The 144,179-nt window shown below is 39.3% G+C and overlaps 2 protein-coding genes across 2 annotated transcripts; one reads left to right on the forward strand and one right to left on the reverse strand.

The window, feature by feature from the left end:
- Positions 1–51,248: 51,248 nt before the first annotated feature.
- SMARCAD1 (SNF2 related chromatin remodeling ATPase with DExD box 1) lies at positions 51,249–95,380 on the forward strand (the record flags this gene model as incomplete). Its single annotated transcript, XM_079534405.1, has 23 exons — positions 51,249–51,462; positions 60,500–60,674; positions 62,831–63,008; positions 64,998–65,061; positions 68,507–68,595; positions 70,166–70,255; positions 70,737–70,821; positions 72,584–72,975; positions 77,617–77,819; positions 78,648–78,738; positions 79,867–79,966; positions 81,568–81,627; positions 81,837–81,912; positions 82,827–82,962; positions 83,953–84,090; positions 84,375–84,470; positions 90,587–90,704; positions 90,961–91,082; positions 92,202–92,390; positions 93,188–93,306; positions 94,085–94,267; positions 94,915–95,024; positions 95,319–95,380. 23 exons carry the CDS (start codon positions 51,249–51,251, stop codon positions 95,378–95,380), a joined length of 3,090 nt encoding a protein of 1,029 aa, XP_079390531.1.
- A 2,491-nt stretch (positions 95,381–97,871) lies between these two features.
- Positions 97,872–114,093, reverse strand: HPGDS (hematopoietic prostaglandin D synthase; the record flags this gene model as incomplete). Its single annotated transcript, XM_079535071.1, has 5 exons — positions 97,872–98,036; positions 98,614–98,712; positions 101,623–101,732; positions 103,811–103,903; positions 113,961–114,093. The coding sequence occupies 5 exons, from the start codon at positions 114,091–114,093 to the stop codon at positions 97,872–97,874; spliced, it is 600 nt and encodes a 199-aa protein (XP_079391197.1).
- Positions 114,094–144,179: the final 30,086 nt, after the last annotated feature.

Consider the following 144,179-nt stretch of genomic DNA (forward strand, 5'->3'; position numbering starts at 1 on the left):
GTGCAGCCAAAATAAGCATTTATGTGTAACAGAAGTTTTGTTAGCTTATTACACCTGGAAAACACTGGATGCTTCAAGAACTTTAGATTGTGGATCAGGGTTTTAGCTCTGGTGAGTCACCTCTTGAAGGCAGAGAAGCCTTACGTCTTCATAGGTTTATTTCCCTTAGGGGGGTTGAGGGCTTTGAATTCTTATTTAAATAAAACTGATATTTTAATGACTTGTTTCTTCTCAGCCAGAGTCTGTCATGTTCTTGTATCCTTCTACCAAGGATATCACAAAGTTAGAGTCAGAGAGGACAGTGGTTTGGTGGGAGCAGACTAAATATCACCACCTGGAGAAAATGAATTTCTTAAAAATGAATAAATCAATCCTATTATCCATGATTTAAAAAAAAAAAAAGACACAAAATAGGTGAAAATTAAGTATTTTCTTAAAAATTCTCTCTCCATTTCTTTAGACTCAAGTACAGTGACACTATAATGAAGAAATGATGAGTAGGGATAGGCTGAATAAAAGGTAGCATACATCAAATATATATTTTTTATTTATATTAAGCTTTCTGTATTTGATAAACCTGGCTGTAACAGAGCTGGAAAAGTACCAGGAAAGTAAAAGTGCTTGGTTAAGTATCCTTCTTAGTGTTGTTGCTTAGTCTAGACTAAGGAATGGAACTGGGGAATGAAAATGAGGTCCTTTCTTGTGATATTTTTTAAAAAAAGCATATCCCATTCAGAGCTGTACTTAGACTGCACATGAGGAGTGAACTTGCTGTTTGCCCAGATAAACCAAGCAGAATATAGTCAGAGAGCAACCTAGCATTTCCAGATGAGATGCATTTCACTATTTAAGCAACTCTTTCATGCTACTTTTGTTGATATGCATTTCTGTTACCACCCTTTGTCTGAAAAGAGCTTTTTTGGGAAGCAAAGAAAGCGCTTATTTAAGTTTGTGTGTCGAAATTTGCTAAAGGATGCAGTCTTTAAATAATGGTGTGGTGCTTTTAGATTAAGCTCATTTTTGATGTGGGGAATCCTGAGAAACATAACCCATACGTTTTTTGTTGGATCCATAAAAATTGGATCAAATGTATAAATATGTCCTCAGTGTGATCCATGGAGATTTCTGGCTTTCTGACCTTTCGACAGGAATATCCACTGTGTCTTGGACTTCGTGTTGTTTAACATTAAATTCCCGGAAAGAGGAATATCGGCACGTTAATAAAGCCAGGAGAGGAAAATAATACTGAATATCTTTTCACATAGGGGAGCGTTTAAGGCTTTAGTTGATGTTTGCTGAACTACAGAAACATCTTGGTCTTCACCCACATAAAACTCTCTAAATATGGTCAATTTGTGGTGGGCGACATATCTCAAAACCTCCTTAATTCAAGGTTTGATTGAATGTCTGCCTGCAAAACAGGTAGAAAGGCACCAGATTTTCCCCACCTGTCTGATGGTTTATGTACGCCCACTGGTGGTTCTGAGGCCATCAGCTGGGCTTTGATGTTTCTTGGTCAAAGGCAGCCACGGGCAAACTCAGGTCTCAGCCAATGCACCAAGAAAGCCTTTCCATTAGCAGGTCCTTCTCCTTCTCCTCCTGGATCCTTCTCCAGGTGAAGATAATGGCAAACACTGAAGCTGGTGTTCCAACTAGCAGAGGCTTTCTGCTCATCTTTTTGCCACATTGCGTTTCCTTTTCCCAGAGCCGATTCCTGCCCCTTCCGAAATGCCAACTTCCTACGATGACAGCCTCTCTCCTTCTTTTTTTTAATCTCTGAGGGGACCAGAACAGGGGATTGTTTGCTTTCACAAAGCATTTCTTTTAGAGAAGAGAAATGCTCTTGCTTGTAGGCTGTGATGCAGTTCAGCTTTCTGCAGTATTAGTTTCCACTCCTTTTGTTTTTCACTGTCAGCGAGTGTTACTGTGTATACTACACCACATTTCCCCGTCTCTGAGTAAGGATTCCTGCGCTGGCTGAGGGCGGAGATAATAGCAAAGAGGTCCTGGTGACCATGGGCCTTGTTCTTTACAAAACTGCCACTCCCATGGCAACAAGACCTATTAGGAAGTAGCAGCCTTGTCACCACAACGTTAAGTCCTAATCATTCAGCCAAAAAGATAAAACGAAATGTGGCAACCTTATCTTGCTCAATCTTTTGCATAAAGTAATTTCTCAGAAACATGATCGGCAGTAGTGACAACAAGTGTTTAAAGGGGAGAGGCTTTGAGAGGAGCAAACTCCATTCACATCTGAGTTTTGAAAGATGACTGAGAGATGGAAGAACACATGATATTACAGCAATCTTTTTACTTTTTCAGCACAATGAACAATTGGCCCAAAGTTTCAGATTTTGAGATTTTTCTGATTAACAGGCCAGCTGGAGATTGGAAAGTTGCTTCACATCTGAAAATGTTTGCTTTATGTAATAATTACTGATTGCAAACGCTTCTGCAAAAAAAAAAAAAAAAAAAAAAAAAAAAAAAAAAAAAAAAGAAAGAAAAGGGGAGAGGGGGGAGGAACAAACAACCAAAACCTTAGAACATTTCCTGAGCAAAGCAGGTATATTTTGTTCAAAAACTCTTTTTAAAAGTGGTCTACATTAATCTGTGTCTTAGAAGCAGGCAGTTTGGCCTCATGTTTCTTTCCCCTGTCCTGGCTTCAGTGCAATTGCATGAATATAAATGGCAGTGCTGAAGAATCGTTAGTACCTGTAGTTACCATATGTATGTGTTGCCCATATATTTTCATGTAATAAAGAATTAATGCTTTCTGCCCTTATTGCACTGACAAATGAAGTGTTATCATGGTCTAGTAAGATGAGGTGGTTTGAGCCCAGAAGAAATGGTAACAGAGGTGCTGCTGTACTGCCACAGAATCTGGAATTTCAGCTTTGATGCAGAAGCCATCGCAGCCCACTGATCAAGCTGTTGGGAGTAATGTGTGTCCAGATGAACCCAGGGTGTTTTGAGGATTGTAAGTGGAACTGGCTAGTTCCAGTAAAGGAGAAAAAACCCACGTTGCAAGTAGAGATTTATCTACAAGAGATTTAATGGCCCATTATTTTAGCAGACTTTTTTGTCCAAGTTGAACTGCTGTAACTTTCTAAAATACACAACAAGACAACAACAACAAAACAACATAGAAAGTTGATAAAATAGCGAGCAAAACATTGGAATGGTAGCTAGTGGAGCAAGGATGTCTCACAGGGCATTGCACTTTCTTTCTGAAAGCAGGTTATGGTTGGACTGCTCCTTGTTATCTCTTGCCCACGTGCCCTCTCTTCTGGTGTTAGAATTATCACAAAGGATATCAAACTGTGACAGTCCTGTGTGGAGGTTGTGCATTTCAAAATGGTTGAGGGATGCAAGCAAGGTGCATCTGTCACTTTGTTGAGCTGGGAGAGCCATGGTGACCATGCAGGTACACAAATCCTGATGTCTGAATGCTTGATATGGACAGGCATGCGAGAGGTAATAAAAAACATCACAAAGCCGAATGGTGTCTTTTTCACTGTGGAGCTCTACTCTTTGGTGCAGGACACATCCTCAGTGAGGCCTAGTTACCCTGAGGCTGGATCTCCTTTCAGAGATAAGGGCAGAGTAATTTGTTTCCCTTTGACTGAAACATGGGTTAAAACATGCTTCGCCAGTACTTAGATCTTTCTTTGTTCTTTTGTTGCTATAATCAGAAAAAAGGACTAAGAGATCTTTTAGCCAATAATATAAAAGCTAGCTCCTGAAGTTCAGTTTCTCTTGCTGTGTGAGAGTAATACTGTTGTGATATTTGGTAAACTAATATATACAGGTTTCAGGGCCTGAGTGAATGTGAGCCAAAGGCTAGGCTAAGTCATTTTGTAAATGGATGGGTAGTTTCAAGCTTGGTTGTTTGAATGACAGTGATTTTCCTGTGGATAAAACTCTGTTTCCACCAGAATAACTGATCAGAAAAAAACTATATATTATACTTCTGCAAACACGTTAAAACTTGATTACCAGTGAATTTGGGTCTGGTTCCTGATCTGATGGCTGCATCAGTTTGTTCTAGTGATTCAACTGAAAATCTCATAATGGCTTTTGTAAGAAAAATCAGATTAAGTTTTGTGCTTGGGGAATGGATTTCTTTGTCCCTAAACAATGTTGATGCCACCATGACTTTAGGTGTTGTGTTCCTGAGTCAAACGGATGTGTGTACATGCAGAGCAACTTAAAAACTGAGACTTTTCAGTAAGTGGCATCAATGTGTTTTCTTCTGCTTTGCACAGATGCAGTAGCAAAACAATGAACAAATCTTTGGGGCTAATCTAAAATACTTAGAAATGTCTTTTTGCTATGAAAAAGCAGGAAGAAATACGATGTATAAGTTCTGTTTAGAGTGGATACTCTTCTGAGCTGAACTGGTGAAAGGTGAACAAACTCAGTCAAGCTTAATCTCAAAAAAGCACCTTGTGTGAGTGAGGGGTGCACTGCACTAAATAGAATGGTAAACTGGTGAGTTTTAAAAAAAAGTTTAGAAAAACATTTGATATAATGATATTGAATTCATTAAAGGTGTATTTGTAAGAGATAATGCTGAGGGAGTGGTAGAAAGAAGTAGAATCTTTGTTGCTCCATTATATAGTGCTAGTCCTGAATGTGCTTCGTGTCTGGACTATTGCTTTCCAGTCTTTCTCTAGACATGTTATAATCTTTGTGTTTTTAGTATGTGTTATTTATTGGAGCAGGGCAGTGATAGAGTTTAATATCATGAGTGAAAGGGGAACTGATTCTAGCAAATCAGAAATCTAGCAAATCAACAGCAAAGGCTTTTGCTGTTCTTTTTTTCCTTTTTTTTTTTTTTTTTGCCTTGGGTCCATTAAAGCACTATGGCAGAGCCTGCTCTTACTACTTGCAGTATGCACCAGTGATGGCTAAGCCACACTTCTGATAGTGCAGAATAAAAATGTAAGATGGTGGTCTGGAGGGCAAGGCATGTGTGGAGCAGCTGAGGTCCCATGGCTTGTTCAGCCTGGAGCAGAGGAGACTGACAGGAGGCCTCATGGCAGTTCCTCACAAGGGGAATGGAGTATCAATGTTGAGCTCTGTTCTCTGGTGGCAGTGGTGACCCCAGGGGACAGCATGGAGCCGTGTCAGGGGAGGTTGTAAAACAGCAGAGAAATCTCCATGTGGATTTTTGGGTCATGGTTAATATCACAGAATCATAGAATCATTAAGACTGAAAAAGACTGCTAAGATCATCAAGTCCTCCCATCAACCCATCACCACCATGCCCCCTAAACCGTGTTCTTCAGTGTTACATCTATACGTTTTATGAACACCTCCCTGTTCCAGTGCCTCACCACACTTCCTGAGAAGTAATTTTTCCTAATATCCAATCTGAATCTCCCCTGACACAGCTAGTCCTATCACTAGCAGTGATGGGAAACACGCTGACTTGCTATAGGCTGTGCTATTTATAAATGAATAAGGAATCGTGTAAAGGCTGTGATGTTTTCTGCCATGCATAGACACATGAATTGAGGTATATTAGCACAGATCATTAATTCTCCTGGACCATTGGCATGCATGAAATGCCTCAGTTGCTGCATTGTTTTTCACTTTCTGAGATTTCTGGTGTTATCTTATGCAATATCCTTTTGTGGGGGTTGTTGTTGTCTTTCAGAACTCAGTAGGAGATGACATAAATACAAACACCTACGCACTAGGTAGGACTTGAGTTACCATCACACCCTGGAGAGTAATACTGCTTGTGGGTTTTACATGTCGCCTGTGTACGAGAGTTTTCACGTGATGCTGCCCAAACAGATCAACCAGGAGGAAGGAACAATGTCCCTCTATCCAAGGCTGGACCTGCATTGTTCTGCACACAGCCCGCTGATGAACGTGAGATGGCAAAGTCATCGTCATTAGACGGAATTTAATAGTGAATCAAAGTTGGAGGGGAGAATAGGCTGAGCTCAGCTTCAGCCTCCCTTGGGCCCTGCTGAAAGATTAGAGGGAAAGAGCAGGGCCTTGTAAAGTTGAATGTATCAGATTGTTTTTCAGTAATAGTTGTGCCTGTTCTAAGGCCCTGAGAACCACCCAGTTTAACTCTTTTTGAAAAAACAGGTACCACAGAGGCTGGGCAGGAGAGGAAAAAGAAAGAAAAGTGATGCTTGATTTCTATTTTTTTTTTTCCTGTAGAAAAAAATCATTTCACAGCTCAGAATTTTCCTTTTTATAAACAGAACTATGATTCTCCTCAAAGAACAAAACCACTATGCCTTACTGCAAATAGGCAAGCTCCAGGAAGACCAAAAGTAAAATCTTTCTTGTTTTCAGAGTATTTCCACCATCCCAAATCCTGACTTATGTAAAAGTTTTGATCTATTTTTTTCCCGTAGTTACTCAGAATGCTGCTGATCAATGCAGGGCAGCTGTTGCCACTGGCAGTGAGGGAGTTAACGCAGAGTGTGAACAGGGGGAGCAATCCTCTGAACACTCACCTACCAGCACCTGCAGGTCGAGATCAGGCACAGCTAACAATAAGACATCAAAATGCCGTTAGGTGATCTTCCTTGCCGTCCCCACAGTGTCACTGGGCACCTTGCCTCTGGTTTCCAGCCTCCTTTCAGTGGGAAGTCAGATGATGGCAGCTCCTGCATATCAATGCCTGGTGATCAGCTGGGTTGTCCCAGCAGGTTTACTCCTTTGTTCCTGCCTTGGGAAGTGTTATGTAGCAGTGATAACATCACTGCAAAGAAAGGTAAACACTGACCAGAGAGATCTCCACATAGATTTGGAAGTAAAAATAATAATAAATAAAAAAAACCCGGCAAAATAGGCAAAAATAGTTTGGGGGGCCTTCTTTTTTCTCTGCCTCTCCAGGAGCCTCATGGTGCTGTGCTGGGGCTGTCTCTAAGAGTGTATTGCACTTCTACTGCTTTCATTTCATTAGTATGAGTAGCTTCTTATAATGCAATAAACCTCCAAGTGGAGCTGCTCCAGGGTTGTTTCTGCAGTTTTTCCACTCCCAGGACTGCTGGAATACATCTTTTCTTCCTTTGCTTTAAGGTGATCAAAAACTCTTGAGGCTGCAAATATGGTTTTTCTTTTTTTAAGAGTCTATTATGCTTTGTGCAAGAAATAAACAGCGGGACTGGGCCAAACTTAGTTTTTTGTGGATGCTTATCTTAGTTGGGCCTGTTTAGGTTTTAGCTGCCAACATTTTGTAGTGCTGTTCCACACCACAAGAGTTCTACCGTGTCAACATTTTTTGGTTCAATACCAGGCCTTTCTGTCAATTCATTTTATTACAGAACTTCTCACTTAAGAGAAGCATTGAAACATTTATATTTTTCTTGTTACGTCAAACTCTTGCTCCATAACTAATGTCAACGCTTAGCAGTCTCTGGTCTAGACGTTCCTGGCTTCCCTCTCCACCCTTCAGCTTTGTGATCAGAGAAAAGATTACAGATTGCACCCTCAAAATACTGTTTTTCAATTTATTTTTTATTCTCTTGATCTTGTTGGCATGGAATCACGGTTTTTGAAATGGACTGAATTATCAAGTTACTGGGCTGTGTGAGGATGTTTTCCCCTTCTGTAACATCTGTGACCAGCCACCAAACACTGATGCCCTCACTGCATCCAAGTGGGGGCTTCTCTGCATGTTGGCTATTTCATTTCCTGACAAGCATCAAGCTCTGAGTATTCCCAACAAGCCTAGAGATTTTTGTTACTTTTTATGTCTTTTGACGCTGTTGGTAAAAATTTGGACAAGTTCCTCTCAGGGTCTTTGATAGGCTGCAGAGGCAGCTGTTGGCCTAGCCAGTGCTGCCTGTACTATGTGGCTGTTTGCCTGACTGCCAGAGTGAATTTCAGCCTGAAGTGCCTTATAAAAAGTTCACAGTTCGTGTTCTCAAAGCCACATCTCATAAAGGACTTCTGACTTACACAAAGCCCCCACACACCTGGGAAAAGGGTCTGAGCCAAGCATTTTAGAATAAGAGACCCAGGATACAAAGGACACCAGGAATAATTGGAACATTAACGGGCAGAAAGCTGTAACTAACTGTCCTGTCCAAAGAGGCATGACTTTGAATGTGGATCAAGGCTGTTTTGTCTAACTGACCGCTTGTAGTTTTGAGAGGTAGACTCTTGGGAGTCTTACTAAACCACTAACTCACCATGACTGACCCCAGTGTATCAGTCTTTCTCACTACATGACTCTGCACCAGCAAGCTTGAGTTTACTGATGTGTTTCAGACTAATTAAGGTTGGTTTTCTTTAGCATTTCTAATGAAATCCTACCTCCTCAGAAGTATGTGCAAGCACAAAAAAAAAAAAAAAAAAAAAAGACTCCAACTGAAAAACGAAATGAAACAAGAAGAGCTGCACAATAGTGACAAACTATTTTCTTTCTTTGCTTTATTAACCTCCGTAAATGTCAAGCCATTTTCCTAGATAGCCTTAGGCAGTACTGATATTTTTGGTTAATACAAAGATTGGGAAAAAAGAATGCTCCTCTTTTTACCTTTGAAGAAACATTGTGCTGCACCCGGTGTTGCTTTCAGAATTAAACCTGATCATTAAAAGGAGTCGAAGCATTTAGAGAAGCACAAAAGCTTTGGGGACAGTTGATGTTTAAAGAGATCTCTGTGAAGCTGACAGTTCTCCTTATTTGCTGCCTCTTAAGCTTTTTGGCAGGCCATAAAATGAAAATACCCTCATAAAAAATATACTAATTCCCTGACAGAATATTAAAACCCCATCCTATATTTATTGTCATTAACAAATGTCCTAAGGAGGGGGAAGAAGAAATTCAGTGTGTAGATTACTCCATTGAGGAATGGTATTTGCTTCAAACTTTTGCTTGTTTTCATTATTTAAGCCTCTCTTAGGAAATCAGGCATCAAGGGAGCTTCTCAGACAGAAAGTGCACAGTAAGCAAGAGCAAGCACAAGGATGGTGCTCTTGAGGTGGGACTGTTATTCACACTTGTCAGAATGAAACTGCAAGTCCTACTTTAAAAAGGGGATTAGGGCTACTTGCCTGAGCTGAGCTGAGGAACCCAAGGAGTGCTTTTGCTGGGCTCTGTGCAGATAAGCTAGTAAGGAGTTCAGGACCTAGCATGAGTGAGCACTAGAGTGCTGTGAGCTCAGAGGCTACCAGTGCTTTCTGAAGGTTTTGGGCCCATTGCATCAAAAGAGAAAGGCTTGTTGACCTGTAGATGTCAGCATTGTGTGCTTGTAACTGACATCACACTTGAAAAATTTTGCTCGTCCATCTAGAAAGGGTTCTCAAAAAATACATTTGGGCAGCTATAAAAATAGGCAAATTTCCCACTTGGGTGTTTAGGTATGCACTTGCATATATAAATATGATATAGAAATAGCTGTATCTTAGATACACAGGTTGAGAGAGCCGGAACTGCTCAGCCTGGAGAAGAGAAGGCTCCGGGGAGACCCGAGAGTGGCCTTTCTATATCTAAATGGGGGAATATAAGAAAGAAGGGGACAGACTTTGATAGGACAAGGCGAATGATTTCAAAGAAAAAGAGGGGATATTTAGACTGCATATAAGTAAGAAGTTTTTCACAATAAGAGTGGTGAGGCACTGGAACAGTTTGCCCAGAGATGGGGCAGATGCCTCATCCCTGGAGACGTTCAAGGCCAGGCAAGATGGAGCTCTGAGCAACATGATCTAGCTGTAGCTGTTCCTGTTCATTGCAGGGGAGTTGTACTAGATGGCCTTTATAGGTCCCTTCCAGCTCAAATAATTCTGTGATAATGACTGCTGCTTGCTAATTAGCCATGTCATCGTGTCTTCTTTTGCAGTACATAGGTAGTTACCATGCCTATAGTACCACAGTAAGAAAGTAGGTCGGTAATATTATATGTAAACAGTTTTTTTCATAATTCTGAAGCAAGAATTGCTGTGATGTACTTTATATCACAGCTGGAAGCTTGTTGGCTTTCTATAGCAGCTTTGCTATAGAAATAAAATAAAGTAAAAGTACTTCAGGATGCCTATAGAAGGTACAAGCACGCTTGCTCCTCTCACAGTCTCTCCTGCTGCATATATGTTGCAGACCAGTGGCTGGGGAAAGGGAATAATAGTGATCTCATCATGGCATTTGTGTTCTCAGATCATGAAAAGTGCACTAGACATTGCCTTACAAATACAATCCCTTAGAGTTTCAGAACACAGAATAAAAATCTAAAAGAGTAAAAATGAAAATTCGTCCCGCTTGTTGCAGTGAAACCAGAGAGTTATAAAGGATCTCTGAACAATATTGAGTTTAGGGTTGCACAATCGCATCACAAAAGATTTACCTTCACTCTGCAAACTCAATACAGGGCAATAACAACCTATTACAAGCAGAGCAATACAACGTCAAAGGAATATTTAAAAGAACTAGACAGAACCTTTAAATCACCAAAATTGTGTTAGGTTCTCCCGAAGGAAATACCCTAGGGACAATTCCTAGCAGGATTTTGAAGAGGTGGTGTTCGGTTACCGAAAGTTGTATTTATTGCATATCTTATGCATAGCCTGCAATCTTGCTTCTTCTAGAAACACAGAGGTCTGCAAACAAAAAGCACCTGTTGTCCAGGGATGGTTAGGGTGGCAAAATGATAACAATTGCCGTGTACAAGCATGCCTCTGTGTCCCTGAGGTCAGCATAAATGATTCTGTAGTAAAGCCTCTGCTTTTGCATCAGTAAGGCATGGAGTATTTATCATACACATCATCCCCTAAGTAGGCAAGTCAGTAGAAAGAGACAGAATACATGGTATGTAGCTCTGACTGACAGTCTAACTGTAGAAGTGATCAAACCCACAGATATAATGGAAGAGGTAGACTCTAATAATGTACCAGCTATCTAGGCACAATTCTGATAGATGTTGCTTCACCATAAGCAAGGATTTCTGAAACAGTAACAATTTGGTAAACAACTGAAAGTGACTGGCCCTGATGTTGCATCGAATATCCTTCTTTTCTAAAACACAACTTCTTAAAACCTTCCCTTGCTGCATATTCTGCAGTATGCAATGTTTTGTAGTTAGAGCCAGAGAGGCATTGCTGCAGAGCTGCGGCACTTCTAGCCTCTGCTGGAAGACAGACCTCATGCTTATTACCTGTTTTTCTAGATGATGGGGGGGGGGTACACAATTCAGTGTGAATAGAGGATTAGTGGAAAAAAAGCAAGTGATGAGCAATCTATAATCTGAAGCACTTTTACTATGGATGCTCTAGCTTCTGCATAGTTAAGGTACTGATACTTTAAAAATGCTCAGTGAAGGAAACCAGATTTGAGAAGGTAACACAACAACCATCTCCACCTGTGTCTCAGTGGTACATTTGCTCTAAAGTGTAACAGAGTATGTACAGAGCCATTAGGAGGCAAAATAGGATTTTTTCTGTATGCCCCCATTTCAGTAGAATTGGATTCCAATTAATGGAGGGGGCAGCTTTCGTAGTTAACTAAACTGCCTTTAAATCAAAGGTAATTCAGAGCAGGTCACGGGATTGGGTTAACTGCAGAAAGCCTCCTGCTTAAATCCCCAGGTGATACCCGACACACTCGAGCATTAACTTTTGAGATGGGAGCACAGACAATAAGTTCCAAGTCACACAGTGGTTTCTTTGCATTTGGCCTAAGAACCATGCTTAAAAATACAAACAGGCTGTACTGCACAGAGGGCGAAATGCTTAAATGTCAGAATAGTATTGTTAGAACCCTATCTGTATGCATAGCAACTATCGTGTGTACTGCAGAGAAAAGGGCTTGTTTCGTGAAGGCAAGCAGGAATAAAAGGCCCGTATCCTGTTTTACCATTCCCAGGTGGCTTTGAAAAAAATTCGTTTGCAATTAAAATATTATTGACCTCAGTGACATACGTATCGCGTCTCTCAAAACCAACAGTAAATATACAAAATGTTTGTGTAAATACATATATTTGTTTAGTACAAGCACTTATTAGCAGAAGAAGCTTTTCTTTAACAGTTGATGAAAGGCATTCTGTCTTTTCAAGAGAGCGTGGAAAGAGATTTATAAACTTCTACCTTTTTCCTGTTCTTCAAAGGGACTATTGTAGGATATTGGGCCACACAATCCCATGTCTATACACTGTTGCATAGGCGAGGGGTGAGGAGCCAGATTGTTCCCAGCTGTCTGTGAAAGAGCTGGGTACCACTGTAATACATATGTTTGGGTCACATAACAAGTGTTTTCTTTTTGTATCCTGAGAAAGGCCTGGGCACACCAGCAGAAAGAGGCTAGGTCATCTCTTCCGACCTAGGCACTTTGGGAAAACTGAGCCATACAGCTTTTCCACAGGGTAAGGGGGTCTCTGCCCTTTCCTCTTCCATGGCACTGCTGACAGCAGTGGTAAACACTGCAAGTTTTTGTGTATGTTATAGGAAGTACTAGGCGTGCTGTTTCTAAGTCAGGTCCTAATTACATCACCTGAATAGCCTGAAAGTGGCAGAGTTAGAGTAGTCATACATCCTCTTAAGGCAGAGTAGAATGATCTGGGTACCCTGTAGTCAAATTTGCCAGTTGGCTGTAGGAGCATCTTTCTCCCTAGGGAGCTGTTTGTGTTTTTCAGATCATGGGAGGGTAATTCCAGGAATTGGCACTGAGAAAGCTTGGCTTATTTAAAGGAAGGTATATTATTTGAAGGAACATTAGGTGGAAAGGAATACTATGTTCATCATGACATTACTTTTCCACTATGTACAGAAGCTTCTAAGAAGGAGCTAGGAAAAATGGGAGTTTTTGTAAGGGCAGTACCCTTAGATTTTTTTAATGGAATTAATTCAGTTTTTATCTCTTTATGGGTATGAAATTAGGAGTGCATCCCTGGTGATACAGAGGAGAGAACCTAGGAGAACTGCTGGAGTAGTGAGAACATGGGATTATTCATGAAGAGTGTGGTCATTCTGGATTCTGGAGCAGGTCTGGCAGTTTGTCTTCTGCCAAGGGTCTGGAGCCCCCTGGAAAGTTTACTCAGGAAGGAAATGTGGCAAAAGGGGATTGGAAAAAAAAAAAAAAGGGCATCTCCTTATTGCTCAGAAAGATCTTGGAAAATGCTGTGGCTAGGGCTAAGAACAAAACTTCTGGGAGAGATGGCTTCAGGGAAATGAGTTCTGCTCCTGTATCTCTCTTCCTTTTTACCACCAGTCTTGATTTGTTCATTGTTTATCAGAGGTAAGGATGTTTTGGTATCTCCCAAGAACAGAACTGAAAATGAAATCTTTAGCAGCTGACTTTCTATATGGATGAACGGTCCATGTGAAATGCCCATTGGATCTTTTTTTGCTTGCATGCTTTTGTCTTGCCTATTTTTTTTTAAAGTAGTCATTAGGAACTGCTGAGTCACAGCCTGAACCACTGATTGATCACCTGAGGAAAGGACTGATTCAGCCATGGGAGTACAGGTGAAGGCAAGACCTAGACCCCATTTAAGGGCTGACTGCCACTGGAGAAGGATATCTTTCTGGAGATTCCTCCTCTGTGGAGTCTTTCCTGCAAACCTGGATCTTTGGATACAGGTGAGCATTCCTCCCCTGTTTGTTTCTTTTCCCATTTTCAAGACAATAATCTTTCCAGCTGTAACATATGGTCATTACTTAAAATAGCTTTTTTTTTTTTTTTTTTTTTTTTTTTCAGTAGGAGATAGAAATATCTCTGCTTAAATTCTTCTCCACTTTGCATTACCAAAAAAATCCGTAGACTGTAAAGTGATTGCACTTGTTCTGTAGGATTTCAGCCTTCAGATGTGTTGCTTCCAGGATAGAGAGATATTTTGCCATCACTCTGTAAGTTATAAAATTGAACTGCTGCAAGATGAATGTTAATCCAGTGTAATGTTTTCTGTAGCCTTTACGTAGAATGAATGCCACAGTTATAAGAGCTATATAGGAGTTATATCTCTGGAAACTGTCCTGAAACCGAGAGTCCTCAAAGTCTGAAACTTCATATAAGCAATACTGGTGATAAATTTTAACTGTTCTCTGTGGAACTTCAGCATTATTCAGACTGCTATTCGGACTTGAGAAATGATGCTCAAATTGTACGTGGCTTTCTCTATGAGAAGTTTAGGTAGATCTGTGGAAAACGGTTGCTAAGGAAGGTGTTCCTATCTGTGAGGGAATCTGGTGGAATCTGGATCAGTGATAACACACGTGCAGTGGATCTTGTCAAACTTGCATATTTTCATTAACATACGGTCAGGTGTGAGTGCTGGAGAAAGAGTGCAAACCTAGATCCATGTAAAACTGAAAATAGATTCAATCTCCCTTTATTTTCTGAGAAAAAAGTTTGTAAGCTGTGCTGCACGAGTGTTATGCAGCCTGTCTGTCCTTTATTCTTGGTACATTTGCTCAGCTCTGACAGGTTGATCGAGGGAGAGTCAAAATGACAACTTGTTTGCTTTCTCCTGAATTGAGAGTAATGATGCATATGCAGTAGCAATGAGGATTTGGTGGTCCTACAGAAGGAGCTGATAACAAGTAACCTGTCTATAAAATGACATTGGACACTCCCAGGCTGCGAAGAGAAGGGAGAAGGATACAGCTTCAGTGGCCAAATGTCAAGTATTAATCTGAAGAGAAGCATCTATTTTTCTTTTTGCTTATCCAGATCTTTGCCAGTAGCTTTTGTCAGTAATTCTGTAATCAGTAATTCTAAAATGCAGGCTTTTTGTCCCATATGAATGAGCTCCTTTTGAAATCCCATAAGTCAGAGATTCAAGTAGGCTATTGAAGGGCACAGCGTTTCTTGTGTGGCCTAAACACACAATCATTAAGCAAGTCCCTGCAGATTGGAGTTGTTGGCAAGAATTGCCTTCCCCTGGAAAATAAAAGGTGTGTTAACAAAAAAAACTTGGGACTTCAGAGAGCATTAGGTGGGTAGGAGTTGCCCACCCGTAAATTCTCATAGAGCTTTCGTTTTCACTTCTCTGATGCTAATAGTTTCCCTTTCTAATTTCTCAGCTAATTAGCTTATCTCTCCTGTGCAGGTTTGGGAATGAAAACATAGCTCCTGCTGGAGCTCTCTGATGTTGAGGCAGACATCTTGAGAACACAGATTGAACTGATAGCAGGCTATTTTATAGGGCCTTAAAAGCCACTAAGAAACTAGCAAGGCCCATTAAACTTTCTGTCATGCATATGATGAGAAAAATATACCAGCATAAAATCCACTTTATTGTCCTACTGTGACAGCAGCAGCTATTGTGCCGGGGAGCTTTTGGACGGTAGCTTCACCTCAGTGTTTCTGCTCTACTGGCTGGTGGAGTTTCACAGAAGGGTATCCATACAGAGGGGGCTTTGTGGTAGGCTCCCGGTCACCCATAAGGATTGCAACACACAGCCTGGTGGTTTGACAAGGAGGAAAAGCTCAACAAAAGTGGAGTGGCCTCTTTCAGTTTCCTGTTTCAAGCCTCACCGTTTGCTTTCTTGCACACAAATTGGTTTGAAGAGGTGGTTGCATGTTGAATTCAAGGCTCATTTCATTGTGAGTTATGTTTAGCTGGCTTTTCTTAGGGATGTTTCTGTTCTCCATTTTCCTTAAGCTGACAGGAAAAAATACTGTGTCTTTACAGGGATCTGTGCTCACTTCCAACAAAAAATACTTGGCATCTACTGGGCTAGAAACTTAAGGTGAATTGCGAAAGGCTTCCTTTTTTTTTTTAACCTAGATTTCTGTTTTACAGTCTAAGTGATCTATAAGGAAAGCAAGCAATTATTTACTCTTCTGTCTTCAACTTATTCCCAAGTAATTACTTGCAGTTTTAATAATAACCACTCTGCAGTTACACTGTATGTGCCAGAGGCTCTTCATTTCACAAACAGTGCCCATGAGACTAGTTCACACAGATCTTGTGGGCTGTGGTCTCCTGTTGTCATTAGATAAATACATGCTGGGTCCAGCTGATGCTACATGAAGAAACTGAGCTGTCGGCGTGGGATTACCTGTGCCTAGGTGTATTTCCTTTCTCTTCAAATAGAGGGCATTTTCATGGAGAATAAGCACTTAGAATTAGCACCCTTGTGTTAGGTTGGTGAACATGGCTTTATTACTATTATTTATTTTTGACTAAGTAAATCTTTTTCTTTCTAGAATAACTTTGCTATTCATCCCTTCCCAAGACAACCTCTGCCATCAAGTATCTTAGCTTTTATCCGTTGAAGCATCATGTTCGTGCAAATACATGTGTTATTACTTCTGGACATGACTGATGTCAGCACAATGTGAAAACTGTATTTCTATTTCTCTAGGATTGACCCTGACTTTTTCTCGGAGTCCTGAGTGAGACCTTCTGCCCAAAAAAGCCAGGTGAAATTCTCAGAGGTGTTAGACATGATATTTATAGTCCTAAAGGCATGCATGGAAGGGGCCTGGTGGCATGCCAGTGACTGAGAGCTGCTTCTTATTTTTAATTACCTATTTTCTAGATGGGTTTCCACTCTCTTGCACAGTTTCTCCTGGCACCTGTTCTTGTGTTTGCACTGTTGTGGCAGAGAAGAGTTGCCTGAAGCCTCCACGCACACATAGTTTGCTTCGTACCAAGTGCTGGCCAAGGATAATAGCTGATAGGTAGATGGTTTAGGGTTTTGTTCTTTTATTTTGTTAAGGAACTTCAGACATAATCTTGGTGCTATTCACAGATCTTACTAGCATGGTAATTCTGGGACTCAGTTTGGCTTTCAGAATGTAGCCATGCAATCTACTGCTGAAAAACACTTCCGTAAGTGTGTGTGTTCCGTAGTGTGGTTTTTATTCGTGGATGCTGGATGTCTCCCTGTTAAGACTGTGTGAAGGAGGCTTGCTGACATATATGGGTAAAGTGAGATATGTCTTGTGGAAGCTGTTTTTCAATTAGCTCTTCAAGAATCTGTGTTAAAATCAAACTGCTGATAGTTTAAATGGTGTGCTACTACATTAAATACTTCGTGTTTTTTCAGACCAAGGTTTGTAATAGAGGGTGTGCATGTTTTTGACTTCCCCTGGCCTTAAGACTTACTGAAATTTGCGCAATTTTGTTTCAAGAACACTTAAAAGAAGACCAGATCCTGTATCTCATGTGCTTCACCAGTTGTCAGAAGTCAATCTGTAATCAAACCCTTCAGGGGCATCTCTGGAAGATACTGCTCTTTGAGGTGGCTGCCAGCTACCCTTATTCTCAGACTGAAGCAAAGAAAGCCACGAGTCCTTATTGTTTTGTACTATAGCTTTTGTTTGGCGGTGTTTTTACCCTCTTCCCCCAACCTTCAAACTAGACATCAAAACAACAGTGGAATAACACTCAGATTCTGAGATTCAGATCTCAATTCATCAAGCTGCTGCTCTTCAGTCAGCAAGTGTGTCTGTGGTACAAATGAGGGAGAGCGCATCTTTTGTAGTCTCTGCTCCACCATCTCACTGCACTTGTGACATCCGGGCAGTCGAGTACCTCAGCTTTCTGGCCAAAAGCAGAATTTAAACTGCCTTTAAATTCACTGACTGTTTCCTTTTGAGAGTGTACATGGGGCAACTAAAGCAGTATTTTTCTCACCAAGGCAAAGATTAATTCTGCAAGGGATCAAGTCTGCTTATACTGGGAGCAAAACCACCCTCCCTCAGGTAATCCATCAAAGTCACTGAAATTAATCCATGCATAAATGCCAAACTTCTTCAGCTTCTAACTATTCACTGGCGAAGACCTCTCACTTTGATGTTCATCTCTTAATTCTAGACCTAAAATTTCTATTTGGAAATGTTCTTGTTACTTCCTAGGCTATTCCTAGTATTTTAACAGGCTCATTCAGTTATTCTCACACAGTGTCTGTAGCAACACATTGTTTTACTCCAAAGTTTCATCAGTCCCCAGCAAGAGCTTCAAACTCATCCATAAAATACATAAACATTCATGGTTGAAGGTGAGCTTGCTATCCAAAAATACTGATTTGTATGTGAGCAGTTTGAAGTAAACAGCCTTCATTTTGATCAGGAGTTAATGTAACTCTTAACTTTGATGTTTTATGTGTGTGATGGTGGTGGGTTTCTTATTTGTTGTTGTTTTGTTTTTCTTCTTAAAGCTTTCCTTGTGATTTAAAAGCAAACTTTCTTGTTGCTTCGGGCTGCCAGTAGAAAGCTCTGTCTGAGGGTGAGAATTAATGCGACCGTCCTGTCCCCTGCCAGGCTGCACTTGCTCCATCCGCCATCCCCGCAACCTCTCCCATGCTGCTAAGGTCCATGTCAGACAGAGCCCCCTGTCATGTTCCCCTTTCACTCGCTGCGTTCTTCTGAGAGCTGTCACCACCCCCTGGAAGCACATCTTCAGTGTAGACACAAGGCTCCTACCAGCCCCGGCGGCAGGCTGGGGATGTGAAAGTAAAATTTATGTCTAGTGGAACTTGGTCTGCAAGTAGTGTCCTCAAATTTCAGGTTACTGCAAGAGCGATTCTGCTTGCGCTGTGGAAAATGAGTCTGGCTGAGGGCAAGCATGAAAGCTGCAAGCAGTGATCCATCCTCATCTCACCGAGATCTCAGTGCACTCTGAGGTGTTTAAGTAAAAGTCTTTGCAAGATGCTTCCTTAAATGCAGAGTGACAGGGCTGTCACTTCCAGTATTTCAGTAATTTCAGTTGCTTTGCTTTGGCCAGTTAGCAATTATAAACATGTTAATATATTTGTTTTATCATATTAAAAGGAATTTGAAATGTAGGATTTCAAGCATGCAAGAGATGATTTGTATCTGTGTTTCTGATCTCTGGTACGTTTTCTCCCTCTATCCTTCATTTCATTGCCATGTGCTATTTATTTTTATTTTTTCCATGAGCAGCTGATAGGGTGGATGGTGAATAAATGAACACACAGGCTTTGTTCACTTGTTAAGCAAGGCATTTGCAGGAAAAGAAAAATTGGTCTGGTCCTTAAGGTGATGCCAGTGGTTTGCTCTGGCAAGAGTAAATAGCTACAAGTTTCCCACATATTCTTTTTTCTACCTTTTCTCTCTGTTTTCCTATTTTTCTATGATTTTTGCTGTTTCTTATTTCCCCATCTCCTGATGAAATTGGTCGTAGATCTGTTGTTTATCAGGCTCTGCTGAGCTGTTAGAGTGAGTTCATTTAATAAGGTAACAAACATAATAAACAGGTACACAGAGACTGTAAAGCTGCAACTTTCCCTCAGTGGTACAAAGCAAGCCTTTGCTGTCATTACCTATTGGCCACAGTTTAAAAAATAAATAAATAAAATAATAATAAGAGAAAGGTTAAATTATGCCTTTATCACTCCAATTTCATGAGTAATACTACTAGCTGGTGGTAGCAAAGAGTTGGCAGTGAGTTCTGCAGGGGCAAACATAGGTAAAAAGCATGGACGTAAGGTGGTGTTTTAATTTCTTGGATTTTCACCACGCAGGCTATTTTAATTGGTAATAAGTAAAATTAATCCTGCCCTAATCAGGTCTGCTTTGCCCACAGTAATACTTGCAAAGTGATCCCTTGTCCCTTTCCCAACCTACAAGCTTTTTTGTCTTACTTTCTCTCCCAGATATGATGAGGACAGTCACATGGAAGAGCCCTGAGTGGGAATCTGGTGGCTGCTCAAGGTCAACCCACCACAGTAGTACAGTGATTTGGAAGTCAGGATGAAATTTTATTCACCTCATCTATTCACTATGTATTAGTCATGACGAAAGCTCTTGCACCTTACAGTAGTACTTGGAAAAAGAATTCCAACTATTCGCAGATGGAAAGTGAGCAGAAAATTCCCTGTTAAGAAGTGTAATAATACAGTTCTGCTAGATCTTCCCAATCTTGACTAATTGCACAGCTCTCTCTTTCCTGCTTTTTTTTTTTTTCCCCCCTGGACCTTCCCCCAGACAAAGCATGCAATGGCTTTATTTTTGTTTTGTTTCAAGACTGAACAACTTCTTCAAGTGCCTGTCTTGGAAACTACTTAAATTCAAGCCTTGGTGTGTGTTGTCAGCTCAGGACACTGCTGTCAGCAGAACTGGAAGAACCTTTCACAAACCGAATGTTTCTCATTTTTTTATTGTGGTTTTATTGAAGTAATTCACATTTGGACCCTCTCCCTGGTGGTGCTTCTTTCTACCCTGAATATTTTTTTTGCAAGTTGTCTAATCCTCTGATCTTTTTCCCAACTAAATTTCCAGATTCCAAACAGACAGTGGTGTAGCAGTTGGTTGTAGCACTAGCTGGTATCGCTGCTTCTTACCCCTTTGTGTCATAGCTGAGGTCTGCAAAATTGTAGACTAAGAGCAGAAGCTTTTGGATTTCCAGAGCAAGGGGGCTTGTGGCATGCTTTCCTCTCTGAAGAGTCCTCTTGGTTAGCACTCACTTTTCTTACAGTGCCTTCAGGTGTCAAGGCAATTTCAAACATTTATAGATGAGGTGAGTTTTTTAGATGTGGAGGATCTACTGCTGTCTGGACTAGGGGTGATTTCATTAGTGTCTTCGTGCATTTCTTTTCCCGAACAAAACGTGCAGCTGTTGTAATTTCTCAATGTGTTGACAAGGAAGGATATGCAATGTTTTTTCTAAGCATTTATTTTCCCCAGTGAATTAATTAATAAAAAGAGCTGTTCTAGTCGGCAAAAGTGTTTACAAGTTTCAGCCTATTTGGTGAGTTAAATACTGGTGAAAAATGTGGGGTTTTCCTTGTCTTGCTGACTTGTATGAAAATTGCTACCTGTGCACAGTAAATCCTCCTGAATTTTCCTTCTTTCTTTCCTCCTGAGAAAACAAAGCTTTGGTATCCACCTGGTTTTAGTCTCTCTGTGCTCTTAACAACTAAGTTAGATCTCCAGAAAACAGTCCTGCAAAGTTCTTCTTGCCACTTCTGCTTATTCATTGAATTCATAAATGCGGAAGTATTTATGCCCACATCCATATACTACCTCAGTGCCTCATTTCTATTACAACTAAAGGCAGTTGTCCTGTGAAGACTACTTCGTCTATTTTTAGATAGCACCTTCTTTTGCTAATGGTCATACCGAACACTTGACCAACGAAAATCACATCCAGGTCAGCCAGATTCTCACCAATAATGGTGAGTGTTACCTGATCTTAGCATTAAAATGATGAACTTCAGAATATGTCATGCTCTACCTGGAGACTGATCATTTAAACATGTCATTGAAAAAACTTGCTTGCATTTGAGGATACGAATTGTACAGAAATTCAAAGACTTCAACTGTTTTTATCATCTGGCTACTAAATATGACTAAGTGAAATACTGGAAATAGGACTGTGAATTTAAGACTGCAAATAATATATGTTTAAGGGCATAGACATCCTATGACAATCTTCAGTTTTCTCCCACTATTTCTTTAACTTGTAATGTCTATTTCAGCTGTGGTAGCTAAGTCTCACTGTGGTTTGAAAAGTAGTCACAGAAACATTGAGCTAATACACAAGAAATTCATACTTGGTTTAAAATGGAAAATTTCTTTCTTCTGTTTCTAAGTTAGAAGTTTTCAGACACAGAAGAGTCTAAAATTGACCACAACAGGATGCTATGTGAGTGGGAGATCATTCCTTATCATATGCAAGGTTAAGGCAGCTAAGACTGCAGTGTCCCACCTTGGTCCATCTAAGAGGCTGCTGTGGAGAGAGGCATCTTATTTCCATTACACTCGAGCTAATAATCTAGTTGCTGTTAGCTTTAGTAGCATTGCAGTATGCACTGCAGCACAGATGTTCACAGAACTGAGTGAATGTGCTGCTCATTCTGCTCAACTCTCACATTCCAAGCTGAGGGTTTCCATAAATTTTGTAGAAAGCACCTCTCATCGTGTTATTCTGAACAGCTTGAGAAAGAAAGGTTTTCGTGTGATTGTTTTTATTTTTTTCTCAAAGTCATAAAACGTATCAGGTGCATTAAATAACAGGAGCTTTTCTTACTAGTACTCTGTATACACACCTTGTTTAAGCACCAGCATCAATACAACTCAATGTTGTTTCTGGTTTTACTGATTACCTGAGATCGTGGTCATACACTCACAATACTATTTTAAGTCAGTTTCTTCAAATAGAATCTCAGCAAAGGCATGCTTTTGCTTTTTAAGAGAACAGTACTGTTTTTCGTCGCAGGTTCCTGATGGAATAATTTGCTTTATGTTAATTTCTTGAATCACAGTTTATTGCACCAAATCAGATGCTTCTAGCATCTTCAGTTTTCTTGGGATGACATGACAGCCTTCTTAAAAGTGACTTTTTCTAACTTGGAGCAGGAAACTATCTTGAAATTCAGAAAACTAGGCTGTTATTGTGAGAAAGGATTCAGTATTATCTCATTAGGGAGTGTCTGAAGCATTTCTTAGCCTTCTTTTACACTTGCTCTTCTTTTAAGACTGTATCACAACAATTATTTTTTTTCCGAAGGGTTTTTTCACAGTAGCTTTTTCAACTTACAGATCCATGCAACATACTAGTTTTGACACTTGTTCTTATGTGGTCTATGGCAGATCTACATCCAGCCAATTTATTTAGACTCTTCAGTCTCGAAGTTTCCTATTCAGTAGGATTTGAATGGCATTTCCTCCTACCTCAAACTTGTTCATCAGCATTTGGAATCAGGTATGTCTCCTACCTTTGTTGACAGTGAACTTTCGTGATAGGTATTTCCAGTGTTAAGCACAATTACAGACACCATCCTTCAGGTGAGGTGAGGTTTATTTATTTCTGTTATGGCCAAAAGCTTGTGAATGGACTGGAGTTGTCCAAGAAAGTATAACTCGCAGATCTTGCAAGCCTCACAGAGATATTCCATGTGCCCATGTGCTGCCTCAGGGTGCACAGGTATCTATGAGCAACCACAGGGAGCTCATACAACATCAGAATATCAAGTAACAGCATACAGGTTGTGTCCCATGCTACAATCATCCAGCTTAATCAACTATTGCTATAAGTGCTTCCTATGCGATACTGATGTTCTAATTTCTGCAGTTTTTAGCTTGTAGCAGGCACTATGTGTGTCTATTACTCATTTCACCTTTGTATTTTGCCATAAAACTAATGTATGACGAAAGCAAATTGAGGGATTCTTTCATTAAGCTACTGACAAACCACAGTGATGCATATCTTGGTACGCATATGATGCTGTGCAGAGCATCAAATATGCAGACAACGCCACTGCTGCAATAACAGGAACACAAATATCGACCAACCTGATAGCCTTACTTGTTGGAAAGAATAAGAAGAGGGATTGTCCTGTGATAAAGCTGACTTATTTTTGCTAACCTCAATAAGTACTTTTCTTGCACTACACTCATAAAGAGAGCTGGATTAATAGATGATCACAAAATAACAAAGCTTGTAACTTTTTTTTTATTTATATATTATATTTATATATATCGTATATATATTTATTTATATTTTATATATATATATATTTAATATTTATATTGTCAGTGGAGGGTGGAATCCAGAAAAGAAGAAAGGTAAAGGAGGGTTAGGAAATTCTCTTCTTAAAATGTAGGTCTGGAGAGTAGCTTTTGTGTAAGGAATGACTGAGCAGACTTGGACTCTGGCTTTCAACAGAAAGAACTATTAGAGATTATCAAAATAAGGAGAAGCATGGAAACAATGGTTCAGTATGGGCTATTCGTTATTTCATCTATATACATCATGTGGATGATGTGATGAGAAACCGTGGTCAAAACAAATGCAAGGAGATGGCTTCTGCACTCAAACATAGCTGCGTTCTTGTCAAAAGATGGTGCAGATCTTCAAAGCTTACATAGGTTCAGTGGAAGAACGGACAAATATTTGAAAAACAGGTCTGTGGAGGATTAGTAAATAAGCCACATCACTGTAAGGAAATTTTATCAGCTGTAAGTTGTCTGGGCTGAGACTGTGGCAGGGATACATCATGCATTTTGCTCTTTTCTCATTCAGGCACCTAGTTATGGCCACCATCAGAGTCCTACAAGGACTCTGATGCTAAAATAGTATGGCCTTTTCTGTGTTCCCTAATCTCTAGTGAAATTTTACTAAGTTAGGATAATCCTTCTATCTTTCCTTTGCTGAAGCAAGCTTTCTATACCACCCCTTAAGTTAAAGAGAAAGATTGAGACCACTTTGCATCCCTTTCAGGGGCATGAACTCCAAGGAATGAAGCTTATTTTCATCATATAGACTTACTTAGTGTAACATGTATATTAGCATTTATAAAATGTTATAGCACAGATTAATGCAAAGTAACCTACAGGCAAATATTTTGCTTGTGTTAAATGCCCTAAAAGAGGGGACAATTTTATTTGTCACCTCGATCAGTTTCTAAGAGATGCATAATTTTGAGTCTCAAAAACTGCCTCCTTCATAAATTGTAAAGCTGACAGATGCAGGTTTTGTGGCTTTAAATTAAAAAACCTTATAAAGGTATCTATATAAATGAAAGAGAATTCAATGCCCTAAAACCAAAGCAAATAAAAATTCAATGGACCTTCATACACTGGTGTTTGTACTCAGAAAGCAAGGTTTAATAAAATTCTTTAATTTTATGGCAGCAGACATGTCAAGTGCAGTTTAGATTTCTCAGACAATAATCATATTTTCTTGCAAGTGGCTGATACACTTATTTTTTAGAGACAGACACAACAAATAATAAGGGTTTATAGTTGAGAAGAGAAACAAGCATTTTTATCAACATGAAAGGGGCATCATAAATTTATGAGACCTCACATACAGCTATAATACAATAAATTAGGAGGATTAATGTAATTGTAGGCTACAGTAACCTTCACTAGTAGAATGCCTATTTTATGGAGCTTGATAATATAGTTTATCACCGCCTCCATGGGAATTCCCACAATATATTAGCTGTGGTGTAACAATAAAGCACACACAGTAAGAGGCATGTCTCTTTTGACACACATTCTCTTCCCACACTTATTTTACCAGGGAAACAACTCCGGTGCAGTTTAATTAAACTGCACTGCAATGAATTAGTCCAGGTCTTAGCCCCCTAACAGTGAGGAGCCTGGCATTACCGCAGGGGGCTGTCCCCCTGTGACATCAGAGACTGCGGAGAACCTGGGAAAAAAAGTGCAGGGTCTCTCAAGTGACACTGTCACTGTGCAAGGCCTTAGCTGTCAATCACAGGATCTGAAAAAAGCTCAGACCGCTTTGCCTTAAACTTTATCTGCCTACACTTGTTCACTTTGATCTGACCTTCAGGACGAGATCAGCTAGTGATGGGGAGAAGTATTTAGAAGACTTCCCCACTTAGGAAGAAGGCAGACTTTGGTGGCAGATTTAAAAAAACAAAAAAAAAGTTAGTAAACATTCAGATGACAAGACTAATTTCTTTATGTGGTTCTTAGCCCATGTGTGTATTGAAATCTGAGTCTTAGAAGAAATACACAGAGAGGAATTGCACAGGGAATTCCATGGGACTTTGGTGCTGCTCAGGTCATGGGACTAAAGCTGTTCTTAAGTCTTTGAAATAGAATGTGCTTTTCTACAAAGCAATAATTCCCTCTGTATTTTGCCATAGCCAACGTGACAAAGGCTACCACAATCTTTGGAACTTCTTGAGTGGTTAGCTACTATTCGTTTTTTTAAAAGAGACCTCCAATTTTGTGGATGAGATTTATCAAAGATACGCTTGTGATATTACACCATGTGATGGTGTAACAACTTGTGTTAAATTGACTGAGAAGTAATCTGTTAGCAAATTTCTGTTCCCTGATATAGTCAAAGACCATGATTGAGTCACTGTAACTGGTGTATACTGAGATCTTCAGTTTCCTAACAAGGTAGATTTCCCACTCCTTTAATCAATGCTTTGTATCTCTAATTTGCAGCTAGTACATAGAAACTATCCTAAGGTAATATACTCTTTGAAGAAAAGAAATTGATAATGATTTTTTTTTTTTTCAAATTGAATTGTCTAATTCTCATGATCTTGGAGTGGAGTTTAATACAGACAATAGTATTTCCCTAGAGACAAATGTTGGAACATATAGAAAGGTAATTCCCAATAAAACGTAAAAAATAGTCATCCATTATTTATAGATATGCCTGTGTAGAACTTCTTATTAATCCATAAGACTGCTAAAGGGTAGGAAATGATAATTCAATCTTTTCTAAATGCATTTTTAGTAAGAGTTCCTTGCCAGACCAACTTTTTTTTTTTTTTTTTTTTTTTTAACATATGCACCATACTACAGAGAAATACATTAGACAATGGCAATTAGATCTGTAATCATTGGGTACTGCTGGAATTACTGCACTCTGTTTAAATGCCAGACGTAGTACCTTAGTGACCGGCTTATCTTGTCTCCACGTTTCCATCGGCTACCAAGTCTGAGAAATGACAGTTGCATTAGATGTCATGTAAAGCATCTGACCTTGCTCTCCCAGCACTTGATCTTCGCACTTCAGGGGGACATTTATCACTGTCCTGCAGAGACAGAATTCAGGTGTTTCAGATTCACTACTGGTTTTCATGTTATAAAGGGATTACAGTGATCCATTCACTTTATCTTTCTGTTGCAGGAGATATGGAAATACAATTTTGCTACTAGCTGGCCAGGTGAATTTACTTGGCAGAGAGAGAGGAGAAGGTTCCTATGGGTGAAAAGACTGGGAAGAAGTGTTTAGCCTCAGGGGACATAGTCTTCAATTCACTCAAATTCCCTGTGTTTTTAACTGCTAGTAGAGTTGAAGACTTTGATTAATCAGTTTTCATTGCTTTGGTTTTTATGACACAGGGAACGGCAGAGGTCAGAGATATTCAAATGGGATAAACACACTGAACAGTGGCAATCCTAGATGCAAAACAGTAGTCCTTCCACAAAATAGACAAGTCCTTCTGTAATTAGCAGAGGTACCTCCATTAAAACTTCCCATCACATCTCTTTGAAAATTGGGCATTACAGTGACTGTGGTACACTGCAATGGACATAAGATTTCAATGGGATTTTGTTAGGTCCCTGTGAAGGATGTGGCCCAGTGTGCTGCTTCCCCATGGGATCCAATAGACAGCTTTTGTGCTAAAGCCTTGCAAAGAGGCTGGTTAAGGTTTTCACAGACCAGTGTTCCGATTTGTACGTTTCTCTGTATAGTGGAGATGGGTTAATGCAAATCACAGGTCTGAAAGTCGTGGTTAATCCCAGTATCTGTGGATACAGATAAAAGAGCATTGACAAGCATCATCTTTCATGAGTAAAATTTTTATCCTATCCAATAAGCTAATTTTGCCTGAGTAGCTGAGCAGTATTTGCTATTATTGCACATAAATACAGAGAAGAAAGTGACTGGGAATTTGCTGTAACACACCAACTGTTCTTGGTTTTGGTTTTATACTTTACTTTGGCAGGAGAGATATGGGACTTTCCCACTGAGTTAGTGGGTTAGCTCAGAATTTCTGTGAGATCTTAAACACAATGAGATCCATATCTTATTTGATATTTTTCAAATTCTGATAAAACAGTTAAAGACAGGTTGAACTATTAAAACGTGGTGAGTTTCATTTAATGGACTACATATAAGTAAATTAAATAACTATTAAATTTTTCATTCAGATTATAGTCTTTAAGTGTTGTATATAAGCCAGTGTGATTAGAACTATAAAACAAAAATAAGTGAATAATCTCAGGTTGCAGTGTGTTGCCTTATTGTGGAAATACACATACATTTTTGCTTCTATGAGAGGCAGGGCAGACTCTATCCAACTATGCAAGAACAAAGGGAATGCTATTTTATCTCATGACTCACCACCAGAGTTGTCAGCAAAAACCTAGATGCAGGTTCTTTATTATTGCTGTGAAGTCAGAAGTGAGAAACTTTTTGTTATGCTGAGTTGCAAAAATCAAGGATAAAAAAAATCTTGTAAGCTACAAAACATACAAATTTGACTTGGAAGTTGTTAAGAGAGATTATATGATGCTAGACTTTTCTTACCACATTTCTTGCCACTGTGGGCATGCCTATTGAATAATTGGTTCTGGTGTGAGTTATGTACTCAGTGCCAAAGGTGAGAGTGAGAGTCAAGGTCAATTATTTGACTGTTGTGCCCACAGCAAAAGGGCTTTTTGCAGTTCAGAATTCTCGTTCAGGGTGGGAGTACGATATGCTGTTGGAAATCCTTTTCTTTCTAATTTCACTGCTGCTCTACTTTTCTTACAGATCTAGTTTCTGTCTTAAAAATTTTACTAATCATTTCTACGTTCCAATACACATCAACCTGTCTTAACTACAACTGCATTTGACTATGTAGCTTTCATTTAACAATACTATTTTAGTGACTCACATGGTATAGGAAGCCTGGAATTCCACATGAAAGGGCCAAACCCTCTATCTTTTAAGATATAGCCTTCAAAATAATGCTATTTCAATTAGAAATGCAACCCACAAATTACTGTGCAAAGAAGCAGAATTTGGGACTCTTTCATTGAATTTTGCATGGGTAAAATCTTGCTGTGTCTAAGCAATGACTGAAATTTCTGGTAGAATTTTATTATTTTTTTCTTAATCAGTGCTTTCCTGGGTAGCATGTTTTTATTAGGGTACAGAAAGAAATCTTTTCCAAGAAAATTCGTTCAGCTGCACTAACACTGTTCTCAGCATCTGAGGATTTTGCATAGCTACAATTGAATTGGAGGGCCATATTGATTCTTGGTACCTGAGCTTGAGACCAAGCATAGTCTCTATTCGCTTGCTGGGCCTCCTGCAGGGGAGTTTGACATCAAAGAGACAAACTAGCTAAGTCATAATTAGCCCCAAGCTTGTTTGGTGTAAATTGTAAACAATATATCAAGTTGACTAATTGTAATGAGTCTAACTACCAGACACTGAACCTTGGGGATTGGCGCGTCCTGTCGCCACATTAGCGGTTGATGCTTCATCCAAGAGAAGAGCAGTGCACAGCCTGTGTGTCAGGAATCTCAGCACTTGAACTCAGCACTGCTCGGGGACATCCATCAATGTCACCAATGGATGGGAGTCAGGTGCCCCTGATTCTCCAGGGCTCGTGCAAGTGCGGCCAAGCCATGCACAATTTCTCACGTTAATCTGTGCAATTTGAGGGCTTTTTCAGATGTAGAAAGGTTGAAAGGAAGCAAAAAACTCTTCAAGAAAGTCACAGGCGCTGTTCTCATGGAAAGAAGCTATCTTCTGAACTGCAATTTTATTGAGGAAACAACCGAGCCCCTTCTTTTCTATTCAATTTCATACTGTTCAGTCATTTGGAAGCTGACAAACCTAATCTACAGAAGGCTTACTAAATATATATTATTTACCTTGTTGTTTACCTTGGAAGAATTTCTCTGACATCACAAGAAGGCAAACAGGGTTAATGTGGGCTGTAGGAAGTTGGTGCATTTCAACTAACAAGAACTGACTGACAAGAACTTGACTGACACAGGTTCACCATGCAACTACATCAGTACATGCTGCTCTTGTTCAAAGCTATGGGATCAGATGGACACAACAGGGGAATTTACATGCTATTTGTCTGTGGAACCTGCTTTATCACAGTATCAACAAGACATGGGAGCAGAGTAGAGATTATTATCAGAGCAAGTTTTGGTTAGCTCATATTAACTCTGAATATAAGAAATATGCCCATATATATATTTCAGATAATGTGTGGTGATACAAAGGAATAAAGATGAATATCTGAAACATCTGATTGCAAACCAGCAAGCAGTTACAAGATAGGAAAAAAATATCTTCATGTTATCTGCTGAGCCCCTAAGCTCTTAGCAGAATATTTTTCCCTGTTTATTCTCATTTTTTTCCTCATTTCTGAATTACCTTTAGTCTTGTAAGTGTATCAGGTGTGAAAAAGAAAAAAAAAAAAAAAAAAAAAAAAAAGCCAAGTGTGCACATAACATTTGGTATTGAATGATGCTGCAAGGAAGCAAATCATAATAGCTGTAAAAATCTTTCAGAATTCAAGAAATGTGACTACTGGGATATAAAGTATCTGTGAGCAAGGATTAACAAGTTCCTTCATTACTCAGACACAGCTCTGGCCTTAACTGGGAAGTGAAAATGTTTTTCAGCTTATTTCTGGCTCCCGGGGGCAGTAGGCATAGCTTTTTCTGTCACCCGTGCAGAAATATCTCCTGATGAGATCATCTTAAATTCAATTCTTTATAGTTTATTTCCCAATGCTTGAGAGAAGTGCCCACTAAATACTGTCTCAAAGTCAATGAAAGAAATGCTTTCTTCAGTATCACAAGGATATCCACCATGCAAAGGGAAGAGCTGTTTCTCCTTCCCTCTAGCACGTGTTTAATGCAAGACTGAGGGAGCTGGGAGGTGCAGACAGCTGCCCCCTGGCACAGCACAGAATTCAGTCCTGAAGGGTGTGTGGGAGCTGTAAGCAGTGCAAATGATTCCAGTCATTAGTCATTTAGTCAGTTATTATGCTAAGGAGGGAAGTTGGGAGTTGTACTTCGTAACTTTTAGGACAGAATTGGACTGAGAACAGTCATTTGCCAGTGCAGTCTTTCAGAGAACTTTGGCTTGGGATTCCTTTTCTAAATGATGGTGGTATTCGCATGTTATAAGATGTTTTTTATAAGTTATTTATTGTTTTTGTGGCATCAGTGAAATCTGTGTAAACCAGCATTTTAACTGTATCAAACTTTATTTAGCCTGTTATTCCTTTTCTAATTACTACATATGATAAAGACTGAGGATGTTAACTGTTCATAATTCAGGTGCTCCTGAATCTCACAGATTCTTTTAATTTAAACATTGGGCTTTAAAGTCTCCATATCGTAGCAGCAAGTGTGAGGCCCTGATACTTTATGATACTGAGGAAGATATGTGTCCCCCAGACTGTGAAGTGATTGGCTTCTGGAGCAGGTAGACTTTACGGGCCAATTCACAAACACTAGAGAAACAATGCGAATGCTGAATCAACTTGTCTCCAACTGGTTTTGAGTCTGTGTCGATCAGTCTGTGAAAAAGAAAACAGTTTCTCCTAAGTGTGCTGTGCTCTCACTGAAATCTGACGCCCAACTGCGCTCACTTAGCTGGCTTACTTTAGGGCAGTGGGAAGAACAGTGAGTCTTTATCATAGTGACAAAGGTATAATATTTGCTTGTCACCAAATCCTACCCGAAAGAGGGCACAAAACAGTACGTTTTGCTTCATGCCAACAGCAGTATGTCTGTGGTCCCCAGCATCCCAGGAAATCCATTCATCACCTTGCAAGGCTTCAAGGTGTTAAATAACTACAGGCAAGGTGCCAGGATGGACAGAAGGTTGGTTAACTCATAAGGACATCTGGATCTGCAGACATGTAACTCATGCCACAGGTTTAGCATTGTCCCAGCATATATTCTTATGCCAATTTGCATGAGCACACTGTGGAATGAGCTGCACATAACCCTGTAGGTTCCTTGGATGTCTCTGCACTGGGCTGATAAAAGTTCAACGAGGCTTTGCTGGGCACACACAGATTGGTGCACTTTGGAATGGCTGTTTCGTGCCTGTGTTAGAACCTTCTGTTTGCCAACAGGGTGTGATCTGCCAGATGAACCCATGGAAGGACTGTGTAAAGCAAATAAGAACTCTGTTATTCTAAAGGCCTGTATCAGCTTACCCTTTTATTACATTGGTCCCCCCCATGAGAGTTATGACAGGGATCCAGAGAATCTAGCAATAAAAACCCAGAACTCCACTAAGCCTGCACAGCCTGAGTTTGTAGCACCACCATTTTTTATTAACTTGTTTTCCTGTAATTCTGAGATTTTTATACCTCAGAAAGTGAATCGCTATGGTGGTTTCACAATAATTAACTAAAAAATTGAAGAGCTTTTAGTTGTGGCCAACCACTATTTTAATCATCCCCAGACAAAACTGCATGACTGAGTTTGCATGAAAACAAGAATGAGCCTATAGAAACATACAGACAGAGCAGGTGTGTTTTCTACAGTGAGACTGGGGGATCTAGAAATTCGAGGCAAAAGTTTTTACTTGTGGCTTCCTAACTGTACCATCAGAAATCTGGATTATACATAAGATTTCCCTCTGCATTATCCCACACCTCTGCTGTTGTGGTATGATGACAATCCAGCACCTCATTTCTGAGTGAGTCTACATCTCTGGCCAAAATGAAAGCCTTTGACTCATGTTAGCTGTCTTGTTTCAAAGCCTCTTCCTATTTTATTTCTTTTATCCACCAATGTAGTTTTAGTAACACAGATCTTCCACTAAATCTTGAGATTAACCACCTTTCCTGATTTAAATGGCTTTATTGATAATGGAATATTGTAAATTGTATTATACTGTAGAAGAATTCATTGTAAATACATCTCATTTGTTTCTATGTCTTCAGAGATCACATACAGTACAATTTCAGGCTTTGGGTGTTCTACCTATCTGAAGAATTTTCTGCCTCTTCTTAAATGCAGGGAATGAAGCTGATAAATATTTCAGTATTGGGCCCAAGCTATGATTTTGAAGTTAAATACAATGGCAATGAAACAGCAAAGTAGTTCTAAGGGTCAAATTCTGGCCCTACTGGTAAGTAGACTATATGCAGCTCTCTTTGTAGTCACTGGAAACTGAACATGTATCAGACGTAAGTTTAGGTGTTACGCTATAGCAGTATGAATCTCAGTATCCATATTTTGAGAAAGATCACTCAAATGTTTTTCTAGCTGTGTTCTTGTAATAGTTTAACTATGCCTTAGATTATCCAGTTACTTGGAAAAAAAAAAAAATATATATATATATATTTAAACAGTCCTGCACTAATACCTGGTCACATAACCAGAAAGAAAATAAATGAAGATAAAGCTATTATTCCTCTAAATGCCCACCGGAAGTTTAACTCCCAAGTCATTTTTGTATTAATGCTAAGATCTTCAATTGATTTAAAGAGAGTTGAAACAGTCCCTGACTCTCTTGGCATACCAGCATTTTGTAGAAAAACCTGACATGTGTTCACCTACGCTTTCTTATAGCCATTTAGGAATATCTGATAAAATTAAAACTGATAGCCTAACATTTAAATTTATATCTTTCTGTACTGAGCATAACTTTGTCACAGTTCGCTGCTTCTGCTCTCTTCTACTATAGATTTCTTCTTTTTATAGTTGTGTTTTTTATCTTGAGTACGCCCTTTAATTTCAAATGAGAAATAAGCCCAGCTTCTATTCTATCACAAATATATATTACTGCAGATAATCAATACGGCTAATAATTCTTTACAGTTTGCTGTAAAGCGCACAGCAGCATCAACTGGATATAAATTAGCAATCATCAGGAACTTATGAGTGGCATTTTGGCACTCAGTGATGCTACACGTCCAGGAAAGAAAAAATATTTTCCTCATTATGCCAATTACCCTTAGGATGTCTGTGGTTCAGTTGTGGTGCCCACACTTGGCTGGCTGTTAGTAATAATGTCTGTTGTCAACAGTTTCTTGGAAGAGCAATTGCTTCTCTTCCCCTCTGTTATATCTTCTTCTGAAGTAGTTTATGCAGTTTCTGTTTTTTTTGTTGCTTGGTTCATCTAAAAATACTCTGGCTAGTTATCTGGTATCTCACTTTATATATCTGCTACATGGCTACTTAAGGAATGCCTGTTAATATTAATTTACCGTGAATTTATCCTTTACTTATTCCAGAGAAAAATGGTAATAGTATATTCATGTAGAGCATCTAGATGAAGACTTAGAAGTACAGGCTGACTCACTTTATGACCTCAGAGCAGAAGGAGGCACATAGTATCAGAAACATGGCAGTTTTGAAACTACTGGCCCAGCTCTTTGTCTGCTGCTAATCTGTTGGATTTGCTATCACTACTCAGGTGTTTGGTACTGATCAACAGGAAATCTCTGAATCTCTTCTTCTATACATTAAACTTGGGGTTCATTTTTCTAGAGGACCACAAGTTGTTTTGTCAAAGCAGATGTTGTCTTTTGCTCTTGATTGACCACTTAATGGCTCCGACTCAGCAAGAGGTAAAGCTCCTTCAGTTTTTGTGACTAGCTTCATATTGTTCTGTATTTTAATATGTAGCTCATTACTAGATCGTAATTAGACCAGACATTATTTTGGTGATTCCCCAGCCTTTTTTCTGGCATTATCATAGCAGTGATACAATCTGCAAAGTGTTTGAAGGAACAGTAATAGGTGCAGGTTAGTTTTAGGTGGAGTTTGAAGGAAAATTGTTAAAATAACATTAGTTTATTAATCCTAGGAATGTTTGAAGACATAAATTCATCTAGTCCTGTTCAAAATCTCAAGTTCTGTCCATACAAGATTAAAAGTAAGATTAAAATGCAGATGAATCTCAAAAACAAAAGACTGTATAACATGCAGCAGGGTTGGACAATCATCATCAAGGACATAATGAGCCAGGAGGAAACAAGAGCGGGCTCTCTTCATCCTTAAAGGTAATTGAAAGCCTTAAGCAGATCTGCCATTTTATCTGGCATCTCTTGGATAGAAGCAAGTGCCATGCAGCACACATCCATGGGGAGCCTGAGACATCCGACCTTCATGTGTGTGTTACATTGAGGAAGAACTGTAACTACTGTGTGCATGCTGTGTCATCAGTCTGTGCATGTGTAAAAACCACTGGTGTGAAATTTGCATTCACAACAAGAGGCTAGAGCTAAGTAGGGCAGCCTGTAAAATCCTAGACAAAAGGCCAAAGTCTTTGTATCCTACCTGGAGAAATTCTCCATGTGGAAAAGCAAATGTGGCTGGGAAAACCTGGATTGTACGTAGTCCTACTGCTACTGTTTGGGTGAACATTTCTATACTGCTTAGGGATAGCTTATGTCTAAAACAGTGCTATTTTCAAGTCAATTTAAAAGCACTTCTACTTTTAGATTATCCCTGGATTGCTGCATCTTCAGGAACTGATGCCAATGGGGCCCACATCTCTGACTGTGCCATGGAGCTTGCTTTTTCAGGTAGGACCCAAGCTGCGCTGGCTCAAACAAATATTTTGGAAATTCTTTTTCCTAGTGCCTGGCTTTTATGATGTAAAAATGAAAAGAAAAGCACCTGGTCTTTTTTTTTTTACAATTGATACATATCTAACTTTCTAATGTTAAATGACCTGGAAGAAATAATATAAGGCTGAGTCTTTAACCTGTTCAGAATGAAAGAAGGAAAGGGCAAGAGGAAGAAAAATTTATTTTCACACAAACACATGATAATTATGAAGAAAAAAAAAATCAGCAAAATAAATAGTGAGTAGCATATACGAACATAAAATTACCTAGAAAAATATGGGTGGATAACATCCTGCTTCATTTATTATGTACTATATTGTAGAACAGTGTTTTTTTTCTTTAGCTTGAGTTCAAACAGAACAAACAGGTCTCCTATTTGCACATCATTTAATGAGATACAGATTGTAAGAATGTCGCATGCTGTTAGTCACCTATTCCAAAGTATTTTGGTTTTCATGTGGAAATGCTGGCAGGTGCTATGTGTTCACTTACTTATTAGCATTTATTTGTAAGTATGTGCATGAGAGAAGGTTCACCGTAGTTGGAAGACTATCAAGAATTAGGAAAATAAGGCAGTATTAAGTTTACAATGCCAGATAAACAGAAAGGAACATCATTAAGCTACCAAAAAGTCAGACATGGAATATAAAATCACCATTTTCTAAGCATAGGGACTCTTGAAAAGAACATAATCTGAGGGAACAAATTTCCACCGAATATCTGTGCTTAACTGTAAGAGTTACGGACATTTTTTCCCCTGTGCCACATTTACCTGCTTTGAAACTTTTAATTCAAATTCCATAGCAAAAAAAAGAAAAAAAAAAAAGAAAAAAAAAGTAAAAATGCTTTTGAAGATTGTTTTTTTAATACCTACTTCAAATCAATATTCACAAATATTTATAGTTGGTCACTCTCTTTTCAATACTGACTGTTATTGCAGATTAAGGAAAGACCAAATGAAAGTTCCTACACTAAGTAACAATTACAAAAGTCACGTTTTCACAGCTCTGTAAACAAACTACAGAAAACTGTCTCAGAATTAATGCACAGAACAATTCCAGCTTGATTCTATGCTCTCCTTCCTAAATATATGTTAGGTCCCGTTTCCCAAATGTATTCAGCCATGTGATATGTAGTACCAGCTCATTCATATCAGATGAAGTGTGACTGGAAATAAAGCTGGATCTTTTTAAGAAGACACAGTCCTTTGCTCTATATTTCCAAACCAAAATAGCCAAGTTCATTGTATTTTTGCCTACATTTCATTACTGATCCTTTTCCTTCTAAGTGAAGACTAATGTAAAGACAATCGCTAAAGAAGCAGCAATCATAATACCCTATACTAACTAAATTCAGACTTACGGCTACTCACAGGAGAAATACATGACAGATCCATTGTTCTGTATTAGCAGGATATTGTCCCAGTATATGAACACATGCAAACTTTGAAGGCTTTGAATATTTAAGGCAAGACACTAGTGGCTCATCCCAGTGGGAACCACAGAAAAGGGGAACCTGATTAAATTTAATGTCATTGTCACTTTTTTTTCCATTGCTAAGAATTATATAGGTAGCCATAGCTACCACACTGTTCAGACACCATGACCACAATATTCTCCCTCAGAGGTTGGCGTCAAGGGCTGAATTATTCACTCCAAGAATGTGATTCATTACTAGATGTGATTCTTGCAGATTAAAAGTTTTGTCAGTATATAAAATACATACACATATTCTAGAAGCTTATTTTAAAATTACTGCAACACCCTCACCAACCTGAGCAGCTACCAGTTTTCAGAAGCATCACATAAGTTTGGAGCACATCTGTCCCTGCCCCACTCAGAAAACTTTCAGAAAACTGAGCAGTTTTTACTGTTCACTGTACTGCAAAAGATGACAATGAAAACTAAAGTAGGGTTACATAGGAAACTGCTTACAGACCCTGAAATAAAAGTGTTTTAAAACTAGCTGCTTAGAAATGTTTGCCTGCATGAGCTGTCCCCTTATCTATTGTTTATTCTGCGAAATGAAATCTCAAATATGTATACTGTTTAAATGTAGAAAGTGCACAGCTCTGTTTTTCCACTGCTTTTTCGGTTGCTAACTCTCATTTCTGCAGACTTGCCTCACAGTGTTATTCCTAAATTGGATAGACTAATTAGACTCATTTCCATCCCAAATAACTTCTGTGAGCATGCCTCATTTACCACTCACTGAGATACATGAATAAAGAAATGTCTCTATCTACAAGGATCTGCCTAGTGTAAAATGGCTGGTACCTCCATCATGCTTAAAGAATAGCATTATTATTTTTGCCTGAGTGCAGTATTAGTAGCTGATTTTACATTTTTGCTCTTTTTTGAGTTGTAAAATAAATCTCTAGCTTACATTGCTTACAAAGCTTAATATGACAGCAATCCTTTCACATAGAATGACTACACTGACACAATACCTCTGAGTTTTGCTGGGCTTAGGGGGTTCAACAATGAAGAGCACGAGATGGGCAGAACCATTAACATTTATGCAACTTGATCTCAACAGGGAAGCCGATGATAGGCAAAGTGGCCAAGAGCCCTATTGTATCCCCTGTAATTGTTTTTTCAGTGTGAGGCACGATTATTGGGCATTGCTGCTAGGTGAGCAGAGAACTGCAGTACTCTGAGTGATTTTCTCAAAAATTTTGTGAGCCTGGGTCTCTGCCTGGAGTCCATGGGAGATGCATGGCAAATCTGAGCAGAGCTCCCAACTTAAAGGCAAAATGTGACTGCCTAGGAGAGAAATACATATATACAAATACTAAATGCTGGTTGGTTTACCAAAGTTTATTTTAATGAATGAAGATTCATTTTGTTTAAAAATGAGACTAAATAAAATGTGTTAGTTGCAAGGCAGCAATTTGTGTCATGTTACCCTAGCTGGAAGAAAGCAGTTTTTACTGTTTTCCATTGGTAACGTTTCTCAAATTAATTGTCGTGTTTCTTTGTGCTTTTTTTTCTTTTTCCCAGAAAGCTTTAACATCTGACACCTACTGCCAATTCAGGAAAGGGCTTCCTGAATAATGTAGCAGGTCTTACTGAATAGTTAATTTTCTAAGTTAGATACACACCTATTTCAATGTACCTTACTATTTAGTATTTTTTAATTTGTCAGAGGCCCTTGCTTACATCAAGTATTTTCTCTTCCAGCACCAGCCCTGTGAAACTAACACAGAACAGGATTACAGAGCTGAGCAAGTGAAGAAGGAGTCAGAGCACTGGACTCTCCATTTACCAGCACCACAAAGATGATAAAACTCTACAGAAACCAGAGCCACTGTGGTTTCTGACTACCATGTTGTTTTCTGAGCAGTAATCCCAACCCAACTAGAAACCCTTGATGGCATGCCTGTGGTTTTCACAAAGAGCTGCCCCCCATCCCAAGAGATGTGTGCCCTGCAGGCCTGTGGCTGGCCACATGAGATGCAGCATGCTTAGTGCCTGGCGCTGCTGGTGGCTGTCACCCCTCTAACTCCTCCCAGGGAGGTACCCAGGGAGTCTCTCTCACACATATTGATCAACCACAGGCACGAGATAACCAAAAATGCAAATATTGCCCCAGTGTGGTCTTAAGTCAATATTTTGAGCTGCTGCCTGGCCTGTTTGATGACAGCCAGAGGTTGGAGGTCACCTACCTGTTGATGGTGGCACTGGGAGTACAGGAGTCAGGGTCAGCAATCATCCACGCTACTGTTCAACTAGGTTTGTTTGCTGATCGAGTCTGTCAGCTACAAAATTCATTCCGGTCTCTCCTCTGGGAGCTTTCTGCTGATACAGAAAGAAGGGACGTAGAAAAATCCAGTTCTTCTTACCAACAGCTCCCATCTTTAGTTCTTCTGAAATGTCTTTTGCCCTTCTTGAAAACTTCTGGGAGATAACGGGAATAAATCCAGAGGGTTTGTCACTGAACCCAAAAGGTAGTAGGATTTGGTGCTAAACAATACAGCTTGTGTCCACTACATCGGAGAGAGAGGCTATTTGTGTAAAGCTTTGCAAAGTCTGTGCTGCTGCTCTGCTCCACAAAGGAAGCCTGGCATCTAGTGGACGTTTTGCCGTTGCATCACTTTCACCTTTTTGCTTAGCAGAGCTGACAGCTAGCTACCTATATAAAACCTATACAGAATTGAGCACCGATGTCCAATTCATGCACATGACTGTAAGTTGTTGTGAGGTGACAAAGTCCTAACTATTGTTAAATGTTCGTTCTGAGTCTTTCATCTGTCTGGCTGCCACTTGGAAAAATACATTGGAGCTGCTATTTTAAATAGCTCTTCTATGGGACTTGCTTTTCTGCAGTACATTGTTTTCCATGTTTTGTTTTGTTTTGTTCTGTTTCCCCACGCTGAATACAAACCTGTGGGGGGGAAAATCTTATTTACAACGAAATTGGTCTGAATACCTACTCAGAGTGAGAGAATACAAGATAGAGTACAGATAGAAGGTACCATGGCAAGAACTCACATCAGTAAGTGTCAAATACATTTTTGTGTTTTCATTAGTTGTTCCATCAAGATGCAAGCAATGTTGAATTTCTTCTTTCCTTACATTTTGAATTTAACGTGAGCATTCAGACTACTTCTCTTAAGCACACATTTAAGTTTCTCTTCCTTCTCTTTCATGTTATTCTGAGCTTAATGGAGGCCAAGTTGTAAGTTATAAATGCTGTGTGGCACAGTTGCTTTGTTGTTTGGTTTTTTTTTTTGTTTTTCTTTTTGATCTGTTGCTTTCATTTAGAGCAATATTTTGCTGTTATTATTCATGCTAAGTTATGCATTACTATGTACTTAGTCCAATTAAAAGTAATGCGATTAATTCTGGAATAAGATAATATGCAGTATTAACAGAAGGAGAGGACGTGATCCATGTGATTAAATTATTTTATGCTTATGAATTAAGTACAATTCTACAGCATTTTTAATGTATTTCAGAAGAAAAGCTAAAATTCATAGTTTTCTCAAAACGAATTCATTCTGATTACTATTTCAATAGATGGATCTAAGTCTCTGAAAAATCATAGGGAACAAAAAAGTTTTAAACCTGCTATTCGCTAAGCCTGGCACAAGCCCTCATTGGCACTTTTCTCCCCCTGGTGGACATGAGCTCTGCTTGGTTTTTGAATCAGCCAGCATCCTTATCCTGCTTATGTGTTGGACGACCTGACTTCTGCAGGAAATGAAAACCAATAGTGGACAAAAATGTAGCACAGAAGTCGTTTTTTACTACAGATAGCAGTGGTGAGCTATCACTCTAGATTGGCTCTGAAGAAATTAATGAAACAGTAATGAGACACTTGACAGGCAGATGATATAACTTGTATTGTTTTGGTAGGAAATTTTGACATGAGTAGATTGTTTAACCAAATATCCATAGAAAAGACAAAGGCCTAGGAATAGGCATTTTATTATTCTTGGTCTCTCTAAAGGAGACAATATAATTCATTTTTTAATAAAGCTAAGACAGAAGTGATAGAAATGTTAATGATGTTACTTAGGTAATTTGAAAACTGAACTGTCAGAATAGCAGTGAATTAGAAAACAGTGCACCACAGTACTTGCTAGGGAATCCTTAGCAAACATCCCTTTGGCTTTTGCAATGTGTTTGAGTTTAATGCTACCGTGTCAATTAAGAGGCACGTTTGTTTTCATCCCAAAAGGTTTGTTCTATTTTAATTGAAAATCTCAACAAAGCCTTAAATGCGAAGCATGCCTTCACAGCATGCCTTCAAAAATACTTATCCAATATTCCCTTTGCTTGGCTCTCCAAGAAGAAGTAAATTTAAAATGTGAGAAATTGAAAATTTCTCTGGTTCAATGTGATACTTGGTCTCCTTTTGTGCTGGTTCTCATGGCAAAAAAAAATAGATCTTTTGTAAGCACACAGTACATCAGAAAAACAAGAACACTGAATTTATATGGCACTGTGGCCATATCGGTTGATAGCTGCTTTACAGAAAGCTATACCAGCTTCCTTTCCCCACATCTGACTCTGGATGCCATTAGCTGGATGATTTCTGTGCTCCAGCTCTTGGCCTTGCTGGGTTCTGTGAGCGTGGCACAAGAGGCAGAAGGAAAGCTGCTCTTCTCAGTGCTGGCCATGACTGTCTGTCTGTGATACTCATCACAGTGTGGCAGGCAGCAGGGGTAAGAGAACTCTCGTCCATTACAGCCCTTACCACAACATCACCATAAGGAATATCTAACCTCAGCAACAGCTTCAGGTAGTGTTAAGGGGTGATGAATGCTGTGGGCTAAGCAGTGGCCTGTGCTTCCTTTGGTCCCTACATTGCAGAGGGTAGAGGCCAAAGTGAGAGGAAAGAGCAGATAGTGGGAGGCAGTAGAATTTTTAGGTGTTCTTCCATTAGTCATAGCTTGAGAACAAGAGTATTCATAAGCATTTGCCTTTTCCCTCTTTTCATTCTTCCTACAGAAGTAGGAACTGGGAATTTGGGAGTTTGAAGCACTCCTGATAATTTACTTAAAGCCCACACTGTAAATAACCACTAATATTTTCTTCATTTGAAATATATACATACCAACCAAAAAAACCTGTAACATTTTAAAATCAACTCTGTGAACTTGTTTGTGTGATATCGTTGTCTTACAAAGTAAAAATAAGTGAGAAAGTTAAACTGCAGAAAGCCTCCGCAAGTTCTACGTATTGCTCTTGTTAAAATCAGGTGCAAGAAGGAAGGTTGAAAATCTGGAGAGCACGATAATGAGACAGAGAGAGAGAGAGAGAGGGAGGGAGAGAAAGAATTATTAAAAATGTACTGGGAGGGGCTGCAGGAGATCATCCAGTCCATTCCCTGCCCAAAGGCAGGATCAACTTGTAAGTACACTGACTTTGACAGATGTTTGTCTAACAGCTTTTTAAAGGTTTCTAATACTGAAGAATTTGCAACCTTAACCAGATGTTACACTCCAAGTTTAATTATCTGTAGGGCTTTTAGCCAGTTCCAGAGTCTAAGCCATGTTTCTATGGCTTACAGCTATTCTACAGGGTTCCCCAAGTTATGGATATGCCACAGTGTGCAAATCCACATAATGTATGGTGCAAAAAGCCTTATAAATGTCAGCATTTGCTCTTTTTTTTTTTTTTTTTTTTTTTCTCCATATCCACATGCCTTTCTGCCTTGATGGATGCAAAAAAATAGGACTGGTTTGATGTTGCTTTTACATACATTCACACTGGCTGTGCTCCTTAGGCTGAGGCTGGGGATGGGTATTGTTTACGATTTTTTTCATTTTTGTTGCCATAATCACTACTTCTCATTAGAAGTCTTTCAATCTTCAGCTGCTTGTGTTGTAGCCCTTAAAAAGTACCTTGCAATTTATTTTAGAGTTAATGAAAAATCTCACAACACAGACAACAACAGGAAACTGTCATCCTTTCCTCAAACTTTTAAACGAGTGAAGATTTTACTGGGTGCAAATCATGAAATCCAATCTAATAATTGTAAGCTTTACGATGAAAAAGTTTATAACATGACATAAATTAATTTGAAAGCAGTTAGTATTAAGAAAATGTTATAATCCTTTTTTAATTACATGAGCTTTACTAAATTAAAAACTTTTTAAGACATACTCTCAATCAAAGAGGAGACTATGAAGTTTGGCAAAATATTGTGGTTTTAGGAATAAAACTTATTTTCCTGGGAAGGAAAATAAAATGAAACAAAGTGCATAAATCCAATTACAGACGTAGAAATGAAGGAAGGAACAGTAAACAGCAAATGGAACTGCATCTGTATTTATTCCGTTATTGTATTGCAAACCTTGACTCCAATTTTTAAATATCAAAAATTGAAACAAACAAAAAAAATTAGTTGGTTATAGATAAACAAAAGTATAAACAATGTGCTAAGAACTTTTTTTTTCTCCTAGAAAAAGAACTTAAGTATATTTAGGGTTAGCTGATCTTTCTATTCAGCGCAGGCAAGGCTTCCTTTAGCACTCTATTTGCTGTAAAATAAGGTTTTAGAACTTAAAATCGTGAATTAGAGGCAAAGGAAGGGAAATACATGTAAATGCATTTAATAAAAGACTGTACATGCCTTGCTCCAGTTTGAGAACCAGAACAAAACATGACAGAATCCTCTTACTTTTTCTATATTCATGATGTACCATTGAAGAAACTTTATTTGCTGAAACCCAAATTTTGCTTAAAAGATACTCTTTCTTAAGTCCAATTTGGTCCTTGTATCTGAAAAGGTAGCTGGGAAAAATATCTGGGTCACATTTTACAAATTCAATTTTTATTTTCATTTTTTTAAAGTGTATTTGCAAAGGTTATTGCATATTTGTATTATTCATATTTGTTTACGCTTATTTATGTTTTTAGTTATTTATGCAAGCACCTGAGACATTGCTCTGGTGGAATATGAGGTCAGCTACATGAACACTGAGCCAAAGAACTTCCTTTTCCTGTTCATTTTTACTCTCTCCTCTTATAGATCACATTGCAATGAAAAAAATAAAAAATAAAGGTATAGGAGAGTTACTGTGGCATAGCCTGGTAACAGTAAGCATGAGATAATCCTTCAGAAATATTTGTTCCACTTGAGCCAGAAGGACTAAAATATTTTTTTGTGCATCCATTTTGAAGCTTGTGCTGCTCACCAAATTGCTCCTTGGGAAAAGCAGAACAGTAGTTACTCTGTGATTTTCAAGTACTCTGGTCAGTCTCGTGCTTGGGCAATGAAACCAAGGTCCTTGGAAATGATGTACGCATATACATCCCTGAAGGTAAGTTCCCTTTAAAGTTCTGAGGACTGGCAAACAGACATCTATGGTGTGTCTGTCACCTTTAATATCTAGTTTCCAATGCTAGCTGGTTTGCCTATGAACCCCTGTTGTTTTTTTTCCCTCAGTCATCTGCTACTGATTGTGGGCTTTTACCGGTAACCTTAGTGTGTTGACAGTTTTCCTTATAATGAAGAAAATCTAAATATAATACAAAGAGAAATAAAATGTGATTATCAGCAGTGTAAACTGTCCTGCTAAGGATCTGCGTCTGATTAATAAATTATGGTCATTTGTTTAAACGTAAATCACCAAATGATGGTGCTGCGTAGAAAAGCATTATCAAAAAGCCTTTTGTAGGTTCACATTCTGGGTCTATTCTCAGCTTTACATAGAGCAGCTGAAGTCCATCACCTTCACATCCTGAGATTATCTGGTAGAATCAAACTCTAAGTTACATGCTTGCTTTTTCTAAGTAGGTCAAATTTTTTTCAAATAAATATCTTATGACCCATTATTGCAGGTTTTGTTACTCAAAGATCTGTATTATACGAAAATTACCCAGTTCTCACTGGGTAAGTAGGACAGTAGGTTTTGTCATACTCAAAGACTTCTTATATTTTCAGAAATGTCCCTGGTTTTTAAAATAACATCTTATCCTTGACTACATCCTGTACAGAATGTTTTACAAGATCTAAAGATCGGTTGTAGTCTTGCCATGAACTGTGCATGGGTGAACCACTGTGCCCAAATGACACTACAGCAGAAACAGAATTAAATGTGAAAAACTCCTTGATTGTTCCAGTGAAACTGATAGTCTAGCCTCAGATAAATCTATCTTCAACTCAGAATACCCTTGGAAGGAACAGATGTGGACAGGAAAAAGTCCTCTGGTAAAAGCCGTGAGTTTAAGCTCCTGTAATGGAGCTTTCAGTCAGCCAACCTAGAAAGCTAGTTCAGACTAGTCCAATTTCATTTCTTACAACACCAGGAAATGTCAACCATTGTATCTTTAGGTCCACACCTTATGTACCTTCTAGAGGTACACAAAAAGGAAGTGCTACCAATCCTAGTAGCTGTCATTCACAATCAAGTTTCTACTCCAGTGCACACAAAAAGCAGTAAAGTGTGTTGCTTTGCTTTGTTTTGTTTTCCCACTGGACCGAATCCTCTACACATAGACAATCATTCCAGTGCTGATATTGCATACAGTATAATTATCTTAAGATAATGAATAGACTGAGATATTACATACTATTTTTAAAGTCGTACTCACATTTTTATAAGCAAATATGTTATAAATGTCCACACTTGTAGGTGAAATTTTTTGAATTTCAAAACCTTATTTCATGTGCAGAAAGTATTCCTGTAAAATAACTAGCAGAATTCTCCTATTTGTGTAAGTAGGAATAGATTGGACATTACTCCTTTGGGCAAGTTTGATACATTATGCTACTGTCGTCATTTGTGCTTTATGTGTAACAGGAAGACCAAGACAGAAAACCAATGAGGAAAGCATATCTAAGTATGCAGGCCCATTAATATGCAATACCTGGACAAAGAACTCCTCTAAAGTAGGAGTCCTCTTCCAAGGTGTTGCACATAAAAAACAGAGAGGATGCCCCATGAGAGCTTGATGTTGCAGATACTCTAATTAGCACTACTGGCCATGACATAGTAAAATGATCCAACAGGAGATAAAGTATTGATAGTAATTTATCAGTGTGTAAGCTCTCCAGAAATGCTCTCTGGGGCTTTGTCTTTGAGCTTCCTTTCTGAGAATAGCCTTATTTTTCTCTCCTCCTCCCAAATATCTACACAATCTTATCAAAATGAAGTTAACTTGGACAGAAGGAAGTTTGAACAGAAATATCTAGGAATTGAAGTCCCTTAATAGCTCAGATAACATGCATTATTTCCTTCTATAGTACTGTAAATAAATAATTTTAGAAGTGTCAGAATGGTATCTTCAAATGACTAAAGCTTACTGTAAACAATTTGTTTGCTGTAATATTTAGTCCAGTTTCCTAAGGAGGACAAGCTTCTCCTCAGGCCAACTCTCTTCCTTCCTGTTCCCCACAAAGCCTTATGAAATGAGTGTCTAAACTGCAACCAAATTTGATAAAGAAGCAGAAGTCCTTTCAATACATTCCTTGGAAGAGAAACTTGTAGGAGAAGAAAAAAAAAATCTTGTTATTCCTTTAGCTGCTTAACAGCTATTGAATGTACTATAGTGGGTCGCTCTCTTCACTGAGAAATGTTATTATGAGGGACTTAAACAGGAGGTGGAGATAGAACATAGAGAAGGAAAGAGAGAAGCTGGAGGACAAAGACCTAAACTAATTGGTATCCAAGTTTCATTAATCTTACTACTTCAAATACAGTTTATCTTTTCATTAAGCATTATCTTATAAGACAATGTCAGAGAGTGTGCTTCGTATTAAATGTGATTACTTAAATATGCCTGACTGCATTTTATGTAAGTCTTTGCAGGAGAAGGGTAATGCAGTGTAGGAGGGCGGAAAACTGTGCATGCTGGTCCTGAGCACAAAGCCATTTTGATTTCTGGAAAAAATGACCGCCATATTTACTGCTGTAGAATCCACTTATTGTATGATTCAGTTCCAAATCAGGTTGTGTATTTCTTCAGGAGCATCATGCTTGAAATCACATGAGAATAAACTTAAAAACACAAACAAAATCAGTGGAAATACAGCTAGTATCCAACAAGACATAGCTATTTGGAAATTAGTGATTTTTTCACAGAATCATAAAATCATAGAATGGCTTGGGCTAGAAGGTACCTTAAAGATCATTTAGTTTCAAATCCCTGCTATTGGCAGGGAAACCTCCCAGAGACGAGATTATTCAAAGCCCCATCCAGCCTGACCTTGACTGTTCCCATGGAAGGGGCATCCACAACCTCACTGGGTAACTTGTTCCAGTGTCTCACCACCCTCACAGTAAAGAATTTCTTCCTGATTTCCAGTCTAAATTTACACTCTTCCTTGTCCTGTCACTACATGCCCTTCTAAAAAGTCCCTCCCCAGCTTTCCTGCAAGCCCCCTTCATGTACTGGAAAGCCGCTATTAGGTCCCCCCGGAGTCTTCACTTCTCCAGGCTAAAGAGCTCCAACCCCCTCAGTCTTTCCCTGCAGGGGAGGTGTGCCAGCCCTCTGATCATTTTTGAGGCCCTCCTCTGGAGCTGCTCCAACAACTCCATGTCCTTCTTGTGTTGGTGGCCCTAAAACTGGATGCAGTACTCCAGGTGGGGTCTCACGAGAGCAGATTAGAGGGGCAGAATCACCTCCCTCAACCTGCTGGTCATGCTTCTCTTGATGCAGCCCAGGATTCTGTCGGCCTTCTGAGCTGCAAGCGCACATTGCTGGCTGATGTTGAATCTTTCATCAACCAACACCCCTAAATCCTTCTCCTCAGGGCTGTTCTCAAGCCATTCTCTGTCCAATCTGTATCTGTGCTTGAGATTGCCCTGACTCAGGTGCAGGACCTTGCACTGTTGAAGATCATGAGGTTGCCATGGGCCCACATTTTATACGTGGTTTGCACCATATCTAAAATACGATCTGCCTGACCTAATGAAATGGTTAAGAAGTGCAACATCCTAAATTCAAAAGCTACTATTTCTTTCCCAATCAATTACTTAGAAAACCAAGAAGAGTATTTGAAAAATTCAGAGAAGTGGAGGAAATTAAAGTAAAACTAAGATTTTTTTTAGTAAAACAAAAATTAATCTTGAAACAATATTGTTTGAGATTAACTCAACTTTACATAATAAGAAATATATTAGAACAATATTTCCTGGTAAACATGAACTGTGCCAGACACTTTAAAAGTATCAAAAAAAAAAAAAAAAAAAAGAGAATTATGTAGAGTAATGCCAATACGGTTCTGTAAAACCAGTCTTATCCTCTTATTCTTCCTCAAAGTGTGTTCTTTTTTTACTGTCTCTCAAATACAGAAAGCTGCCTATTCAATAAAATAAATAGGCAATAAAAAGGAACACCCCCTTGGGTAAGAAAGAAAAGACACAGCGCTGGGACAGTTCTGACCTAAGGTCTTACTCAGTAATCACTGTGCTGCTCACACATCAAAATAGTTTGGATATTCATGGATTTAAGTACAGTGAGGTTGCTATAGCAACATCATGTGCAATGCACAACTCCCATTGCTTCCCCAACTGCAGCTGTAAGAACTAGTTCAAACATTTTATATAGATATATATATATATAATTTATTATCAAGTGCAAACTCATCTCCACTCAACAGCTTGTCAAGTTGCTCACAATTTATAACAAAGCTGAAACATCTACCACCAATCCTACACAATATCTGGGGACAAGCCCCAACAGGTGTGCTATGGGAATCTGTGTGACAGACTGTTGATTTCGTATCTCTTTGATGTAACTTTGGCATGTTCTAACACTGTAGTCAAGGTAGACCATCACTCTTTCTTAACATGAGACATCTACCAATATTCCTAGTTGTGACAGGGCATAAAAAGGGCATCCAATTAACAGTAAAAGAACAGTAGTTAAAACAAAACAAATGGCAGATTTGGAAATGGCAAAAAACAGATGCATTTTGTCTTGGCCACTGTTTACTAATGAACAACAATTTTACTAATAACTTGTCAATCTGTAAAATGGCACGCAAAATAAGGCTTTTTCTATCTGGACATATATCAAACTGTTACAATTGATTTTACTTCTACTCAAGACAATGCTTGAATAAGCATCGATTTTGGAAAGAGCAATTTTAATCTGATAATTTTGTTTTCAACTCTTGCTGTTTGGGAAATTGTTATATATCAGTGCTTCATAAACCCTCGTAATTATCTCAGAAGGCCTACATACCATCTGGTATGCTCATCTTTATCACTGCCAGAGCAACAAAACTGTAATTTAAGTAAAAAACGTGTCAAATTTAACAGCTCTAATATTGCATGTACCATAATTCTCTATGTAAATAGATTATTTTCAAAGTTCTGCTCCTTAGGTTTACAACAGGGTTCTTTAGAAGATCTCACAAACCACCCTCCAAAACAATAGCAGACAGCAATCTGTCAGGTCTCCTGCAAGCATTAGCTAATTGGCATCACTAGCACCTCAAGGAAAAAAAAAAAAAAGAAAAAAGTTTTGACTGCTTTGCTTGCCAAGAATTCCGTATAGCGTGCTAATAATACTGATACCCTCCAATACATCGTCCTTTCAAGTTTGAAGTGCTGTGAAAAACTGAAATACTCTGCTGCAGCAATTTCCAGATTCATGCTAATTCCTGTTAACACAATGCTTTTTAAAATCTAACACATTCTAGAATGCTGAATTTCATCCCTTTCATTTTCACTGTTTTCTTAGCTTTCACCTGCTTTCTTTTTCAAGTTCTGGAATTCATGTCTTTTCCAACCCCTTCCCTCCAACCCTGCCATGCCCTGACATTGACTGAGTGATGGATGGAGAGTCAAAAATACAGACTGAGTAGACACTAGCCTGTTGGGTTTGTTATTAGGCGACTAACCGGGGATTTGGGCTGTCATGGTGCAGGCAGCTGGGCTGTCTCACGATAAGCACATATGGGAGTTGTTCAGCATTGTGATAGGTGCTTGGAACAGTGCGTCCATTGGCCTTGAGGAAGAAATTAAGAGAGGAAGAAGGAGCTGAAGGATGAAGATAAGGAACAAGAAGATGGACACCACCTGGAGATGGCCGCCATGGAACAGTGTAACAATGAAGGGCCAATGGTAGGACTGGTGCTGGGCAGCCTGGACTGATACCCACCAATAAGATTCTGACAAGTGGACTCTGGAGGGTATATAAGATACTGTTGAATTTCAATAAAGCCATTTTGCAGCATCCCCATATTGGTGTCTGTGTTGCAATGGCCCTAGCGAGGAGAGATCGCTAGCCCCTGCAGTGAGGAACCCTGAAATGGTGTCGTGTCTGCAGCACTAGCCTGTACGTTTGCCTTCTCCAGAGCTGTCTTCCTTTCTCAAGTCTTCTATTAACACTTCTTTAGCAGTTGACTTTGAAGTCAGTCAAGCAATGTGGTTTAACATCTATTACTCATTAATTATTCTCTTCTTGCAAGAATGGGCTGTGGGTTGTCTGGCTTTTAAAACTATAGATGTTTTCAAGTGTTGATGTAAATCTGTGTGAGACAATCATGTCAGATGTGCTGATGCTAGTACTAATGAACTGCAAAAAGTGATGAGATTTGTGATGGCTATTAGATCCCAGGAGGGAGCTAATCCCACACCTTCTGATGGAAGTGTCTACCTGGTCCATCTTTTTTCATCCATCTTGGTTTTGGTGCACCTACAAACTGCTCTATTCTCTTTTACAGCAGTAATGAGCCTCTTAGGTGGATGGAATACGCCCATTTGCAAATATGTCAGCTGGCAGTACCCAGACCCTGGGCAACAGGCAGATCCCTCTCCCCTTCTCAAACTGACCAATGCATTGATTACCTTGATTGTGAACTGCAAAGGAGAATTATCCTAAAAAAAGCCCAGGATGGTTGCTTTTTTATGGCACCAGTGATTCCAGCCTTGCACTCATCTTTCTTTAGCAGAATTTAGCCCTCATCAGATGATAACTTGGGATCATAGAATCAAAGAAACACAGAATCATAGAATGTCCTGGGTTGAAAAGGACCTCAAAGATCATTTAGTTTCTACCCCCCTGCTATGTGCAGGGTTGCCAGCCACTAAACCAGGCTGCCCAGAGCCACATCCAGCCCAACCTTAATGATTTCTGTAACATCAGGAGTTCCACCACCTGGAAACCACCTTTGCAAATCCACCCGCATCCATCTCTGTGGGGAAGATCTCTTCTGTTCAATTCTGTTCAATTAAGGCTATAACGGCACAGGGAGCACCAGGCAACTTCTTTGCGAGTTCCCTTGAGGCTAACAGGCTTTATTGTAACAACGATGACGATGATTTAGAAATGGGCAGACAAGACTCGCTTTATTTTTACCACCAATATGGCCCAAGAGAGGTAACGCAGCCATAAAAGGCCCTAAGCCGTGTATTCTATCGCAGTCCGACTGCGAGGGGCTTCCCTCCGCGTGTGGGTGGCGCGGCCCCATCCGCCGCGCGCGGGAAACCAGCGCAGCCCCGCCCCCGCGGAGCAAAGCGCACGCGTCCGCTGCTTGGGCGCGTTGTTGGGCGGCGGGCGGTGACGTCAAAACGGAGCGCCGCGCCTGACCGTGTTTCGGGTCAGCGCTACCTGCCGCTGCTCGGCGTGTGCATCGCACCGCGCCGCCTCGCTGCTTCTTATCTCCGTGTGGATCCCGATGAGCGGCAGGTGCGCGAGGAGGGGAGGGCGAGCCGAGCCGAGCCGAGCGGGTTGTGTGTGCGTGCTTGCGTGAATGTGTGAGTGTAGAGGAGCTGGGGCCGCTCCGCGTGGTCTGCGCGTCCCCGTGGGAGCGCGGCTCTCCCCCGCTCTCGTCCCGCGGGATCAGCCGAGCGCATCCCGCTTCTTCCCCCAGGTGTTGATAGACGCCGGGCTGGCGCGATGAGTCTCTTCAACCTGGACCGCTTCCGTTACGAGAAGAGGCGGACGAGCACGGAGCAAGATGGGCGGCCTGCTGCTGTAGCAGCCCAGGCCCAGGAGGATGGCAGCCCTGCTGCTGCAGCCCAGGCCCAAGAGAGCAGCCCTGCTTCTGACGGCGGTGGGAACGATGCTGCAAGGAGCAGCAGGCCGGGCAGCCCAGCCTCGGAGGCAGCAGGTGGGTCAGGTGTTTTGTGTGCAGTGCGGTCTGAGTGCTGCATTGCGTGAAGTAAAGCACTCTGCCCTTCTTGTGCTGTGTGTTTTTTTTGTTGGTGGTGGTTGTTTTATCGAGGTGCTTCCCTGTATGCACGTTTCACAGCAGTTTCCATAAAGGCATCTATACAGTGCATGCTTTGCTTGAAGATGTGCATCCATGGTCACCTGGTAACCAGAGATGAAATTATTTCAATTCAGTAACCAAGCTGTGTTTAAAATATGCAAAGCATTCCTGTTTATTGATGCTCATCTCAAACGAACAATGTTTGAGGCCTTTTCAGGCCTTACTATAAATGCAACCTTGTATAGAAGTAACTTTTCCACTAGAGTCTGAAATGAACTGCAATAGCTTGCCCAAGGAGGTTGTGGATGCCCCATCCCTGGAAGCGTTCAAGGCCAGGCTCTGGGTAGCCTAGTCTAGTGCTTGGTGACCATGCACATGACAGGGGTTTCAAACTAAATGATCATTGTGGTCCTTTTCAACCCAGGCCATTCTAGGAATGCAGTGTGGGATATGATAGATAAAGCTGAAGCCAGGTGTTTGTTCTTGCCTTTATCTTTCAGCTTGGCCTGGTTTTGCATAGAGCAGAAATGCCTGTTTGTTATCAGAAACTGATTGTGTTAGTAGTTTTGCAGCGTTTGTCCCATGTTCTGGTAATAGATTGTGGTTTTGATGGAAATATGAAAAAAAAACCTTGCTCATATAGGAGTTGATTAGCTTATTTGGCTGATATGTGGGAGTGTTGTTTGGATTCATCAGTTGATACCAGTGTCCAGCTGTAATGGCTCTCAACTACGTAATCGCTCGTGAGCTTTTTTTTTCCACTATGTTATACTGACAGCTTTTCAGTTTCTGAGGGCGTGGGAAAGGAAGAACGAAAAGTATTTGTTACTGATTGTTTTATACACCTTGGATGTTCTTACTCTGTATAACTTCTGATACAGATGTCAAGATAGTAGTGTCATTGGAGAGATCAGACAGGCTTTGATTATGTGTTTAGATAAAGAAGGAACAACAATATCTGTTGGTGTTAAACGTCATTTGTTCTGCATGCAGCTTATCCTTTGAAGAGTGTTTATTGTAGTGCCTTATCTGTATGATAAGAGAACTTTCTTGTAAAGGAGGAGTTCGTTTTCTTTTACAGGTCCACCCAACAGAGCTATGGTAGGTAATTATTTTTCTGTGAATTTTGATGTTATGCAGGTTTAATGTATTCAATATCAGTGAAGGCTTCGTGCTTACGTCATCTTCATCTTTCACAAATATTGAGTGTTTAAAGAATTCCTGGTGGTTTTCTGACTTTTCCTCACATTTGCACACCATTTCTATGCAATGCATTTAAATAAACTATTTTAAAAATTAGGTCCTGTTTTCTGAAGTCAGTAGAAGTTAACTGAAAATCAGGTATTCAAATTCTGTCTGTAACAGATGAGATACCAAAGTGTGAAAGAGTAAACTACATTGGTTTAGCAATTGCACTTTCTCCTTGTTTCCTAAATGGCATTAGGAAGACAGAATTTTTCTTTCTTTAAGTAAAACAGGTACCTATTTTTTATTTCTTGTATTATTGTGGAAAAGATGCAAAAATAACCTGTTTATGGCACTATGTGCTTTCTTTTCTGCTAAATATCTAAGCATAAGAGTTAATTTGTACAAGGAGCTGTAGTTAAAAAGTACGTGCTCTAATTGCTTAGTAAATCATACAAGGACAACGATTACCTGTATTTCTTCTGAAGGCCAAAGGGAAGGGTGTTTCTTAGTTCACCTGAACAAACCAAAATAACTGATTACTTAGCTGGAGGCATTTCTCTTGTCCTTCTTAATTTGATATCATATGGTTATTTTTGTATATGTAAAAAGAGCTTTAAGATCAGTTTCTCAGTCTGCTTCCTTCGAGTATCATTTCCGGTGGATTTCTTTTCATTTCATTTTGCTGTGTATCCCAAAATACAGATCTAACAAAAAGATGCTATTATTGTAATTTCATTCATCTGGAGAGGAAAAAGTAGTCAGACCATGTCTCCTGGTCATGAAATAACATTATCTTTTTAACTAATTCTTGTTTTTGCCGGAGTGAACTAATATTGGTGGAGTGTTCTTCACTTACCTTACAGTACCTTACACTTCAACAAGCAGTTCTCAGTATGATGACCAGAAGAATTAGTCATCTCTACATGCTTGTATATTTTGAAAATTATGTGGGCTTGCAGCCACTTTGCAGCCAAGCTGGAGGTAGTTGGTTCTGAACATCACTTCACTGAGCGAGGATGGTAGAACCGTCATCCACTGAGCGGCAGTTATTGGATTGCATTAGAGAGGTGCCTCTAAAAAACTGGGAAAATGCATTGGAATACTTTATTAAACTTTTCTGTTGAAATTACTAATTAAATAATGCACTTATTTTATTATATGGTGAAGCTGTCGTCTTAATTTTCAATTAGGCATTTTTAATTATTTAAATAGCCTGGTGTACTGAAATGGCGCTATGAATCCAGTTGTGGAAATGAAGCAGAACTGTGGTAAAACTATATAATTAGAAGATTTACAATGAAGGATTTCAAAACTTGTGAAAATTTGTGTTCCAAAAGTGTGCTTATAAAACTTCAGCACTGAATGGAAATAAAATTTGTAGATGAAATTAAACCTTTGTGTACAATGCTATTTTTGATGATTGACTGTTGGTGTTGATAGCCTTTCTGTTTAATTCAGGTGTAAAATGTAAGTGATCGAACTCTGAGGTTCCAGTGTTCACTGACATAATGTTGCATGCATAGGGACTGCTTCTGCCTGGTATTCTTATCTGTTATCATTTCGTCCTTGGACAGAGGATGTCATGTCTTTTATTATGTTGCAGTTCATAGAGTATCATTCTTTTTAAAGCATTTCTGAGAAAAGTAATGCCTTCAGTACCTAATGAAATTTTTCCAGGGGTTCCTGGAAAGACACATTGATGATTTAAAAATGGTCTCTTTAAGAAGCACCTCAGACTTATTACTACTCTTTAGGATTCAAATTAAAAGAGACTTATTTGAAACAAAAATATTGATTAGCTTGTACACTTGAGCAGCATGCCTTTGATACCTCTTTCTGAAATTGAGTAGAAATTACCTGCCATTTGACAATTAGTTTGTTGTGCAGATGTATTAAATATGGTAAGCCTCAAAGTACTGCTTTCGTTTTGTTTTTATTTCGGGGAGAGAAGGGCTAGCCTATGTTGAATACGATGTGTGATTGTGTTGGGTTTTTTTTCCTCCCTCTTTGTGTAGGGTTACTTCAGTGTTTTCTTACCTCTGGCCTTAGAGTCAACACTGATCCTGTGATTACAGGCATTCCTTAAAAGTCCCCTTTAATCATCATGCAATCAGGGAATTTTGCCTCCAATAATTACATGCTGTGGCAATAACTGTTTAAATGATTACTGCTATACAGTGTTATAATTTGCTCTAAACACATTGGAACCATTCCTCTTATTCTGTATGTGACTTGGTTCTTGGTTTTTGTTTTTTTTTTTTTTTTCCTCATTTCTCCTCTTAAGTGATTCTGTTCCGTAGAATAGATGGAGGAAGGAGGTATGCTTTTCTGAGAGGGAAGATGCCTTTTCCAGGCAGTTAAGCATTTCACAGTTAGGAGACTTAGGAGCTGTCATGAAGAATAACTGGTATTTAAAATAAAAATAAATTAAAGAGAGCCGAAGTGAAGCAGTAAATACGCTCTTAAATCTACACTTCGTACAAGGCTTGTTCTAAGGAGTAAAGTAATTCTTAAGGTTGTGTTATTTTTGTAAACTTAGCATCCTTACTGGGTTTAAACTAAGTGAAGCTTTCATGAATACCTGCCAACTGCATATTGTGCTACTTGCAGGAGGAGTCTGTTTGAAATGTGCTCTAATAAATAAAAATAAAAAAAAAAAAATCATGAAAATGACCTTTATCAATTCTCTTAATTCTCTGGAGCTGGAATGTCTCATTACATTATTAAGACATTTTGATATTTCTATTAAATTCTTCTCATACACCTGTCAGTTCTGTGCTATTATGATAACCTTTGCTTTGCTAGCCCAACTTGATAACCTTGAGAAGTGATACGCTTTAGAGTTTTTTTTTTTTTTTTGCTAGAGAGGAATTACCCACAACTTTGCATTTAAATGTGAGAGAAGTGTGTGATACTTACTTCAGTGTTTCTTCTACATTCTTCTTAAAACGTCTGCATAGAAATGGTTTTCACATAAAGCAAATCAGACATAAATGGAGCAATGTGTCTCCTACATATGGGTAGATAGAAGTACAGATGGGAAACTTCCTGCTGCCAGCGTGGTGTTCTTGGTTGCAAGAAGGCACGTTCTGGGACATGTACTGCTCCAGAACTAGTGGTACTTGTAGGCTGCCCTTCTTAAGTTTACATGTGTATGGGCTTTTCAAGACAACATGGAATCATTAAGGTTGGAAAAGACCTCTAAGGTCATCTAGTCCACCCACCACCAGTATTTCCCCACTAAACCGTGTTTCTGTGTGCTACATCTGCCCTTTCCGTAAACATTTCCAGGGATGGTGGCTTCTCTGGGCAGCCTGTTCCAATGCCTTACCATCTCTCAGAGAAAAAGTTCTTCCTCATATCCAACCTGAACCTCCTCTGGCCCACCTTATGATTGTTCCCTCCAACCTTATCACTAGTTACTTGGGTCAAGAGGCTGACTTCTCCTTGCTCCAGCATTCTGTCAGGTTGTAGAGTGATAAGATCTCCTCTGAACCTTCTCTTGTTCAGACTGAATAATTTCAGTTCTCTCAGCTGCTCGTCATAAGACTTGTGTGCCTGAGCCTTCACAGCTTTGCTGCCCTTCTCTGGATGCACTCTAGGGCCTCGATGAATTTCTTCTAGTGGGAGGCCCAAAACTGAACCCAGTACTCAAGGTGTGGCTGGTTCTGCTGGCTATGCTATTTCTGATGCGTGCCAGGATGCCATTGGCCTTCTTGGCCACCTGGGCACACTGCTGGCTTGTGTTCAGGTAAGCATTGACCAACTACCACTGGCCCATTTCTTCCACACAGTCTTCCAGCTGTCCTGCCCTAGGCTTGTAGTATTGCCTGTAGTTATCGTGAATGCAGGATATATGGAGTGCAGGACCTAACACTTCATGTTGTTGAACTTCATCCCACTGGCCTCAGCCCAGCCATCCAGCCTGTCCATGTCCCTTTGTAGGGTGTTCCTGTCCTCAGGCAGATTGACTATCTCAAAAATCATTACTGAAGTCTTCTACCTCATCTGAAAGTGATAGAAGAAAGTTGAGATTTTCATGGTAAGTTGGTAAAAATAAAGACTTTTTTTTTTTTTTTTTTTTCCATAAAGGAATGAATCTGATCATCTGTAGTTCACTTCTGCCTTTGGCTAGCAACTGAATTCTGGTCTCTGCTGGCAGATCAGCTCTAGGAAGTGAGATTACTCTGCATAACTGAGCTGAGGGTGTTTGTTTGTTTGTTTGTTGTGTGTGTGTGTGTGTGTGTGTTAAATGACAGGAGCAGAAGAAACTGCCTTTATTTTCAGCTGTTTCCAGAGTTGGTAGCTGAGGAAAAAGCACTGGTATTTGGCTTGTAGGAACATGACTTTCAAGAAGGTTTTGGTACACTAGAGAGAAGAGCGTGCACAAGACGCTGTATTTATGCGTTGAGGATATAAAATGCATTATACAAGAGCTTTAATTGACAGTTGTATCATTAAAACTCAGCCCTCCCACAAGTTCTGCAGCTATATCCTGGACTTACCTTGTACAGTTGATTTGGTCTATTTTCTTATTCTGAATTCAGGTTTCTTTTGAGTAGGAAATGAATATGAATATATTTTTTTTTCCTACCCATCTGCCATCTCTGTTCAAAGTATATTATTGTCTGTCATCATTCATAATAAAATACAGCTATTACACTGTGTGTGGTTTTTGGTGTTCTATCCTCTTAGAAACAACGATCAGAAACTGTTAGTAGTGGGGAGTTCCTCTTAATTCTGTACTGACTGTAAAAATGGAATTTTATGTTCTGTCATGGAGTGCAAGGCTTATCTTCACACATATGAGGGAGCACAGAGCTGGGTGGGAGAGCCCCAGCACCTCAACCTGTCCCAGCTACTCGCATGGCTATCGTAGGAGAGCCATCAGTCGCATGAGTTGACTATGGTGCCTATCACCGTAAGCGTAGAGGCCATTGGGAGCATCATTGTGATGGTCTTAGGAGGCATGAGGCTTATTGGGGCATATTCAGTAAGGACTTCTTTAGGATCTTATGGAACCTTCTGTGGTGTGGTTTGAGAAGAGCCAAAGGTGGGGAAAGAAAGGGATCAGTTTGAGGAGGAACAAGTGAAGGAAAATAGAGGAATAAAGGAGCAAAAAAGGGGAGCTTTGCAGTTGTATCCATCTGACTGCTGGTAAATAGCAGGCTGGACTAGCCTGCCTCGAGCTAAGTGACCTGAGTCCTGTTATGGCAGGGACAAGAGGTTCCAAGTCACTCATCTCCCTGTGCATGAAGCAGGTCATGGCGAATGCATCTCGAAACTGAAGCATGCTGCCAGGTTTTGTGTTTGGGATGCAGCTGTATTCATCTGAAGAGAAGTTAGAGCTCTGGTTTTGCATGTAGGGGCAGTTGTAGAGGGATCTGAGCAAGCGTGGAGGCTTTTGTTAGTAAGGGCATGTTCTCAGCTGGCCCCTCAGACTGGTTACGATGTCTGCTGTTCTATAAGATGAACCTGAGGTTTGGTTTCCAACTGTCTTTGTGACAACAAAAGTTACCTGACTCTTGAGTGTTGACAAGTATGAAATCCTGCCATATCACATTCAGGAAGTTAGATGTTATGTTTTCAGTCCTTCTTGTCATTGCTCATTCTGGTGATTCTGCAACAGAGAAGTGAGCATAGACCATGTAACAGCAGCAGCAGAAAAGAAGCAGAACTCACCTGTAGCTTGGGAAGCAGTATGTTCTTTACTATGAAAGAAAAGCAAAATCTGCACTGTTACACCTTGTACTTACAAAATATGGAAGTGTCAGAGTTTTAAAATGAAAATAAAATCTGGTTTACTGTGTGCTTTCCTTTCTTCGTATTCTGTTTCCATCCTTATTGAATTAATACCTGTTATTAAGTGTGTTCCATATTTTCTACAGGGTCTTTGCTATGCATAGCTAAGATCTTCTGAAGATTGGCTTCAACAATTTACTTTTTTTGAGCTGTCGTTGAACTCTTACTTGCATTTTCTTCGGATATTAAAGAAGTTTGAGTTAAGATCACTTCTGTTTAATTGGTGCTAATACACTCAGTATTTAAATTCTTTTTTTTTTTTTTTCAGCTGTGCACTACAATACCGTATTTTTTAATTTATTGGGTACCTCTCCCTTTTCAAATCCAGTATCACTTAGTAATTTCTAGTTTCTAGCAAATTCCTGTGGTTGTGCTTTTGGAATTTATCTCTGTTTCCATCAAATGCTGCCACAGTGAGTTATTTCAAGTTTATTTTCTATAAGATCACTTTTGGACAGCAGACGCTCTCTGCAGCTGTCATGTTCTCCACTCCATGCATTCTTCATCCTTTCTTCAGTTATGTACCTCCAGGGTTCATAATTTGTCTGCTCTTAAATAAAATGCTTGCCTTACCAACTGTTTTGTGTTCAGTAGTTCTCTTCAGCACAGGCTGTAAATAAAGTAGTAGAGAAAAATTACTTCCAGAATATGTGGGACTAGTGCATTGGGTCAGGCTCACAGCTTCTGCAACATGCTTCCAATACTTCAGTTACTGTCATGAAATAGCAGACTTAATACTTGGACACAACTGCCACCTCTTTGGTTGTGTAGTGTGGGTTTAACGTTGCAAGAGATGTAGGATCTACACGTTTAAGTTCTTGTGTGTCGACTACAGATTGTTTATTTTCTAGAGTTTTCTATAGGAAGGTGGCTGAACAGCTGTAGTCTCGATACATAATGGATAGAACCACGTGCTTTAGCTTGCTCTGATTCATTTGGGAGCATCACTTTTGCAGCTATAATCACAGAAACTACTTTGAAATACACAGTATATGAGGTTGGAGCACGCTGTGCCTTTGGTAGTGTGTTGAAGGAGGGCAACAGTGCAAAATATAATGATTTGCATACTTCTTTTATTTTTGTTTACAATACTGTGATCCTCTTTTTGCTTCAGGTCCAAGAACTGTTTTGTATATCGTATTCTGTGCCTTTTCCCTTTGTGGTCATGTTTTCCCCATCAAGATACATGCATGGAAGTAGCTGCAGATGTAGTTGATAATGAGACTTCATCATGCATTATTCATTGCTTAATCAGGGATTGCATGGGTAGATTGGCTGCTAGTGGTTGTCTTAAGAGCATATTCAGAAGTGAAAAGTTAGTACAGGCTAATGGAGGCATAGCAACTCCGTTTGGAGGGTTCATGGGAAATTTATGAGATGTAATTGCAGTAACTCCTTGTGGAAACGTACAAATTCTTTGTATCGTGACAGTACACAAAGCATCCTTCCTTCTCTTGTTAAGAATCATCTGGAGCATTGTGTAGAAAAGACTGGTGAAGATTATATCTGTATAGGATTTGCAACTTTATCTGCTAAATTCCCCAGAGTAGCTTCCTGATCGTCAGCCATCAGAAACACTGGTATGTTTCTATCCATGTCTTACTTAGCTTGAAAGTAGCTCAAAAGATTTTGCTGATTGTTTTGCCAAAAATAAACAAAAAATCAAATAGTTACTAGTCTGAAATGCATGGCCTTTTAATCTTTATGGTTGACACTATACAAACCTATATTTGTTTGAAATAAAATTGCTGAGGCAATTTTTATCAGTTAAGAATCGGTTTAAAGAATAACACAGGAGTTCTCGATGCATGAAGGTGCAAGTTCTGTTTAAATGGCTGTTGTGTATAAAGAAGATATTATAGCAATTTGATGCTCTAAGAATAAATAAATATTTCAAATTCTAACTCATTTTCTCCCATCTTTTCTCCTATTGAAATGGCTACAGGGGACTCCAGCATCCCAGAAACTCCTGAAGCTGAGAGAACGAAGGAGCTGTCTTACTTCAACCATCGAAGAGGGGTACATTTCCTAGATGTGTCTTCAGACAGTGAAGATGAAGTACCAAGAAAAGTCAGTGCTTCGAAAGAAAACAAGGCTCCAAAGAAAGATGTGATTTTAACGTAAGGTTTAATCTAGTAATGTTTATGCAAATTGATGCAATGTTTCTCAGTTGTAATGTTGAATTCAAAATAATATGCTAAATTCTGGCTTTATAGTTTGCAGTTTACCCTGCCCTATCTAAGCTTTACTGGATTTCCAAGTAAGGGGACTCCAACACCTAAGTGACTTCTCTGAAGACACAGTTTATGAGTGAGGAATTTCATGATATGGAATGATACTTGTGGTGTTTATTATTTGTTCACACATTTGCACCTCTTATATTCTTTTGATGGCACTTGAAAGCTTACCCTTATAAGTGCTAGCTTTTTATTTTAAAATATATTGAAGTTTTAGTTGTTTTTTTAATGAAACTGTAGCGGAGTGGGAAGGTGAACACTGCTTCAACACACAGTATAAGAATTTTTGATCTTGATTTGTGTGCAGTGCTGTTCAAATGGAGTTACGCTGCTTCTGGGATCAAATAGTTTTGGAAGCAGTGCAATAGGTTTTGTGTGGTGTGGAGCAGAATGTAATAAGCCTTGCAGGATCCAGCTTGCAACTTGCTGTTTCTACACTGCAGATTGGTTACATGGTGAGAGAGGCAGGAAGACACCAAAGCATCTCCTAGTGGGATTGGTCTGTGTCTGTGTCCTGGTTTTAGCTGGGACAGAAATGATTTTCTTCATGGTGTCTGTTGTGATGCTATGCTTTGGCTCTGGGAGAAAAAACACATTGATAACACAGGGATGTTTTTGTTGTTTCTAAGCAGCACGGCACAGAGCCAAGGATTTTTCAGTTTTTTATCTTCTTCTACTGTCCTGCTAATGAGAGGGACTGAGGGGGCACAAAGAGCTGGGAGGAGTCAGAACCAGGACAGTTGGCCTAAACTGGCCAATGGGATATTCCATCCCATATGGCGTCATGGGAAAAAACAAACAAACAAACATACAAAAAGAAACAAAAAAAAACAACCTGGGGAGTTGGCTTTTGGGGGCAGCTTCTGCTTGGGGTCTGTCTGGGTGTCAGTGTGTGCTGAGCAATTGTGTGTCACTTGTCTTGTAAATATATATTATTTCTCTCTTCCTTTTCTGTCTTAGTAAATTGTTTTTATCTCAACTCACCAATCTCACATTTTCTTTTCTCTCTCTCCAGTTCTCTCCACCATCCCATCAGAGGGGTGGGAGGTTGGAGGGAGTGTGGTCAAAAGGCATGGAAGCATTTAGCTGCCTGCAGGGTTAAATGATAAGAAATACTATGAGAGGATGTGGTTCATGTCTGAACATGTGCCACAGAATCTGACATGAGCCACATCCTCTCATAGTCTTTCTTATTCCTTTGTAGATGCTTATGTTCAGTGCACAAGGTATCTCAATGCTTAATGCTTCATCAGGGCTTATTGTCTCATGTGCTAATCAATGTATACTGAATCCACTGAGCTATCTCACAAGTGGCATTGTGCTAATAGTATTGGACTCAAGACCATGGCAGGAGTTAGCTATCTGGGCTTTGTTGAAAAAACAGACCAAAACACGATAGAGTCATATTCTTTTAGTGATTAAATGAGCATTTCTTCATGCTTTTGAATAATGTGATTAAGAAGAGATTATGTGTGCACTCTTGCTTTGTTGATGAGTATCTCGATGTTAATCCTGGATAAGAAAAGATGGAGTCATTAATTTTACTATGTCAATTTCAATTGATGTTCTTTTTATATGCAGTTTATAAGGGAACTTTCAAGACAGGAATATGTGAAATGTGCTAATGAATTTCAATATGCCATTTTTCTGAGGCTTTTTAAAGTTTATGCTGATTTGACCTTTGAAGCTTATGGCTAGACTGGTGGTTTGAATTTGAATTATTCTTTGTTATGACCATTTTTCCTATGACAGGTTTTTGGTGGTATAAATGCATGAGTAGTATATTACTATTATTTGCAAAATTGTAATGCAGTTTGCCTATTGCAACAATTAAAGGAAGATATAGCCACAAAAATGTTTTATGTGCTTACTGGTTGGCAGCTTTTTAAGATAATACATATTTTAGAATAAGCTAACCTTTAATAACATTAATTATAGCTCATGTGATCCTGTTTGTTTGCTTTTTACAATGACACTCTGGTAGAATAAATAGAAGAAAGAACAATTTTAATACTTTCTCTGCCCCTCGTACATCATAGCTCAGAAGACTCATCAGAGGATGACCCGCCTGTGTATCAGCTACAGCAGGCGGCTTACGTGAGCAATGGGGACCAACTAGTTGACTTGCAGGAAGATACAGAGGAAGACATCACAAATGCAAAGCTACAAACGCTGAAGGAACTTTTTCCTCAGAGGAGTGACAAGGATTTGTTACAAGTAATAATTCTCTGTTCTTTTTATTTATTTTGATAACTATTTTGCAGGCAGCATTCCTATACTTTGGCTGTTACAACAGAGAAGAGCCTTGATTCTTATTAGCAAAAGCGTATATGAAAGTATTTGTTTTAGGGGAACTACAACGATGGACGTTGATTTCAATTTTTTTGTTGTTCAAGTGCACGTATGTATAAGGATATTTGTTAAAAAAACAAAAACAATTCAACATTGAATTCTAGGGTATAGTAAATTTATTTATTTTATATTGACGTTCAACCTTATTATAGCAGTCTTGATTGGTAGCTACTGATAACTTTTGGAATGCTGTTAACTGAGTGAGTGTAGAATTAATGAAATTATTGTTTTCATATTCAATAGCTGAAACACTTCCCTCTTGCTTTTTTTAGCCTTAATACTCAAAGCCCTTAAAATGAAAGTGAGGTAAAAAGAGTAAGTCTGAAATTATAGTAATTTCTTACGATTGGCTGCCATATAAAGCTGAGATACTCTTGGCTATTTTCCAACATACATCACAAATTTACCATGGTGTTACAATAACTTATTACATTGTACTGCACTGAAGATAATTTTACTGTATCTTCAGGAATGTTACCTCTTAGGGCTGATATTTTTTCAATAACTTTAGTTTTCAAAGCCAAATGTGTTTAAATTAATCTGTCAATTTTCATGGTTGAAATGTCATTTAAAAAATACAGATTTTTGTTTTTTTCTTTTTCTGGATCAAGTTTTAAGTTTAGGCCTGAAGAAGAAATAGGGGATTGCAAATTTCGTTTTGGGTTTTATATACTTTTTTTCTCTTGAAGAAATTAGGCTGCAAATATCCAGAGCATATGGTGTTAGAATTACCACATAGAATGTATTTAAAGCACAGGTTGATCATGATTCATTGTAGCTTGGAAACTAATTAGAAATGACACTTAAATGGTGTGTCTGATGCAGTTTTGTGGCTTCAGTGAGGAGTAAATTAATGAGTGGTTTTAACTATGTAGTGGTTTGTAGTGGTGTTATCTATTCTCAGGAGAGCATAAGATAGCTCTTTGTATCGAGAACTTTGTAGTACAGAATGGCTGTGCAAGCTTTTTTCCATGTAACTACAACATTCTTGAGGGAAGATGGAATAGTGGGCAAATCTATTGTTTGTTCATGAAGGATCTGGGTCAGCTTGTCCTGACAAACCCTACATGACTGGTGAATGTTGCTAAAGAAAAACTGTGGGCAATACCTATTCTAAACCTTTTAAAATAGCTATTATAGTAAAATTATAGCGCATTGTTTACAAATGTGAATAGATGCATGGGAATCAGGTTTCCTTATTCATAGGGTTTTTGTGTGTTTGTAACCGTTAAACCATTTGCTTCTGGTGAAGTTGTGACGCTTGGAAAAAGCAGCACTTACAAGTCTCAATATTCAATTAATTTGTAAAAATTATATATTCTGAAATTACAGGTTCATGGAGGAACAATCTAGAGTTGCAAGGATGATAACCTTTTGGAGGCATGATTTAAATTTCATGTGCATAATCTTAGAAAGTCAGCATTATGGCACAACAGCATGTACAAACTTACCAACTTGAGCTATTGATCGTTTTGGATCATCTGACTTTGTAATAGTAACAATGAAGGGGTTTTGGAAAAAGCAATTCAAGCAAACCTGCATGGCATATTTGTGAAATAGGAAGGATGGGAGGTGAGGCAGTAATAAATGAGATTTAAAAACCTACTGGAAAACGGTTTAAATAAGATATTTCCAAATACAGCTGATGTGGTTGTATTCAATATACATAAAGTTTAGTGACCTGTAAGTGTTGGCTTTAGATGTTACAATACATGTCTTTTTGATGTGTGTTTTTGTGTAAGTTTTTTTGGCTTTTATTTGTCCAAGTGTATTTCAGTCCTGCTTGTTTATAGTTGTTATTCTCTGTTCAAATGGATTAAATCTTATCACTTAGCAGCTGATTTTTTTTTTCAGTTGGTGAAATCAACATGCTCCATGGATGAAGCGATAGCTGCTTGTTTGAAATTCGATGATGAAGGTACCTTGTTGTTTTTTTTAAGCAGGGGGAGGAGGAACACTTTAGAGACTACAGCCAAATTAGTAAATAAAGTTGCCAAGTAAACTTGAGAAGAGTGCAGGGGGTAGTATTTGCAAAGTGGTAAAACATGCATTAGAAGTATTCTGTTTGTTTATTGTAATAGCACAGAACTGAAACTACAGACTTTACAGTGGGAAACGAGAAGTGGATATACAGCAAAATCCAAAGATAGAACAAAAGTTTTGTTTTTTCTTCTGTGTAGATCAGGATTGCTGGTTGAAGACTGGTGTCTTTAATGATTTTTGTTGTTACTGATTGCTTCCTTCTTTACTTAGAAGTTGAGGTGGACTGTGATAGGTTAGAGATAGTAGTTCTAAATGTTGCACGTGAGAAATCTGATGTGAAGAATTATGCTGGAGTAAGTAGCTATTTCTAACTTATGTTAAATCTTGTGTCAAGCTCTGTTACTGTTATCATAGTGAATTCTGTACTTGTAATTCTGAGTAAGAACTATTGGTCTTAAACACTAGACAAATTCTGTAGCAGAACATCCCCCAAGCTGTATTTTGAGCCCTCAGCTTGCTTAGGGCATTCTTTTTCTGCATCTGAACTCGTGCAGCCTCGTGATGATATCAAAAAACCCCAAGATGTGGAAATGCTTAGAAAGCAGTAAGTATGTGTTATCACTTCACGCTTCAGGTTTCTCTCTTTGACATCGCTTAAGTCCAGCGCTGCTTTTAATCTCTCTTGATTTTTGTTTTATGTAATGGATGTGTCTTTTCATGACATATCCTATGAATTTGGAAATTGTCTCTAGGAAGCTTGTGCTGAGGAGAACACAGTCGTACTTCATTTATAATATAGATGGTTTTTGATTTATAGTATAAAAATAGTTCTTCCTGTAGTACTTGCCATATTTTCATCTTCAGATATTTGTATACACTTCCCAAGATTTCTAACAGTTATTGTAGAACACTTTAATTTCTGGTATCTAGGCTCTCCCTTCTGGCCTTTTTGTATTCTAAAATTATCTGGAGTTGGAAGGGACCCACAAGGATCATCAAGTCCAACATGTTTGTGTTAGTCTGTGTGCTGCTTCACATGCTGTCAGTGTGAAAGCCCACAGAAGAATCTTGGCAACAAAATTCTCTTCAATCACAGCTGTTATATAAAAATATTTAGTTAAGAATGAGCATGCCTGAAAATGATGGTATAAATCATCTCATTTTGGATACAATTTTTTTTTTTTTAAGTGGAGACGCTATTGAACATCTGCTTATCCATGTCGATTTATGATTTACTTGTTACGAAGTGTTGACTGGGTGAGAAGTGAGGGACAAGATCAAGTCCAGGCCCCTTGCACTCTGCTTCCATTTTGATGATGATTCATGTCTAGCAGTCAAAGGGCTTCTTTATCCCCTCAGTTCTATGCTTCCTTAGCCTAAGAAGCAATTATTATTTGTGCGTAGCTTGCAAAGTGAATCTCTTCAGGAAATTATTTTTCAGTTGTAGATGTGTTAGTTTTGGAAGTCCACAGAAGGATTTCTACGTAATTTTATGTGGATGAATTCCTGAGGTCATGGTTATTCAGATCCTCCACTGTTGCTTAATTGTCACTCAAATTGCTCTGAATCAGTTTTATATATTTATTTTTCCTCCAGAGACCAATGGTCATTCAGCTATTTACTTCAAAGGAGGATGGTCTTAGAAATACTCTAATGTGGGGTCTGTGTGGTTTTAGGGCTGAGAGGATTGCATGGGTCCCTGTTTGTGGCTGCAGTTAACCACTTCGAATACAGTTCTGATTAATCGTAAACAGTTATAACTCCTTAAATTGTTAGTGTTTTACACAACAGCAACCTGACAGCCCCTAGCCTTGATATAAGACAAGGCTAAGATGCATTTGTGTCTTGAGCTACTAGTGTTTTTTTTTCCTGGCTACATTGTTTAAATGAACATCTTGGACAGAGAAGTGAAATGCATTGTTCTCTGAATGCTGAAGGAGAGCCATCTTCTTCTCCACCAGCATGTTTGCAGGATTCTTTTTGAGCTGTGCATCTTCTGTATATCTGTATTGATCTACAGAACACATATGCTTTGGAAAATCTCACTAGTAGGTACCTTGATCTTGCTAGGTACTTCATTTACTGACGATTCAGTTACTGCTGATGTTTCTTTGAGAATGTTAATTTGTTTAGTCTATATACCATGTCTCTCTTTCTCATCAGAGAGAGTGAATGAGTCTATTAGAAAAGTATTTTCACACAAAAAAGTGTGTTAGTACAAATAAGTAGGTATTTTGTTTTTTGCAACTGAAACTGTTTTGACGTTCCAGATAGTCTTAAGGGTTTGAGGGTTTGAAAGCAAGTGTGCTGTGTGTGTGTGTGTGTGTGTGTGTGTATGTGATCAGCTCTGCTTGTTTGCTGACTGTCCTTTGGCTGTCTGGGAGGTGGGAGGGGAGGTTTGCTGCAGATGCTGATGTAAGACATCAGAGCTCTGTTGGTAATCTTCCAAAAAGGTTGACTGCCAGTAATAAATCAGATCATCAACTAGGAATATTTAAAATATTTTGGGCTATAGTAAAAAGAGCATTCATCTAGGAACAGTTGTTGCTTCAACCAAAGCTAATGTGGAGAAACAGTGATAATGTGTTTTTTAACTTTATGAGCTGTGCACAATGGCAACTGAAAATGCACCTGACTGGACAGATCTTAATGCTAAGATGATAATCTCTGATAATCACCCAGACCCAAAGATAATCAGAAAGTTCTGACTCACGTGAGCTAGTCATAGGTAATTTAATGCTCATTGATAATTACTTATCTCTGACTTACTATGCATAGTTTACTTTCAAAGCCTTTGATTTAATGTTCAAAACTTCTTGATAATAACCTTTCTGGTGAACATCTGAGCCAAAAATCAGTCATCGGCACTTCCAGATGAGGAGTGATGTAAATATTCTAACTCTAACTCACAGTTGGATTTTAGCCTTGGTTAGGTACTAACTTTCCAATAGCATACAGCTTAAATAGGATTATCTTCTGTTGTGAAAACTACTCCTGCTTAAAAGACAGCAAGCGTCTTTATTCAACTCCCGCATAACATGCTTGGCAATTAAAAGGAAAAAAGCAAACACAAAAAACAAAGCCTGTTCTTCCACATAAGACAAAGCAGCTTGTTTAACTGCTATAGTACTGCAGAAAATGTGAGGATACATAAATGTGTGAATAAATACACTTTCAGTAGTTGCTTTGCTTGGAATTTCTGAATATGTATGGACTGTAGTAAGAAACTATTACAGAAGACTAGTAAAAATATGCTGTTAACAAGTAACTACTACAGCAGTTGTTTGAATGATCCTACTTATATATGATAGTAATTGAAAGTAATACTTACAATGAAAGTAATTTCCTTTTCTTTTTTTTTTTTTACTTCCATTTTAAAGCTGCCTCTCGTAAAAGGAGACTAAATGATTCTCATATAAATGGCAAAGAGAGTGATAAGCATATGACAAAAAAGCCAAAAGCTGATTATGTAAGTATTGTTTGTTCTGTTTGAGCGCTATGAAGCAAGTGGAGCTGCCTGACTTGTATCACTGACAGTTGTGGCATGAAGTTGCTAAGTGTTACCAGAAAATCCTATCAAATTCAAATCTGGCCTTCTGGATGAGTTTTCTGCTTCATTGTTTTTGGCGATGCCAAAAGTTACTTGTTTTAATCTTCAGTGTATGTGCATTGCTATTGCTTTCGTGGTTGAACTTGATGACAAGCAGCAGTATGTGCCAATTCTTGTGAACATCAGTGAGAGTTTAAAACTATAAGGCAGCTTGCCTCATCAGATCATTCCTTATTTTTCCTCAAATAGGTAGAGTTCAATATCTGGTGTTACTGTTACCCTATGTTATAGGAGTGATTGAATCATAGAATCATTTTGGTTAGGAAAGAACGATGGCTTACGGAGAAGAGTGAATGGGTTATGTTAAAAGGAATGGTTACTTTGAGCTGTGCTTGTAAATAGGAACTGTGTAAATGATCCTGGCACATTCAGTTTGGTATTACAATCCAACAGTACTATCATTAGACCATTGATGCATTGCTGGAAAACATGGGAAAATATTTGAGAATGGGGATTTTACATTACAGACTAGAGGCTGTATGAAGAATGAATAATTATAATAATTATCTCTGCATTGAAATGTAACTAAATTTTGTCTTCCATCAGAATAAAACAGAGAGGTCCAATTTTTGTGCTGACCATAGCTCTACCCTTATTGATACCGTAGGTTCAGTGAGGGTAGGAACTATGTCCTCTGTCACCTGGAGTAATTTTGAGTGATCTGGTTTATGTTCTTCCAGCAGATAGTGTAATTCAGCTAAGTAAATATGTATCAGACATGTTGGCATCTCTGCTGTAGGTATGTAGATTGGTAAACACTTTGCATTCATGGAGGACACTTGCATAATTCTTTGTGCTGAGTACAAAACAGAACAGATTGTAGCATAACAGAAGCTTTGGCACTTGTTCATAAGGAGCCTCCCTTTTATTTCCCAATTTACAGTAGCTGTTAGTGTAGCTAATATAGATGAAAACATATTGCCAGGTTTTTGTGTGACTTAATGGCTCTGGTACATGGTACACAGTTTTTGTAAATTGTTTTTTATATATAGATCTTCATATAACACTCCAATTGACACATCTATAGATTGTGGTAGGTTAAATACAGCAGTCATTTAAGATAGTTTACTAACTGTGTACCTCTTGAATGTTAACACTATTGCCTCCTGCCTTAAGTATCATGCGGAATCACTGCAGACTATAACTTGCATTTTAAAGAAATACAAGCTAGGTGCTTTAAGTTATTTATGTTTTGGTATGCAGCTTCTCATAGTACATGCTAACTAAGTAAAGAATGCCAGTCTGTCATGACCAAAGACGTTCTATACTCTTGAAAGTTTTAGCCTTGAGTATTGTTTATATATGAGAAATCATTTCTGCAATTTGGATTTGCCTTAAGTGCTTTTGTTGTTTAGAGTGGCTTGTTAAAGGTAAGCAGTATTGGTTCAGTTTGATTTTCCTCTTTTTTTTGTTTGTTTGTTTTACATAGCTGGATGGGTCAAAGTCTGAAATACAGTGGGAGAAGCAAGAGATGCTTGTAGAGAAGCTGCAAAACACATTCCCTAGCATGGATAAGAAGGTGAGTTTGTCTCCTGGTGGCAAATCAGCTTTTGATATCTGAAGAACACTGTATCTGTTCTTGAAGTCCTAATGAAACAATCCTTACACCAGCCGCACTTTCAGAAGGAGCCTGGGGTAGGGAAGTCTTCACTGTAGCTGCTTTTGGAGTGTATTTTGCCCTGAAGTGAGAGCAGCTGGAGATAATGAAGGCTAAATGGTACTTTTTGTCTTAGTATTTTGGTCCTGCTGGCAAGCCTGACTTGCTTGTTCCTAGCCTTCCAAAAAATGGAGTGCAGATCTGTATAAACTGAGGGTATAAAAGTTAACCAAAAGGCTTTCTACTTTTGATTTCTTCTCTTTTGAATCCTCACACTTAGTGGGGTTGGGGGTGGTTATTTGACTTCTGCAATTGAAAGTAAGTGTTAGTGCCTCAATGTCACTATATATAGAAATCCACTATCTGCTTACCTTATCATAAAGCAAAATTTCTTGTTTTCTAGGAACTGAGAGATGTACTTCGGGAACATAACTGGGTGCTTCATGAAGCACGAGAGGCCCTGAGAGTTTTTGCAGGAGGCAGTGATGGTAAAGACAGATTTATAATCCATTTTATCCCAAGATAAAGCAAACAGGCTTGCACTGTAAATCTTTCCTCATGTCCAGCAGTAATGACCCCGGCTGCACTACATCTTGAAACTTGAATTAATATTTGAAAATAGTACTGCGGGGAGGAGAGTAGAGGTAAAAGAAGGAAACTGGATATTTCTCTACTTTTCAATATATATATATATATTTTTTTTTAACCTTTTTCTCTATAAATGTAGAGATTAGTATCTTTGCCTTGCTAATACAGACTTACTTATGAGTTTGCAATTTTCTATATCATAAAATATATTCTGAAATGTATTAAAGCTGTCAGTTGTTCCCATCCTGCTTGCTTGCTTTTTCTTTTAACTTGAGTAATTTGTTAATCAGTAATGGCCAATACTTGCGTCTTTTTAAAATATACTGTAGTGTAAAAGTGTATATGTGTATATATATATATATAAAATAATTATATTGTTATTTAAATACTAATTATGTTGTTAAAATAAAATAATACATGTATTAAATAATTTAAAGCATTAAATTATTTAACACATACCAGCTTTTATTACTTATTATAATGCATACCAGTTCATTAATTGTGGTGCAGAGCAAAATCTATAACCCCAGGAAGATCTGTGCATAAGACCTTAAATACTGTTTATTGAGTTGATAACTTCGGTGTTACACAGCTGTCAGAAATGCATACATTTTGCTATATCAGCTCCTTTAGTATTCTTGGGATTAGGATTGTATTCTTAATTCTTTCAAGAGGAGGGAGTGCTATCAGCATGCAAAAGTTGGTTCCTTACCCTCTCAATAAAGAGAACAAAAAGCTTGGGGATTGGAGTGACTCAGTAGAAAGCTGGCACTGGGCAGAAGAGAATGCAGTGCATGTGACATGCAAAGAGGGGGGGAAGCCCACAGTATACAAATCCTTCTGAAAATGTTTTCTTAGAACTAAATAATTTGTATTTTAGTTCAAGTTAGTAGAGTTCTTGTAGTTGACAATATGTTGTTCTTCCAGTTTTTTTAACAGTTGTGTGTTTTTGTCTTATCCCATCTTTAATGCTATACTGAGGTGCAATAAAATGGGAAAGAATTTATACTTCCGTGTATGAAAGTAGGCTTGTTTACTGAACTCAGCAGAACTCATTTATTGGCAGTTGGGCAGAGTGGGACCAATGTCTCATTCCAGCAATGTTACCAGAATTCTTAAACTTGTAGAAGGCTGCTACTTTTCTGAAAGCGTGGTCAAGCACTGGAGTGGGCTGCCCAGGGAGGTGGTGGAGTCACTGACCCTGGAGGCGTTCAAGGAATGTTTGGATTTTGTGTTGAGGGACATGGTTTAGTGAGTGCTATTAGTGATAGGTGGATGGTTGGGCTGGATGATCTTGAAGGTCTTTTCCAACCTTGGTGATTCTGTGATTCTTACCTCATAGCTTCTGCAGCTCACATGTATGACACCTTCTTGCTCATTCTAAGATAGTTTTTAAAAAAAATGTTATAATATTTGAGCAGTGTAAAAATTAAGTGTTCACCCAATCATAGTTGATATTGTTCATGTTTCGAACAGGATGGAATGGTATTTACTGCTCTTTTTCTTCTTTTGGTAAGACTTCTTGTTGAGGCATTGTGTGTTGATATGAAACACAGTTCTAATATTGTAATGCAAAATGTTATTTTGGAAGAACATGGGAGTTTTTATTTGCCCTTAACAAATATATACTGACTTGTTGCCTTCTCTATATCACATCTGTAGGTGTGGAATATCCTTCCCAAAGTGAAGTTTCTGACTGGACCAAAGTCTCTGCAGATAGCAGAAGTGATAAGAAGAAAGTGCAGCAGAAACGGAAATTTTCTGGGAAAGAGCAGAACTGCCTTAGGAAAAAACATAAAGCCAAAGCAAATGTGTGGAGCACTAAAACAGAAGTACAAGACTCAGAGGATGAGTCAGCTGCTGAAGATGGCGGTAGCTCTCTTGACGAGGACTATGGCAGTGGCGATGAAGTAGTAGAAAGTGTATACAAAAATAAAATCCTAGGCTTCCTGCAAGATGCTTCTCCAACTGAACTCACTATGATTCCCCAGTGTTCTGAGAAAAAGGTTCAGAAGATAATAGCGCTCCGGCCCTTTAATAGTTGGGAAGCTCTGGTAAGTCTGCATTCTTGTTTTAACATCTCCAGCATGCCTAGAGTCAAGGTGTCTTAGGTCTAGAGAGGCATAGATGGGTGGCCTTAGCCTGATTAGGCTAAAATGCTATGTTCATTGTAAGCCAATAGCATTTCAAACAGTGTCATATGACCTAATTTTGAATGAATTAAGGGGTGATTTTGCTGAAAAACTCAAGCTGATTGGCTGACATTACTGCCACTCACTTTTTAGCATAGAAACTTGGTTGATTTCACTGCAGTAGGAGAAATAAGAGCTTTCATTTAGGAAGGAGGTGTTTACTAGCCTGTTCTGAGCTGCTTTAGCTAAAAAACCATGAAGAAGACAAGAATGTGGGAGAACTTTTACTGCAGCCTCCTCAAGGGTAGTTCCATTACTTAAGATACTAGCATGATTATTTTTAGTCTCATATAAGAAGCAGTTGTCGTCTCTCTTCTGCTCTTTTTTTTTTTAATTCTACTGCAGCTTAGTTTCTAGCATGGTTTTGCTGGCTAAGCAGTGCAGCCATTTTTTTTTAGTGGAGGAAACTGCGGTGTTTTTATTAATAAAGGTAAAGCATCAGAAGGATAAACCACAATCCACTAAAGAAGGGAAAGCAGTAGCGCTTGGTAAGTAGATTATCTATTGTCACTGGGATGTTACTTTGAAATGTTTCCCATGGGCTGCTTGTTGCCTTCAACTTTCATGCATTTCAGTTAACTGCAAGACATCAGACCAGATAGAAGCAGTGCTTTAATAAGAAATCTGGAGTGCTTTACAGCAGACTGTCTTGGTTAAGTTATTAGTGCTTTGGATTTTAAGGCAATAACTCTGTGTAGGCCCTCTTAAAGAGTAACTGATACGGTTTTTTTTCATCAGTAAGTGTTCTGAAACCATCCCTATCGATGTATAAAGATGTGCTTGTGTATTATTTTAAGAATAGAATATGATTTCGTCAATATTCCTAAAACAATAACGTATTATTTGCTGCATGAACCGTCTTACCACAAAACGGTAAGAGTTGATAAAGAAACTTTTAAGAAAACAAAATCATGTTTGTACGTTGTATTGCAAAAGGGGGAGATAAGAGAAGGATCTTTGGAAAAAAAAAGAGAGGCACAGATATTTTGCGAAAGAAATCCGTTTTGCCTCAAGCCTTTGGCTTCTTACAGAACATCTGTCATATGGCAATTCCTTTCTAAACTTGTTGGGTTTTGCCTGAGCTTAATTCTCTACAGAAATATTTGCTACAGGGCTGTTCTCTTTTTCTCTGTGTAAAATATTTAACAGAAAAACTGTATGGGCCTGTTTGTGTTCAAAATCTTTCTTTCCTAAAGGTTGCTGCTGTCAGCAGCTGCGTGTTTATGTGGTATTGTGAATACTTGCCTGGAGTAGAAATGATTTGCAGCAGATTTTAGCAGATGTTTAATGTCAGTGTTACTTAATTTTTTATAATGATCCAGTAGCACAGTGGCCCAGCATTTTTTTTTCTCCTACATGCTAATGAAGTGGTAGAATAATGTAGAGAGTTGGTTGTTTTAGTGTTTAAAGAAATTGGTTTATTTTTAAGGTTTTTTTTTTTTTTCCTTTAATATGAAGGTACCTGAAGCTTTTACTTTTGTAACAACAAGATGATGTTACTTTTCTTCAGGAGAAGTGAGAAAGATCTTAGAGCTCTCAGCTGAGGTGAAGATAGACGGTATTAACAGGAAAGCCTACCTCTCCATAAATTAAATGGCTTCTTCCAGGAAAACTTAAAATAAAATACCATTTTCTTTCTAGTCAAAATTTTTAAGTTGCACTAAGACTGTTACTTATTCAGATGGTTTTAAAGTTTTCAGATGGATTTCAATGTTATAAAATCGCTGAAAATTCTTGGAATTGCTTAACTGTGTTTTTGAGTGGATTTTGAAAGCAGACGTTTAACTTGATTTGGTGACACTGCTTGGGTATTTCCTTGGGAATTTAGCTGTCTGCTTCTTCATTTGTAGATCAGTTGCTCTCTGGACAAGTACTTGTGACCTCCCTTTGAATACACTGTGCACTTAAAGAGAGTAGGTAGGAGCATCATATATTGGGATACACGATCCTAAAAAGCATGTGTTTGAGTCTTCTGGTACTTGTCTTCACAAAAGATCACAAGAAGTAGAACCAAGACAAAGCATGGATTTATAGTTAAAGGACTGTGAAGCTGAAATTAGTGATGTTGAGGAGCCAGTAGTTGTGCATCGCCTGGAATGAGAATTGGGGATATAATGCAAGAGGAGCAGATGGGTTATGGGATAGACAAGGTGAATGGCTGTCAACAGCGATAGGACTTGTGGGAACTGGGAGCAAAGAGAGGGAGGAGTATTGAGGAATGTTGGCAGCCACTGGAGTGCTGCTCAGTGTGGCTCCTTTCACAGTAGTATACTACCGTGAGGTTTGCTTTTTTTTTTCTTTTCTAAATGGTGACACTTATGGGCACACAGTGCCTTTCCTCCTCTCCCTTATTCTAAAAAACTTGTTGGTGATGAATTACTTTGCGTCCTCTTCTCCTAACTGGTCCATATTGGAAACAAGAGCTCTGGTGTTTCCTCAGAAAATGAGTTGTGAACTGCAGTCGTGTAACCAAAACACCCATATGGTATCAAGTGTTGGAGTGAGAGAGGGACAAAGAACGTGTCCAAGACTAGTTAAAAAGTCTGAAAAATGCTGAGCTGAGCCTTTTGGGCTCTTGGGGGCTTGATGTTTCTTGTTCTGTCATATACTTGAGTGCTTGAGACACTGGAACAGGTTGCCCAGTGAGTTTGTGGATGCTCCCTCCCTGGACATGTTCAAGGCCAGGCTGGATGGGCCTTTGAGCAACCTGGTCAATGGGATATGTCCCTGCCTTTAGCAGAGGGGTAGGAACTTGATGATCCTAAGGGTCTTTTCCAACCCAAACAGTCTATGATGCATTTTTGTTGTTACCTCTCATTTCTCTCAATCACAGTGGTATTGTTGAGTCACAAAGCAAGCCATCTCTTTTGATATTAATGACTTCATGTGAATTAAATGATGCGTGCATCTTTCAAAAGAAAACAACAACAAGAACAGCAAAAAAAAAAGACAAAACAACACCTGAAAATTTTTAAGGGGTTAATGGAGGTTAAACACAAAACACTATGTGGAAGTATAGGCATAGTGTATGTAGTTTGTTTCTCTGTTTTAGTTCTTACTTTCTGCAAAAAGACGGGCTTGTCTATTGCGTTCTGTACACTGCAATACTGGATGAGCTAGGACCCTCTAAGAGCTGAGAGCTCTAGCTGTATTGTCATTTTTTTATTCTGCTTGCCTCTACATTTGTAAACTCTTTACAAAACTCTAACTAGCAAAAAAAAAAGTATATACAAATCCAGAAATCTTCCACAAGAAGAAACTGAGTGGAAACAGCAGATGTGTCAGGTTAGAAGTAGACACTGCTAAAAATAGAGTTGAGGTTTGTTTATCAAGGATGAGGCAAGGCAGTAAAGTGGAATCCTGAATCACTTAACTTTAAGTGTACTAGAGTGAACTGGAGCAGGCTGTGTCAGTGTGGTGTTACTCGGGCTTTGGCTCGACCCTCCTACAGGATGTTTCTTCGAGAAGATTGTATCTGTGATAGCCTCAGAGTTTTGGACCTCTTTCGAAAACTTCATGCAGTTACAGGACTGAGAGCCTCTGGTAACGCAGAGGCCATCCACGAATCTACTTGTGTTCTAAGTGACAGCACAATTCTGTTTTTCCACATGCAAACCAGTGGCTGGAGCGTTTCTTGTTGTAACTTGGAGATGAATGTTAATGTGCTGACATGAAGTAATTCAACTTTTTTTTAATAGCAGATGGCTTAATTCTGCACACATTTATTTATAGATTACAGGATTTATGTTTATGCCAACTGAAGCTTTAGGCACCAAAACAAATGTTGAAATTTCCTAATCGCCTATTGAAAATCATGTTCTTTGCAGCTCCTTATTAAAGGGTGTCTGCTTTTTTTGCCAGTGTTGACATGTGTGCCTTAGCCTGGTTTAACCTATGACTATTGAAAAACTTTATGGATTTTGTTTAAAATAAGCAAAACCTGAAACAAACAAACAAAAAACCCAGAAACTGTGACTGAGAACTGTCAGCAGAGGGCATCGCTGTCACAGGAGTTTTTTGGAGTCAAACCAAGTACAGTCCAATTTAATTTATTTTGCTTTTTTACTCTGAGGTATTGATCTGTTAACGTGTAATAATTATATGATCTTTTTTCACTTAAGAAAGGAATTCTAGGAGAATCTGTTTAAGTCTTGGGTTAAATTTAACATCTTTTTCTGAACTTTTATCAGGTACCTACATGGAGATTAAGTCAGATTTAGGAAGAGCGGCACAGCCAAAGATAACTAAAGCTGTTCTGTATTAATCTTTTGTACGCTGTGGGTGGACAGGGACTTGCAGCAGCTACACAAAGCAAAGTGCTTTTGCTCTGGCAATTTTAAGTAAAATTAGGGAGAAACTTGCTGAAAGCATCTGGTAGTACAGCTTTATAAAGCTTTGTGAACAGAAGGATGATAGGTACAATGCTGAGAGTCACAAATCAGCATTTGATCTTCTGCTTCCCTTTAACAGACTATTCACGGTATTTTTTAAATATTTTTGTAGTTTTCAAAAATAACTAAGACTGCTGGCTTGTCAGAAGACATTGTGTGGAACTGCAAGACCCTGCTGAAGGAGAGAGATGTGGTTCTCAAGCTCATGAATAAATGTGAAGAAATTTCAAATAAACTGACAAAACAAGTAACCAAGATTACTGAAGATGGAGGATGCAAATGGAACATAGAGCAACCCTCCATTCTGAACCAGAGGTATATTTTATTTTATTTATACGTTTCAAGGAGTCTTAGATAATAAGCTGTGTTTGAACTCCAGGATTTTCAGTATTGTTCCCTGTGAAAGTGCAACTGTAAGTCTCTCTCATGAGATCTTGGGGATCTACGCAGTGATGCATGTGCAGTGCTTGAGGGAATGCAATAAATGTTTTCAAGTCCATCAGGAAAGCTGGTGAGGAGGATTGTGAATGCAGCACAATGATGCAGTGATAAAACAGTTCAGTTTTTTTTTTATAAATGTAGAATTTTGAGTGATAGGATCCCAAATTGTTCTGTTTCTCTTTTTGATAAAAAAGTGACAAAACCAAAACCACCACTCTAAAGGGGATCCTTATATATCAAGGATGCCAAAATAATTTTCTTTGGTGTCAAAACAGAAGGGGAATTGGTCATGAACGCTTTGTGGATTGTGTGTTTTTTTTGTTGTTGGTTTCAATATCATCAATAATATTTAATTCATTGTATATTCTAAAAAACACTGATTGTGTAACTGTTTTTAAGTGGTTATCAATCACTGATATAAAAGTAAGAAATTTGTTGTAATATTCATGTATGATTGTTCAACATGTATAAGAAATCCAGCACACTGCTTAGTTCAGAAATGCTTTCTGATATTCAGCTGACTGGTGACATGGAGTTGGAGGTGCATTTTCACTATGCCAGGCGATTTGGAGTGGATTAAAATACAAGCAATGTTAAACATGCTGTACTGTGATAAACATAAGTTTAAAAATGTTTCATAGAGAAATAAACGAAAGACAGCAACATGGTAAAGCTAATATTCTGCTGTTTTCTTTTTTCAAGCTTGGAACTCAAGCCATACCAGAAGATTGGTTTAAACTGGTTAGCACTTCTTCATAAACATGGACTGAATGGTATTTTGGCTGATGAAATGGTAAGTATGAAACTGATTATTTGACAGTTGTTAGAAGTATTGGAGATATCTTAGTTATAATCTGATTTGGACTTGAAAAAAAAAAAAAAAAAAAAGGAAAACATTTGTTTTAGCTAGTACAATTCAAATCACAAACAAATTCTTCAAATGTTTTTCCATCTTTTTCAATATCAGTATCTGCTAAGCTCTTTTTCTCAATTTGAAAGTTCAAGATAAATCGAGATTCATAGGTAGTGATAATTACAAGTCATATGGTCTTCTGATGTAATTAAACCAATTTGTAACACAACAGATAATTATTGAACTATTCATTTTTATAGCTCTGTGCAATTAAACAGAAAATTAACTCTTCTTGACCATGCTGAGCTGTAGTGAGCCCATTTCTTCAACCTTTCTCTGTCAGTTCCCAAATTGATAGGTAACAATACAAAAAAAGCAATGCAAGCACTTCCTGCTTCTCCAGAATTTTAACCATCTATTGTCAATGTACCTCTCATAAGTTTTCTAACAGGATTAAAACCAGGAAATTTTACATATTTGAGGTTTTGAGTGCTAGTTGCTTTTCATCTTGTGACAATGTGAACGAATGGATTGGTTTGCTCCACTAAAACAGAGTTTCTTCCATACTTTTTATGGCAGTAAGCATGACCTCAAGAAAATTTTCTGGTAGCTAAGATTAAACCTTTAAATCCATGGTATAAAAGACAGGTGAGTAAACATTGGCAGAAATGTAAGCCTATTGCAAACAAATGTGATTTCCATATTAAATCCCACTTCAGAAGCAGCTGGAGTCAGTTGTGTGATTGGTTCTTATTGAAAGAAATGATTAGTTTCCAAATGAGCTGTTGTCAGAACCTCAGTTTCTTGAAGCTTTGATGATCTGAACTGAAATGAAAAACTTTGTAAATGAAGTAGGTGAATCACTGATGCTCAAATATTGAGCTGAAAAGGGAATTAACTATGACTGAAAGAATCGTCTTCTGAAAACAATGCTGTTTAACAGAATGATTGTTCTATGCAGATCTGTAGTCTTCAGTTATCACTGATTATGGTGTAATCATCTCAGTAGTATGAAGCTGTTGCATTCTGGAGACTAAATTTTGTTTAAATGGATTTGTATTATTGTAGGGCTTAGGAAAAACAATTCAAGCTATTGCATTTCTGGCCCATATCTACCAAGAAGGTGATAGTGGTCCACATTTGATAGTTGTGCCAGCTTCAACACTGGGTAAGTTGCAAGTATTGAAGTTACTTGACTTTTAAAAAAAGGAAAAGGAGAGAAATTGTGGATGGGCTATTAAAATTAGGATAACAATTTAAAGAAAGAAATCTGTGTTTTCTCACAATGCTTTTCAGCTCCTCAAGGAATTTGAAGTGGAATGCAAAGTGTAGTGCAAGTATGCTTGTTATAAATTAATTAGACCTTACATGGATTTCTTTAATATAGTGTGTGATTCACAAAAAATAAAACTGCTTGACAGTTACAGTTTGAACTTGTTTAGCTAAGTCTGTTATTTACTGAATATTGGCTGAAATTCTGTATCTTCAGGCTGAGCTTAGATACAATTTTTATTGCATTCAAAACATTCAGTGCCTTTTTCCTCCTTGATTCATGCAGTATTTTTAAAGCAGATCAAAATCCTAAAATGATGAGACAAATAGTGTGTTTTAATTTTGTATTTTGATTGTTTAATGAGAGATCAATTAAGAGAGCAAAGAATATAGTGGAATGAAGTACTTTAGCAAGGCTGATGAATTTTAGGATAAGCTAGTCCTTTGGAGTTAAATTGGATTTACTGAAAGACTATGGAAAAGAGAAAGTAGCAATTTTGATTAGGAAGAAAATACTGCTCTTAATTTTTGAAGCCAATACATATCTTACACTTCTAACATATCAAAAAAGGTTTCAGTCAGATCTGTTTGAAAATGCCATTATCAATATGCTTTTAAAACTCAGTTTTTTTTAAGTAACTCAAAAAATGCATATAATTTAAAACCTGAGGTGTGAATGAGGGTGCTTTTATGAAGTGATATGTGGAGACTCAAATTGTAGCAGCAACTTTGGCCAAGCTTTTATTATTCAGTGCTCTAAAGCCTGAAAAGTACAGTCTGCCAACAACTTCTCAGATTTTACTGTTGGAGGATCCCATCATCCTCAGGCTGGGTCAAACCCAGGAATAGGACAGATGGCAATTACCAGAAACCCCTTTCTGCAGTTGTATGTGATGGTTTGAGAATAACACTCATGCACCATGTACAAAGATGTTTGTCTTTGGCCTGGTGATGTTTCTGGTGGCTGTTTTGATGGCTGCACACCTGGAAATTGATCAAGTTATGAAACTTTGCCAATTCCTAGAGGCATTGTGTCTTCTGATGAAATGTTTCTAAATGAAAATAGGTGATAAATGAAGTGATTGCTTTTTGAGGAATTAATTCTTCTGGGGAAGCAATCTGTGAGCATTTAAGCAATGCAGTAGACACTTAAGTTGTTTTAGACCTAGTAGAAACTGATTTCAATCAGAGTTTAAAGCATGAGCTACTTAAGATAGCAGGAGTCATATAGAAAAGGTTTGCTTATGTTAAACTGTTTTTAATTGTTTAAGAAAGCTTCTAAATCCTTTTGAAGGAGGAGGCTTTGGAGTCTGATGGTAACTTAGCTTCCCTAAATGTTAACAATTTTTCAGCATTTGGAAAGCTAATTCTTAACATTTGGGAGAATTTTAAGGTATTTGCTTTAAAGTCGAGCTTTAGTTTTAATGCTGAGGTGGTTTTGGAATTATGTAAGGCATAAGAAGAAATAACTTGGATTTTTTTATTGATATTTTACAGATAACTGGATAAGAGAAGTTAATCTGTGGTGTCCTGAACTGAATGTCCTTTTTTACTATGGTGAGCAATGGCATTTAGAAATTAATCCACTCATACAGTTGGATGCATGTTCAGCCTCAGAAAACTTTAATTGCTCATAGAAGCATTGTTTTTAGATTATTTTTCTCATACAGGAAAACAGCATTAATTATGTGTATATAATCTTGATTTTACTATGTATTTAGATTTTACATGCATATGTAGTTGTACTCATGTTTTTCATTCCATAGGATCCCAGGAAGATAGGAAACATCTCCGGGCTGACATTAGTAACAGAGTTGTAGATTTCAATGTCATTGTAACTACGTAAGTATAGTAATAAAAAAAGCAAAGGAAATCTAGTTACTGTCTACTGACCTCTAGTGATACAACAAAATTTTATCTCTGCCACTTGTATTTCACTAAAAGGCGTTAAGGTTTCTTCATTTTTCCTGTCTTGTTGGCAAGAGTTAAAGCCTATGGAGACTGCTCTTTGCAATATCACTGAATGAGGGAGGTGTGAAGTGTGCTTTGCTAAAGAAATTCATAGAATGAATAGCTAACAAGCAATATTTAGAATGTGATGAGATGGAAAAAGAATTTCATCTTCTCCAATTAATGATAAAAAGGCTTTTATTAATGCTGTAGCAGATAATGTGCATATTTTCTAATAGGTTTGCATGGATTTTCGAAAAGTGGCATGAAGAGCAGTGGCTCATTGAGTAAACTGTAATTATTTGACAATACTAAACTATGTGTATAATCAATGAATATTAAGATGTTATAATTACAAAATAAACAAGAGAGTTTGGCAAAGCAGATAACGATAACAAAAAGAGAAGAGATAGAAAGCTTACCTCTATCCTGGGCTCACTTACAAAACTCCAGCAGAGTGCCTCTCCAGAAGAAATCCTTCCCTACTGGTAGCCAGCTCTTAAATAGGTCTAGGAGGGGTGCAGCCAGGCTCCACCCCTTCCTGCAGCACAGGTGAATTGCCTTCAGCTGTGCTCCTCTGGCTGACTCATGGCTCGCCTCAGGTGATCCATCAGAGGTTCAGGCCATGACTCAGCAGTTCCCATACATATGTTGTGATTGATTATTTCTAGACAGTTTTACTTAAGGTCTCTGCTGTTCTTTTCTGTAGTTCTTAGAATTATACAGAATGTAATTCAGTTGCATGAGCCGTATCTTCATGTTACATTTGCTTTTAGTGTTTCTTCTATGATTTATTTTTCTGACAGGTATAACTGTGCAATTAGCAGCTCAGATGATCGAAGTCTGTTTCGCAAGGTGAAGCTTAACTATGCAATTTTTGATGAAGGTCATATGCTCAAGAACATGAGCTCTGTACGCTACCAGCAGCTAATGAGAATTAATGTAAGACACTTAGTTGGTTGTTTAGTGGAGGGATTGGGGGGGTGACTCCCTGGAGTTTTTTTCTATGTTATCTTTATGGAGAGAAGGAGTTTACATCATGTTTCAGAAACTACAGTATGCAGGTGGACATAAGTTGTGGTGTGGTTTTAGGAGTTTGTCCTGCGTTGTGATCTCTTTCAAGGGGATGAGTTTCCTATGAGATGTAATTGGGTTCTTACAGCATCGGTACAATTAGGATAGTGGTTCAGATTCAGTATTAAGCAGTTTTCCAGTCTTTGCTTGCAGTACAGATAGTAAAATTGCTGTTCTGAAAACTAAAACGATTTCTGCTGGAATATTGTAGTATTTAAGGATGTATTCTGATAGGTCTGTACTAAAAAAGCTAACGTTGAAATAGCTTTTTTTAGAAGTTTGCAGCCTATTCAATGTAATTTTAAAAGATAAATTTGGAATAAGAAGTAATAACAATGAATAAGAAGTAATATGCTTATGATCACTTAAATTATTACAGCTTATTTTTCAATATTTTCCCCAAAAGCATTTTTAGAAAGTTGATGTTTAAGCCATTAAATTGTGGCTTGTAACTGCAGTTGAAAGCCTGTGTGTAAAGTACTCTTTCACCTTAGAAAAAACAAAATACGTAGGCAACAGTTACTGCATTAATTTTAATTAAGGGAAAAAAACAAACAAACAAACAACCCAAAGCACAATACAGACAGGGAGGATTGTCTTACATCTGGGCTAAGCTTCTTGAGTAGTCTTACACTGACCTAAGGTCAGCTTTGCACAGATCCAAAAGCATATTTTTTTTTACTTCCCCCAGTCAACTATTTCGTAAGACTTACGTATGTTTAAAATTTAAATAGTTGTAGTTTAAATCAAGTTCACATCAGTTCTCAGTGGGTGATGTTTCACCTTTCAGTGTTAGTTTTTAACACATTCAACTAGTGTTTCTCACTAGTGTTATTTTTTTTTAATTTGGACAAATAGGCAAAGCATCGCTTACTGCTAACAGGAACCCCAGTTCAGAATAACCTGTTGGAGTTGATGTCTCTCTTGAATTTTGTTATGCCACATATGTTCAGTAGCAGCACAAGTGAGATCCGAAGGATGTTCTCTTCAAAAACAGTGAGTGTTGTATATTCTTTACTTGAAACTAACTTTTTTTACTATGTCACTGCTGCTAACAAGCAAGTGGTACCTTGTAGAAACAGATGGTGAAAATCTAGAAAGTGAGACAGTAAAATAAACTGTTTCAAGTGAACATATACCATAATAGGATGTCTCAGAATGCTGTCCTGTTAGGTCTATCTCTTCTGGTTAAGTCCTCCATCAGCTTAGAAATTTTACAATAGTGGTGTTATTGCTGGAAACTTCACCCTGTAATTGAATTCTTGCAATATTTTCCATAGAAGACTGCTGAAGAACAAAGCACATATGAAAAGGAAAGGATTGCACATGCAAAGCAGATAATAAAACCATTCATCTTGAGAAGAGTAAAAGATGAGGTAATTATTTATTTTTAAAATAATGGTTCCTTGGTATCAGAAAACCTCATAATCTTTGACACTTGTGGAATTTAATGTCAAGTTTCATCAGTGCTGATTTTACACGTTTCTCTAGGAGGAACAAGAATTTTGTTACTGTTCATGTTGAAGTTTGCAAGAACGTGCAAGAATGCTATGGTAGTTTTGAATTTCAATGCTCAGTATTTGTTTAATGAAGCTAGGAATTTCAGCTAGGAAAGATCACTAAAAGATTATCTGGTGCACTAAGTAGACATCAAGTGACTTCATTGTCAATTCTGAAAATTCCACTTGTTTGCATCCACTAGCACATGTCTAAGGCTACTCTACAGGGACTGGACTTGCCTCTAGCAGTGGAGAGAGAGGTCTGCGACCTGTTATCCTGAAGATCATGTATTGCTGGTCATGTGAGATCATAGAATCACCAAGGCTGGAAAAGACCTCCAAGATCATCCAGTCCAACCGTCCACCTATCACCAATATTTTCCACTAAACCATGTCCCCAAGTACAGCATCTAAACATTTCTTGAACACCTTCAGGGTCAGTGGCTCTGCTGCCTCTCTAGGCAGCTTTTTCCAGTGCCTAACCACTCTTTTGGAATAGTATTTTTTCCTAGTGTCCAACCTGAATCTCTCCTGTCTCAGCTTGAGGCCGTTCCCTCTAATCCTGTCACTGGTTACATAAGAGAAGACGCTGACTCCCTCCTTGCCACAACCTCCTTTCAGGTTGTTGTGGAGAGTGATAATGTTCCCCTGAGCCTCCTCCAGACTAAGTAATGGTACTTCACAAAATCACAGAATTGTAGGGGTTGGGAGGGACCTCCAGAGATCATCGAGTCCAACCGCCCTGACAAAGCAGGTTCCCTACACCAGGTCGCACAGGTAGGCATCCAGGCAGGTCTTGAACATCTCCAGAGAAGGAGACTCCACCACCTCCCTGGGCAGCCTGTTCCAGTGCTCCGTCACCCTCACCGTAAAGAAGTTCTTGCACACATTTGTGCGGAACTTCCTATGCTGCAGTTTCCGGCCGTTTCCCCTTGTCCTGTCTCCACTCACCACTGAAAAGAGTCCGTCCTTGCCATTCTGCCCCCCACACCTTAGATACTTATAGACTTGGATCAGGTCCCCTCTCAGTCTTTTCTCAAGGCTGAACAGACCCAGTTCACTCAGCCTTTCTTCATAGGAGAGATGCTCCAGGCCCTTCACCGTCTTTGTGGCCCTCCGCTGGACTCTTTCCAAGAGATCTCTGTCCTTTTTGTACTGGGGAGCCCAGAACTGGACGCAGTACTCCAGATGAGGCCTTACCAGGGCAGAGTAGAGGGGGAGGATCACCTCCCTTGACCTGCTGGCCACGCTCTTTTTAATGCATCCCAGAATGCCATTGGCCCTCTTGGCTACAAGGGCACGCTGCTGGCTCATGGCCAACCTGTCGTCCACCAGGACACCCAGGTCACTCTCCGCAGAGCTCCTTTCCAGCAGGTCATTCCCCAACCTGTACTGGTGCATGCAATTATTCCTCCCCAGATGCAAGACTTTACACTTGCTTTTGTTAAACCTCATCCGGTTTTTTTCTGCTCAGCTCTCCAGCCTATTCAGGCCTCGCTGAATGGCAGCACGGCTTTCAGGCGTGTCAGCCAATCCTCCCAACTTTGTATCATCAGCAAACTTGCTGAGGGTGGCCACTATCCCCTCATCAAGGTCATTGATGAAGATGTTGAACAAGACCGGACCCAGCACAGACCCCTGGGAGACACCACTGGTTACAGGTCTCCAGCCAGACTCTGCACCGCCAACGACAGCCCTCTGTGCTCTGCCAGTCAGCCAGTTCTCAACCCACCTCACTGTCCACTCATCTATCATCTTCCTCAGCTTTGTTATAAGGATGTCATGGGGAACAGTATCAAAAGCCTTGCTGAAATCAAGGTAGACTACATCCACTGCTCTCCCCCCATCCACCCAGCCAGAGACAACATCATAGAAGGCTACCAGGTTGGTCAAGCACGAGCTCCCCCTGGTGAACCCGTGCTGACTACTCCTGATAACCTCCTTTTCTTCCAGTTATCTGGAGATGACATCCAGCACCAGCAGTTCCATCACCTTTCCAGGGACAGAGGTGAGGCTGACTGGCCTATAATTGCCTGGATCTTCCTTCTTGCCCTTTTTGAAGACCGGAGTGACATTGGCTATCCTCCATTCTTCAGGCACCTCCTCTGTCCTCCAAGACCTCTCGAAGATGACAGAAAGCGGTTCAGCAATCACCTCTGCCAGCTCCCTCAGCACCCGTGGATGTATCCCATCAGGTCCCATGGATTTGTGAACATTGGTGTTGCCTAGGCGCCCTCTTCCCTGACCGAAGGGAGGTCTTATTCCCCAGACTCTCTCACTAACCTCCAGGGTCTCGGATTCCCGAGGGGGAGCTTTTTCACTGAAGACAGAAGCAAAGAAAGCATTCAGTATCTCCGCGTTCTCAGCATCCCCCATTACCAGAACACCCCCGTCACTTAGCAGGGGAGCCACATTCTCCTTAGTCTTCCTTTTACTGTTAACATACTTAAAAAAGCCTTTTTTATTATCCTTTATCCCCTTCGCCAGATTTAATTCCAGGCGGGCTTTAGCCTTCCTCGTCGCATCCCTGCAGGCCCTGACAACATTCCTCTATTCTTCCCAAGTAGTCAGACCCTTTTTCCACATTTCATAGGCCTTCTTTCCTTTGAGTTTGCACACGAGCTCCTTGCTCATCCACACAGGTCTCCTGCCACCCTTTCCCGGTTTCTTCCTCACAGGGACGCACTGATCCTGAGCTTGGAAGAAGAGCTGCTTAAATGCTGACCAGCTCTGACAGGCCCCCATACCTTCTAACACCCTAGCCCACGGGATAGCTCCAAGTAGGTCCCGGAAGAGATCGAAGTTGGCTCTCCTAAAGTCCAGGGTAGCAATCCTACTTTTTGCTTTACTTCTTCAACTCAGGATCTTGAACTCCACCATCTCGTGGTCATTACAACCCAAGCTCCCTCCGACCTTTACTTCCCTGACAAGCCCTTCTCTATTAGTGAGAATAAGGTCCAGCAGTACCCCTCTCCTCGTCGATTCCTCAACCACCTGCATCAGGAAGTTGTCATCAGCACACTGCAGGAACTGTCTGGACCATGCATGCCTGGCCACATTGCTTTTCCAGCAAATATCTGGATAATTGAAGTCCCCCATAAGCACCAGCGCCTGGGATCATGACGCTGCTTCCAGCTGTTTGTGGAAGGCCTCATCAACCTCCTTCTCCTGACCAGGGGGCTTGTGCTCCAAGCCCCTCACCAGCTTCATTGCCTTTGTCTGAACGCACTGCAGGACCTCAATGTCTGTCTCATAGTGAGGGGCCCAAAACTGAATGTAGTACTCAGTATCCACCCTCACCGGTGCTGAGTATAGAGGACTGATTTCTTCTCTGCTCTTGCTGTGAATACACTATTTCTGGTGCAAGCCAGGATGCCATTGGTCTTCTTGGCCAATTGGGCACACTGTTGTTTCATTCAGCTGAGTGTTAACCAATACCCCCAGATCTGTTTCCTCTACACAGTCTTCCAGCCACTCTGCCCCAGGCCTTTAGTGTTGCCTGGGGTTGTTGAGGCCAAAGTGCAGGATGTGGCACTTGGTCTTGTTGAACTTCATCCTGTAGGCTTCAATCCAGCCTGCCCAGAGCCCTCTGTAGGGACTTCCTACCCCAGGCGGATCAGCACTTCTGCTCAAGTTGATCTCATTTGCATACTTACTGAGGGTGTGCTCAATCCACTCGTCCTGGTTATCAATAAAGATACTGAACAGGTTAGTCCCCAAAATGGACCCCTGGGTAATATCGCTCATGACCAGTTGCCAGCTGGATTTAACTTCATTCACCACCACTCTCTGGGCTTGGCCTTCAGGCCAGTTCTTTACCTGGCAAAGTGTGTACCTGTCCAAGCCATACCCTACCAGCTTCTCTGGGAAAATACTGTGGGAGACAGTGTCAAAGGCTTTGATGAAATCTATGTACACATCACATCAACACATAGAATCATAGAATCACCAAGGTTGGAAAAGACCTAAAAGATCATCCAGTCCAACCATTCACCTATTACCAATAGCTCCCACTAAACCATGTCCCTCAACACAACATCCAGTCTTTGCTTGAACATCCCCAGGGTCGATGACTCCACCACCTCCCTGGGCAGTCCATTCCAGTGCCTGACCACCCTTTCTGAAAAGTAATACTTCCTAATGTCCAGTTTGAATCTCCCCTGCCGTAGCTTGAAACCATTCCCTCTGGTCCTATCACTAATGACATGAGAGAAGAGGCCGACCCCCAGCTCACTACAGCCTCCATTCAGGAAGTTATAGAGCACAGGAAGTATAGTTATACATCAACAGCCTTTCCTTCAACCACCTGACAAATCACTCAGTCATATAAGGAGATGAGGTTGGTCAAGCAGGACATGTCTTTCATGAACCAATGCTGGCTGGGCCTCATTCCCTGCTTGTCCTACACATGTTGTGTGATCTCCCTTATGATGATCTGCTCCATAACCTTGCCTGGCACCAAGGTCAGGCTGACAGGCCTGTAGTTCCTTAAATTCCCCTTATGACCCTTCTTGTAGATGGGTGTTATGCTGGCAAGACTCCAATCCTCTGGGACTTCTCTGGTTGACCAGCAGTGCTGGTAGATAATGAATTGCCAAGCTGCTTTCCAACTCTGCCAGCTCCCTCAGCACCCTTTGGTGCGTCTCATCTGGCCCCATGAACATGTGGCAGTCCAGATGAAGCACTAGGTCTGTTTCTATCAGAATCGTGGGGAGGTTTGTTCATCCCAGACTTCCAGGTCAGGCTAGAGTACCCCATGGATAACTAGTCTGACTTTTAAAGAGAGATGTAAGGGCGATATTGAGAACTTCAGTCTTTTCTTTTTTTCCCAGTGGACGTGTTCTCTCCTGCATCCACTAGAGGATTGAGATCTCCTTAACCCTCCTCTTACTATTTGTAAAAAAAAAGTTTTTTGTTTTCTCTTAACCCAACACCAAGTTGAGTTCAAGCTGGGCTTCTGTTCTTTCTGTCTCCCTACGCATCCTGACAGCTTCTTTGTACTTTCCTTGAGTTGCCCATCCCTTCTTCCACAGGAGGCAAATTCTCTTTTTCTCCTGGAGCCTCAGGAAAAGCTCCCTGTTCATCCACTCTGGTTGTCTTCCCCACCATCTCATCTTGCACAAGGGGATAACCTGTTCCTGTGCCTTTAAGACTTCCTTCTTCCAGAGTGACCAGCCTTCCTGGACCCCTTTGCCCTTCAGGTCTGAATTCTAAGGGGCCCTCCCTACCGGTGTCCTGAGAAGTTCAAAGTTTGCCCTCCAGAAGTCCAAAGCAGCAGTTTTGCTGCACCCCCTTCCTTCACCAGGAATCAAGAACTCTCCCATTTTGCAGTCACTCTGTCCAAGACAGCTCCTGACCTCCATGTTTCCCACCAGTCTTCTTCTGTGAACACCAGGTCTAGCAGGGCATCTCTCCTGGTAGTCTCTTTTACCAGCTGTGTTAGGATGATGCAGGATGACATTTTACTTTAATTCAAAGTGTTAAAGCAGTAAATGATCATGTATACTTTTTTGCATGTGATGGACTAAAAACAGATTATGTTGCTATCATCCCAATGTTTCTTTTTCAGTTTAAATTCAGAACTTAGCTAAATCCTTCTTTAATGCACGCAGTTCTGAACAGACTGGAAAAACATAATAATTTGAAGAGGGTTTCTGTGTCTTTCTGTGATTCACGTGCACTTAGTAGTCAGTAGGTTCAAAAATAGTTTGCTTTGATTAGCAGGAAAGTGGGTTCCTAGTAGTGTGTTTTATTTTGTTCAGGTGCTGGTTTTCGGTTGGTTGTTTTTTTCTTTGGAAGTGTTCAGATCATGTTATTTTAGGAGATGTGTGATGTGTAATTCAAGACAAGTTCTGAATTTGTAAGTCGAACTACTGACTTGGTTTCAATTAGCAAAGTTGCAGCCAATGGAAGAAGTTGGCATGAAGGGAATGAGTAGAATAACTTAAGAGTAGGCTTGTAAAATAGAACCTGGTACATTTTTATTTTCTCAGGTCCTTAAACAACTACCTCCCAAAAAAGATCACATTGAATTATGTGCCATGTCTGAGAAGCAAGAGCAACTATACTGTGATCTCTTAAACAAGCTGAAGAAAACTATGAAGGGTAACGGTATATGATGGTTTCATTTCCTGTTGCTGTGTTTTTTTTTCCTAAGCTTAGATTTCTGTTGAGTGGAACTACAAAGTTTTAGCTTTGTAAAGATGTTTAATACTCATGAAGTGACTATATCCCTTCTGTGATTTATTTTTAAATAGCGGAAATATTGAATATAAGGAGTTTTCCTTAAAACTAATGTTCTCCTGAGAGATGAAGATGCATCCAGATGTGTGCTGCTTCTGAATATACCTTATTTTTTTGTTGGCAGAGAAAAACTCTGATATGGGAAATGCAATGATGCAACTTAGAAAAATGGCTAATCACCCTCTCTTACATCGTCAGTATTACACAGCTGACAAACTCAAGACAATGTCTAAACTTATGCTCAAGGTAAGGTGATGAGATTCAGCAGCAGTCTCTAATTCCTCAGAATTTTTATTGTAACTTGAATTTACTTTTATTGTCAGTCCTTAGATCAAAAGTGTGTCTTTGTAAATCTTAATTCATTATTGCTGCTTTTTGTTTTTCTGCATCTATCCAGCCAAGTTCTGTGTGTTTTAACACTCTGTCTTCTAGAACCGAGGTTAAATGGAGAGAATAGTTCTGAGATTGCAGTCATCATCTTTTCTATGACCCTTACCCTTTAACACCTCTTCCCCCTAAACCAAAACTTAAAACCATAATACTTAAGAAAATGTCTCAGGAGGAGGGCATCTGGGTTTATTAGTGTTTTCTGAGCAGCAAGGAATCTAGGCGATATAGATGTAAAAACAGGGCACTGATGTATTCAAGTATTGAGGGTTTTTTGGTCGCACATCTGCAGTTAGAGCCTGTGGAGTTGGGGAAAAATTACTGCATCTTTCTAAAGTGCAAACAAAAGAGATCTTGGGACATGCAGGAGGGTGTACTCTGAGAAAGCTGCAGCTGGCTTTGAGTATCTGTAGCTTTGCTAAAAATAAAGCCAGTCAGGGTTGGGGGGAAGGGAAGAAGTCATTCATTTTTACGAAGGATTCTTGTCCCTTTTTTATTCCTTCTCATGCCATCGTACTCTCCAGATGTGGCTTTTCTTTTCCTCTTTCTTCCAGGCATGACATCCCTCTACCCACCCTACATCTTGGGCTGGGCTTCCCATGTCTTCTACCATCTAACCAAGGATTGGATCTCCCTTTTAGGGAGTGTGTCTTCAGGGGAAGAGGTCTGATACAGGGGCAAAAGGTCGTAGGGCTTGATGAGAACTAGGTAATAGCTGTGGAGGTTGAGAATATACTTAGTTTTTGATAGCACAAACTCTTGTAAGAGTTAAATTGTAAAGTGACAATCTTCTATTATAAACCTGGGGTTGCAGATTTCATCTTCTGTTGCTTGCATGAGCCATGCTCTGGCATTTGTCAATGTCTAGTTGTGCTGCTTTTTGTTCTTACAGAAACTGTGGATGTAATTGGTTTTTTATTTCCTTGTCTGTGTATCAAGATTGTATATTGTATTGTTTTCCTTCATTTTTGCTAATAGGAACCCACACATTGTGACGCTAATCCTGACCTTATCTTTGAAGATATGACAGTAATGACAGATTTTGAACTACATTTGCTTTGTAAGCAATATACTCATGTCAGTGACTTCAAGTTAGATATGGATCAGATTTTGGATTCGGGAAAGTTTAGAGTATTGGAACGCCTTCTATCTGACCTTAAAGAGAAGGTTTGTACTACAAATCATTGAAATGTCCTTTGCTGTCTTTATAATGGCTGGCACCAAAAAAAACCTCACCATCTGGTCACAAGCAGCTCTATGTGCTACTCAGTTGCTTTTGTATGGAGTATTACAGTCTGATTTAATGTGTGTGCAGTGCACTGCTTTTAACATGTAGTCCTACTTTTGCACTTTGCTCTATAGGCAATAAGATTACACAGTGAAAGTAAGCTTCCTCATTTTTCAAGTGTTGAATTTTCTAACCCAAGTTAACATGACAATTAGTAGGTAGGTACAGTATCGCTTTCACAGCTCATAACTTTCTTTTGGCCTTTGAATAAGACTATTAATTTGGCTTAATACATGGCTGTTTTAACATGAACATAAGGTGTCATTTTTTGAGTTACAAACTCACACTGGCTTATTGTGCAAATAAGCATGTAGCCAAATATTTCAACAGGGAGCTATGATATGGAAAACAGCTCAAATTTAACAGTTTTTAACATATTTTTATAGGTCTGTCATTCTTGCACTTGACTTGTGATTTCTAGATTGCTTAATTGACCCAAGTACAAAATAACTAAAAAAACTTCTGACTCTAACTAAAGGTGGATTAACACAACAGAAATACTGTACACGTTTTATTAAAAGTCAGTCTGCAGTCTTAGTAATGTCAGCTTCGTTTTTCAGTTTGGAAATCAGGGATTCTAAGTAAAATCACTTTTTAAATGCAAATAATACATTTGTCTAGTTCATCACTTTAACTGAAGTGTTTTAAAACTTTTGTTTTTCTATGTCATTTCCAGGGTGACAGAGTTGTGTTGTTTAGCCAGTTTACAATGGTACTGGATATCTTGGAAGTTTTCCTAAAACATTGGCAACACAGGTATATTAGGTTGGATGGAAAAACACAGATTTCTGACAGGTATGTGACTTCTGTTTGTTTTCTGAAGGCAGTTGAAGAAATGGATTTGCAGTTTGCAGAGAGGATCTGACTTACTAACCTTTGTTTTCTAACATATAGAATTTTGTATTTGCTGGGAATTTACTCTAGTAGCAGTTTAATGTTGAATTTCAGATTGCCTTAACAAGGTTGAGGCTGAAAGGTGAGTTTAGAAGATCAGATTGTCATTAGCATATCCAACTGGAAAACTTTCAACTTTGCTATAAATGATGTTTTGATTTGCTTTTATGTCAGCATGACTTTTGTTAAGGCTCACCTGTAGACACTTCCCGTTTCCTGGAATCTTTTTTCAGATGCTCTTTTCTTCTTTCAATAATCAAGTTATTGGTATGATGTTACTTCCCATTTACAGCTGAAATCTCTACTCTTCTTAACTTTCAAGTGCAATTAGTGCAAGACAATTGTGAACCTAAATTCTTCACTGTCCTGTCACCTGTTTTGCCACAGTCCTCCCACCCCCCTCCACCAGCTTATTCTTTGTATTCCGTGATGATAATCCGAAATTTTATTCCAAACATCACTTCATTCTTTGCTCTGTCTTATCAATCTTTAAGTATGTTCTGGTCACCCCTTAGAATTGTCACACCTTTTCCTTTATGCCTAACATCTGTACTTTTGAGTTGCTTTGCAATCTCCCTGGCCTCTTCCTCAGATCATAATCATAACTTCTATATTCAACTCTGAAGCAAGAGTTTTGTTGTTTTCTAAGACCTGATGCATGTGTTCCTATGTTCCGTAGGATACATCTAATAGATGAGTTCAATACAGATATGGGTATATTTGTGTTCCTCCTGTCAACCAAAGCTGGCGGCTTGGGAATCAATCTGACTTCAGCGAATGTTGTTATTCTTCATGACATCGATTGCAATCCATACAATGATAAGCAAGCAGAAGATCGATGCCATAGAGTAGGTCAAACAAGGTAAGACTTCTTAGTTATGATGCTTCTCTTGGAGGCAAACAGTTTGATTTAAAGATTCCATTTTAATCAGATTTCTCTAAGCCGTCTCTGGATTGCTTGGAATAGTTGCAGTTGTCTTACAATTGCATGGTTGTAGGTGGAACTAACCTTAATTACTTTCTACTCTAATTTTTCATTTTTCCACAGTTCACATCAGTTCTTAGCACCAGAAATTTATATGAAGACTGGTCGCAAGTCATTGGAACTGGCTGAAAAAGCTGGTTGTTTTCTTCCAAACACTTCTAAGCTTTAAAATGCCACAGTGCCTTGAAGAAAGGATCAGTTTTCTGCTCTGTATTCTTCACTAAGGAATAAGTTGTGAGCCATAGAATGTGTTTAGTAAATGGTATTTTGCCTGTAGTATCAGATTGAGAAATATTCAGTTGTTTCTATGAACATGAGTTTTTTGAGACCATACAGACCCTTGTGCTGGCTGAGGAGAAAACAAGTTTTCTGTCAGTATGGAGCATAACTGGTCCAAAGAGGGAAACTGTCTGCTTTAGTATTGTTGTAAACTACTGCCATTCAAACAAAGGCATAAGTCCTTTCCTTTTACACTGATCCAAAGAAACTGTAAAGATGTATTTATCCTATTTTGTGCTTTTCAGAGAAGTAAAAGTCATAAAGCTGATCAGTAAAGGGACTATTGAAGAATCCATGCTCAAAATGAATCAGCAGAAATTGAAGTTAGAACAAGATATGACTGCAGCAGATTTGGGTAAGTCTCTTGCCAGAAATGATTTCACCTTACATGAGTTAAGGAGATCACTGCAATATATTATTCCAAAAAACTGCACTCGTAATTAAGATGAGACAATTTTTAGTTCGACTTTAAACTAGAAAAATATATTGTGCCAGTTTACTTTTCAGCTTGACAGGAAGTGTCCCTTGAATCTAACACGCAGACCAAATGCTTGCAAGTAGAGGATTGTGTACAGTTTTGAGATTCTAGACTTTTGTCAGTTTATGTACAATACTTATTGCTCTACTAATGTATGTTTTGATTCTTCAGGAGAAGAAGGGGCCATTCCAGCAGATATAGCCACGCTATTGAAAGCCTCATTAGGTCTCTAAATTGTAAATATGTGGAATTTAAGGAAGAAATGAAATGCCATACCCCCGAGGACTCTTATGTTATTGATGACCATGAGTTTTCTGAAGTTTTATAACTTTTTGTAGTTTCTTCATTTTATTCCTCATGGTATTGATAATTTTTAACACTGGTAGCATTCTTTCGATGCTTGAAAACATAAACAGTACAGGTCTATCAACATCAGATGCTGAAGAAACATTATTTTACAGGACGTTTTTCAAAATGGGGACCTACGTAGTAATTGTTTCAATAAATCTGCTACTGCTTAAGATTTGTCAGTATTTTTGTAATTATTTCTACCTCCAGACGTATAAATAAACTGTCTGTTTCACTGGATTATGCTTGTAGATTTCTTTTATATGTGCCTTATTTGGCAATGCCTAAGTCTGTTTCTGCTTGTTCTGGTTCTTTTGACGTACTGTCCTGGTTTTGTATCAATTTGTTCAAATAAAATTCCATGCATTATCAACACGTTCTCATGTTGTGATTATTGGGAGAGGAGGGTGGAACTGATGACTTGCATGATACAAATCAGAGACAGCTTTCAAACTATCCAAAGTGCTCCATTTGACCTGACTTCTCTTATCTGTTAGTAAATATTTACTATTATCTCATTGTATTCAAATAAAAGTTGCTTTAGAATACAGATTATGAAAATGGGAATTCCTGCCTGTAGCAGAAATGCTAAGTCACAGCCTGAAGCAGTGATTGAACACCTGGTGGAAGGCAGGGCCAGCAGGGGAGCTCAGGTGCATGCAATGTACCTGAGTGATTGGAAGGGATGGAGCCAGGATTTACCCCTTCCCAGACCTTATTTAAGGGTTGGCAGTGGATGCAAGGGTATCTTCTTGAAAATCCCTGTGTACCTGAGGCCTTTTTGAAGGTAAGAAGCATCTTTTCTTTATTTCTGTGCTTAAAACTGCTGCATTTGAGCAGGTCTTTGCTTGCTGCAGCCTGGGACCTTGCTACTCTGCTGTCATGCTGTCACTGCTGCGCTTTCCTTTGTATTACAGTGACGAGTTTCCTGCTCAGGTTGTAATTTTCTTAGTCGGTCCTGGAGATACCAGGTCTACGGTCTGATAGTGAAGTGCCCTAGTCACAGAACTTATGTCACAGGATTGCAGAACTGTAGGGATTGGAAGGGACCTCTAGGAATCATTGAGTTCAACTCCCTTCCTAAGGCAGGCTCCCATAGCAGGTTCATGGCTAAGTGTGCAGGTAGATCTTGAGTATCTCTGTAGAAGGAGAGTCCACTATTTCTTAGCACATCTTGTTCCAGTGCTTTATCACTGATAGTAAATAAGTTCATTCTTGTGTTAGTGTGGAGCTTCCCGTGTTCTAGATTCTGCCCGTTGTCCCTTTTTCTTTTGTTGCTCACCACCAAGAGTCTTATCTCTTATGGCTTGGCTTCAACACTTGAGATATTTATAAACAGTGATGAGATTCCCTCTCAGGAAACAAAAAATTATGAGGAGCTACAACAAGGCATGCAGGAATTGCAAGGGCAAATGGAGACTGCTTATTCAAATCTATGCAGGAATGAACCTTGCTTCTTTTTCTGCTGGTACCTGTTAGTTTCTGAACTGCTTAGTGGTTGGCTTATGTCACTTCTAGAGCTAAATGAAGTAAGGCTCATCGGAGTGGGGGCAGGGGGAAAGAATAGCTGTGAAGGAGAGCAATTTCCCATCATCGTCCATTTTCAGCCCAGTCTCTTTTAAATGGATAAACCACTATGAGCAGTGGAGTCCTCTTACGAGTGCTTGTTTTCCCCTTGAGCTTGGGTAAACCTATTTCATCTATAACTATCCCTGTTTTCAGCAGTTCCACTGACCTATTTACCCTGTTGCTAGAAGAACAAACCTTTGGCATGTTCCATTTATTTTGTTCTAAATTTAGTTTTCACCCCTGCCACTGTTGTTTGTTGGTTTTACTGGATAAATGCTGAGCAATTGAATGTTTTTGCAGCTGGTGTGCTTATAGCTGGTGCTGATGTGGGCAGCGTCTCAGCTGGGCAGCTGCATTTTTTTGTAATGGCACAGCAGGAACTGCAGGAGGCTAAGGAAGTGTTGGAGGAACTTGACATCTCTTGAGCAAGTGAGTAGTTTTCAGCAGTGCTGCCTAGTGTTCTTAATCCTCCCAAGCACTTCTCATCTTGTTTAACCTGGCTTCCTCGACAAAGTCAACAATAAACAGGAAGTATCATTGAGGTTATATTTGTCGGTAATATTTATTATTGTTTCTCCATCTGGGTACTTACAGAACATTGACTGTGTTTTTCAAACACTTTTTTTAGTGATGAAGGGAATGCTTTTGGAGCAGCACCTCTACCCAGGCTCTACTCTACTAGATTCTGATTTGGTCCTGCACACTCACCTGAAATTAATTTAAATGATTCTAAAATTAATAACTTAGCACATTTGTAATGTTTGAAAATCAAAAAACATGCATTTGTTTTTGCAGTGAACAGCTGATCTAAATTATTGTCTTTGGTCTTTTCTGGATCCAGGCTGCAATAGCGGGCAGTGCTTGCACTCTGTCCCTGAGAGCCAACAGCCTGGGGTACTTGTCTGCCAGGTCAGCTTTATAGGATAGGAGCGTTGTGCTGCACACATCCCAGTAGAAATCAGCCCATGTTACCTGGTGGAAAGAGGAAAGAAGTTGTAAACCTGAATTGGTAATCTCAGAAAATTAGGACAACGAATATCCTCAGCAAAAACGAAGCACGAATGATCTGGTTCCTGCTAGGTTTTGGGTTCTTAAGTTACAGAGATAGTAACTGTGGTGCAATGCAAGGATTAACTTGATTAAAAATTAGTCAAAACAGGTTCTTGCCACTAATATTGTTTTTTCTTCTTTTTTTTTAGTATTGACTCAGAAATCAAGCAGTGACTCTATGCAGAGTTTGTAACTCACACCTCCACTAAGTAGTGCAAAAGCATTTAAAATGTCTTGTATCAACGTCTAGAATGGTTTAGGAAATGCAGATCTATCCTGGTTTGCTTTCTTTTTCTGATGGCGTGAACAGCTTTCATTATACAATGGAGCAACCAGTTGTGTATTGGTAAGAAGAAAGAAATAAAAAAAAAAATATATCAAGTGACCTGTTTTTACAAGATTTCATTGGGATAGCGTGAAATCCATAATGCTAACAGTAGTCACAATTGCATTTTACTGGCGGTGTCATTGGGATGAGAGAAAACGAAATTATACTTACGGATTTCCCTACAAACCAATTTTTGTCTCCTAAGAAAGCATCCAGATTTTTCAGCAGCTCGGGGCCTTTGTTGGTGAGGATGTCGTTAAAAGCTTTCTCCTGGGGGAAGAACAGAATGCACACAGCGATCAGCAAAACTGGGTTCTTGAGGGTTTCTTAGGAAAAAAGATGAACAGGGAAAACTGGAAAAGCTGATGGATGGTCTGATCCAAGTAGAGTTGTCACATTCCTCTTTGATGGGAGGAATGTGTTAACATCCAAGTACAGATCAAGAATGCAGAGAGCGCAGTTATTTAAAATAAAGAAATGTGGTGGCAGCTGTGTTGTCATTGGAGTACTTGCATGGGGATACTATGCAATGCAGGAAAGCTGAACTACCTGAAAAGCTTGTCACCTGCCTGAAACACCCAGTGCTAGACTCAGTGAGCTGTGCAGAAAGGCAATTTGTTCTCTTACTAGCACCTAAAGAATGTTGAGATCTCCCACAGAGAAATGTGTGGTGATGCCACTCAACAACCTGTAACAACGTGGCAGGAGCCCTGCCATAGATTTGGGAAGAATTTGTAGCCATTCCTCTTGTACCATCCCTCCAGTTTGCAGAATCCCATAAGCCCGTTCTTTTCTGCTGTTGGTCAAGTATTGGTCAGTTGTTTTTCCTTGCCAGCCCTCCTAACGTGGACTATGAACCAGGCTTTTGCTGGATTTAACGTTTTTCATGTTAGCAGGTTGTTTTCTTTTTTTTTTTTTTTTTCATGCCTCAGTGAGACTTGAGGCGGAGTCTGTATGGGAGGTTACTTTGCACATTGGTGAGTTAAGGATAAGACTGAATAGCAGTGGTTCTCCATTAGCTGTTCCCGCAGCAGAAGGTTTTAAGGCTGCTAGTAAAGGGTTAGCTGTTTCCTTGGGAGATAGCTACTTTTTTCTTGTCACCTGCACGAAGTGATTGAGATAGCAAATGGCTGTGATTATCTTTTTGGCATGTGATGTTCTGTTTGGCACAGTTTGTGCAGTTGATACATGACCTGGCCACATATTTAACCAAGCCAAAATTTAGAAGCAGCAGCAGCCTGACCCCAAAAATGCTGGCTGGAATACAATCTGTATTTCAGATCAGACTGAAGTCTTGGCATCTCCTCCTGCTGTCTGTAAAGAGCTCTATAACTCAGCAGAAGAGGCTGAGGTGAGGCCTTGTGGCAACCTACAGCTCCTTGTGAGGGGAGCGGAGGGACAGTGCTGAGCTATTCCCTATGTGATAGCAATGGGACCTAGGGGAAAGGCAGGCATGGAGCTGCATCGTAGGAGGGTCAGGTTGGGTGATACAAAAAGGCTCTTCACTTCTTCAGAGGGTAGTGGGCATGGAATAGGCTCCCCAGGGCAGTCATCACAGCCCCAAGGTGGAACTCAAGAATTTGGAAAGTGTTCTCAGATATATGGTGTGATGTTTGGGTGGTGCTGTGTGGAGCCAGGAGTTGGACTCCATGATCCTTGTGGGTCCGTTCCGGTTTGGGATGTACTATGATTCTTTGAATTTGAACTGAGTGCTATGACTGCAAGTCACAGGCACAAGTTTGCAATTCAGAAATGTCAGACTTGCAGCCTGTGCTGTAACTTTTTTCTTTTTAATATTGCCACCCTTTGCAAAATATACATAACAAATGAAATCTCGTTACTCTCCAAGTCTCTGTCCTTTTGTACATCGACCACAAGGTGGTGGCAGTGGACCCAGGGAGATCTATTAGTGCCAGAAGTGCTGCAGACTCCCAAAAAGCAATTTTCTAGACCTTTTGGCCTCCCGAATAATGTCATGCAGCGTATATGCACACAGACACACGCGGGTTGCCTGTGAGCACTGCTTCCTTTCACGTTGAGCACTGGAGGCATGACCCAGATCTTAGTTTTGGAGAAGTGCGTTGGGACAGGCTGGGGCACACCCAGTGATGGAAGAACAGGGACAGCAGTTCTATGGCTTACGTGCTCTACTGCACTACTACACCAGCAAGGCTGGTGTTTCTAAATGTCCAAAAACTGTGAGTCAACATTCCCTTGCCAAACTAGGGGGAAATTAGGAAACTCCAAGAGGTCTTTGCAAAGCGAAGTAATTAGCATTTTTGAGTACTAAAACTTTCAAACTTCAGATTTTTCCCAAGAAGGTTTTGTAAGATTTCATTGTTTTTTATTAGTTTGTGAACAATTGGTCCTCTACGGTTTCTGTAACACAGTATCCCAGTCAGTCCAAGATGTTTGGATAAGGAAAAGGTGGCTGCTCTGGTAATTAATGAATGGACATGCTGGTACATCACAACTTTCCTAAAAGTGTTGTGTCATCTCCTGAGGTCAGAGCACTGTGAAACATCTGCAGTGCCAGCATTAACTCACTGTACCCTGAGCAACAACTCTGTAGGTTTGCATTTAAGGATGTGATGAGCAAGCACTGGGAAAAAGAGGGATGCCAAAACCTCAAGTGATCTAGGATTTGTCTGTGACTGCGTTCAAGTATCACAGCCATGCGTTACCAGGGCACTGGTGTCTGCAGAACATCCACACTAGATAGTGGTGGGGCCAAGGGGTTCTGAATTTTTCTAAAATATTATGGAGAAACCAAGGTGTAGGAGCACAAAAAGAAAATGGGACGGAGCTGTTAATCACACTGAATTAGCAGAGGCACAAAGATTTGAGCTTTTTGTGATGTTACAGATATTACAGTGCTAACTGGAAAGAGAGTGCCCTTTTGAAGAGCAGTTTGATATACGTGCATATGGTATCCTCAGTTTAAAGTGAGCGGGTGAGATGGCTGATGCTGACCTCATTGTTCCCACAATGGGGGGAAATCTTGTGAAGGTGGAAGGGAGCAGATGACCTTAACTCAGTTAGCTTGGAGGAAGAGCCACGGAGGTCTTCCGCCTTGGGGTGAGGTGAGATGGTGGGTTGGCATGAGGCTTTTTCCACAGAGGAGATGCTAAGGTACACATGCATATGGGTTATCATTGTTTAGCTTAGTGGCTGTCTTACCCTCACATCCTGATTTTTCTCTGCCCAGGGGAACAGTATTATGAAATCATCAATGGTGTCCACAATGGCATCAACCAATGCCTGCTCCACTGGAGTCTGACCTGCCAGACCTGTCAGAAGCAAGCATAAGGGAGATTAGTGACTTGTCAGAAATGCTTGATACTCTAGCTGTAAGCTCTATTCTTTGTGAGCATTTCCATAAAAAATATGTGCTATCCAGAGTGTTTTGATGCTAACAATATGCATTTGACTCCCTTACATCCTGGCATAATTTCACCTAACTTTGCTTTTTCCCCCTCCAGTCTCATATAGCTCCCTAAAGAGTGAGGTTTTTCTTTCCATCACATGAACACGCAGCCCATTTAAACCTTCTTATGATATACTGCTTACTTTTGATTACTCTGTTCTGTTTGCAAATCTCTTTTCCTCCCATGCTGCTCTCTGTTTTGCCAGTGGTTATCTCAGTATTCCTTCTTTCCCTTGCTTCTCTTCACAGACAAGTTCAGGCTTTTACTTTTGTGCATAGCCAGACTATCCTCTTCTTTCTCTCTTCTTTTAGACTTCCATAAATCATATGCTTTCTTTGTCAAGTCACTTACCTGGCTTATACCTTATTTACCTTATTCATTTGGAGGCAATGAATATGCCACTCTTTTGGGCACCGTAATCTGTGAGCCTTCAGTAAAGAACTGTTAGTGATGGACACCCAAAAATGCCATTTCTTTATTTTAAAGGGTTACTGAATATTGTCACTGGGAATTTTAAAGGGTTTTATTTTCCCCTTCCACTCATTCTTGTTGTTGTTGTTTTATGCTGCACTAACACATAAGCTGTATGGTCTGAATTTGCTGGGTTAGACCAGCAGGAAATTCCCATTGGAGGCTGATGAAAAAAGCTATGAGGGAATGTGCAAGTGATTATTTCTGACTATGAAAGCAGGGCTGCTTCTGATCAGCCTGCCAGCAGGAGACAGGCAGGAAGGTGATGTGGGAGGAAGAAGGAATTCCTCATAGTTTTTCTCAGTCTCATATCACCACATAGATGCTCATCATCCTCTTGCCTGGCAAGTAATAGATCATATCAGGGATGGAGGAAATTGGCAGTATTGCTTGACATGTGAAAATACATGATGATAGTCCATTGAAGAATAAAACTGTGGGCTTCTTACTGTTTCCTCAGCTGGAGAACATGGAATATGAGGAAGTGCTCTGAAAGGCAGGTTTCGTCTCTCTGCTCAGAATACAAAAATAGTCTGACAGCACTTTGCTTCCCAGCCTGTCTTCACTTTGCTGACGTGCACCGCCACCAACACATCTGCTTTCAAGCAGACTTGCTTTATGCAAGTCTGAATGACAGCTACTGACCTGAAGCAAGCCCTGACTACTCTCTTTGATTACTTGCATTACTAAAGAGTCTTATATCATTTGGTATAGCTGGCTGAGTGCTTTCATGGTGTGTAGTATTTAATGATGAGTGAAGTCACCTTCTGATGTAATCTCTCTGCTGAAACAGAACTGTTGCCTACATCTGCTTTAGAGTGCTCTGGCTGCAATCATCTTGAGTGCTTTCAAAAGCTCCTTACTCTGGTGCTTTCTGGTCTCATGACAGCTCAGAATTTAGCTGCATGGAAAACTACCCTGAGAGGCACTGGGGGTCACAGGTACATGCTTTCTCTCATGCAGAGACAGAAGGGTAAGGTTTAGTGCTGGGAAAGTCAGACCAAAACCTAGGTGTTAGATGCAGAGGGGAATGTACTTGGATATAAAGGGATTCATAGAATTTTATAATCATTGGAGCTGAAAGAGACCTTTAAAGGTCACCTAGTCCAACTCCCCTGCAATGAACAAGGACTCAGGATTATTTGTGCAGTTTCCTTTCAGTGTGCTTAACATGCAAATGGGAAGCTCTGCCAAGTGATTTCAGCTGTGAACTATAGCCCTTCATGCTGCAGACTGTTACTTTGAGCCTTACTCTTTACTGTGGTCTGATTTTTATTCTCTATATTCCATTTGAGTAGCTCGGTATTTTGCCCTAGGGTTCCAGTGACTCACAGATGTCCTGCTCTGTGTTTGGGCTTATTAAGCTGTTAGTTTTTATTCTGCTTTTGGCTGTGATTGGGTGTGGTTTTTTTTCCCAGAGCATTGAAGGTGACTGCAGAACAGAGCGAGAAAGGTGTCAGATGAGTTACCTGCTTCTCTGGCAAGGTACCTTGCGATTGCCAGGCTCTGGTGAATGATCACTCCATCTACTTCCAGAATGGGGACTTTGCCGAATGGGATAGCTTGGAGGGAAGAAAAGAAAGAAATGAAATAAAATCATTGTCCTTAACTGCGAGTTGCGCTTTTACCACGCTTGAAGGGAAATCTATGTTACAGCATTTAGCGGTTTCACTGTGTTTCTGTAGGGAAATGCTATAGACACGGACTAAAAAGAAAAATCGGGGTAAGGAGAAACCACCTCACACTGCAAGAAGGCAGCTGTAGTGTAGAAACCAACTACTGCATTTCCTATTTCCTAGGCTTGTGCTTTAAAACCTGAATACATCCCTAGGTACATTAGATTCCTTACAGAGGAAGATTTTTCTTCAGAAGCATGTAGCTCCTTTTGTTTTCAGCTTTCTCCTCCCCAGAAAAGTGAACGCCAAGGCTAGGCGAAGTACTTCTGGAGTCTTTGTAATGCAGGGCCCATCTGGGGTATGAAATAGAAGATTGGGCACACTGCAAAGATGCTTGCTTGCTGCTGTTTTGAATTCAGTGGAAGTATCTGTATTTCAGAATTTTATCCTATGGCAAGACTTTCCATGTAGCAGTTCTCCAAAGAGACTACATGAAAGCTTATCTCACTGGGAGACAAGTACAGCTCTCACAATGAACCACGAATGCTAGGATATTCAAATCTACTTGACTAGGCTTGCATTCAAAAACAAAAACTCAGTCTTGGGGAAAAGGCCTCCAGACACTGAGCATATGTGAAGGCAGACTAAGCAGGCGTGATAGATACCTGTAAGAACTTGAGCTGGCACAATAGATACGTGTGAGGATATATTCATTTAGTGATACCTTGTGTGTCAAAACTTGGGTTTCTGTTACGCCACATTTTGGTTGGCGTGACTTCAAGAGGGGCTGGAACATTGGAACTGAGCTGAATCTAAGAAAAACATGGGAAGCTGGAAAATATGAGAATCTAATGACCACAGGAGTCTAGAGTATGATACAAGGCAGAGAATTCAAGGTGCAGCAGGCTATGGCTAGCAGGGAGGTAACATACTGTTCCCTCATCTATTCCAGTTGCTACAAAAATCTTTGCTGGCCTGTAATTCAGAACGACCTGTAGGGTTGTCTAATGGGGTGAGGGATTTCTTTGACTGTTCTGTAGGAGCAGGGCTTATCTGGATGCCACTGTGTGCAAGGCAATGTGAAACTCTCACCTTTAGGATGATGTATACATTCTTTCTTTGGTCCGATGATTATTTTAGATAGATGTGGCTGTGATTGCATTCTTTGTTAGCATAAACTATGGAGGACAGAAGAATCTGTGTGTCAGTTCAACTAACTTGGTGTGTTTAGTGCCAATTAAATTTCTGTTGTTTCTGCAGGTTCCAATGAGAAGAGTACATGAGCTCAGCTAACTATGAGATGTACACCTTCTTTCCACAGATGTTACTGACTTTTCTGCTTCTCCAAATCCACTGCTGACACTCACTAAGAAGTGCAGCCCAGATTACAAATTTTATGGGATCTCCCAGTGGGTAATTTTGAACACTCTCCTAAAGTAGATGAGCAATAGAAGGAGAAAATAATGAAATCTGATGCACTTTTCACTGTTCATCAAAATAATAATAGTGTTGCCACACGGCTCTGTGGTTTAGCATGAAATATGCGAATTACTTTAGGTATGAGACTCTTAATATCAAACCTGAATGAATTTGGAAGCTGCACAGAACATACCGGATTCCTCTGTGCAGTTTTTCCTGCATGTGAGTAGAGTACCTTTCCTTCCCCAGGCTCAATGCACTGTGAGGCCAGGATGCATGTCAATATTGACGACTAGCAGAAGCAAGGGAGATCAAAGAGAATTAACTGTATTTCTCCAGGGAGAAAGCATGCAATGCTCACTTGTTCTGAAACAATAGTAGCCTTTTTTCCTAGAAAACTTCATATGTTTATTATCCTGTGAGCAGCAAAGTCCTTGAAATTCCACATATTGCTTCACCTGTTTATCAAATCCAGAGAGAAAAAGAACATCTCTGAATGCTAAATTGAAGAACTTTCTGTTTGTGAAAATGAGAACAGCCTTGGTTCTCCCACAGGCCGGCAGTGCTGGATGCCCTGGGCCTCAAAGCTGCAGAGCTTTGGAATCAGAGCTTTGGCTCATACTGGATAGCAGTGCATTCTTCAAGGAAGCGTCCTTCCAATGCCCCAGCCCCAAAAGAGATCACGTTGCAGAGGTTGGCAAGAGGGTAGTAGATAGATAAAGTGTAGTTCAGAAACAAAGAATATTGCCTGGAAGGAGTTAAGGGGATGCCTGTAGAGGGCTGTTAGGGGCACAGCAGTCTGATACAGCTTTGACTTGATCATCATGACTCAGCCAGATTCTTTGGCAATAACTGCCAGAACACAGCAATGGCAGTTCAGGTTGGGAAACTTAATTGCTTAATCCCAAACAGAACAGACTATTTTCTAATGAGCTTACACATGAGGGGAGGAAGTCTGACAGCTTCAGTTTGACTGACGTTTCACTCTGATGCTCATTAAGTGGAAAATGAAAACCAGCTTGTTTGTCTGCTTGTTGAGAAGCCGTCAGTGATGGCAAAAAAAGGGGGAGACATCTTTCTGACAGCTGAGGAAGATGGGTAAAGACATGACAGGCAGCAGTGTGCTAATCATTTTCCATGTCCTGTTTCTCAGGGGTGTGCTCAAGTCTGGATTACTTCGTTTTTTCCTGGCATTCCACTGAATTCTAGGAAATGGCTTGAAGGTACCAGTCATGCCTAGTAACATTTTTTTTTTCTCAGCTCTGACCTGTTTTCATTAGAATCTAGTTATTTTTTTTATTATTTTTTGCCAAGAGGCAGCATGTATGTTGTTACCATTACTATGCGATAAAGTCTTTAAAGCATAACAGTTAGTAAACAGGATAGCCTTTTTCCTTTCTTTCCTCTTCAAAATGTGATTCAATTATTTTTCTTTCTTGCAAAGAACACAGAACATAGATATTTTTCATGATGGTGCAGTGCCTGATATGACCATACACTGACCTTACTGATTTCTTGATTATTGAATTACTGAGCTGCAAATGAGCGCAGCTTCTGAGAGGTTTGAGAAGAGCCCACTTGTGTTGACTGTTGTAAAAATCTATCAGTTGTTCAAGAATCTTTAGCTGCGTGGTGGGCTATCCTTGCACACACAAAAATGTGGCAGACATCCACAGAACAGTCAGAACAGAAAACATTCATGATGCATTTTCTCTACGTTAGAGGAGAAGGTATAATGGATTATGAAGTTGGATTTTTCAGGCTGAAAAAGAATTTTTGAGAAGCTCCTTTTTCTCTTGAAGCATTAGCAACCAAAATTCATGAACTACTGTCCAAGTTCTTAGTATCATGCACTGAAGTGTCGTCTTGCTCTTATCACTTAAAAAATTCCATGATAATAAATTCACAGCATCACATGGAGATTGCCTGTACATTCAAGTTTGAATGCTGTGGGCTGGAATATGTTCTCTGTGAGTACTGGAGATTTCCTTCTATGACTGAAAAAGAGGGATTTGTGTTAGTACGTTTCCTTGTTAGGAAGGATACAAGTAGTCTTCTCAACAAACGGGTGCCATTTTCTTGCAGGGTTTGCAAAAAGACCCCCACATGTCCTCTGTAGATGCCATGCATGTAGCCTATTTCCTCTGTACAGATAACACAGCCAGGCTCACATGTACTCGCAGACCTCAGGTTACAACAGAACATGCTCAGTGATTTCCTTACACCACAGATGTGGCTTCCATGGCTTCCTTTGAGTTTTCTCCTGTCAGTGCTTTTGGCCCTTGCTCTCCTCACTGACATCATATATCAAGGAACCTCTGGAGTTCTATGAATGCAGTGTGTACATAAACATTATATTCAAACACTATTCAGTTTTCATCATCCGTTTTAAATCATACAATGGTTTGATTTATAAGGGACCCTTTAAGATCATCTCATCCAACTTGTCTGTAATGAACACGGCCATATCTACAGCTAGATCAGGTTGCTCAAGCCCCATCCAGACTGATGTTGAATGTCTCCAAGGACGTAGCATCTGTCACCTCTTTAAGCAACATTTTTTAGTTTAATTGTGTAAAAAAAAAAAAAATATATATATATATATATATATATTTCCTTATATCCAGTCTAAATTTCTTCTTGTTTGATACCTTTACTCCTTCTTCTGCCACAACAGACCCTGCTAAAGAGTCTGTTCTTTCTTATAGCACCTCTTTAGATACTGAACTTCCCTTTAGCTACTGATGTAAGGGTATAGTTCATGTATTTCCAGGTGAACAAAGCACGTAGGTCAGTCCCTGCTCTGCTCCTACTAAAAGAAGTGGCACACGCATCCATAATGTGAGAGGGATCTTGTCGGCACAAAACAAGAATCAGAGAGAAAACACGAAGGAAGAGGTTTTTTTTTTTTAAAAAAAAAAAAAAGAGTGGACTGAATGGTGGATATGTATGCTGCTTCACTCATTTTTCTTTAACCTTGATCAGTTAGGGGATTTCTTACATCAATGCATACCCGTGGGTATGGATATGGATGTTCTTTCTATATTTTTCAAAACAAAATTGCAAATTTTTCTGCAAAAATTTCAACTTCCAGTTAATCACGTTCATTTTAAGATGAAAAACTAGAAAATTCTGCTACTGTCATCTTAGAAAATTTCTCAGGCATACTCGTTCTCCTTTAGCATCCCCTTGTTTTGTTGCTTATCTGAGGCAGAGGGCACAGTTGATGATAGTGTTGATTTATAGACTTTGAATGAAAACTCCATGAAAAACAGAATGGGTTTGTGATTTTTTTTTTAAGCATTCTGCTTGGAAAACCAATTCCGTGATTGTCTTTAAATTGAATTTGCATATGCAGATTTTTACTTTTCCTTTTATCCTAGTTATTCATTAGTTTTAGTGTTGCATGCATTCAAGAAAATGTTGACAGAGGCTGATTACAAGTACAGGTTGATCCACATCCTCTCTTCTCATTTCAGGAAAGATTCACTGAAGTATCTGCCTAGTGTTTAACACCAGATAATTTATTTATATATATATCTCAGTTTTGAATGTCTGTTGTGATTGGAACAATGATGTTTGTAGTTTCTGATGGATACCTAGCAGGGAAGATGCATGTTAAAAGCAAGGAAGTCTGTATAAATTTCTTCCATCTCATGAAGTCCCCCAAGGGCTGTGGCACTTACTGTCTTCTTGGAGTACCTATAGATTATCACTAATGACTTCAGAACTTCTTATTGAGCAGGAAGAGCTCTTTGCCCAGCCTTCTGGGCACAGCCCAATGGATAGTAACCACATGGACCTGTTTCTTTTTCAAGGACAGGGAGAGGTAATGTAACTCAGAGCTGAACTGATTCTCCCAAACCTGCCAGCTATGCTCTCACTTGTGCTTCCTTAGATCCTGAGAAAGCCCCTACAAAGATAGTAGTTTTCTCCTTCCCTTAGCTCTTTGCTCCTTTTCCACTCATCTTTGCTTCTTCATTACTCTTGTCATCATCTCTGTTCTCTCCTCCCCGCACTCATCCTGGCTTGCCCCAGTTGTTCAGTTTAGGTCCTCATATTTCTTGTGATTTGATACATCCCAACTGACATGCTTCTCCCCATGCTTCCTCCAGACTACGGTTAAATTTTCCATAGACTTAATGCTAAGCAGACTATACTTAAGTAGTTGGATGTCCCTCCAAACCAGAATAATGGTGCAATCAGGCAGCTGAGATTGGTGTCATACCAAGGTATTTGAATTGGTTAAAGATGAGGGAAATTAAACATCATCGCTATGCCTCTTACTGCCTTTCCTTGTCAATATGAATTCTTCCTTGTCTTGGAAATGGTCCGTTATTATTTTCTTTTCCATTAATATTTAGTTGGATCACAAGAAATACATGTCAGAAACGTTGCTTCTTCCAATGCAAGCGTACAGAATACTTATTTTTTATAAGGCTAGCACAGGAGCAAGGCCCCTGGGAAGTGACTGGGATAGAACTGGAGGCATCCAGCAACCGTATCTTCTGGAAATGTATGACTAGGATGGTGCTCTGCTCCAACTTCAGTCCAGCTTCCATGCTGATGCTATTAAAACTCAGATTTTCTGTGAAAGCCACTGCTAACCCTTATCTTTTATTCAAAGATCACTACTGTATATTATTCTAGCAAGACCGATGTAGCAGCATGTCATCCTAGAAACAGCACAGGTACTCCCACAAAAAACCTTTCTCTGCTGTCGAGTGTCTATAAAGATTTGCCTATTGGAAACATTTTCAGTACAACAATTAGTCTGCCAAGTTTCCTGAGGAATCATTCCACCTCCTAAACAGTTTATGGGGTGTTTACAGATATCAGCGCAATTAAAGCATCCTTTGCTATGACTAAAAAGTCTGTGCAATTGCCATTGCATCAAATTCTTTGAATGAAACACATTACAGTGGCTGTTATTGCACGCTAATCCAGTATCTTAAGAGGATGTTAACTTAGAACATCATTGCAGTAGATTCTCAGCTATGTTGTGCCTTTTTTTCCAGTGTAATACTTTATCTCTCTTTTGAGAGGAGCCTATTATGTGATAAAGTGCATCTTGAGAGACCCTATTACATGATTGCATAGAGTTCTCAAATTGTCTGAAGTTTAAGTATAGCATATTCAAATTAAAGCAAATGTAAATTTGTGTTCATTTACTTATTTTGATGATTGGCTATGTGAAGTGAATGTTATTTAAAGCTGCTTCTTGATATATTCAGCTGTTGTATTGAAGTCTATGCTAAAGCTGATCAACTCAATACTTTCTTTGACTTGTTCATCTTAAAAATACAATTTTTGCCTGAAATCTGCACAGAATTGCTGAGTTGCAGAAAATGTAAATTTAGAATATATGAACCAAATGACAAATTTAGCTTCATTAAGTATTCCCTCTCCCCTACAAAATAAACTCCCATCTCTTGGGTGTAAACAGAATCAAGTGAGACATTCTAGGCACAAGAAATTACTTATTTGCTTGAACATGCTGAAAGGACCAGCTTGCTGGGGTAGCCACTTGAAAATGCTAAAATAAACAACAAATGCGTAACACTCTTCTGTCTAGTCCAAAATTAGACTTGCAGCAGCTGCAAGTCTGCTTTCTGAATGAACTTTCTGCGCGTTAATCTCAGCGCAGACAGTTTCTATCTTCCATTCAATTTTACAGCAAAACTAAAAAATAAAGAATTCCTTTCTTCAGAACAGTGGCAGTATTTTCTATTTTGTATGGGATGATTTGGGCTGTGGGGTGGCGTTTGTTGTGAAACCATACCTTAGGTTTTTGTAAACTGATGAATGTGGACAATTTGTGCTCTTAGAAAAACTTCAGTGCTTTGATTTGTTCCCTTGAATCATGGACTTTCTTTGTCCAAACTTGTTAAGAGAAAAATTTCCTGTCTCTCAATTGTTTTTTCCTAATTTATTGTACTTCAGGTTTTGCAGTAAGCACGCATACACTGTACTTGCAGACTCTGCTGTCAAAAGTGATTTCAAGTGGGTAACTCATAGAATGGCTTGGGTTGGAAGAGATCTCAAGGATCATCAAGCTTCCACCCCCCTGCACAGTCAGGGCCACCAATCTCCATATCTAATACTAGACCAGGCTGTCCAGGGCCCCATCCAACCTGGCCTTGAACATCTCCAGGGACGGGGCATCCACAACCTCTCTGGGCAGCCTGTGCCAGCACCTCACTACTCTCATAGTAAAGAACTTCCTCCTGATATCCTACCTAAATCTCTCTTCCTTTAACTTAAAACAATTTCGCCTTGTCCCCCCTTGTAAAGGGCTGACTATCATCCTGCTAGTAGGCTCCCTTTAGGTACTGCAAACATACCTCATTGTGTGCAAATGTACATAGCATTTTGACTGTGTTATTTATTAAATGCTCATAAATATATAATAATGTAATTAGTTCAATGAATTGGGCCAATTTTAATGATTATTGAGGGTTACAAAATAATCAGCGTATCAAATTGCTATTATCTTAGCTGTGATTACATCAAAAGTAGCTGTAATTCCCCTTAATACTTTAGTACTCTTTTGTTTTCCCCAGGCTGAGATTAACTGGAATCTACTACTTTAACTCCTATTCTTATAGGAGTAGACACAGTACAGGCAAAATGGGAAAAATATACCTGATGTTCATCGGAAGTCACCTCTAGAAATGACAGCAATGAGATCTGTCAGCCTGTGTATGTTCAACGGGTTCAAGGGATTCCCTCATTTCATATTTAGTGTTAAACAAAGCAATAACTGAACATTTTGGCAACAGTCCTGTAACCCAGTTTCCTGAGGACTGGTACTTTTTCAGCTAGCCATTCCCTCTTCAATATGCTCCTCCACAGAGGGATCTGAGGCCCATTTTGAAAATTCAGCCCAGTAGGGAATCCAAGCTGCTTATGTTATGTTGTTGTAATGTTAAGACACACAAATCCTATACAGCCTAGCTGAGAAGAATTTTTTGCTTAGTCATAGTATGTGAAGGCAGTGTTTGAGCGCATGAAGGTAAATCTGAACAGTGACCCTTGATCACGTACAGTGCAAAGCTGTTAACCTTTAAGCACCACTGCTACCTTTTATCTAAAGCTTAGCTTAATGATTAGCCTGTGGCAGATAATCTGTTTGGAAATACTGTGAGTGAGTAACTGTTGCTTCACAGAAAAGGAGGATGTGGTAATCATCAACTGTTTGTTCTCCAGGCAAGTTCCTTAGCAGTATTACTTTGTTTTGTGCACAGAACGATATCTGAACTCTTGTTTTAGGTGATAAACGTCTGAACTTGAAAACTGACTGCAGCGCAAATGCCAGTGGTGGTAAAGGCCACCATGACGTAGGTATTTGAATTAGGTAGGATTCAGTGAACCTTCCAGAAGCAAGAGATATAATAGCACTTTATGACATGCAGTCAACTATTTCTTCTCATGTGAAATCTTTCCTGGTCAATTAGTATGATCCATTCAAGTTCCCATTGGCTGACTAAATGGAAACAAAGCCTGAAATTTTTAAACCAGTATAAATTTTGCACAGATCATAGAATCATCGTGGTTGGAAAAGACCTCCAAGATTATCCAGTCCAACTATGTGCCTACCACCAGTATTTCCACGCTAAACTGTGTCTTTTAGTACCACAAATAGATGTTTGCTGAACACCTCCAGAGATGATTGACTCAACCACCCCCATGGGCAACCCATTCCAGTGCCTAACCAGACTTTTAGAGAAGGAATTTCTTCTAACATCCAATATGAATCTCCATGAGAGATGCAACATCTTGACCTTGGCCTGCTGTTTGAATAGCTTTTCCTAAGTTCCAAACTGCAGGTGTTTCTATAGCCTGCAAGTCACTATGTTTGCTTTATCTTTTTAACTTGTCTTACTGAAATTCCTGAATTTTGTATACTGGCTTGATATGTTTCTAATATTCTCTGAATTTTGTTTTGGGACATAAGTTGGTGTGTGCATCTGAATATGTACACACTTAAACATGAAAATATCTTATATAGTTATTTCCTCAATTCATCTGAATTCTCAAAGGAGGTCTCTTTAACTTAAAAACACATAAAATGGAGCGCTGTAGCCTGCAGCACACTCTCAGAAGTCTGGGAAAGGCTGTGCTGTTCTTGGGAACAACAGGACTGAGGCATCTCTTTTGATCTTTTTTTTCCCCCTCTTCTTTAAATATCTGACTTCTTTCTTCTTTTTTTTTTTTCTCATCACTTTCTCTCTTTGAAAACATTTCTTGTTGCAAAGTGTGATCTTTGAGACCAAATCCTCTAAAGAACCCAGGAAGATGAATAAAGTCAGCTTTAGGCACGTACTAGTAAAACCAAATTGGTTAGGAGTAAAAGCCCATCTGAATGACCACAGTAAGTCATTTTAGGCTGCTTGAAGATTTGTTTTTGGAATTCTGTGAGAGCATCATGCTATTTTGCCCATGTTGGATCTAGGGCATAAAATTCCCATATCCCAAGATTGAATATGTTTCTGATTGTGAAACACAAAGTTACCTCCCAAACTGTTTTGATTTTGACATCATTTCTAGTGGAAATTTTGATATAAGAATCTGCACTACTTACTTGGCTTAATTTTGGGCCAGTCTGCTGCTTCCAATCTATGGTCTTCATATTTTATGCCTGAATAGGCAAAAATGTAGCGGCTGATTTCTGCTCTTCCTCGCAGATTGAAGTACGTCAGCTTGTAATTGGGCATGCTGGGTTCCTGGAAGGGTAATCACCAAGTTACTTGAAACATGAGCAACAATCTTCTTAGCAAAGCACAATCTATGCTTGTTAATGAAATGTGGTTGTACAATGCAAAGAATGTATTACACCAAGCCATGATGCCTTGCATTGGTCATTTTGTTCCGCATTTATCAGCCACAATATTCAGACACAGGCTCCTTAGATATCTCCAGAAAGATTACTTGTCTTTTTTTTGCAGATGTTAGTAACTCTCAGCCTAGGCTTATTTCTGTTGCTACTCCAAGCTCTGGCCATTTCTATGAAGTGTTTGATCAGAGTGCACATTTAAAACCATCTACTGTAACAGGAAATAGATGCTTTGTCGAGCAGACATTTGGTTCAAGCTTGTCCTACTCACCTCTACTGCTCACAGAGATCTGCATCCAAGACTTAATCAGTAGAACTGACAAAGTATTGAAATTCAACTCATTAGCCGTTATTACCCTAGCTGCATATTCAACTGACCTGAGCAAAGTCTTCTGTAGCAGTTATAATTCAATGTGATTTTGAAAAAATTAGCATCAGATTCTTGCAAGTCCTTGTTTAGAAGCCAAAAGAAAACTTAAAAAACTTTGAGTTTTCAAGTGAATTTCTTCCTTTGGTTCTATTTTGGAGTGACATTGCAGGGTGGTTTAATTTGATTCTCTGTGTAACAGGCAACAATGGAAAATGGTTATCAGGTGGGTTGTACAATATGGGTGGTTCAGGAACGGTGAGAAGGCAAGGTACCTTTAAACTATAAATAAGCTTTTATACTCTGTGCACGTAGCACTTTAATATGACTTAAGTATGGGCTCAGCTGAGGTTTAAAGGTACTGGCTAAAGGAAATTTAAACAACCACCCACAGCTTTCTCTAACACAGAATTCTCTCATCAATAATGTTGCAGCCTTAAAGTAGATCTTATCTGTCATTTATCATCTTTCTGATATGCATCAGGCTCAGAGTGTTATTAATGAAACATGCAACATAGATAATTTTCATTGCACCAGTAAATAAAGAGAACTTTTTTGTGACTAAGTGCTAATAAATGGCCTTGCAAGAGAAACACGACCTCCTTTTTAGTCATCTGGCCTTGGAAAACATGCGTCTGAAAGCAGATTTATCATCAGCTTTCACTTCAGAGGGAGAAGTTCTTTATTCAGGAAAATGGGAAAGCTTGCATTTCATTGCAAACTGCATGTGCAACTTTCTCCTTATAAGTAAAACCGTCTGCTTTCCATAATGAGAATAGTAGAGGAAAACAAACATAATTCCAAATGAGCAGAGTGGAAACTGCTTAATTTCCCATAAAAGACGCCTTCTCCCCTACAGCACAAAGCTGGGGCAGAAAAGCTCATCATCCAAAAGAAGTGCTTAAAAGGTGCTGGCTGCAGTGGGAAGCAATTGCAACCACCAGGGTTGCAGTGGGTGAAGATATTTAAGTGCCTCAGAACAAAGGTACCACTACCATTGTGTTTAAAGTCAAGGATTTGCATTGTGGTTGTTTTTTTTTAATTTATTTTATTTTATTTTATTTTTATTTGTGTTGTAGAAAAAATGTAGAAAAGATGGAAGCTGCAGGCAAAATAAATTATGTTAGTTGTTGTTGTGTGAGCTGTGTGATAAGTATTTGAGATGTATTATTTACTGGAAAATGTATTTGCTGTTTGGTAAGTAGAGCTTACCGGTTATCAGCCTGGTTACTTCTTTCTCTATAGAGAATGTTTTTGACAGTTGTCAAGTTCTCAAGCATGTTTTAGGTATGTGCTGTGATTTCCTTTTTGAGGGAGGGGAAGAAAGGCTGAAGAAGGAACTAAACAAAAAAACATTCCTTGTTACATTCTTATTGCTTTACGGGGTAGGAGAAAAGTGCTGATTCAATCTCCATTTGTAGGGGACACGACCTTTAACGTGCTAAATCCATGTAACTGTTCTGTTCTCCAGGAGTGTCCACAAATTCTTTTCTTCTCTAATGAGTCAATGGACATCAGCTACCTCCCACCCGCAGCCTGAGCATCTTGGCTGCCCCGATTCTTTGTTAGCAGAAAGTTATCAGCAGTTGGGAGGCATTGAAAAGAGCAAGGATAGAAGGCTTAACATGTGGTACTATATATAGATCAGGCTAGAGATAAGTGAGGTAGAGAGTCCTTTTTTGTAGTAGGAATCTTGAAGCAGTCTGATTTATACCACAAGAGAACTCTACACATAAAAGGGGAAGCTGTGTATCATCAGGAGCACTGAGATGATGTAAAGAAATGAGAATTTTGGCAGAATACTATAAAGTCTTTCTGAGAGCTGTAGTAGGCTGTAGAATGTTTTAGTCTGTTGAGGAAGTAGTGGAAACTATTGTTTCAAGTGTTTAAAGCAAAGCTAAACAAATTTCTAATAAATACGCTCTAAGGAGTAATCAAACATTTGCAGTGCTGATGCACTTTAAGACTTATGTTTTTTTTCCATCTGTGAACAACAACAACAACAACAAAGTAACCCTATGAGGAGTTTACTGAAAAAGCGTGACATCTTAGAAGCCTCTATAGTTCCACTGTAAGCATGCTTTTGTAAATGTTTGTAGGTTTTATTTCTTATTTGTATTCATTGTGAAATGTCAGGAGTAGCACTCCCTAAACAATTCCACGTCGATTTCTTAAATGAAAGAAAAGGTTGTGTTCTGAATAGCTATTTGCCAAACAATGAAAGAAAGATGGTAACATTTCCCCTTTACCCTCCTTTACCTCATTCTCCCATCGTGTTTTGTAAAGGAATGAAACATGAGGAACAAATTGAAAACTTATTTTCAGAAAATCATTCCAAGTGATTGAGAAATATCAGTTCTAGGAAAAACAGATTTTGAAAGAATAATTTCAGGTAAAATGAAGCCTTGAAGTGGGTGACGGATCTTAAAGTCCACTTGAGAACATGCAGCCACCTGCTTAGTGCTGTGAGTTCTGTTCAGGTTGTCATAAGACAAGTGTTTATAAACGCAGAAGGGGAGTATATGATTTCTGCTGGTAAATCTGTCTTCTAAGAAGAGTTTGTTATGATGATTTTTCTTGGCTGTTTGTTTTTGTATTTTTCTCTTTCTTAAGCTATGAATATAGCTGAAAATGGAGAAAACAGGTCTGTGGCTGGTACCAGTGGTGCATGGAGCTGTGCAAGGCATCTCAGACTCATTTCACTCTATCTGTGTGTAGGAGGAGTCATCCTCTATATAATTCATCAGTAAAAGTCCAGGTTAAAGTTACAGGCTTCTTAGGCATCTTACAACACATTTCAAGTAATTCAAGTCAAATATGTCTTTATGGGAAGACTATTATCTGATGAGTTTGTAGTCTTTTCTTTCCCAGTTTTAATTGGGACTAAACAGTCAATTTGTAAACTTCAAACAAAATTGAAGTTTAAAAGCTTAGAAGGAATCAGCATTGTTATCTGAGAACCAAGATGTTGGGTTTCAGATAGTGATATTACAGAAAAGTTACTGACAGACTAGAAACTGTACAAAGAAACCTGGAGGATGCTGAAGTGAACAGTTCTGTGTCTGCAAGGTGTGCAATGCTTTTGCCTGTCCTGAGTAACAGTGTAGGTCCTTTGTGCGTCCATTTCTAATTCACAAACGCACAGCATGCATTCTGCTGGTACGACACACCCTCGTGCAGAGACCTGGTGCGCTCTGTCCAGATAAACTGAGGAATGCTGGTCTTTGTAGAGGTGCTTCATCACTTTTCTTGAGAATCCAGCCTTCAAAGTAATGCAAGGAAATATTTCTCAATCTCCTTCAATTGTACTCTTCACTGTGGAAAAACAAGGGTTCTCTTTCCTAAAATATACAGGCTTTGATTCCATCACTGTTAGAAGACTTTTAAAAGCTAGGTATTCTCTTCAGCAAGCAAGAGAAGCAAGAAGAACTGTTGATCTGAGGTTCATCAGTGTATCTCTGCCGACCAAGTTGTCTGCCTGGAAGAGGTGATGCATTGCTTTGTGGGGGCTGTTCGGGGTTCAGCAGTCAAGAGCTCACCAGGCACGGGTGGCTGCGTGTGACTAATCTTGAATCATTACTGATGGGGGAGGAAAAAAAAATAAGGCTGGGCCTTGGCATCTCCCTGAGGGGAAATCTGCATCTTTGAAGGGCGTGAGATGGTAACTTGGAGCCATTTGTAGCAAGGAAGCTGAAAATCTTCCCCTGAAGACAAGAGAGGTAATAGATGGGTACCTCAGTTTATTTTACAATAGAACACCAAGGATTCTTAAATCTACAGTTATCCTTCTGCCAAGAAGTATCTTGCTTTATGAAGCAGAAAACAGAGATCATGCCCTCCCTAAGCAGTGCTGTATTTGAAATCTGAAAGCCTGGAAGAGTTGGCGGTGTTTGTTTTGGTTTTCTGTTGTTGTTGGTTTTTGTTTTTTTACTTGGTATTTCTTTGCAATGTTTGAGTAAATCTGACCTGGAGAGTAGATGAGTAGGTCTGAAATAGATACAGATTATATAATCATGTAGATCTAACAGCCTGATTTGGTTGTCCTACCAGAGAGAGGCTACTGTAATTTCAACTAGTTCATATGCTTACTCACCTGCGTATTTCTGTGATGCCCAGGATGTATCAAGCTGCATAAGCTGGCAGCTGAACCTCTTGCACTGAAAACTATTTCTTGTCCCAGCTGCTGAGCCAAATGGTGCTAATATTTAACTTACGAAGTTAAATATAGAAAACGAGAGAAACTGTCTGACCTTGTTTTTAATTCAGACAGATGCATTACAAGAGAAAGTTTCCTGAGGTTATTTTGTTAGAAGTTGTCTATCCAAGTAGGAATCATTAATTGTTGATTTTAATGCTTAGGAGCTGGGAAGAACTGTTTTACTTGAACATATAGAAAGATTTTAACCAGAAAAGGAACTTACTGTGCCTCATTTCACCTATGAAACACTAGCGATATTAAGTTCAGTTTTGTCTATCTTGCTGACTGTTCTCTGACATGGAGATACCTCATCTGCTTAGAGAGGACTAAAGCAGCTTTCTCCTTCTCCAGTTTTTGGAATAGTTTCCTTTTGGAGTGAGTTTTCCTGCCATTTCCATGAGAAGTGGCAACGCTTCCATGACACATGCTGTGCCTTGGCAGGAGAGACCTAAAGAGCCTTGCAAGCCTTCTGCTTACTTCTGCAAATTGGGCAAGCCTGTCAAGCCTGTGTATGGTACGAAAAGAAATCTGAGCTGATAATGACCTGGGTTTTGGCTGAAGTTAAGAGAGTGCAGAATCTTGGCTTGAAAGTCCTGTTTGAAGAATCTAGATGGATCTCTTTTAACATGCTGCTAAAAGGAAAAGTGCTCATTTCCCACAGAATGTAAAACGTGTCCCTTTTTCTCAAGAATAAATTCCTGCATGTAACACAGAGTAAAAAATATTAGAGGCTCGAGAGACATTTAGTGTCTCAGAAAATTTACAAAAGAAAAAGCTTTTATTTTCTTCTTCCCAATAATGTATTAATTCTTCTTTAGCTGTGAAAGTAAGAAAATTTCCATCCTTCTTTTGGAGGAGGATGCATGGAGGATATTGGCAGATTCATTGGAAGACCTGTGAAGTCTTCTATTAAGTATTTCAACAGTGTTCTTTGTCTTTATATGGTAAAATGAAAAGCTTTGAGTAATTCTATGTAGCTGCTGTCGGCTCCATTTGACATAAACCAACTTTCTGAAAAGCAGATGCCTCTTCCCCCTCCACCCATTTACAGAAAATAAACATTTTCATTTGATTTTCTTCCTCCCTCCCCTTTTTTTTTCCAATGCCAGATAGCAATCAGGCTATCTGGATTGGAGAAGAAAACTTCAAAAAACAAACAAACAAACAAAAAAAAACCCTGCACCCTCCTTTCTGTTTAAAACACAAATCATCTGAAGTAAATGTTTATGAAATTTTATGTAGGACTGAGTTTTGAAATGACAAATCCCAAATGCAATGGTTACAGCCTGATACTCCTTAGCTTGGTTTTCAGGATTGGATATATGCATAGGTATAAGCGTGTGTGTGTGTGTGTGTATATTTTTATTATTAACAGTCCTCGAGACATTGCTGGTTATATGCTAGCAATATGTTTGATTGCCTGAAATTATAACCATAAAGATTTTAGGAATTGCTAAATATCAAATAGGCCTTTACAAATATGATCTGTATTTATGGGGAACATTGTTGGCAAAATCGGCCTTTCTGTATGTGGAACTAGCCACAGAATGTCTACAAAAAATGTAGTGAAGCAGCACTGCCTTGGAGTTTAAGGGGTACCTTCCTTTCTAATGCATTTTCAGTGCCCTATTCCCCTAAAGCTTGCCCTGTATCCATCACTGTCCTTGGGAATAGTTCCTGTCAGCTGCAGCTGGCCAGGGGTCAGTGTCTAGCCTGGAATAAAAACTTCAGTGGGAGGTGAAGGAGAAATCAACAGGTTTGGGTCCTAACTCTCTTGTGCTAGGTTTTTGTTGGGGTCAAAGCAAGTGCTGGATGAGAGAATGGTTTTGTACATCCGAGTGCATGCTTAACTCCATGTGAGTGGCTAGATGTGAGTCTTGTGCATTCACATGATCATTCTGAATCAGTCACTGTGGTGGTGGCCTGCTCGGAATGGCAGTGGAACAAGGCTTCTCAGTCTGCTTTGTCTGGTAGACTTTTTTGAGTATCTGTGACAATTTTGCTTTCTGAGAGTCAGAGACTCTCAGGCTTTTTTTTTTTTTTTTTTTTTTTTTTTTTAATTTATTGGTCCCACTTTTATTTAAATAAATATTGAAACAGTTTTGTACAGCCTCCCAAGTTGTAAAGAGTTTCAAATGGGTTAATTGGATGCCTGAGACCAAGGGACACAGATAAAATTGCAAGTGCAGAAATGTGAGGAAACAGCCAGACAAGGGAGTGGCTAAGATGATTTTTCATGAGAGACTGTTTAGGTCTTATTTCCTCATCGGATGTTTAAAAATTCCTTTAAGTGTTTTACGGTAGAACAAAAGTCTAAACAATCATAACTCTTGCCAACACTGGTCATTCTTGTAGAACTTGTGCCTTGTAGCCTCTGTAGTCTTCAGACAAACCAGTGGCCTCCCTTTAACTCCCCATAAAACAAAGAGAATAGCTGCAAGTCACTGCTGCTGCTTAAGTGTGTTACTCAGCTCTCCATAGGCAGCTGCTGGTTTTGCCTGGGGAATTTATGTCCTTGCCCTGAATGCTCAAGCTCATTCAATAACTTTGTAACTGCTGTTTTGGCCACCTAATATCTTTCCTCAGGTGTGGGGGAACTGGGGAAACCAGGTTTTTTTCTTGGTTTTTTTTTTTTTTTTTGTTTGTTTGTTTTTGTTCCTCTCCTTGTATCCCAGCTACATCAGCTCCTCGTCTGGACTAGTCTAAACTGCTTTGTTCTTTAACTGTCACATGCTGTGAATCTGCAGTGCAACTAGCCAAGATTAAACAATGCTGCAGACATTAAGGAAAAAATAGGATATTCAGAAGAATGTGTGCCCCCTCAATTTACCACACGTGCAAATATGGCCTGATTTTGTTCAATTGGCAGAGGTCTCCAGCACTGCCCACCAGGTCTTCTGTACCCTCCTGCACTGCCCTAGAATGGTGGCACACACTGCTGTCAGACCCAGTGCTCCTATCTCCTGTTGTGGTGGTGTTTTTCCACTTAATTTGACATTAGTTTCACAGCAGAATGAACCAGAGGAGACAAAGGTCTAAGCTGCTCTTTAGGCTTCACTGGTCTTCTCAAACAGACCAGTAATGAGAAGTGTGAACCTGTAGCTTTGAAGAACACTTGGCCTAAAGGCTGGGGATCGCCTGCATCTGGTGGTACATGTCCTGACATGTTCACAAACTGCTTGACCTGTAAATCCCTACACTTAGGAGCAATGTACTTACTCAGCAGTAATTTTTGGCCGTTTTAGTTTTTTTTATAATCGAAGCAAACAGACAGAGCTTAGCTCTGTGACACTGCAAACAGTGCCTGCGCCCAGAACTTGTTACAAAATATTTATCTGAGGCAAGCAGATAGAGGCTTGAGCCCTGTGTTTGTTCTTTTTGGCTGGCAAGTTATTGTACCACAGCAAGTTGTTGAAGCCCTTCAACTCCTACTTTCTAGGACTCCTACTTTCTTGTACATCCGTATGTGTTATGATAGAATGGCTTGGGTTGGAAGAGACCTCAAAGATTGTCAAGCTCCAACCACCTGCCATGGGCAGAGTTGCCAACTGCTAGATCAGGCACTAGGCTGCTGCCCTGGGCCCCATCCTAACTGGCTTTGAATGCTTTCGGGGTTGCTGCATCTACAGTTTCTCTGGGTAGCCTGCACCGGTACCTCAGGAATTTCTCTGTGGGGACAACTCCCTGACATCTAATCTATGTATCCACTCCTTCAGCTTAAAACCGTTTCCCCTTGCCCTATTGCTGTCTACCCATGTAAGAAGTTGGTTTCTCTACTGTTTATTATCTCCCTTTAAACACTGAAAGGAGACTTGCTTCTACTCTAGCTCAGTTCAGCACAAGACTGTATTTGAAGTATCCTGGTGTTGATTATCTGTGAGTAGGAGTTAGCATAGGTAGACTCTGAAGGGCATAATGTCCACTCTCCCACTCCCACAAATATCACCTGGTGAAAAATAGGCAGGTGGTATCACAAGATTCCTCTGCTGTTTGTTACCCAGATCCAAAGCATAGAAATGCCTGTCTGTTATTAGCTGAATATCCTTGTTTTCTGTCCTGTTTCATTGCAGGCTCTTACTCTTTACAAGAGTCATTCCAGCACTATTTTGCAGTACTTCTAAGGAGTGGCAACTCTGAGTATTTAACTTTCTCAGTTCATTGCTGTAGTTTATTTTATGGGAGTGCTAGTAGGCGGACTCCAAATACGTGCAGTTGTTTACACTGAGTATGAGCTGTGTGGATATGGCAGATACTATTTATTTTCCTTCTGGATTAACTAGCAACAGGGTGAGTATATTTGAAGTTTGCAGCCTATATGGTAAGCCTTTATATATTCATGTTCATATCTTTCAGCAGCATGGCGTGCCACTTGCAGATTAGCAATCAACAAGTGGCACGCCAACCTAACCACCAATGGCTGTTATTGTAATAAATTGATAGTGAGATTTTGCTCAAAAGTGGTCTATATTTTCAACAGGTTTTGCTTTCTAATAGCTGAGTAGAAGGCTGTGTGTGACAAACTGCTACTAGAAATCTTAAGAGCAAACCCTGAGATTACAGACTATCTCCATCAGTGGCATAGGAGTTCGCTGCTTTGAGGGTAACAATTGTAGCTGCACAAAATGGGAATTGAAGAAGTCACTTTGTGTAATGGATGGCTTTCAGCAGAGAAAATGTGCCCAGGACAATTCTGCACATAGTGAAGGCAGTGAGATTTTAAAGGAAAAAATCCTGGACAGATACTCAGAGAATCCTTTTGAAGACAAGATTAAAAATTGTGTTTTTGAATGAAGAAAAATGCATTAAGTAGAAGCAGATACAAGAAGATTTCTTTTATCAAATAATAGTAGGAATTAGAATGAGAGCATGTTAATCCACTGGTGAGCCAGAGAACAGGTGGGAATTTGGAATATGAATAGAACAGTGCGTAAAAATGACCTAGAGGAACTGGTTAGTGCTGCTTAATATGTATCTAATTCTCTGACATTAGCCTAGATTTGTTTTGGTTACATAAGCAAGTGCATGTGTCAGTCATTACAGCTAGCAGAATATTGCTCTAAACTGCTCTCTTGCTTACTGAAAGCCCCCTGCAGAGCCCTGCATGCTTAACCTGTATTAGTTTTTTTGCCTGCTTTTCCTATTGAATGCATTTCTCTGACAATTATCTCAAGTATGAAAGCCGCTCAGTGCTGATTGCATCAGCTACTGATGAGAGGTGGGGGCTTGCTGCAATTCTGCAGAAGATATCTGATCTGATAGAAAATGTCTGAGAAGATATAGCTGAAGGTTGTTTGAGGCACTGTGTGCATTTGTACAGGTGCCAAACGTACAGGTGGAAGTTTAAAGATGTTTGTAAGCAGCTAAAAAGCGTTATGTAGATAGTGCAGCTGATGTGTAGAACTCAGGATTATCCCTCGTTATGCCAACAGCCACAGCCATAGACTTACGTTCAATAAACTTAACAAAATTAAAATATTAGGTACTCTCAGAACTTGTTGCACAAATAGTGTGATTTGTAGAGAGCAAATACTATGCAGCTCTTATAACAGCAGAAGGAGATCAGGACAAGAAAGTGGGAAGAAGAGAAACCAGGTTCTTGCAGTAAGCAAAGCTGAAACAGAACTCACTTGGGTGCAGTAGTACGTGGTCCTTTCCTCAGTGCACAGGAGCTCCTCTGCAGGCTGGCCCCTGTGGAAAAGGCTTACATATAGTGTTTGTTAACATGCAAACCACTCCCCCAATGACAACTATGCCAATCGTAACTCTCACACGAGCTCGCAAGGCAAATGCATCATTTTCTTGGAAAAGAAGCAAGCTTGGGGACCTTTTATTTTTTAATTATCAAGTATTGCACTGAGTTACTGAGCAGAAGATCATTGGGGATTTTTTTTGTTTGTTTTATAAATTAAGCAGGCAGCAAAATAAACGATGTTTCTTTGATCTCTAACAAAAAGCCCTTCAACTCTGAGTGCATGAAAGGAGAATACTTTAAATGGCTTGCATTGAAACAAATGAGATGTTTTCAACATTACATTGAAACATTGAGATAAATAAGAAAAACAAAAAAAAAAAAATGCAAATTCAACTTCCAACCACTTTCATGAAGAGGTTCTTGCTGCTAACAGTGAAGGGGGGGAAAAGGGGATTCTAGTGAACTCTGCTCTTGAGTAGTGGTACTCATGCTGGTAGTCCACACTCTGTGTTACTGTTCTTGTCACTTGTGGAAATTACAGGTGTTCGGTTTTTTGTTAAATAATACTTAAATATCTAAATTATTTCTTATATATTAACGTGACCCTTGTGCCTTTGTCCCAGCGATGAGCAAGGCTGAATACAAATACTTACAGACTCTTTCACGTAATTCATGATATATTTTTTTTAACTTCACTATTCTGTTTTCTAAAACAAACCTTTGGGGATCATTATATTGTACTAAAGACATGCAACTTGTACATTTTTTATGTACAATAACTTTAGGATAGTGAAACAATTGTACACTGCTAAATTTCCTTGTGAGGAGGTTTGTTATACAATCAAATTAGATGTAATTATATGGAAAGACTAATATTTTATCACATATATATGCGGTTTGTGATCAGCTAATAACAGAATGATAGAATGGGTTAGGTTGGAGGGGACCTTAAAGATCATTGAGCTCTAATCCTCCCGCTGTCTGGGGTTGGCAGGGCTGCTACCCACCAGATCAGGCTGCCAAGGGCCCTATCCAGCCTGGCCTTGAGCACCTCCAAGGATGGGACATCCACAGCTTCTCTGGGCAGCAGTGCCACTGCTTCACCAGACTGAGAGGAAAAAAAATTTATTCTGACATCTAACCTGTATCTCCTCTTTTCTATTTTAAAGCCATTCCCCATTGTCCTATCAGTATCAGATCGTGGAAGAAGTTGATCCCCTTCCTGCTTGTAAGCTCCCTTCAAGTACTGGAAAAGCTGCAATGAGGTCTCCAAAAAGCCTTCTCTTCTTTAAGCTACATAAGCTCAACTCCCTCAACCTTTCTTCATAGAAGTGGTTCTGACGTTCTTACAGCACTTTGCACTGGAATGAACTCACTTAAATATAAGATGATATTTTACTGTTTGTCATGGATTTTATATAGGGGAATGGACATTTGGCTACTTATCAGTTCAAACTGATTTAAATGAATCAAAGTCCAAATGAGATTATAATGTACCACACTGCATTGTTCTACCAACTGCAGAGGATCAGAAAGTTGAACAAACTCAGTGACCAGTATTTTCCCTTCAAAACTGCAGAAGAGAGAAAACTGGGCAAGCTTTTGTCCTGTCAATTAACAATCTGGTTTTCTTTAGAGGATTTAGAAACTTGAGTAATCTTCAACTTGTGGTGTGGAGTGTCAAAGAATGTGAGATTTCGTTGTAGTTGGCTTGCAATACCAGTGCACGCTTGCTCAGTGGGGTGTGAACCAGAGTGTCTCTTTCTCCAAAAAGTCTGCTGTAAAGAAAAGTGACAAGGTAAAGCAGAGCAGCAGAATCCAATCAGGCGTTTACTTCCAAAAGGTGGCATATTGAATCTGAGCAATGTAAATGGATAACTTTCAAGTGCTGATTAGTAATTTGGAAAAATATAAACAAGAAGGAGGAAGAATTCTAAGGCTATTACCTTAGACGTTAATTCATAGCTTGAATGACTGAAAACAATATGGCTACTTACTAATCTGTCCAAAACTCAACAAGGTAACAGCTGCTCTACAGCGAAAATGGAATAACATTCCTATTTTTTTCCTCTTCTAGTAAGAAATCCTTGGTATGCTTCTTCAGTAAAGAGAAGAAACACAGGAGATAATATGCTCCCACAGCACTTCTATAAGGAGCGCGTCAAAGTGTGAGTATCAAATAGATTTGTCATTGGGAATGTTTATGGCAGCAAGAATAACAACCAGGACACTGGATTTGGATGGGTTGCATTTAGGGATGAAAACTGAAAGACATATTTAGAATCAGGGTATGCAGTGCTATGCAAAAACCCCTTGTCCGCAGAGAGTGGAATGTGACAAGACTAAATTTTCTAGTTTTTTTTTTTAAAGTTCATAGAAAATTTCGCTCAAATTATCCGCCTATGTCTGTAATCTCTGGAGTTGTTGTGGGATACTGTAAAAAAACAGGATTAGGAAAACTACAATAAATACGATATACTGAAGAAGACTCAGCCAGGCTTATGCATAGACAAGGCATGTGTCAAAAACTCATTATGAACATTTACAGTTGATAGCAATGATGTCAAGAAGAATATAAATGAAAGAGAGAACATTAATGCAGCATACACAAATTCACAAAAGGCCTTCTACATAATGTTTTCTTTTTTTTCCAAAGCTTTTCAAATAAGCTGGGCAGTCATGAGAAGGAAGGTCTTCGCATGAATAAAACTGCTGACTAGAAGTCAATTCTCTCTCTGAAGAGAGAGACAATTCTCTCTCTGAAGAGAGATATTCATCAGAATCTTTCAGGGTTTGCTAGCGGCCCTGGTGTTGAGCAAAGTTTTAAGTTGTCTGGAAAAAGCAGCGAAGAGTGCAATGACAAACTTTTGGGATGCAGTTATTCATGGTGGTGATGATAGAAACCGGCAGAAAAGCCAAGTGATTGTGCAACTGAGTGAAATAATGGCTGATGGAGTTCAGAAAGCATAGTCATAAACTGATGCACAATAGGAGAAGTAGTTTCACCTACACAGAAATAAACCTCTCATACACAGGAGCAGGATGTTAAGGTCACTTTATGGAATACTGTGAAAAGATAAACCTGATACCTGGTGAGAAAAGTGAGTGTTAATGATTACTGAGAAAGAAACTGAAGCAAAACTTGGCTCATTGTGCAAACCCACTGTGCTATATGGCATCTTTAAAACTGTGTATGGCTTTGGCCTTCTCTTGTAGAGAAAATAATTAAGACTATAGAATGTCTTCCAGAAAATGGGACGACTGGGTGCATTTGCATTTCCCAAGGTATAAGCAAGGTTAGATGTTTCTTAACAGTTCTGCTTTCCATACTGCTATATATAGAGGAGGTAGAAGCTTAATTTTCAGTATTTTTGGGGGTTGTCTGCAGTGTGGAGTCTTCTGATTCCAATAAGGAAATAAAATTTTCAAGTGTAAGGATATAATATGCAAAAGCAGGAAATTGCAGGACCAAGAAAAGGGAACTACTTGGACTAATCACTGATGGTAATTAGTCAGTACAGTACAGTGTACTGCAAGGGTGTTCAATCTCAAGAAACCAGATTTTTAACTGAAACAAAACTATGCAGCTCCTTGTAACGCCATTTAAAGGGTCGTCTCTCAGTAGAATTAACTGACTTGCATTGGAACTCATGTTGCTGAAGACGAAACTACATGGAGTAAGCAAATTACGCAGGAAAGTCACACCTAAAGGCTTTTAAGTCACAGCAGGAAAGGTACAGTAATATACCTTGTGCTTTATGGATAGGAGCAAAAGTCTTAGTTCCAAGAATAAGGCTCATGCCTTAACACCTAACGCTTTGGAGTTTAAGTGAATGCTGCCTCACATTTTCATTCTTGTCCCAGTAGGCTACGTAAGTCTGATTAAGCTCTATGCACGAAGTAAAAATGACTGTTCAGCACCATTTCCAGGCGTATAGGCTTGTTTTTTTTTTTTTTCTGTTCTGATCTTGTGACATGTTACAATTATGCCTTTTGCTTCCTTTTCCTGTGGTTGGTGACACTTTTTGGAAAGTATGCTGTGGCGAGAGCTGAGGGAATGTAATGAGGAGGTAATGTTCTGGGGCTCTTGCACGATGGCAGTTTATTGCACGGTTGCCTGTAGTTGGATCAGCAGCTTCAGGTCCTTCCATTATTCTACTCCTGTACTTTTTTCCTGTATTTCAGGTGTTATCATATTATGTCTTATTGGTATCAAGCACAAAATAGTTATGAAATCCTTGTTATTATATTTTAACCTCCCATTAAGGAAAAAAAATTTTCATCTACTAAGATTCTGATTAAGGAAAGAATACCTGAGGAAGTTTTTTCCTCATCTTTTTTGAGAAAGAACAGATATTTCACATTAAATATTGGTTCATTGAACTAAGCTAGTCCCACCTACGGTTGGAAAAAGCCGAGAAAGATGACAATAAGGAAACAGTAAGGAAAGAGAAAAGTGGTTTTAGATTTATTTAAGCTGATTTCCTGAAGTCAGTGGAGATCTTCCTCCTTTTGTTTGACTTCAGGAAAGATTGTTCAGCATTGCTGTGCTTAATTCCTGTTGTGTGCAATCTGCAAATGCAGAGGTTTTGGAACAGTGCTGGCTGGTGTTACGTAAATAGGTCTGATATACGCCTCACATATATGCTTTAGGGTTTCGTTCACTTTTTGTAGGTCAGTGTTTGTTGATGTTCTGGACTTGTATAATCTGAGATTCTAGTCAAACTGCCTAGGCAAACCGTGATGATAGCACCTCCTTACATTTGTTTTTGTCTCATCTTTGCAGTGAATATTTATGCTCTGGCATTCTTTTCTTCCAGTATGTCAGTGAAGAGGGGTACATCTCAAAGAGGAAATTTAAAATAGGTTTAACTAAAGTCATATTTTACCAGCTTGTAATTGTTCATTAAATATGTAAAGCAGTCTATGAGGGATGATAATTCCTTCAGTTGCAAAGAAGCAGAAGAACTTCTTATTTCCATTTCATAAGAAGAAAATTTTCCAGGAGAAAAGCTTTGCCTGTGGCAGAACTGCACTGTAAGCTGTATGAAGATTGCTTTTCAGAAGCTCTCATAGTACAGGTGAACGCAGCTCCACACAGAATTAAAAGCAGATGTGTTCTCCTGAAGAAAAAGTAATCCTCCTTTTCTGCTATATGTTATTCACTGCATGAGTGAACAGTGAAATAAATTCCCATGATTCCTAAAATTAGAATCAATTTATGCACATACATTTAAACTAATGAACTCAGTAATGTGATGAACTGATTTAACCTTCGCTTCCTCTGCTGGTGATTTCTTGCAGATTAAGCTCTCTGGTTAGGCTCCTCTTACAGCCTGCAACAGATGTTGACACCAAGAAAAACTTATCAGCCAGCCAGTTGCATGCAGTTAGCCTGCAGCTGTGCATTGCAACTTGCTGCAATGAGAGACCTTGCTTTTCATCTCAGTGATCTTTTGTTTCTGTCCATCTTTTGGAAGCTTTAGAACTGAAAAGAAATTCGCTGGAATTCTTGTCTATTGAAGGAAATATCTTTCTATTCAGATAGGATACACATCCATTCGGATCAGATATCTTCTCTTCCGTGTCCATGGCAGAGGTTGTCTCCTAGGGCAAGCTGCTGCCCCACCACACAGAAGTTTGTTTCAGCCATTTGGCCATTGGTGACAGAGCAGTCTCTCTGGTTTTCTTGTGGTCAGCCAAAGTCAGAAGGCTTTGTGGGCCCTTGTGGGTGTATGTTTAGGTATTCTATGGAGTCACCAAGTCAGTTTTCTATCAATGTCATGTAGGAACATGGAGACATTAACAAAGTGACCTCTATTCTTCCTTGGTCACACTGAGGCCTTCCGCTCTGTCTGAAAGCCCTAGATAAATGCAGAGGAAGCCACATGGATTAAAACTAAATCCAAGATTTAGCTCAGCAGATGGTCCCTTTCAGAGCGTTCACTGGCTGTTATTGGATAAGCACACAACAGCCTACGTCTTTCCCTGTCATCGCAAGTGGTGTCATTCCCTTGGTTTCTGAATCAGTGCCAGCCCTTCCCCACCCCTCCTTTGTCGGTCACCACACTCCATTGCATCCCAATTAAGCAAAAAGTTTGAAATCAAACACAAGGTTACCTTATGTTAGTGAGTCTGCTTTCACTCTGTGTGTGTCAGGAGAATTGTCTGCAGAAGCGTCCTTGAGTGCTGAAGGCAGAGGTTTCGGTGTAATTCTATAAGCAGTGGTTGTCTTCACTCCCTTGAAAATTTCCTCACCCGACCTTGTCATTTTATTGTGTGAAGCAGAACGTTTTTCTTCTTGTACTAAATGTTCATTTGCTCAAGTCAGTATAATATATTACAGATTAATAATGCCATCATAATTTTAATGAGGGATGTTATTTAGAAACCTGTAAATCAGCTTAGCCTTTTATTTTTATACATAATGGAACTCTGCATTTTTCCTTCTCTTATAGCGAATGATATATTCAAAGAAAGATTCAGACTGACCTAAATGGACAAACAGTTTTGCTCAAAGAACTGTGTAGTATGGCAGAATTGAAAATAATCACATATTTCATTTTGGAATGTTGCCACATTCATTGTTAATTGCCGTTTTTGTTGCTGTTCTTTAATTTGAAATATAATGAAATGCTAAAGGTGAGCATACTTTAAACCCATTGTTTATCTGAATATGTCTATTTTTACCTTTGTAGCTTGTTTTGTCCGTGCATATGCACTGCTTTGATTATGATATTTTGTTATGTAATGAAGAAAAATGTACTGTAAAGGTCATGAATGAATCTGAAAGATTATCCATTCTTAATCAGTCCCCATCAACATTACTGGAGCTCTAATAATAGGCCAAGTTTAATGATCAATGAAATCTGATGAATTTGGTTTGAAAGCTGGGCAGCTTAGAGAAGCAATCAGCTAAACAGATGTCTGCAGTTTGGGGAGTTATTTCTCTGTTCCTGGCAGCAGAATTTTTGTATGAACAATAAAAAAGCATAAACCAAAAGATTTACAAAATCACCAGGGGTGGAAAAGACCTCCAAGGTTATCCAGTTCAACTATCCACCTATCACCAATATTTCCCAGTAATTCATGTCCCTCAGTACAATATCTAAATGTTTCCTGAACGCCTTCAGGGATGATGACTCCACCACATCCGGTGCTTAACTTCTCTCTCAGAAAAATAAGTATTTCCTAACATCCAACCTTGACCTCCCTTGGTGCAACTTGAAACCATTCCCTCTAGTCCTATCACTAGTTGCATGGGAAAAGAGGCTAACACCTACCTTGCCACAGCCTACCTTCAGGTAGTTTAGAGAGCAATAAGATCTCCCCTGAGGCTCCTCTTCTCCAGACAAAATAATCCTAGCTCCCTCAGCTGCTCCTCATAAGACTTGTGCTCCAGACCCATCACCAGCTTTGTTACACTTGTCTGGATATGCTCCAGGGCCTCGATGACTTTCTTGTAGTGAGGGGCCTAAGACTGAACAAACTACTCAAGATGTGGCTTCACTAGTGCTGAGTACTGAGGGATGATTACTTCCTTGTTCCTGCTGGCAACATTATTTCAGATGCAAGTCAGGATGCCATATTCACATTCCAAGTGCAGCATGGAGAGCCAAAGCAGACCACTGGACATAGCTGCATGTGTTCAGAAATGGCCTCAGCCTTATTCATAAGTGGGAGTGTAAGCTGGCACACTGTTGACTTCCTTAGCTCTCCCATTTGTGAGAAACAGGCTGAGGTAATGAGAACTCAAATACTACCTCACAATGTGAATGCCTTTATCCTAGCAGCATCTCCGGCCTTGAAGAGAAGCAAAAGCCCTTCTCAGCTTGCAAGATGATACATGAATAAGGGATGTTTTATCTCAAATACTTCACTGGTATCCAGAGGGATTCATAGGCACAGGCCGGATCTCCTTCCTACATCAGCTGACATCTGGCCTGCACCCATTTGCAGGCTCTGTGCTAACGATTTGTTTCCCATTAAATCCTGCAAAAATCCCCCTGGAACTGAAAAAAAAAAAACCACCAAAAGAGCACATCACCATGTCAGGGCCAGTCAGCTGCTTTTCATACTTCAATTAATGCTTTGTTATTCCTGTGTAAAAAAGAAATAAGAATTAAAAACGAAATATTTGTGTAGAAGTTGCAGAAGAGGAGAGTTTTGTTCTGCATTTCTTGCATGTGGTTAAATTACTGATGAAAATTTGAGATGCTCTCTGTTTATGTTTGAATAGTTAAATCACGGGGCTTCATCCCCTTGAGGACCCTTGCAATTGTCTCTCATAGCATGAATGGCTACCTAGAGAAATCAGATGTCATTTATGAGAGAATAATCTCCGATTCATGTAAGTAGGCCAATGCAATTAGTTAAATGTTAAGCCTCATAACGTAACATGGCATGTGCTGTCTCCCTTATTCCACTCAGATAGGTTTTAACAGCAATATCGTTGCACGCGTTTTTTTTAAGAAGGAAATAATGCAAGTTTTCAAGAGCAGCCATCTTAAAACCGTTAAGCTGCTTCATCTCCTGAGGAAGTACTGAAGGGTCTTGCTTAGAAGCACCAGGGGCACAGGGTTGAGGGGGGGGGGGAAGTCATCCTCCCATTTTGCAGATTCACATGCTGAGGATGTGGGGAGGGGGGAAATCCTTCCCTGCAGCCTTTCGTATGTGAACGTTCCCAAAAGTTTTTCACTGTGCCATCCTTTGTGATTCAACAAAATGAATCATTCAGTAACATAATCTCTCTCAAAGAAACAAAAGTAGGTTGTGAAGAACAACATTTAAAACTTGTTGTTTGTTGCATTTCTTTTCCAGATCATTGCTGTAGAAGTTCTTTTGTTTCTGGATGTAAGGTGGGATGATCTGGTAAAGCAAGTTAGACGAATGATCTAGTCTCGGTAGCCCCATTTATCTACCATTCAGTAAAGCCACACATCCCTCCTGAAGCATGTAAGTTAAGTAATTCATTCCACACAAAGCCCAGAACCCCTTTTTTTAAAGCAACCCTCATGACTCCAGCAGCAGCTTTCCAGCAACAACTGTTTCACTCATGGCAGAAATCTGTGCAGATGACTCCAAGCATTTGTGCATTGGGAAAAATGCTCAAATATGTTTTCAGAGGTCAGAACTTACCCAACTCTGAAACTAGCCTACTAAGGCCTAAAGCTGTTGTTATGCTGAAGGAGATTAGATGAAATGTATGCACAATAACATATAAGAAAATCTTGCTGAAAATACCGGATGAAAACGAAATCCTTTAGCTGGTTTAGCAGATGACTGACTAATTGCAAGTCTTGAGGAAGAACTAACTCCAAGAGATTGAGCCGTCTCTTGGCACTGGACAAAGAGACAGGAGGAAGAAGTGGTAAATCTGTCAATGTGCACCAGAAGTTAAATGAATTCTAAACCACAGAATCGTTGAACTTGAAGTCAACAGAAAATTAACAGATGTCAATAAACAATTGTTATGGACTTATGAGCAAGGAAATTATTCATTTATGTTTTTGTGTTAGGGAGAAAAGGACCCTTCCTGTTCTGCTTTTCAGAAAACGTGGGAAAAGAAATAGTTCTTAATCTCAAATTACTTCCTGATCTCATTCCTTTTTGAATTCAATAATAGTCTGGAGTGCTTAAATGGAAGGTACTCAGGTGTTCTTTGTCTTATTTAATATCATCTATGGAGAAAGAAAAATAGGTAGGTAAAAGGGTTCTAACCTCTTTGTCCCATTAAGTGCTGCGATGGCTGCTGAGAATGGAGACGGGCATCTCATCAAGCATGTGTTGCTAACACAGTATACTTGTTCCTGGATAAGCTAGCTGTGCTTTGCGTAAGCCACGTGCAGCACATGGTACTTGTCTGGCTGTGGACAATGGGGACCTCAGCTAACGTGTGCCACCCTGACCCATGGTGCAACCACTTGGTTTCCCTGATTTTCCAGCGTGTCTTCTTCTGGGTTGGTATGTTCAAGGCTGCAGGCATGTCATTTAAGGGTATGCACTTCCAGTTTCTTAAAACTTTAGGTGCAAAAATAACTGACATTCATGCATCATGGTAGATAGCTATCATGGTAGATAGCTGTGTTCCTCAGCTGCCCATAGAAGGCAAGCTTGGTGGACAGATATGGTGGCTGTTTCTAATTCTACAAATAAATATTTTCATCTTATGCCTGTCTGCAGTTGTTGAAGCTTAAATACATGAGGGCAGTTTCTTTTGTTTAGTGGCTTATAATGCAGCAGAAGCAGAAGGGAGCTGGTATTTGTTTGATGTCAGGCCAAGTGCAAACAGCAGAACTAATTACAAATTAACAAATACTGGGCATGATTAGAAAGAGAATCAGATAGGGAAAGCTCTCCAACATGTGATAGGGATAAGCTAAATACTTGAGGCAGAGAAAACTTTTCCTTTTTTCTCTGTGATTGTTGTCACGGGTATTAGGAAGAATCGGATAACAGAAAGAATTTCTTCATAGAATGGGCGGCACTGGAACAGCCTGGCTAGAGAAGTGGTGGAGTCCTTGTCCCTGAAGGTATTTGAGAGACATAGGTTAGGTTGATGGTTGGACTTGAAGATTTTTTCCACCCCAAGTTACTCCATGATTCAATCAATTTTCTTTCTGGTGATTTTTTTTTCATCTGTGGATTGAGACAAATTTGCATGGAGCCTCTGGCATCAGTCTCTCCTTTTGCAGCTCTGGAGAACACAGGAGAGCCTTCCCTTTTCCTTTTTCTCAGGTGCTAGGGAGCATAAAATGTTTGATACCCAGAAGGTTGATCTGGGCTGAAACAATTTCCAAGAATGACTGTGCTTGATATTGTCTCCCTGATAACCAGACATATAGCAAGTAAGAAAATACAGAGCAAAGCCACAATCCTTTCTGCTGTTCTTGTAGAAGTGAAAGGGTTGGAAATAGTATATTTTTTTGTAATGTTCTCGTTTGGGGAGATAAGTACTTCAGATTTGTATAGAAAGGTGAACAATCAGCTGGACATATTTACAGCAGTACAGTTTCCAAAGTGATAGTGCAAAGTGAGGTAGATGCATGAAGACGTTTTGAGGTACGATAATTTTAAATGATCCAAATTTTTTTAGTGTTTCAAGTCATTACACCCTCAGTGATTTGAGCTTTAATTTATGTGAAGAGCAGAGCTTGGATTCTGGATTTGTTTTCTTTTCTCTTAGATGTAACAGGAAATAATGTTAAATATCTCAGACTTTCACAGAATTGAGTTTTCAAAGTCAGTATAAGTAATTTTGTTTCTTTGTTCAAGTCAGATTCCATCCTGTCTTATGGTTGCTTCCCTTGAAGAAGTTTGTAAAGATGAAGATGAGTTGTTCCTAAAATGTTGCTGATTTTGAATGTTTGATCCTCTATGAAAATGTTGTGAAAATGTTTATTTCTACCCTTTCTCTTCCTCCCAGTTTTCTTTTCAAGACATTCAGGTAACACAGCCGTCTCTCTAAAAAGACTTTCAAATAGCCACTCTACTTTCAGTTCCTTTTTTAACAGGAAGGAAAACAAACAAATTGAAATTGCTCCGTGTAAAAAAGCAAGTTCTACCAGGTTCTAGACATTGCTATTGTTAGCATTGCCAGCTTGGGGTAGGAAAAACACTTGAACCTTGATGTAAAACATTTGATTACCTCAGGCATATTTTACATATTTTACACCATTCCAGCCACCCTCATAAAACTGAAGGAAAACATAAATTGCTTGGAGTATAACTATTTTGATGTCTTACTCAAAATATTTGCTGTAATCTTCAGGCTTTCGCAACGTCTTTATCTTTAAACATGCTTTTCTTAGCTAAAATTGATCTTTTCAGGAGTGTTAAATACGCATGTAAGTTGTCTTTTATCTGCACTGTAGCTCTGTGTGGTTTTGATGGTTGAGATAATGTTTTACCTAATTTTTTTTTTTTTTCCAAGTTCTGACCTATCTAAGAATGTCTTACTGAATGGCACATGGTTTGATGCACAATGCTCTTTTATATGAAGCACTGAAACTGTGGATATGCAACTTCCCATGCGTGTTAGAGGCTCCCCACACCTCTCTGTACATTAAATAATCACTGCACTTTTGCAGGGGACTGAAAACAGGACAGGAGAATGTATCTTTCTGTTTTCTTTTCAGTTGATCAACTTTTCTGGAAACCGTGATGAATCTGCTCGCCAGTTCAGACAATGCACCCTTTTATTTCCCCTGATTCAGACAGCAACAGGAAGGCAGGAAAGCAGGTTGCCATATGGGGCTTGGAAGAACTGACTGTCTTGCTAGGGTGTGGCTGGATATCAGACCTCAGGTTGCTCTCTGAGACAAAACAGGTATTTGTCCAACCCTACGGGTTGCAGTGTCAGTCTGACAGCTTGCCTGCAGGCAGCTTTCTCGCTTCTTTACCCACCTCCTGACCTGCCTGAATGAGTGAGTGCCTGGGAAAGTTTTGATGATCCACGTAACCCTGAGGCTTGGGAGAAGCCATCTCCAAGAGACAAGAGACAATACTATCATTTCCTTCTGCGATGTGTGTGAAAAACATGACATCTCCTTAAGTAGTGAATACAATCTGCTTCTCACCACGAAAGACGTAATCCAAACAGATGGATTTCCTGTCTTCACGCAATTGGAAAACACTGTAGAAAATGTTCAGCATGCTGTATATGGCTCTTCTTCCGTGCTGAAGTTCTTCCTACCACTGTGGTTTTTTTCTGCCCAGAAATTGCCACTTACAGTAAGATGTCAGTAAACTAACTAAATTCCTGAGAAATCCTCTTCTAGTCAAAGCCATTTGTCTTCTAGTCAAAGCCCTGCCATTGTATGAGCTTTCAGAGACATGCTTTTGGTTTTCCTGAAAAGAAACAGCGAAGTCATGGGAGAATTCTGGTTATTTTCCCATGTAACTGAAATAAATGAAATAACTTTGTGTTCTTGAGAGTTAATGTAATATTGCAAACTTTTGAAAACTGCTGAAAGTAAACAAAATTAAAATGGAACACTCAACTTAAAGAAGTTGACTGACAAAGCAGTACTTTTTTTTTTTTTTTTTTTTTTTTTTTTTTTTCCAGTGTTACCTGCTCATCACACATTGCATGGTTGACCTCTTACCACAAGTGAGGACAGCTCTCGCCAGAAATGGAACCAGAAGAATCTCGGTACAAAATAAGAAATCTGTCTAGAGGTAAGAATCCCTCTTCCCTCAGTTGTCTGAGGAGATCTCTATCCCCACTTGAAGCTGAACAGTAGCATTTCTCTTTCCAGTCTGAAATGAATCAGTTACCTTCTGATTGAATTTGCAGCATAAAGGCTTTTTCCTAGACTATGAAAGGTTAAAAGCTCCAAGGGTTCTACCTGAGGCCCAGTGAAGTGTCCTGGTGTGATCTGGGAGTGGCTGTACGTGTACATGAAAGCAAGAGTTTTATCACCTAAAAAAATTACACTTAGTTGCTCAGTGGTCAGGTAACATGTATGTACATTCTTCAGAGGGGAAAATAATGGTTGGCAAACAACTTCAAGTTTAGCACAGTTTATACTTCCTCACAAGGTTTATTTTATGTATGTCTTACTAAATTTGCATAGAAGATTGAACCAAACCCCATCACAGGCAATGCAAGGGTTATCTCTTAGCATAACGAGACGCTGCAAAGATTCACCCTTTGTGTGACTGGTTGCAAACACTTCAGCCAACCCCTATTGCTGCAGATTACAATGTTGTTCCATTGCTGAAGCTATCTTTGACCTCATATTTTCACATTATCCATGAATGAGGGGCTAATCAATAGGCACTATTTGCAGTTATTTGTAGCCTGATGAGAACTGCAGATGATACAAAAAATGATGTTATGCGTGCAAGAATGTAGCAGCAAATAACAATTGTAGCATCAGCCCTGAACAGATTAGCATGTTAAAGTTACACCATTTAAAGTCACCTCTTGAGAACATCTGGTTCAATTTCCTCTAGAAGTGAAATCCTAAGACTATTAGTGAACTTGTGCTAACCCCTGGGAAAACTTTTACTAGCTAAACATGTTATGCACATTTAGGACTCATTCCAGGAAGGAGTTGTGAAATTTTTGTATTACCTGATAGCACTCTTATCACTAAGCCAGGCTTTTGAATCCTATGCAGCAGTTGAGAACAACTGAGCCTGTTGTTGATTAAGTTAGACTTAGAACCACTTATTCCTAAGAGGCATCCCTGCAGCGGCCAAATGGTGATGTTTGTTTTTAATAAACTGAGTTGAAAGGACAAATCACGAATGTCAAATCCACTGGCATTATGATTCACAGCTATTTTTCCACTTTCCCTGAAGGGAGCAGTCCCTTTGGAAGTGGTCTTGTCTTTGCTTTTAAAATTGTTAAATGTATGCCTGGGCACATGATGGGGATGTTATATAGCAAACCTCAAATTCTCCATAGATTCTGAAATAGTGAAAGCAGAAGACTGGAAACAAAGTTTTGTGCTTTTGTGAATGAGGTATGTGAGTAAATGTAGTTCTCTGATAATGAGCACGGTATGCAATCCACCAAACTCATGAAAGTTTATTGAAGAACTGTTGTAAGTAGATTTTCCAGAATAAATATTTACCAAATTCTTACAAATTCAATGAAAAGGCAATCCAGTTATATCGCATCTCTGTTCCTCAGAGGAATATTGGAAATCAATATTTAAATAGAAATGTCTTCTAGCAGCTCAAATTTTAAATAAAAAAGTGATTAAATTCTTCACTAAGCCCATGGAAACCATCAGTAATTTGGAAAGACAGAGTGTTTACTTATAACACGCATGATCTCCGGAAGAGTAATACTTCCATCTTTCAGAAGCTGAAGAGTTGGTGGATGCAATTATTTAGTGTCGGGTGTTCAGAATGAGACTTGCTTCTTTAGACTCCATTTTCTAAAACATTCCTTTTGACATTTGCTATATCTGTGGAAGGGAAATTTTGCTGTCCTCCCACTCTTGGAGCCCATGGGTTGGCTAGGGCTCTACCCAACGCCAAATGTGTAATGTCCTGTACAGGGCAGAAATTGAAACTGTGAGTGAGTTCCCTCATAGAAGTTGAGCACAATTTTTGAAGGCAGGTTCTCAGGCAGTAATCAAGCATTTCAGTGTGCTCATCCCACCCACAGGGACCTATTGGCAAAAAGGCATCATCTTTCTTACGTGATCCCAACTCATGAGCTTTAGGTTTTTGTTAGTTTGAAAAGTTTGATTAAGGCCACTTCCCAGTAGTGAATCAGTGTAATAAATGGAGGTTTTAGTGCTTTGTACCAGGACAGGACAGAATAGCAGTGAACAAGCTTCAAGAAATATAAGATTTGTGTGATTGTCGCTTTCCTGGAATGGATAGAAGTGAAATCATAACCAGCAGACACCCACCCATAACCAGCACCCACCTAGAGTGTGGGATGTGGAACGCTGTGGACTTCAGCTGCATCTATGTAAAAGACAAAGGAAGACCTGAATATGAGAGGAGATCTAAATCACCTAACTAATGAGCTAAAAATTTTTATATAAGGAATTAAGCTTTTTCTGTGGCTCTTCTTTATATGTTCTAGTGTGTGTCCTTTAAGAGAGTTAGTAGTTGTTATCAAGAGCAAGATACTACACTGGATAAGAAGCTCTGATTGCAGTTTCAGTATGAGGAAGATTTCAGAAGAGCCACGAGACAGGGCTACGTAAATTACTGGTAATTTAAGGCTAGTGAGTGTTAAAGTACCTTCTTTGTGCCCTTCCCAAAGAGAATCTGTAAATCACAAAGGAAGAGAGCACGACAGATCATAAGTGAATAAGCTTAAAAACAGTGGGTAGATCTACGCTGTAAAACTGAACTCAAGGTAAAAATCGAGTATTTGTTATAGAAGTACTTATTCAGGTAAGCTGAGTGCTCTTTAGAACACATGCATGGCAACTGGAACAAAACTTATGATGAAATAGAAGTAAATGTTTTCAGCCAACAATGATTGTCTGTAGGAGAAAAGATACATGCACGTTTTTTGCAGGGAGCAAAAATCTTTACAAATTCTTTCCGTTCTTGATAATGTCAGTCCTGTTTGTCTAAAATTGATGTTTCTAGTTATGTATTCTCGGAAGTACATCTTGAGCTCAAACACGTCATGCCGAAGTGCTTTGCTGAGTCCAGATGTAAATGAAAAGCTTGATAGAATAAACTATACGTAACTTCCTTAAAATAAACTTCATGTGGAAACTCATGCTTGAATGAATGATCCAGTTTTCCATAAACATTCTCTCACATTTCTAAGTTGCCTGGAAAGTGAAATAACTACTGTAAAGCGACGAAATTTTGTAGCTTAAATATTCCACATCTGGCATGTTGTAGTCACTAGTTACATTATCTCTACTAATTAACTGTGTGTTTTGTGCTGGATTTCAGCGTAGCAAATGACTCACTGCACTTAAGATGCTTTGGCTCTCAGCTCTGAGGAGGCTGAGCTCTTCTGCAGAGAAGTGTAAGTGCATTTCTTGGAAAAGGTGGCACTGGGGATGGATTTGTGAATGACACCTCTCCCCTTGTAAAAGAGGCCAAGATGCCCCTATGAAAACAGAGCTTTTAGACATGCAGGAAATGCCCTGTGGCTGGTACAATTGATTGTGTCACTTTGAATGATCAGAGGAAGTCATTCATGGCATAGTTTTATATGTATGGTCTTTTAAAAATAGTGCTGTTTTCCATAGATGTCTTTTGGGGTTCCCAGACAGAATATCTTGACTACTTATGATCTTAATTGATTTTATAATGAAGCATGAAATCAGATAGACTTTGCGATAGAGTTGAGAGAAGCTGGTGTCTGATCTGATTAAGATCTATGTCATTTTCTGCTTTTTAGAGCCCAGCAGATGCTTCCGAATTGTCGATAGATTTAGTTTAGCTGTTGTAGATACCATTGACAGGTTTTACTTGGAGATACTCTAGCTACAGCTCAGTCATAGGAATTTCTGTGCAGTACTGACACAGCTCATTTATATCATGGAGATAAAAATGGGGCCGCAAAAATCCTTCAGTAGGTGCTCTAAATTTTGCTCACAGAAATATGTTCTTTGAGTTGAAATGCAGGATTCATTTCATCCTTATGGTACACACATCAGAGTACTTTGTACAAACAAGGAAATATAATGGAAAAAACAAACTGGGCACTAATGCATAAGAGGACAGTAGGCATCATTAAACTCCCAAATTTCTTTAGATTTTATATCATTTTGTAGCACAGTAGAGACAAAGAATTCAAGATGCCCATCTCTTCAAACGTTTTTGTTCTAGGGTAATGGTTTTTTGTTTTGTTTTTTTTCTTTTTGAGATGACAGTTTCTTCTTTGCTTTGTGGGAATTATTTTGCATCCACCTGGTGCCCCTTATGTTTGCACATTCAGGATGTAATTGAGAAATTAAAGTATTTCTTGGATCTATAGGGCAATATAGTAAAATCTCATCTCCAGGAAATTGCAGTTATATCACTGAGTAGTAGCCTGGGTGGAGAAATGTTCTTTACTTTGAAGCATAAGCAGAAAGTGTTAATAAGAGATTATCTAGAAGAACAGTAATTATACCCACCTGATGCACACAGCCAAAATCTCAGTCTGAAGGGACTATTGTGAGAGTTAATAGGATTTGGAATTAACTTGCACGATACAGTCTGGTATTTGAATGCAGAGCTTTGCTGATATGACTTTCTCGTATTTCAAATTTCATTCTGTTTAGGAATAAGAGTCCTCAAAAATCAATAATTTAAATAGAAATATATTCCATCTCAGGATCTATTAGTATGTCAAAGTTGATAAACTGCATTCATAAATTGATCTGAATTACTGAAACCACAAATGAATCTAGAATGTCCTGGGTTGGAAGGGACCTCAAAAATAATCTAGCTCCAAATATCTCAAAGCACTTTGTAACTTCAGTATTTATCCAGATTTTCTGTAAATGCATCAGAGGGGTAGGCGAGGGGAAAAGGAGTAATTTTTTAAAAATACCTTTTTAAGATGTGTACTGAAATAACTTTCTCATGAATCACTTGCTTGTGCAACTCCCACACGCCAAGCAGTTTAGGCAGTGAGAAACTGGTAATGTTTTACTTGGATGAGAGCAGATATCAACAGGGAGTGGTTGTCTCCTGTCTCCTATCTCCATTTTTTTTTTTTTTTTTTTTTTTTAAACTGCCAAAAAACTGGATAATGAGGGTCTATTCAGCGAAATGAAATACACTGATTTATGCACAAGCCATGTTGAAGCGATACATTTTTTTAATGTATCTGTATTAATATAGATCTTTTACAGTGTAACCTGTTTTCCTGGAAAAAAAAATATTGCTGAAAATGAGTTTTTATTTTAAATAAGCCCAGAAGAAAGCTCTTATTTAAGACGTATTTAGTCCTTTTTTGAAATCTTTTTAGCAAAGCTTTGAGTATTGAATATTATTAATGCTTCTCGGCAATACGACATTACTTTTCTCTGTGGCATTATTGTCTTTAAAATTTATAGCTAAGAAGCAGTATGAGGCGTTTTAAATTCCTAGTCAGGTTAGGAAATGGAGAAAAATAATTACAGATTAAATACAGAAAACTTAAGTGAATATACTTTAGAAGGCAGCTCTAAGAAAGTGGTTAAACAGAGCATTTTGAGGAAAAAAATTTTTACCCAATCAAGTTCGGGTGCAAAAATTAATTAAAAGAATTTCCAACACATTAATATGCTTTTAGATAGCATAAACTTAGAGCCAGTTTATCCTTCATTAGCATCTGGGCTTCTAAAGCAAATTGAAGATTTGCCCATTCATGAACAAGAACATGCCATTAATGCTTGGATACATGCATATTCTCTTGGTTGCAGCAGCCCAATTGCTGTGCTAGGATACCTGCCATCTTACTTCTGGCTTCCAGTGGTCACAGACCCTGTGATATGTAAGGTGTCGTGTCTTTTGCAAACAGAATCACTGGAGTTGGAAAGGACTCTTAGAGCTCATCTACTCCAATTCCCAAATAGTCCCTCCTAAGCAGTAGCATTATTTTAAGCAGCATAAGGTGGCAGACACTTTGCACTGGGAGAAGCAAGCACTGTCTCTGTAACTCATTTTCTCTCTGCTTTTCACAGGATAAGTAAATGTTGGCCATTATTGATAGCCAGTCATGGTGAGGTCATCACGGATCCATTCTGTTCAGATAAGTTATGCTGCTTTGTTGTCACATTCTGACCTACGGGTGAGCACAAAGTAGCAGGTGAGTATAGTGCCATTTTAAGAACATGCCATTTTATGCTTGGCTTTACAACTAGCACAGCATTAGCTTTATTAACAGACTTTCCTTGTTTTGTACACTAAGCAAGAATCCTGAGGGCTTAAAGTGTCGTGTAAATCTGTCAGATAATATATGCTAGCATGTTTCAGGAAGTAGAGGCTTAATACAGTGGTAACACTCCAAAGATCCAACTGGGTTTTATAACATTAATATTGAAAACACATGGAGACAGACACTTTTTTGCTTTTTAACAAAATAAAATTTGTTCTTAAAAGTGATATAAAAAAACCTACGCAGTAAACTCATAGCCAGGAAATGTTCATTTCTTTGTATGAATACTTTGCTTTCCATATAATATGAAAGACGGGGTTCTCACATCCAGGAATTTTGATTTCACACTTTTCTATAGCTGTCGGCTTTGCTTTTCTCAAAACCTGTGGAGGAAGACTCATCAGTGCTTCTTT

This window comes from Tetrao urogallus (assembly GCF_951394365.1).
Source record: "Tetrao urogallus genome assembly, chromosome: 4".
Taxonomy (NCBI): Eukaryota; Metazoa; Chordata; class Aves; order Galliformes; family Phasianidae; genus Tetrao; species Tetrao urogallus.